This window comes from Aquila chrysaetos, chromosome 6 (assembly GCF_900496995.4).
Source record: "Aquila chrysaetos chrysaetos chromosome 6, bAquChr1.4, whole genome shotgun sequence".
NCBI classification, from domain to species: Eukaryota; Metazoa; Chordata; class Aves; order Accipitriformes; family Accipitridae; genus Aquila; species Aquila chrysaetos.
Genome location: NC_044009.1, coordinates 16,083,933 through 16,228,111, shown reverse-complemented (window position 1 = coordinate 16,228,111; position 144,179 = coordinate 16,083,933). Strand labels below are relative to the sequence as shown.

The window sequence follows — 144,179 nt, the reverse complement described above, 5'->3', positions numbered from 1 at the left end:
AGCAGCAGCAATATGGATAACAACAAAGGAAAGAAACAAAACCTGCAACACTCAGAAGACATTTAAAAGGAGCTGGTTTCTTCAGAAAACTAGAAGTAGGTTATTCAGGGGTGAAAATAGGGAGAAGGAAGTAGAAAGGCTGGAGCCAGACAAGCTGCCTCCCCACGGCAGTTCTGGGCTGAGAAGACACAACTGGTTTGACTACTTTGAAACCAAACACCAAAACACATTTGCATTCAAGGCAAAACAGGCACAGGTACCAACCCTGCAGCTCCCCAACACACATCACCTGCATCACCCGGCCGTGGTAAAGGTGCCACATACAGAGACCACCACCTTTACCCAGGCCCTGGGGCTGCCTCACTGGCAGTGAGGTTGCCAAAGGGACCCGTTGGGGGGAGAAAAAAAAAAAGTGGGAGTAAGAGAGCTTGGGCAGTTGGCTCACTAGATGGGATCACTTGACCCTTAAGCACAAATCACAAGGGGGAAGGGGCCGAACGTGCCACAGATGGTCACAAAGGCTTTGCTTGTCCCCTGGTTTCTATTGCAACTACATTGACATTTTTCTTTCCGAGTTTGGCAAAGGTTTTAATAAACTATTGATAGGGCAGGATGTTTCTGGTAGTTATCTCTTCAGGCTGAGGAGATAGGAGAAGTGGCCAACTGTCCTCCAATCCAACAAATGCCAGCAACAGGCGAGATCAACTCCTCAGTGGAACAAAAGATGCAAATACAGGGGTTTAATTTTTACATCTAGATATACATATAGGATCACTGCAGGTACAGAAGTGCCCTTTTTCAAAATACAGAGGTCCGATTTCCTCAGCCCACTGCAGAGCTCTACGGGCATTCTCGTCTTGTTTCACATCCTGAACTCCTACTGGAAATTATTCGTGCAGGCCAAACTGAATGCAAGTGATCTGCATTGCAGATAAGGGAGGTGAAAGACATGTTTGGGAAGGAAAAGTTTAACTGATTGGCTAATTACTTGACTGAAATACTTGTCTCCAAAAATTATATTATTTAATCCTGTTGATATTGCATGGTGATAGCTGGGTTTTATACTTTAACCTGTCTGAATTAAAGTGAATAAATGTGGTGATAAATCTTTAAAAATCAAGCTGGACCTATCATCTCACTGATTTTATCTTTCCTTTGGGACTCAATGCTATTTTGAACAGATACTTGCCCTTTTCTCTGAATTCCATATTATACCAAATTCATTACAATGATTGCTATAATCTGTGTAGCCCTAACTGTAAGCCTCTTCAATAAATCTCTTCTGCTTTGTTTCTGCCAGGTTCTGTAATGGCATCAGGACACGTAGGAGAGGACTATCTCAAGCAAGACCCAGCCTGTGAGATCACATTGCCCATCCCTTCCCTGGCTCCAGTTCTGGTAGAGTCAAGGAGCCACGTTATCACTTGCGGTGAAGGCCATAGGAATGATATAAAAGAAAAGGCCCTGACCCAAGGGAGCAACAATCATCTTTGAAAAACCTACAGAGATCATTAATAACTTACTGGTCTAAGACATATGGAAAATGCCAGTTTCCTGGTGCCTGGGAAGGAAGAAAAAGGGAGGGGAATTTTGTGAATACAGTAGGTATTTCACTTGGAAGAAATCAGATACATAAAAAAAAATACAGAGTTTAAGAAGGGGAAATCTTAAAATATTTCGCCTGAAAAAGTTAGTTCAGATTTATTTAAATAATTACCAGGGTAACTCAGTTGCCATCAGAAAAGTTATTTAAAATCAGCATTCTAAATCAAATCCTTAAAATGAGACAGAAAGGGTCCTAGTCCTGCAGCATCGCTGCTTAGCCAAAGCATTCAACATTCAAATCAGACTATTAAATGCAAAAGATAAAAAATAATGCGCAGCAATTACTTTTGTTCACTGCTTCCAGCTTTGCTCTACAGATATAAAATATACTTAAAACTCTGGCACTGTATTATCTGTTAAGTTACTGCTTGTTTATAGTGAAATCTTGGATACACTTTCCTAACCATAACTGGGGTGTGGTAGGAAGTTGAGCTTGAGTGACAATGACAGGCTTAAAATTATAAACATAAGATACTTTATAAACAACCAATGCATAAATTTTATCAGGAAATAGTGGGCTGTATACACCTGTCTCTCCTTTGCTGGAGAGATAAATTAGCAGTGCTATTCCTAAACCTTAAAATCAAATAGGTAAGAAATCTTTTTAATTTAGTAATGCCTGAGGCTTTAATATGTGAGATTAAAAGACTTGATTTCTGAGTATTAGAAGACTATCTAATAAGTAGCACAACTCTGCAAGCCTCTGACTTGGTTTTGCTCTTCCTGACTAACCAATTGCTGCAGTCACTGATCCATGTTTGTTGCACTACATGTAGAACAGCAAGTGCCTTTTGCCTTGCTGCAAAGTGTGGGAGAAGGAAAAGAGCCTGTGTAGTGAAGGAGTCCATAAACATCCAGTGAGCTTAAAAAGCAGGAATGCCTTCTGCAGTCATGCTGGATGAGTTGGAGAGCAAGGGTCTGGTAACTGACTGGTCTGCGCAGCCTTCCCCAGACAAACATATTGTGCCCAATTTCCCAGGAGGAATGGGAAATAAAATCATTCCTCAAATCATCATTCACAAAAGAGAAATCCAAGACCATCTGCAGCAACCTGCATTACACAGCTGTGCAGGCATAATGCTGACCCAGGAGAAAAATGTGGGGACTGCTAGCCAAGGAGCAAAATGGCAAGGAAAGACAGGACATGTCTCCAAGGAACAACCAAGAAATGAAGGCAGGCTCATTCACACACTGGACAGCCCATTTAGGTACTTCATCCCTATGCTTACTTGCACTGAACACCAAGCATGCCCTTCATCACCTTATTATTCCTTATTAACTTTGCCCCATTATGCTCTGTGAGAGGATGATGGTCACCTGTTGAAATATTGCTAAAGCTCCAGCTATACTGCATAGCTATTTGCAGGGTCTTCCAAGGAATGAAAAACCAGATGCTTGGGGGAAGGAAGCGCTCCTGCCTGTTCATGAAGGCCACACAGATCAGTCGCATGTCGTTCCTTTTGACAAATTCTAGTGCTGCTTCTAGTCTACAAGACAAAACAGAAGGAAAGAAAATGGTGACTTGTCTTTTATTAAAGGGCTAACTTAAGAGACTTCTCAGATTTTGTTTACTAGGGGCATCAGGCATTGATTCTATCTTTATGCAGACAAGAAAATCGACAGGCTTCAGATTTTGCCTCAGTAATACTTACACATTGAGAAGTCCACTGGTTGGGTTTTTAAAATATTTTCAGAGTTTTCATAAGAATTCCAGCATTATGGACTACTGCCTCTTGGCAGCAACTGTGCTTATCCTCTGAATCAATCAGACCCGCAACATCTCCAATCAAAAAGTCATTAGACTGTATTGCTGTAGCACTCTGCTTCTCACCAAGGCTTATTAGCTTGGAGAAAGCCTTGTGCTAATGCAACTACAGAGTTCCCAGTTTAGACGAGGTCTGCATCTGAATGGCTTAAAATGCAAGCAGAGTATAGCTGAAAAAAACCCACACCATATAGGTCTTAAAGGTGCTACATGTGTAAATTAGTCATAAGTACAAAAAAAAAAAAACAGCTCATTTTTCATTCACTTTCCTATATTTTATTAAACAGGACCAGTCTAGCAGGGAAGCACTTTCAGAAAGCACATCAGTCAGCAAATCTGACATTGCCTTTCAGTGAAAGGCCAGGCTGATGTTATGTTGCAAATTAACCTCCAATATGGCAAACTAATAACTCCCCAACTCAAAAACAGTCACAGAATTAAAGGCCGAAGACCTCAGTAACACCACATATTCTGTACCAGCCCACAAGACGTGGCAGATGTACTACTCTGCTCCCTCATAATGTCTGTGCCACAGTGAGACTTTCCAGATAAAACATCATACTCCATGACCTGTCACTCATAACCACAGTGGTTGCATCAGTGCCTGCTAAACTAAAAGATTTCTATAAAATGACAACAGCAGCTATATTTCCTCTTACAAGAACTAAGCTTACTGGTTTTTCCATGCTTCCACCCCACAGCAGCCTAAAAAGTTAATCTTTGAACTCTGAACGTGAACTTGGATCCCAGTACTCACATTTGCTAAAATAAACACTAAGTAGCCTATGGCTGATTTACCACCAAAATCCAGCAGGCACAAGAAAGTAGGTAGGTCGGCATTAAATTGAATCTGATTGCATTTCCCTGGGTTTCCCAGAAGCATTTTGCTCACATTAACGCTGCATTCAGGAGCCCGCAAAAAGGAGAGTTAGAAACACAATTTTAAGAGATATAAAATATTTATAGACTGTGGTTTCATGAATACAATCAAACCTATTGCACTTTTGGGGCATCTCCATTGTTCAGGTTTTCAGCTCTATAAGGACTCTTCCATTATTAACAGGAGGTTTGCAAGTAATTTAATGGTTCTTTTAAACACTGTGAGCAAATTGTTGAAGCAAGCCCATATAACCCTGGAAGGAATTTGTGCATGCTCTTCTAGATACAGTTTGACTCTTATCTCCAAAGACGACATGATTTTCTCCTTACTCATCACTTCTGGCTCTAAAGCTAAATTTGTGTAGCTTACTCAGAAATGGAGTAAAAGAGAACATAGAAGAAGCATCTGCTGCAAGGGATTCAAGACTCTGTAGAGCTTTACAACTTCTCTCGATTCCTCAGCATGCATTTTTCAACATAGCAGCTTCTCAGAAGTTTTCAAAAGTTGGTGGGCACATTTTAAGAGAATCAGAGAAGGAAAACTAATTCATATCATTTTTGCACTGCTCTGTTACCAAGATTTTCTGTTACTGTGAGTTCTGCTTATTGTGACCCCAACATAGAGAGGGAGATAGATACATATGTGCAGGGATTTTTTGTTTGTTTGTTTAGGGTTTTTTAAGTAAGAGTTGTAAAGGGGATGTAAACAACTCTGCTCATAACCAGAAGGGGTATCCCAGGCTATTCTGTAGAAAGTTGGTCAACAGCATTTTGGCCTGCAACTTCCAGCACCAAATTAACCCTTTGATTTTGTATGAGAAGGGCAGCATCAAGAACAAATAGGCAGATCATTTATCTATGTGTGCAAAAAGCAGTCTTCTAATTAATTGTAATTAATCATTTCTAAGTGGAAATATAGAGATGTCTTGTCTGGCACTTATTATTAACATCAGGAGATTACTGTTTTGGGGTAGAAAGTAACTGGTTTTAAACTGCAAACGTACTATACTAGGAACTGACTGACCTCCTATAGACACAGCTTTAAACAGCTCTTGTTTCTGACAGGAGGCAAAGGTGTTAAACCCCACTTTGTCAGATGCTGCAATAATCTTGGGTGACAAAGACTGCACTCCTCCATTTACAGGGATAAAGCAAAGTCATGGCTTCCCTAGAAATTTAGTTCTGTTTTCAGAAGTGTTTACAAGGACAGGGGAGGTATTATAGAAATGCGTATCAAATTCAACTGATTTCTTCAGCAACAAAAAATACAGAACCTGTATATTTTTATTTCTAAAATCCAATTTTTTTTAAATGTTAGCTTCAGAGCATATAAAATTACTTCATTTAATTTCAACCCAAAGGAACCCTCAAGATCTAAGCATTTCTGTAGCTAAAAAAAAAGCCCATTGCACCATCTGCTGGACACTCTTTTAAACCAAGTTCTGAAAGAGACAACACTCTCAACGGGTACAGGCTGCTTATTTCATACCCTGAGCTCAGGTAGAAGCCCTGTGTCAAAATGCAGTAACTGCAAGCCTATAAAACCATTCTGAGCTTCAGGATTTCTGCTAAAAGGTAAAAGAGAAGCTGCAGTTTACCAACACCAAGGGTAATGCTTCTGAGCGCTTTCTGTTTTGATATGACAGCCCAGTAAAAAGAAGGACGAGCAAGCTCTCCACACCACATTCAGCCATCCATCTGCAAAGATGATGACTGGCTTGCAGCAGGTTTTGTTTTGGGGTTGTTTTTTTTTTTTTTTAAAAAAAGCAATTGCCGTACTTCCCACTGCTGCAAACGTTTCTGCATCTCTGAGGTTTGTACGTGCAGCTTTTACCAATGGGCAGCGTATCTAATAGATGGCAGATATAAACAATTTTTGCATAGGTTTTAAAATCTGAAATTGTTCAAATCTAGGTGTTTATGAAATGAATTTTACAAGTTCACTGGCAGGTCTAGGAGAATTTATATAAACTTTTAGTATGACTGTGTCACAAAAAATCCTGGGTCCTAAAAAAAATTAATCTAATCCTCAAACCCCACAGATAATTGAACCCCCACAGGATCCTCAGTGTGAATACTAACTGGGCTGTATGGCTATACAGCCTGACTCCAGGAGTAAAACCACTACTGCAATGGAGTTCATTTTGGTTTTGCCAGATAAAAATTCAACTGATTTCTAGTCCATATTTTGATGCTGGTTTTAACCACAAAACCCATACATGGCTCAAAACCCTGAGTCCTGACACAGTGATACACTACATCAATCTACCCAAAATGCCCAAAATCCTATTTTAAAAAGGACAGCAGGGAAGAAGGGGAAGAGGAGTATTATACTTTTACATTTAAATTTATCTGGCTGTTACATTTTGTTTAGCAGTTCATTTCAGACATAACTCTTCAGCTGACAGAAGTGATGATCGCACTTTGAATTCCATAAAAACGTGCCTCTCACCTGCTTGTTCATTTTATGCCTTTTCTGTCCCTGAATGCTTTATCAGCAAGTCTGAAAAGACATGAAGTAATTACTATATTCACAGGTTTTGCATTTAAATTTGGACCTTTGAGAAGCAGGCATTAAAAGTTAACACAATCAATGAGGATGAGGAGTGAAAAAAAACCTGCTTAAGAACCCCCAAAGACCACACCATAAAGACTGAATTTCCCTGTAACACAATTTAGGCATCACAGCAGTTGATGCTACAGATAAAGCAGTGATGGTTGGCATGTTTGGAATTTCATGCAATATTTCTTCCTTGTATTTGTCTTTCTTGTCCCTAACCCAGTGGTCAGGGACACAAATACAGTCAGTTTCTGCTCAAACACCCCATTATTCTCCTTCTAGACTATGGGGAAGTCACACTTTCATTAAAACCACAGGTATAAAATTCAATAGCTCTGTATACTACTGACCAAATAAATAATTGAACAGTACTATCTTACACCATTTTTCAGTGACAGTAGTACCTGAAAGCTGCATTTCCATTGCTCTTGGTGAGAGGGGCTCTGAACAGGGAGAAGAGCATCCTGCCTAGCAATCCTAGGCTATTCTAGAAGATATCACTGAAATAATCTGTTCCAGCCCCAGCCTGTAATTTTATTCACCTATAATTCAGCTGACACCGTTGCCCTAGATTCGTCCTCCTTGTTAGAAATTAAAATGGCTGAAATCAAACATGAAATACTACACTATTTCAGAAATCTGTTTGGGAATTCAAAACACAGGGACAACTGGACCCTGCAATACCTCTTATGCCCTACTGACACTTTAAAATCCTTTCCTCCCTTCAGTCTCAGCCGTAAAACCAGCTTTAAAACATTTCTGTATTTTTAATGTAGTTGACCGATTTCTGCTGAGTGTCTTTACTCTCTCCTCCCCTCCTCCTTCAGTTGCATCAAGTTCACAGGCAAAGAGAACTTCAAGCAAGAAGCATCCAGGAAAAACCAAAATCCTAGCTCACTCTGCCTCATGCAGACAAGGCAGGCATGAAAATCATCCTTAAAATTCAAGTTTCCATAATTTTTCAAGTGCCCCCTTTAAAAACTCCCTAGTAATCAAATTGTTCCTAGATCTGCTGGACCTTATTAAGAAACACCTCTGTAAGCAGGAACAAGACCTCTCTGCCGACTACTTTATCTCAGTGAAGAATTTGTTGGGTACAGGTCCTAATTGGCTTCTCCATAATTTAGTCCTGACACCAGCTACATACATGGAGGTCTCCAGAGGCTGAAAGATTCTGCTGCTGTTGCAAGCACAAAACAGCTTCCAGGGTTTACAAGACTGAAGGCACTCAGAAGGGATTTGGACATCCAACCAAAATTGTACGGCAATGAATCAGCAGTCTGTAAGTGCAGGACCTCCAGGAAATAAACTGGATAGAAATATGAGTGATTATCATTTCAAGCATCTTTATCCTGACATCCCTTACATGTATATCAGACTACATGGGCACAGCTTAGACACTAATATGATCCAGGTAGACATCATAGCCAGACAGAATAAAATATGAAGTAGTTTTGGCTGTTCTGAGCTGACGAAGCATCAGTTTGGGCTTATTAAGTACTCAGCTAGGAGGCTGGAGAACTGGGCTCCCCGTTCCTCCTACTGACTTCATGCCCTAAAACAAAAGTATTAAGTACACAACGTATTTCATTAGAATAGACATCATTGTGGATATAGGTATAAAAAGCCCTACTTGACTCTCAGCATGCAGCACTGCCGCTGGAAGACAAATTTAAAGCTAAGGATAATGGGGAAATACACAGAATTACAGCTCTACCACACATAAGTGCATCCCTAACTGCCCAGGAGAGACTTGAGTACCAAACACTGCCCAGCTATCTGGAAAAAAGAGATACTCATTTTCTCTCACATTTGCTCTGGCTGCTTGCAAAGAGTTTGCATGCAATTTCCACACGGATTTCCAGACTTTCCAGTCTTCCTATGTTTTTATATATATATAGATAGATAGATATAGATATATAAAATCTCAGTGCACTCAGTAAGGTGTTTGGAGTGTGATCAGCACAGACCTGAAGGGGAGCCAGCTTCCAGAGATCGCAATACATGCAAAGGAGACCCATGGTGTTTAAAGATGAAGGATGAAGTCCATCTGCTTCAGGTAAGGCTGCATTTAGTTGTAATTCACTATTGGACTTCAATATATACATAATATACACACATATGTATGATACATATATAAAATGTTTTTAAACACAGAAACAGTATTCTCAGCAGCAGAAGAAAAATTGCTCATCAGCTGAATTCTTCCAAAGAAAAAGTTATACTCAAAGGCATCCAAAGACCATTGAAATAATGACAAATATCAAAGCAGTTCCAGAAGAAGATGTACCAAGTACTCGGTCCGCAGGAGGGAAAGGCAGGTTTGGACCCTGTTTCCTTGCCGGGACATGCCCGCATTGCCGCAGTCTTGACAAATGGCCAACAACCAGAGCCATTGTTTGAACCCTTTCAGTCATGCTTTGGTTATCTCTAACCTAGGCGAACCTCACACACAAATAGGCTGAAGAATGATGCAGACAGGAGGTCGTATCACTAGAACCATGTAGCTGATGCAATGCCATTTTCCATGCAGCAAATGGTAGCTATTTTTTTTGCCAACTCACAGACATTTGGATAAGACACCTTATTCTGTCTTGTGATATAAAGCCATTTCTAATCACCCACTAAAGCGTGGTAAAACAATCAATGCAATTAAGATTAATTACTCTGTTAGTGTGAAAAACAGTGTCCCAGACCTTTATATTATAGCTTAAGAACACCAAAGAAAAAAAGCTACTCAAGAATCCTCTCCAGAGGACAAAAACTTCCCTTTTCTCATCCAGCAAAACAAAACAAAACAAAGAAACAAACCAATTTACTTCCTTCCAGAAATGGCTTCCTATACTGCCATTACTTAATCCTCAAGGTGACCCGATTTAGGCTGAAAGTACCAATAGATTACCAGAAGGAAGGAATAAAAATAGCACAGAAATGGTATGTGCTGTTCTCCTGAGACTCACGAACACAAAGGACAAGGACAAAATCTTCCTGTCGGTTCAAGGGGGGGAAAAAAAAAAAAAAAAAAGATAAAAGAAGGAAAAGAGTAGCAGAATCCTCCACTCTCCAAAGTATAAACTTCCATCCTCCCAAAAAGCCAGGTCTTGTCAACAGATAGACTTTGCTTTCTTTAACAGAAACTCTAGCCAGATTTTAAATTAACCTTAAGAAAGGGTCATTTTCTATAGTTTTGCTGAAGCATGGGAAGGAATTATGACTAATTTTGGAAAATTAGCAGCATAGTCTGAATTTTTCATATTTAGATCAGGAAACAAACATACTAAAAAATGCCCAGAAGTAATCCCTCCCCCAGAAGCCCCTTCTGTTGAAGCTTACCATTTGTTCCTTTTAGAATATCCAGCACATAGTTTGCACATTGCACATTTTTAATGTACATTAGTGAGGTGGGGTTTTATTTTTCCCCAAGTGTTTGTATTATCTTAAGGAACACAACACCCATAGTGGCTATCACTTGTTGAAAGTCTGTACCAGAACCACTGATGTCAAGAAGCAGCAACAACTGTAACTTTGTTAGTAGTTTAATATCTGGTTTGTTTTGGTTTCCAGAAGACTACACTTCCTCTAGTATCACAGAGAGGGAGAAGACAGAATAGGAAGCCAAAAGAGACAGCTGGAAACAGACCCTTTGTGCTTCTCAAATGTAAGGTGTATAGTCATCAAAGAACCAATTTTTTTGCTGCTATACAGCCAAAAAGGTAGGTCAGAGCACAAAGGCAATATGGTAAGATCTGGTTTTCACTCTCATTTTTCACAAGTAGGAGCTTACCTCACCCTTGTGTGCACAACAGGCTCCAGGAAAGGCATATGGTGCTCTTGATCTCCAGCAGTGAAAGATGGTACATGTCGTAAGCTATTGCTCCCACCCATCACCTTAAATTATACAATGAGCATAGCAGAATTTGATTCATGCACGTGTAGAGGAGTCTGAGCGTTAGGGGTAGCCCTACGTAAATCCCCCAGGGAAAGTCTGATAGAGAATTATAGGCAAACACAGCCCTACCTTAAGTAGCTGGGCTTTGTCCTTCATCTTTAAACACCATGAGTCTCCTGACCATGTAAGTAGGACCTTGAGAAACTGGCTCTCCTGCAAAACAAATCTGTGCTGATCGCATTCCCAACACCTGACTGAGCACCCTGCTATGCCCCACATCTAACAGCGTATAGCTGTTGGTGACAGTGCTTCCAGTGCAGAAAAGGTACTAACAGATGGCAAGTTTCTGTATATGTACAGCACTGCCCACTCATTGTCTGAACTTGATTTAAAAAAAAATACTTGCCACAGCTATACCAACAAAATAGGATTTACAAAATACAGAAAAATGTATGTATTTACCTGCATATAATTGCACTGAAAAGCACTGTGTTAAATGCATTAAAGGATTACAGGTTTGCATTTAGGCATCTTGCAGAACTTGTGAGCCAGCATAATCATTCAAGAAGCCTAGAAGGAAACAGTAGGACATTTCACCTTTGCTTTCTCTTTCGCAGTGTTTTTACAAAACAGAAAACAATCCTTTCAGAACATCCTGAAATCCAAAACCAGACATAACTTCCCTAAGGATTAAATCAGCCTTTAGATATGTATACACTGTTCACTCTGCTTTTCATAAATATCTAGGAGGGTAACAGCCCTTAGTGAGGGGTTTTAACCATGTTTAGACCAGGTTTTGCAAAGTAGAGTGCAAGAAGTTCAGAGTAAAACCTATTCCGAGATCTAATTCTCCAGATAGTGGGTTTGATTCTCATCTTATTTGCAGCAATAATTCCACAAATGCCACTTTGCTCCACTGATTTGTGAAACAAGTTCAGAGACTTCAGAACAGGTTTTCAAACAGATGAACGTGAATCCTGCACACTGCCTTCATGTCGACACTGAGTGGAGTACTTCTCCACTAATTACAAGAAAGCTTGGTAAGTCAAACCAGATGAAAGTTATGCTACTAAGGAAACTATATTTGCATGAAGCTTTTCGTTTGTTTGTGGAATTCCACAGCTATCCAGATCACAGGTATTTTTAATACAGACAGATATGCACATCAAGAGTAGGAAGGATGAGCCTCAAAGATGTGTTCACAGCTGGCACACACTGACACTTCCATCCTGCTGTGGTCTTCTACCCTACTTGCCTAAATCATCAACTTTAGAAGACAAACAAGAAGCGCACAAAATGGAACCCTTCCAAATTGCCGCCACTTTGAAAACAACTGCTGATGATGAAGCCTGATCCAAATGACCATTTAAAATTAAAATCTGAGTGTAAGAGATCAACCTCTGCATACTACAGGTAAAATACATGTATATATACCTTTTACTTTTTCATTTATCATTATGTACTCCTTCAGTTTACAATAAAAAAACCACAGCATGTATCATCAGCACGTTCTCATCAGGAGAATTAAGTCTATACTCAGGAGAGAGAAAAACGTAGTCAAATGACAGACTTTGGCAAGGCAAGCTGTGGTGAACACCGTTATTGTATGTCAAGCTGGTACAGCTCCAGCTACCCACCCTGCAGGCTGCGGTGCCGCTGGGGCAGAGAGGATGCACAGTCCCTTTCCCAGGGCAGAGCTTTGGTTCACCTCTGATCGAAATGCAGGACTATGAGCTAGATCATGTCTGCTGCAGGAACAGAAACACTCTGCCGAAGGGTAGTAACGTCTCAAACTGCTACAACTGTTCATTGAGTGAGCATAAGCCCTAAATCTTTACATTGTATCTCGAGGATTAGTCCAGCTTGACCACTATGTTGTCTGAGACAGGTTAATTCACCTCTTTACACCCATCCCTTCTGTTCCTCTCATGCATTTTGATTTTTGCCATTGGTGGAGGGATGGTGGATCCCTCAGTCTATTTTAGTCTATAGCCCCTACTATAACAAAAAAATTATTTCTTAGTGACAGTTATCACAAAAGCAAATATGCAGCCAACAAAATGAGTGATTATCCCAATATGAATATATGAATAATTGTTTGTTTGGTGCTTTTAAGTAGGACTGCTTAGAAATTACAATAGTCACAACTAAAAATCAGGAAGTATATGTATTTGCAATCTAGTTGCCAAGATTGCTACTGAGTAAGAGTCAGTAGCCATTAAATTCTCCTCACAGATCGTCTGTTTAAGTTACCTCCTGGCATCAGTGGATTTGCACCACAAGAAGCTTCCTGAAAGCAGGAACAGGCTTCTCAGCCAGCTTTTTTTTTTTTTCTTACTGTTCCAGGAGTTACTAAAAATTTAGAGTTTAATGCCTTCTCAGTCATTGCTCTATTACCCAACATGAATTGTATCTACTTCTTTTACTCGCAGGTTTCTTTGTAGAAGGGAGGAAATTTGGTCAAAACATAACCTATGTATGAATTTCTGCTCTTTGGTAGGCAGCTGAGTCCCTGAGTGTGATAAAGAACTAACTAAGAGAAATTCAGCCATGAATCTGTTATTTCATGGAGTTATATATACCCAATTCTTTAGCAGTTACAAAAGTTTATATTTTATTTTAGCTGGAAGGGCAACAAAATTCAGAACAGCATTCTTAAAATAGCACCATGGGTATTTGTTCTTTGAATCGGGAGGGGTAAATCTATAGAGAACTAGTCATTTTATTCCAGGCAGTATCTACTGTGTTTCTTTTTCCTTAAACACACAGAAACAAAAATAAATGGCCCCACTGGCCAGTAATTTTCCTCTTTTCTAAGGAACTCGGAGACTAATATGTCACTTTCAGACAAAAGAGACTTGGGCTGCAGGCTTTTTCAACACACAGAAAATGACTCTGTTACTTCTGGGATTTTGTTAAGAAGGCAGCCTGCCTCTTTCTATTTCTCTCTTCATTTTGTTTTTTCAAAACAGTCAAACAAGCAAACAATTAGCTCAATGGGCTACTGATTACAGTCTCTTTGGAAGGAGTGAAGCATGAGCTCTTCAGCTGGAGAGTGATAGACCTGAAACCTCCAATAAATACCAAAAAGGACAGGGGAAGACTGTTTCATCATCAACAGCCCTCTCCTGAGGTCTTTCTGTAGCTAGTGTCTCTACCTCAAAAAGGCTGACAAACACAAAATCCTGGTGACAAGTCTCTTCTTCACATGTAAGTATTTCTAACCACAATGAAACTAAACAGCAAAATTCCTTTTTGTCTCCACCACCACGTCCACCTCTCAGTACTTTTTGTACCAAATTTAACCAGGTAGAAAAAGGTGTTCAAAGCTTATTTTTCAAGTTGTTTGTTTTGGTTTTTTTTTCCTTCAGACTCCACCATTGCTGTTGGAAAAATTACTCTTGCCAAACTGCTGTGCTGCTTCAGGGCTCTCCTCTACCGTTTCACAGAGCCCTGAGGCTACAGACTGAGTGCTCACTCACTGCCGCTTGCTTCAAGACTCCAACAAGCTCTCTGTTTAAAGCGTGACCGCAGATGTGGGCAGTGCTGTACTCCTTCTGAATGCTGTTTGGAAAATAAGAGTCTCAACACTGAGATTTTACCCACTGTCTCCCAGTGTGGTGGGTTGACCCTGGCTGGACACCAGGTGCCCACCAAAGCCATTCTATCACTCCCCCTTCTCAGCTGGACAGGGGAGAGAAAATATAACAAAGAGCTTGTGGGTCAAGATAAGGACAGGAGAGATCACTCACCAATTACTGTCACAGGCAAAACAGACTCACCTTGGGGAAAATTAACTCAATTTATTACAAGTCAACCAGAGTAGGGTAATGAGAAATAAAACCAAATCTCAGAACACCTTCCCTCCACCTCTCCCTTCTTCCCGGGCACAACTTCACTCCCAGATTCTCTACCACCACCCCCCCAGCAGCACAGGGGGACAGCAAATGGGGTTTACGGTCAGTTCATCACACGTTATTTTCTGTCGCTTCATCATCCTCAAGGGCAGGACTCATCACACTCTTCCCCTGCTCCAGCATGGGGTCCCTCCCACAGGAGACAGTCCTCCACGAACTTCTCCAACGTGGGTCCTTCCCACGGGCTGCAGTTCTTCACAAACTGCTCCAGCATGGGTCCTTTCCACGGCGTGCAGTCCTTCAGGAACACACTGCTCCAGCGTGGGTCCCCCACGGGGTCACAAGTCCTGCCAGAAAACCTGCTCCATGGGCTCCTCTCTCCACAGATCCGCAGGTCCTGCCAGGAGCCTGCTCCAGCGTGGGCTTCCTATGGGCACCCACCTGCTCCGGCGTGGGGTCCTCCACGGGCTGCAGGTGGATATCTGCTCCACTATGGACCTCCCTGGGCTGCAGGGGGACAACCTGCCTCACCAGGGCCTTCCCCACGGGCTGCAGGGGAATCTCTGCTCTGGCACCTGGAGCATCTCCTCCCCCTCCTTCCTCACTGACCTGGGGGTCTGCAGGGTTGTTTCTCTTACATGTTCTCACTCCTCTCTCCGGCTGCCATTTCCATCTGTCCCAACTTTTTTTTCCTTCTTAAAAACATTATCACAGAGGCGTTACCTCTATCGCTGACTGGCTCGGCCTTGGCCAGCAGTGGGTCCGTCTCAGAGCCGGCTGGTATTGGCTCTGTCGGACACAGGGGAAGCTTCCAGCAGCTTCTTACAGAAACCACCCCTGTAACCTGCCCCCCCCCCCGCTACCAAAACCTTGCCACACAAAGCCAATACACCCAGTTCAAAGGATCCCCAGAACAGAAGCAACCTACAGACCCAGCAATGAATAGCATTTTCATAGAACAGCAAGTATGAAACACATTACATCATATCATGGAGGAGAAATTTTCTTAGATGAAACTGATACAGATCCCTCATCTATCTATCAAAAAAAAAAAAAAAAAGGACCAAAAGACCTTCAGTCTGCCCAACAAACAAGCAACACCCAAGTTCTTATCTACTTTGCCTGGAGAAAAAAGTAAGCTATAACTCCTGGATTTTGCATTTATAGTTCTGAAGAATTTAGGGATGAAGTCACCCTGTGAAGAAGAAACTCATTCATCTCAAAGCTTAAAACTGAGGAAGGTTCCACCCTCACCAGGGTGAGCATATGCCAAAATACTCAGTCTTAAAATCAGAACACCGGGTTTTGCTGTGGATTATTACAGTGAAAAATTCTGAAGGGAAGATGCCCACCACCAGTGCTTTAATCTTTTGCAAATTGCTATCCCTACACATGCCCAATACCCTCTCATCCACCCCCAGTTCCTGTACAGATTGGTGGGAGAGTACATGTGGAAAGGAGTTCACTCAATCTTCACACACTACGCAGAGTCCTTACCTAAGCAAATTAACACCACAAACCATTTGGCCAGTTTAGCCAATGGGAAAGCTACAGATGTTATAAAATGAAAAAGAAAGAGCCCAGTGCATCTACCTGGTGACAGGTCACAGCAGATTCAATTTCAGTAATAGCAAGAGTATTTCAGACTTAGATTAAGAGGCTTTCATGGCCTCTATATTTGCAGCAGAGAACACGGGGTGAATTGATTAGTAGTCTTCATCAAACAGTAGGTAGTACAGCAAACAAAAGAGTAGATAACCTCAATTTTAAAGCTGATTGTTTTCCCTGGCCTTATTATAAACTAGTTACTCCTAATCTGGAAAAATCATGAGATCATCTGATGTCAAACTTTAACAAGAATGCCTTATAGTACTCATCTATTTAAAAATTTAATAAAGTTTAATTAAAATCTGTCTGTCTGTTTTCTGCACCCATGCTTCTGCAGAGCAAGCATTTGGATGTCCATTCGCATGCATAAGATGGGAAAATGAGCTTTGAAAAGAATAACTATGGGATTGCATCTACCACCATTCTGAATAAATTCCAAGTTTGCAGTAGCTGGAGTTTGTTATCCTCCAGATTAACTGGACAGAAACTATGCATCTTTATTGCGCAAAACATCTATACAGCTTTGCTATTCTTGTTAACCCTTGATATTCTCTGACACAGCACTGACTGAACTGGCTATACGTACCACATCCTCTGCTCTTTATTAGCAATTCAAGAGAAGACTAAAGGCTCTTCACCATGGATACACTGAGAAGCTCAGTTTTATTCCTCATATTGCAACAAAATGAGAATTTTACTCTACAAGCAATAGTCACACAAGTATGACTGTTTACTTCTATCAGTTAAGTACCTCAGAATTCCTGGCATCTATCACTGCAAGGTTTTGGTCTTCTGAAACACATGAGTGCTTACAGCTGTTGAGCTCAGATACTTTGTAGTAACTTAATCAATTATATTGTCTTCACAGCTCTTCAGGGCATGGTGTTCATAAAAACAGGCAAACACATTATACATAAGGAACAGGTGAGTTCTGCAGCACACAGCCTAGTCTTTGGTAACATCAGTATCTTTGGTCCACGACACAGAAAGCTCTTATCTCGCTCCAGCGTCAAGGAAAAGCATCCTGAAGGTGATTAGCACTACATTTCTGAAGTTCAAGTATCCTATCGTTGGCAAACACAACAGCTAAACAGTGATCACAGTGCAGTGCAATAATCAGTAACATTCATAAGAACCCAACTAAACCTTTAATTCCTTCTCAAACAAAAGGAGGGAAGAGGCTGATTATTTTAGGATTCAAAGCAAAAGTTGCTAAAATATTTCTGAAAATTCTCAAAAGGCAATTCAGACACAGACTTCATGCAAGAGAGAAGTTTTGTTAGCACTTTTTGTGGTTTAACCCCAGCCAGCAACTAAGCACCATGCAGCCGCTCACCCACTTCCCCCCACCCAGTGGGATGGGGGAGAGAATCAGAAAGAAAAAGGTAAAACTTGTGGGTTGAGATCAGAACAATTTAATAGAACAGAAGGGAAGAAACTAATAACAATAACAAAATGACAATACTAATAAAAGGATTGGAATATACAAAACAAGTGATGCTCAATGCAATTGCTCACCACTTGCCAACCAATGCCCAGTTAGTTCCTGAGCGGCAATCCCCCCAGGCCAACTCCCCCCAGTTTATACACTCAATGTGACGTCCCATGGTATGGAATACCCCGTTGGCCACTTTGGGTCAGCTGCCCTGGCTGTGTCCCATCCCAACTTCTTGTGCCCCTCCAGCTTTCTTGCTGGCTTGGCATGAGAATCTGAAAAAACCCTTGACTTTAGACTAAACACTACCTAGCAACAACTGAAAACATCTATGTGTTATCAACATTCTTCTCATACTGAACCCAAAACACAACACTATACCAGCTATTAGAAAGAAAATTAACTCTATCCCAGCTGAAACCAGGACAGCACTTCTAGAAGTTACTCTGAATTTCACAGAATCAGATCCTAAAGCAAAGTCCTACTGCAAAAGATAAGGGATTTCTTTCCTCCATTGTAAATAAATCCATATTGTTCACTGGGTCCCTGCAGAGATGCTGTAACCAGCCATGTTTAGTTCATATTTCTAGTTTTCACAGTTCTCCCTCCAGCTTTCTGACAAGCTTGTCACATTTTCAAGAAGCACCTCAAAGGCAAGCCTTATTTATTATAACTTATCATAATTCCATCCAATGCAATGGAGCTGCCTTGAATGGCACAGATGAAAATTCTCCGGTTTTATCGGGTCTGCTTTCCTATTATACTTTATACTCTATTTATACTAAAATATTATACTATTATCTTCAGCATGCCATGTGTAAAAGCATATAGATAAGTTGTCTTTTATCCAGTTTCTTTGATGCTTTTCTACTAAAGCAGAAAATTAACTCCTCTAAGAAACTGTATTGCTCTAACTTTTTCAAGCCTACAGTTCATACAAGTTTGTTTCTTTCACCTGTAACAGCAAGAAACTTAGGAACTACATAACCAATTTACTACTGTTCGTGCCATACAGAAGTGACACAAACTCCAACCTAAGTAAATAGTTCTGCAAGGTCATCCCCACCAAATACATTTCAAAATGGAATATGGGTACCCTGGACTAGGAGACAGAATAATGTATTTCTTCATCTCAGAATTCACTCCCCCCCCCCCCCCCCCAAGACAAAGTACCAAAACTGCAACTACAAACATTTAAGTACAGCTGTCCTTACAGCTCTAACAACAGCCTCTGCTCACTCAGCTGTATTACTCTCTAGTGTAATCTGCATATTCTTTAATATGATTTTCTTTTGACCTGTGCATTTATTATATTTTTGTACATAATCAAGCCATTTTTAGTCAAGCTGGCAGTAGAAGTGGAATGTGAAGTAAATTGGTTTTCAAAGCCACTATGACACACCAAAAACAGTAGGGGAAAAAAAGGTAGTAAAGTGCAGCCCTGTAAGATTTTGCTTCATCAGAAATAAAGAAAAACAGCGACTGTTAATAAAAATGCCAAGTGAACTGATGTTTCATTAAAGCAAAAAAATTCCAGCAGCTCAAAAAACAGATTTAGCTCTTAAGACACCACATATTCACTGTTTACTATTGCCATAGATAAAGGCTAAAATATGTCCACAGTCTGGTTGTCTGTATATATATTTATTAAATCTAAGGCAGCTACTTTGGGATGTCAGTGTCCTTTAGAAAACTACAACAAAAACAACTACCCTATTTTAAAACAAAGTTACTTGAAAACCAAGGAGCACAATAAATAACAAACTTCATAGCCCATAATCTCAACCTAAAGACAAGTTATTCTGGAAATTGAAGACATTTACCTCTGGAATATTTGCCTAAATCAGAGGCTTTGTTTGTGAAGTATGGATTCTCAGTTTACCTACAATGTATTTTTTGCATTGTTTGAAAGACCCTGGCAAATGGAATAGTTGTTTCAGAAAAAGAAACCAAACCAAAGAAAGAAAAAAAGGCATGGGATAGGATAAAAGATTATGTTACACTGCTCTAATTCTGGGCTACAGGCTAGCATAAAGAAGTGCTGAAAGGCAGTATTTTAATATGGTTAAAAATGACAGCTATAGCTTTCTTTGACCTGTTTCCAGGCTGCTCAGTACGGTCCATTCTTTATTCATGAAGCAGGTCACCTTTTCCTCCAGTTGAATAAAAGCTTACAGGTCAATTTATGGACTTCCATGAAAGCTTTATATCAGCACTGTTTCTAGTTGTGTCTAGAAACTTCCAGGATAGGGACACCCTTACAGAGCCATGATAAGACCCTTTGATCTCATGGATTTATGTATTTGGTTGGTAAACTGTTAACACTAAACTACTATTATAGGAATCAGAAATTACATCACCAAGCTTTGAAAAATAACCCCCAAAAAAATCAAGTAAACCCCATTGTGCTAGGAAGATACACTAAGATGTACCGTATACACAGAGCGTTTCAGATTCTTTCCCCACATAGTCCATCACACTTCCACTCTAGCTTTCAGGTTTCTTCTCAAACGAGTTTTGGGTTAAGACTAACCCTTCCACAAGGAATAGGCTCATAAAATAGCAGCAATTAATATGAAAAGGGAAAGCATGAAATTAAAATTTGCAGTCATCTCTCACATCTTGATAGCTTACCTCTCAATTTTCCAAGTCCTACTTTCCCAGTAAAGGGACTTTTTCCCCTCTTGTCTACACATAAATTATACACATATTATGCATGTAATTATGCACATAAATTATAATGATTAAAAAATTCTAATTGCACTATCTGCTTCAAAAAGACAGATACTCTGTTAAGTATGCGTGCTCTCTCTTCATGTAAGCAAAGTATTTCTCTGCTCTGGAATTACCTATAAACAGCTTGAATTTGTATTGTCAAGTGAGAGAATGGTAAGCGTGAGAAAAATGGAAAAAGTTTGCAGCTGATTTCACTCGCACAGAGCAAACAGGTTTACATTAAAGTGGATGGATAAAAGTTTGTTCAAGCAATCCTTTTTCATGCTTAAACTTTTACCAAAAAAGTTACTTATGCCTGGGAAATACTACTGAACTCCTTCCAGCCACATACATAACTGAGACATGGCTCCTATTACAGAGAGAGGGAGACATGTACAGGCTACATTCTTCGTGAAAAGGCTGCCTGTTAACCTACTTTGGGTCACAACTACTTATTTTAGATGCTTTCAGACAATGGAAGTATGATTGTCACACAGCATGATTTTCTCTGTATGTTTCCCAACTAAAGCTTCATATCAAATATTCCGGAAACACATCCATTTACTTCTCCCACACCCCATTTTACCGAACACTTTGTGATCTCTAATCCATCTTGGATTTAGATAGTTATTCACAAAGCCATTTAGAAAGAGCAATGGCAAATCTCAACTTTTAGGGCTTGCAGATCCAGTTTCCCCATAGAGCACAGTCAGCAGGAGGACTCCAGGGGTCAAACCCTGATCACACAGGAGTCAGTGTTTTACCAATGATTAGTTTCAATGGTGGCAGAATTTCTTGGTCTATTTAAAAAAAAAAACACTGTAAGAGTCTGAGAAAAGCCAATATTCCAGGAAATAAATATTGCTGGAACTGCTGGAAATGAAAGCCCTTTTTTCTCTTTCCCTTCATTTTACATTTGAAACATTTTACTTTTTATAATGCTACCCCTTTTACCCTATATCATGACTACTTTTGTCAAACAGTATTGTTATAACCACTAGGATTTATGTGGGGCCATAACTTTGCTGGTAAGCACAAGAAAAAGTTGGTCTTCCAAAGTCAAAAAAATCTTAACACTTTATTCCATATTGATCTGTTATAGAGCACAAATTCTTTGAATTGTTTTCAACCTCACAGAATACATTTTAGAGATACCACTTTGTATTTTAAGAAACACACAAGACTTTTGTTTAAAGATCATTTTCCTTACAACATCATAAATGAAGACCGCCACTTTTCTAAATGGATAATTGTTGACAAGAGCCATTTAAGCTGTCACACATGCTAATAAATAGCCATGCACTCTGCAGGCATTTGGAAAAAAAAAAAATAGATGAAAATGCTTTTAAGCTATAGAAGAAGCTGAGCTGTGTAAATGGGAATAGCTTGTTTCCAAGAGCAGGGCAGTGCTCTAAATAAGAGTACTGCCAGCCCACAAACACAGTGGGACAATTACATACTGCGGTGAAAGCGAGGAGTTCAAAGTTGGTATCGAGCCCTCAAGGACAACTGGAACTCTGCTGATGCAACTTTCTTTGCTTTAAAGCGTATTCTGAAAAACTGACCTACAAGAGTTCTTGAAGCAGCTACTGGTACTGAAAATTCTATCCATTTTTATTGTCTGCTGCTGCCAAGGAATGCATCAACTCAAAATAAAAATGCCACACAATACGTCCTTCAGCATAAAATCCCTAATTGTTACTAATAACAAGTACCTTTATTATTCACAGCAATTTTCATTCTGATGCTTTTAAACTGAAGAGGGTTAACTTGCTAAAGTGTCCTCAGTTTCTTTTTTAAAATTTTGATTCTTAAAGCTCAGTGTTTTCAGCTGATGAATGTACAGTAACAGTTTTCATTTTCAGAACCAACATTAGTTTGCTGCACCATTGGTTGAAATCCAAGCATTTAGTCAAGCTTGTTTCCCCTCACTGCCTGGCTTAGCACATGTAATGAGAATTATGTCTTTCACATTCTTGCCAACTTGAATACATTAGATGCAAGAATAACAGAGTCAGCACTATATCAAGATAGACAGCACTGCAGAATATAATCCAATGCATTCTTCCCAGGTGGCATTCCAATTCCAAACGTTAAAACTAATGAATCATAAGGACCTAATGATAGAATAGAGTTTGCTTCTACAGCCTAACGTTGCTTAGTTTAAACTCTTGCAGGATGCATTTTAAAAAGTATACCTTGAGAACATATCCTGTTCCATACAGGTTAGGTATTGTCATAACATTGCTTAAGTCATCTTTGTCACCTTGCATTCAGATTGCAGAAAGCAAAAAAAACCACTGGAATTTCAACATAAACTGCTATCTTTTTGCCAATTTTCCCTAAAAACTGCAATTAAATCTCTGCTTTGTGTACATTATTTTGCAAACATATTTTCATATCTGAAAACTACAAAATAACAGGTCAATTTTGCACATAAATGCATGTAAGCATATGCAATTTTGCATTGTATTACTAGTACAGTTAGTACAGTAAGCACAAATAATGAAAAATATTTTTATATATTTTCTTGTTATCAAAAAGTTATATTTCAGTTTAACATTTCTGATATTGTTTTTTTCTATTCAGCAACGCATTGATGTATGCATAAGGTAGGCTCTAGGCTGCCTGTGAAGCCTACACTTAAGTCAACACTATTTAAACACGCCTTCTAGATGGAACATATACCTGAATAATTTGCTAGATGGGGATACCATAAGAACTTACATATTCCTTCCTTGAACTGGGACCCTCATCCTCGGACTGGCTGAACATGAACCTGAACTGATCATTGCCAAGAAACAATGTTATCCAGGACCGTTGTCACACTGTTCTACAGTGCATATTTAAACAAGAAATAAAGAAACAGTTGAGCAGTACTCAACAGTTCATTTCAATAGTACTGAGGTATAAAACACCCCAAAGATTTTATTTATTAGTACAAGAATATATTCAAAGAAAACCCTCAATGAAATTACATACCAAGACACAAGAACACTGCATTTTAATAACCAAAAACATTCAGTGGAAATAACTGAAACAGTGCTGGGTGGTCAGTTTGCTGTCTCCCCATGACAGCCTTCCTTGCAACTCATAATGGTCCCAGTGCCACCTTCCTCCCCTTTTTTTGTAACTTTTTTCTCTTCCATTCACTTTGGTTCTTTTGCTCTAATTTTTCTTAAGACATGAAGCAGGGCATAAACACCTATGTGTGGACGAATGACAATTTTATACTATAGACAGATATGGAATATATATTTTTTATATATTATAAAAGACATAAAAGATTACTTACCTCACCTATATGATTAGTTTTCCACTACATAGTGTAGCAGGCAACTGGGATATATCAGATCTAGATACTCCACTGCCCACACAGGACTGGGTGCCTCTGTACCTTGCTCCCTTGCAAGCCCAGTGCCAGGACAACTTACTAGTTTCAGCACAGCATGAACATGTGGAAGCCAGCTCCATCCCTGAACTGTATTAACACAAGGTGACATTGGAACTAGTAATCCCTGGTAGACAAAGGTACTCTCACAAAACCAGCCTGATACTCACAGTATTTGCAAACTGGTTAAGCCAGGCATGAGATAGCAGAACATAAATCATTATTTTGAATTATAGGTCTTCTATTTTCTTGAACATAAAAATATTTTAAAATTTAATAAATTAACACTTGATTTTGATAAACTTACCTTGTATTTCCATGAATAGAAGGATTCCCTTTCCAGCACTAGAAGAAGGACAGCCAGTTAAGGAATGAGCTGTTCAACTGCATTGTGACATTGGACAACCTGACAGACTAGTTAGGTGAGCACCACTTTACTTTTCTCCAGTAAGGCTGTGTCTGGTAGAGAAGGATTTACAAGTGGAAATTACAATCAATTACAAATTAATCAATCAAATACCTGACTTCTGATTTGGGCCAAAAGCAGATTTCCCATTTTAAAACAACATAATACATTTCGTATTTCAAACATTAATAATACTGTGAAAGTTTCCTTGATTTTGCTAATACAAAAACAGAGTTTTTATGACTATCATCATAAAATAAGACCACGAAAACAAACTGATTGTTCCTTTCTTTTAAGTCAGCTTGACACAGAATTTGTAAACCAACATCAGATAACCTACCTGTTGCTCTACCTTAGGAGGTTTTTTTTTTGTTTTGTTTACTGTAACACCCTTACCCAAGGAGTCATCCTGTGAAAGTACTCAGTCCATTGAAGAACTAGGTTCCATGTGCCCTCACGGTAATGCAGAAGCAAAACAAAAGCTTACACTGCCAACATCTGATGAAAGAAAATATAAATCTAAATGACATCACTAACCTTGGCACACTATAAAGGGGTAGATGCACACACAGTTTAGATTACTTAGCTCAATTTTGTAGAAAGTTAGTTTGTTTCAACACAACAGCAGATATCCTAATCATCACTCCCATGCCAATCTACTTCCAATTCTTTTTCTTTTTTATTTTTTAAACAGAAAGTTAGTTTCAGTTTGTTTCAATTCTTTCTCTCTTCTAAATGATATAGGACCTGCAGTCCCAAATCAATCTAATATCACCGCTATTAACAGGGCCTAAATCTTGAAGTCAATACAGTATTTTTAGAGTACACTGAATTAGACATTTTTGAAGTCACTATCACACACAAAGTGACATCCTTTTCTCCCTCATATTTCTAGTTGGTAGAAGCAAGATTAATGTGTCTGACCAGAAAACGCCAAGGGCAAAATGTGCAAGTGTAGGCACTCAGTAAGACTATCCCAAACAGAACTGATGCCTCAAGCCCTAGTGTCCTTTTTACATCTCACAAAGTTCTTTCTCATCCTGGGAACCTTTTGCCAAGATCTTTGTTCAAAATCAAGCTGCCAGTAGGGAGACCACATGAAATCTAGCAAAAATCTTAGCTGCAGTAGCCACTTTTGAGATCCCAGTTTGGATCAGTACCCGAGACAGTCTCTTGCACTACTTCAGAACACCAGGTCATGAGCTCATTACTTTTTGAAATCATCTCTGCCAACTTTCAAACCCACATGGCCTCTCCAGAGGTCAAGGCCTGCAAAGCCTATGATACACAAACACACTTTGCTTTTTGTACAGGCTATACAGAAGATACATTCTTTCCTACTGACAAGATGCTAATTTTAAGCTTATACTCCTTATCCTTGGGAAGAAAATACATATAGTAATTCATAAAGATTACTAAAAACTGAGGGGGGGGGGGGCGGGGGCAAGAATGGAAAAACTGATGTATCACTTCTATTTGTCACTGAAATCTCAGTCCACCAAAACATTCCTACCAAACTTACATTTTCAAAAAATTAATAAATCTTTTATGCAAATATTGGGATATATACCAGTTTTGTCAGGTAGCTTGGGCATTTAAATCTCCATCTGACCGGGCCTCTGGTGGGAGGGAAAAAACTAAGCTTTCTTTCCCCTCTTAGAGAAGCTGTACTATGCAGTTAATACTTCAGATACAGGAGTATTTCTTCCCCTCTCTCCTTTGTGTAACACAAGATTTCTTTGTTCTCTTTTGAGAGATTTCTATTGTTTCTGCATGAGAGCAGGACTTAACCGTCATGTACGTAATATTTGCTACTGGTCCATGACACACTGACCCCCCTTTGCTATTTCTATTCTCTTCTTCGCTATTATTCCACAAAAACAGCTACATTGCAGTGACAACACTTGTGTACCATTCTTGATTTTTAGCTGATAAGAGGTGCTATTGCATTTTAAGATGACAAAGTGAAGTAACACGCGAGGGCACTATTTCTACCCCTCTCAACAAACGTGGCTTCCTGTTTGCAAATACGGAGCAAGCACAAAAGCAGGGGGGAAGAGGGGAGCAGGCATTTCCATCTCTGTATGTCTATGCAGCAAAAGAAAAGGTGCACTAATACAGCCTTAATCACTTCTCTAGCAGAAGCTACCCAACACTGAGTTCTCTTAAAAAAAATCTGCTAGTTCCATAGTGACATTAGGAAGAAGCAAAGAATTCTATTACAGTGCTCAAACCAGACTCTAGTCTGCATGTGTTCTGCTGCTCTGGATCTACCATGTAACCCTGAAATCAGTCATTTAATCTTTCAGTTCATCAGTTTCCTATCTATAAAATGAAGACCCCAAATTTCCATCAATCTCACATTTCCAGGTTCTAAGTTCTGCAGGGCAGTACCTACTTCTTTCAAAGTGTCTATATAGTGCTTACAAAAGGCACTATGACAAGAATGGTAGTCTAAAACCAATACGATAGCACAGGCGCCAAAACAAATATTTCTGTGTTCCAGGTCTCAGACATCCATGCAGGATTCGAGACATTTATCAGAAGATTCTCAGGATTTCTGCTGCAGACAATCTTCAGCAAGTAAGAGATGAGATCCCTGGGTTCTAGACAGAGATTCTCCTGCAAGAGCCAGATCCTTTCCACTTAATAGTGAAACTCTGGAAACACACACTTTTATGGTATCCTAAAGCTTCTATAGCCATCATCTTTTATATGATTTGCTATTCCCATACTTTTTCTCCCTGCATGGAATATATCACACAACTTACTGCCTAGAATCTTGGCAGTTAAAATGTATAAAAAGAATTCACTGGTTTATCATACGAATTGCCAAGTACTGGTGTCTCTTCATATTGCGGAAGACTTTTCCTGCTGTGCCAAGGTCAACCTGAGATACAACAAGAACAGATATGATCAGTGAATCTCTCAACACTGACATAACACAAAAGGAAAAAAGGCTTCGTATGACCATCGAAGTACCCTTAAGGACAGGGTAAAGGCAGTGCAATGGTGGGCTACATTTTCCACTGTAGAACATTTATTTGTATTCCACAGAAAGCAAAACTATTTCTTTTGAACTTGAGCATGCAATAAACTGGGAAGAAAACTGTTGGGATAGAAATAATGGGTAGGATTGAAAATAGTGATCAAGAGGGAATCATGATCAACCACTCACAACAACAGCATGCAGGTTACTAACAGATCCTCTTCTATTTTGCAAGTAGCTATAGGAAAAGATGATCATATTTAATCCCAACATACATGAAGCTCTAGATCCTGTCTAGGCAAGCACTCTGACCTAATATGCCAGATCAGGTTGCTGCTTGAATTTGCTGCAGTAAGCCATATTAATTTCTTTTCCTTTTAAAATAGCTAGTTTTATATTCTCTTTGTATTACTGAATACAAAGAACGTCTACACCATTAGCTCTAACAGTGCTGGGCTGCTGTTGCAACAAACAAACAAAAACAACAAACACAAAACCCAAACAAAACTTCCACCCCAAAACCAAAAAGTATTTCATGTGAATGTTAAGACAACTTAAGAGGCAGTGAAAACTTGAGGCCTTCTTCCATTAGCCTGTGAGCTACATAAAAGTTTGCTCTGCTTTTACTGAATTTTCTTTGATGTCATTAGTACATTTGTTTGTATGAGGTTATTAAGTTAATAAAATATATCCACAATTCATTTAACACAGTCAAATTCACCAACTATTTAAGTCCTGCCATTATATAACATAACATTACATAACATAACATTACATAGAGATTTCAATTTTAAGATTCCCACTGACTTTAGGAGACAAAAGTTTGAGAAGACATTCTTATGATTAAAAACATGTAATATGAAATATAATATTGTAAGACTTCAGAAAAGAACAATTAGATTTGCAGTTGAAGTAAAACGATTTTTTGGCTCTTAGTGGCTTCAGAGAACAATTACAATATACTCTGTAACTGGAATTTCAAACGCAGTTAACAGTAAATGATCTGGTCAATGATCAGTCCTACCCAAAAAAACACTACTTGCAATAAGTAAGTTTTGGGATTTGGTTTTGTTTATTTTTTGAAGAGTAACAGTTTTCTACTCCTATTGACTAACTTCTGCGGTAGTATTCCTCAGGTTTTTAATAACAGATCTTCAAGAACTCCTTCCTGCCATCACACCACATCTTCAGGTTTTTTCTGCCTTGCATGCATTGTAAAAAAAAAAATCTTTTAAATTACATCCATAAATTATTGCACAAGTTTACCGCAATATATGATTTATATATATATATATATATATATATATATATATATCTAATTAGAGGAAAAACCCCTAATCTTATAGGGAGCATCATTCATGCTCAGTAACAATATTTGACACTGGTAGCTCAAATTTCAGTAGGCTAAAATACTGGTGCAGCAATACTGCTGCAAGGAAGCTTGTAGAGCTTCGGTATATCTTTTTAGGAGAGAAATAGTGTTTTTACATCTGAACAACAGCTAGCATAATCTCTTTTCTTTCGGTTCTATAACAAAGCTGGCACATCTTTCAGTGGAACCGACCCCTGCCAGTTCACAATGCAGAATTTTTGAGAGAGGAGACAGAAAAATCTAGCAGAACCTAACACAAATTGTAGAATCACATCCCTACACAGAATTTTTTTCCAGCTCAAATAGTTCATACAAACTACGTGCATAGTTGTTCCCAGTCCATCCTACAGGGACTCAAATGTCACTAATTCCAAATGGTCAGAGAATGATAACCAGAAAAACCACTTCTAGTTGTTAAAAAAATCCTTCATCCAGCAAATAAAGACCTGGCACAGAATGCCACTGAAGAACATTTGAGGTAGAGAAAACACTGTGCATTACTTTCACTATAAGCACTTACAGCATTGCTATGTCGACCATATTTTAAGCGCTTCCCACTTAACACAGTGCAGAGGTGGCAGTTTTTTCAGAAACAGAGGTGGCAATTTTTATCATGCTACTTTTATTGCACAAAAAAAGGGCAGAAGAATAATACTGAGAAAATGCTACTAAACTATTTCTTACTCTTCATGCTGTGATAGGTCTGAAAGCAAATGACAAATTTATGTAACCTTGGTTTTTTCATGCAAGGTGTTAAGGTTCAGACATAACTGCACCCATTGTTATAGTTGTGTGTCAAATTTAAGTCAGAGTTTTAAACTTTTCAAACGCATCTGAAATGGCAGAAGATATCAGTACATAAGCTTCAAATACCTGTTATATTTTAGAGTAGTTTGGTGATAAATATTTTTACAGTAGAAAAGTTTCCCAATCACTTTTTCAGACTATTCTTCCTGCCTTACCAATTTTGTTTTGTTTTCGAATATATAATTATACTTTACCTGGTCTTTGCCTCATTATGTATTCCATCAATGATACCCTGAGTAGCTGGTATACACACATAACATTTCTCAAGGTTCATTGTATAACCATCTAGAGTCAGATGCCACAAGTCTTCTAGAAATCAAGAAGCTACGCAGCTGCTCCTGCATCACATGTTGATATGCTGCTACAGCTTTAATTCATCCAAATAAACTTGTTTTCATCTCCTGGGGCATGGAATGCCAGCTGCCACCACTGTACCGCAACTAGTAATAAGTTATAACATGTACTACTGCCATAGCTGTAGTGCCGGGAGTTGGACTCTACGATCCTTATGGGTCCCTTCCAACTTGAGATATTCTATGATTCTATCTTTCAGGACCTTTTCCAGTGCCAACTCTATACAGAGCTGGAAAAAAAAACCAAAACATTTCAAGACTCAACTAGTAAGACGCTCAGCAAGGACTAAGTGGTCAAAGCTGAAAAGACAGTCATTATCATTACCATTACCTACTCCATTAAAACACTAATATTGGAGTTAATCATTGTATATCTATTAGGCTAGTTGTCTCCGTAACAAACTAATTAAACATACATTCTAAATCCTTAATTATGCAACTGTCTGTGAACAACATTAATTTTTAGAAAGATGTTTTAAGCCTTTAAGTCAACATGTACATTAATCCTATCCCATTCCTACAATCTACCTGGAGTGAAAGCTGTTTGATACTTCTCATTCTAATGAGACATTGCATTTGCTAGAAACTAGAAAGCTGGCACATCTAAATAAGTGCACAGGAATAACAATTAATGTCTTTTTTTTCCAATTTACCATTAGCAAGAACAAAACCTGCACTATTCAATATATATGCAAGCTCCATTGTTAATGCAGTCATCTGGAAAAACTAATGTAATTAATATTAGACTGTTGTCCAGCCTGTATATATGGTTGACATTTGTGCAATTTTTACTTTATGACCTTCAATCTGCAAATGAACATTTTCATATGTTCACGAGCACAATTCAATTACAAAGAAAGAGAAACTGTGGCATCTAAAAATCAATAGCCCGTTATAGTATCCTATGATGGACAATTTTAACTGTATTTCATCTATTGAAATGTGATACTACATGCTATCATATTGCATGCTTGGAAAATATTGCAGGCCTTCACTCAATTTGACTGAAGTCAGCAGCATGATCTTATCCAGCAGTGCAATCCTACACAATAAACAAATCAAATTTGCAAGCTTTAAAAAGAAGTTAAAAGCACTCAGTGAGAAAACCCACTAAGTCAAAGTCCTTGCCAGCTGAGAAAGCATGTTGTGCAAGAAAAGTTGGTTATTTTGCAGCAAAGACTTTTTTTTTTTATTTTAAAAGCGGACATTTCATTACAGTTTTATGACTTTATGGAAGCAAGATCTGTTGCAGTCTGGATTGCTGAGCATTTTCGAGCAGGAGACTGGAAACTGACACTAGTTGAATTAAGAATGTATGTTATTAATATATTAAAGATCTAAACAGCTTAATACATTCATTTCACAGTGCTTTATGTCATGACAGCCGCTGTCGCAACCATGATTCTTTCAAGCCAGCTATATGTTTAGCTGCCAGGAGGAAATGGGAGTTTTGGCAAAAGAACAACGACCAGTTAACACACTAGAACTCAAAAAAAAAAACCTCCCCAGTCTGGGTTCGAACTAAAATATTCAGCTACAGCACTTTACCCGATAACCAGTTTTGGACTATCTTCAGGTTTCAAAACAAATAGTCTATTAATAATAACTGGATAATCCACACTACAGAACTACCATTTCCAAGATCTCCACAGACAACCATTTGTCACATTATCCTTGCTTCATGTATTCAAAGTTACCTTCTTAACACCAGGGGTTTGGAAAGATCCTTGAAAAAGAAAACAGCATTTTTTTGGAATTTAATCTGTCCCTTGTTGCAGAATTCTCGCAGAACACACAGGGCTCCAAAGGCAGCTAAACAAGATGCTAATTAGGTGGCTGACATACACAATAGAAAGGGAAAAAAAAAAAAAATCACTGAAAAAGTTCTGTATTTTTCATATTGAAAATTCAGTTAAACCCTACAATGAAAAGGATGTTCGTAAACCGATTTCTGCAGTGAACTATACCAAAATCTGATGTGATAAACAACTGAGCAAAATAAAACAATGACTGTTCAGAGCAATTCCTTACTTTCATGCTGTTTCTAATCAGAAAAGTCTCCAACTTCACACACAAGAGGACTGTAATGAACAAAAACCGGCACTTCATCTACACAGACCAGAATTTTGGGGTCACTTTAACTGCATCTGCTTACATAAGCAATAAACTCTTTATTTAAGCTGAAAGCTCACTTACAAAACTGAAGAACCTGAAGAAGAATCAAGGTATTTGATGACATTATACCGAACATAAGAATTTACAGCTTCTCAGACATGCTCTTGATCTCAACATGAGTTTTACTTGCAGAAAAGTGGAAAATATTACTTTGTTGATAGAAGCACAGTTAATATGCATTACACAAAAACATACTTGAGTCAAAGGATTCCTTAACAGAAGGCCAAACACATTTTACAAAGTTATTAATTATGCATTCATTTTTAAAGGTAACTTCACCAGCTGAACTCTAATTTATTAAGACTAACAGAAGTTTGACAGTCAGTACTGTTTGCACTTTGATACTTAGAGAGACACACCACATCAAAAGAACACCTTTTACTCTTGTCCAAACAGTTAAAAAAAGGCATTACCACAAAGCCATGAAGTTGCCTGAGGACTGATGTTTTTACTAGAGATCTAGAATATTTATTCCAGAGCCTTCTCACCTGCAGTCTGAAATTCAGTAAACCAACTCCTGATTCCAAGTTGTTTGTAAGCCAGTTTGTTTTGTTTTCACTCAACAACAGAACAGCTTACAACTTCTAAACATATTTAAGCAGTACATTTTTGCAGACTCATCCATGATCTAGTCATCTACAGTCAAATTAAAGAAAACTGATGCAAGCCTTGTATTTTTAGACATGTACTCAGCCTATCAGAAAAAAGGCAATTGTGTTCATACAAAATGGATATTGTGGTATATTCTGCTAAAATATCATTTGGTCAATTTATCCATCTCAAAATGGAGATGAGTGAATACTGGTAAGATTTTAAATAAAGTTTAAGAACCATTTCATTGAAGCAATATTTAGAAATCTGAATTACTCCCAATTAAGATATTTAGTAAAGTCATCTTTGTCCTTTCTTCCTTTATTACAAAAACAGTTCATCTAAGAGACATCTGAGCACTGCTACTTTCTTACAGTATTGTTTATGCACTAATGAAAGCATAATTAAGATACCATATTCCATTCAGTATTAGTTAAACCTCTCATTAAAGTTCTGAAGAACAGCCACAGGGTGGAGGTAGATGCCAAAAACATGAAATAAGAGGCAGACATGACATACTCTAACATTTGATCTTCATTTTCTGGTACATAAATATACGTGGATTACCCAAATAAATATCACTCACTTTGAAAGTTACTAGAAAGCTAAATTGAGGAGGGGCTGGAGTGAAAACAGAGGACAAAAATAAACTGTCTCCAAGTTATAAAAGTCTTTACCAAAAAAGAAGTTAAAATTGTAGTGAAATTACCATTGAAACAATACAACACGTCCTTCTAGAATTTAAAACTGTGCAGCTCTATATACTAAGAGAAGTGAATTGGATCCCTGAGTAACATGCTTGTGATGGAGGCAGACAACAGAAAATAAGTATTGATGAGTTTTATTTTAAACTAAAGCCATAATCCTATGAAAAATGTAGTCTGCAGTCTTACAAGAAACTCCATACAACTGAAACCAGAACTGAGTTTCATTAGTATGTTACACACCACTAGCTGACGTCCATAACTTTGGTTTTAATGTAAATCACATCTAACCACAGCTAGAAAAGAATCCTTCCTTATTGCAAAGCAGCAGGTACATAGTTAACGAATAGAAAGAATTGGATTTTTAAATGCAATGCTACCTAACAACAGTAGCTAGCCTTGAAAAGGTTTACTTGAAGACCTTCCAAGTGTTTCAGAGATTCTTCATGCATGTACTGCTCAATATCCTCTACCCTTTCACACATGGCCCCTGTACACTTATATAATTAAGAATGATATTATCATGAACACATTGCAACAAAGCTGTGCAGTGGTTTGTGCACTGTGGGACTGTAATGTTCTTGTATTTCCTAAGCCCAAACCATTGATACCAGAGTTTAACTAGCACTCAACACTAAGACAACACAGTAAGTCTTACCAGCAGAAGCCATATAAAAATAATTTCTTAATTACACTGTCCAGAAGTACACAGATTTACATGTTCTAAGTTTTCTTCTCCTATTTACTACCAAAGTAAACAACATCTGCTGCTCCCAAGTGCTTTTACTCTAAGGAAGCTGCAATGACCTATTAGTAAAATCATTCCTAAAGCTATGAGAAACAAGAGACTAAGGTAAACAACTGGGAAAAAACCCACAACTTAGCAGAGTTTTAATTCTGGTACTTATTGGTAAAACAGGTCAGCCAAACTACTGACTTTGGCTCCAACTTATGTATTTAGCCTCAGACTTACTTGATCCGAGTTTAATCTTATTCTTCATCACTTCACTAAACTAAATCCTATACAAATCATTACAAGTCTGAAGTGCACCAAAAGTTTATTTGCAAAGCAACTAGCAAAACAAAAATTTAGCTGAACTATGTATTTTCTTTCTGAAGTCATCTGCATGACAAATTTTTTTCACCAAGAAAAAGCCAGATGTATTCTGAGAAAACACATTCAGATATTAATTAGGTTTGAGCAGCTCCCTCTGATCAAAAGCAAATGGATGAGTAGCAACCAATATTCCAAAAGCATCAGCCAGCAAATACAGTAAAATGCATCTCAAAAATCTCTGAATCTGCCTGCATGTAGGTTAATTCTAAAGCATACAATGAAGCACAAAGTGCCATGAGGTAGAAACCTGACTTCTCACTAAGTGCTTTGGGGATTTTACTCAGGACTACCTCTAGCTTAACCCTGTAAACTGGATGCCCATTAGCATCTGAGGGACATAAGGCATGCTCCTGGACTAATCTTTCAATCTAATTTCATCAGAGAAATGCAGCTGAAGAACTTTGAGACCACACTGCAGTGTGAAGCAAAGCATGGAAATGGAATGACTGGATATTCACCTGACCAACACACTATTGACCCAAACTAAAATGCTGATGTTGACCCACACTAACACAGCCACAAAATAAAAAAAGGTAATAGTTGCATGTACTTTCCCCCAAAAATTGCTCTCTTCCCAGGTGAAAGAGACCTTTATCTCCAAGACTATGAGCTTACATGACACACATGATTACTTGAGAGGCTCACCTCCAAAAGAAAACTTCAAGGTGGGGGCAAGTTCAATTTAAAAAAAAAAAAAATCATCATTCAGCCAATACCTTAGACAAAATTTCTTAGACAAGTCTTGAAATGAAAGCAGCTCTGGCCACTGACACATTGCGTTTTTCTATTCAGCTATTTCAACTCAACATTTTATAGCTTAGAATACTGGTTTGTTACCTGTTAAGTACACACTGCTACAGAATACCCATGGAGACAACATTTAAACATTAGCTAGTTTTAACGCTGGTTAGTACTACTTCAGTAAAGATCAGCAGCATCTACTCTGCTGATAACACTTTAATAAACATCAGGCAGCATCACACTTCATTAACAGTACTGCGAATAGTTTTTCCTAACAGAACTCATACTTTTTTAAAAAACAACCTATGAAAAACTTAACTTTATTTAGCTTTATTATTAAAACAAAGAGTTAAAAGGTTGTTATGACATTTAGAACACAATGCCAGAGATAATTATAAAACAGCAATGAATCCTAATAAAAAAATTAAAATCACATATACTAAGAAAAGTCCCTGTCTCTGGGAGCCAGCTGTGCATAGTGTTCTTCCTGCAAGTAGCCCATCATCTTTCCAGAAAAAAAACCCCAACAATAAAATTAAAGGCATCAGTAAATAAAGCTGCCATTTTAAACATTTCCAACTTACTGGGAAGGAATTCACAGAAAGTAATTACAGAAGAAAAGTCAGTGCTGATATTTTTTTCTACAATCATGCAATCAGAGCACAAATGGGAAAAAAAGCACTTATATTTACACTTACTCAGTTTTTAAAACCGTGTGTACATTGCCATCATTTAAAGTGCAAGCTACATGTCTGCTGAATTAACTGAAGGCATAACAGGTGAGATGCAAGTTAAAATACTGCCACCAGTAGTTATACAACTAACCACAGATGCCAGTAGCATATTTCAAACCCTGACCAACTTAGTGTGTTACTTCTTCTTGTGTATTACCAGCCGAACACATATTCCATTGCTTTAGATACAATACTTTCGTCTTTCCTAGGAGTTTGTCTGTCAGAAACCACCTAGAAGGTGGGGGGAAAGAGGAAGAGAGAAAATAAAGAGAATCAGTCAACACATAGTTAATTTGTTTTATACTAACCAGGTTTTTTTTCTTTTCTTTTCCTAAGCGCTACTGTATTTTGACAAAATACGTTTGAAAGATTTTCAAAACAAGCCCTTAACTTCTGGAAAAGTGACAAGTCATTAATTTATTATTTTTTATTATTATTTTGGAGACTAAACAGACTGAGTTTGTACTTGAACCACATCTTTAAAGAAATGACAGGAGAAGATAAAGGCGAGGGTCACATTGAAGTTTATGTGTGTACAGCCTCATACAACTAAAGTGAGATAGCACTAAGAAACACATACTTATGTTTCCTTTAAAATACCTGATAGTCACTAGTGGAAGCTTTATATGCTGTTGCAAGAGGTCTCATTGTAGAAATCCTTGTAGTATTGTTTGCAGGTTGTACTGGTGTGCTGACAGCTTTTGTAGGTGGAGTGAAAACTGAAGAAATTGAGGATGTAGAGCTCCTTTCAAAGTTTTCCATCACACTCTTAAAAAGATGGTTAATATAACGTAAATAAATACTTAAAAGCAGTAGTTCAACCTTTATTATCTGTAATTATCTATTATCTAGAATAGTTTGATAAAATATGTTCACATCTCAAAGCAAGCAGGTAAGACCACATCTCAAGACCACAGGTAAATTGCCTGTCAGTACAGAGCACACAAGTACACACCACCACCAAGTGTTTTCCGCACTGCATTCATTTGTATGTTGGGTTATGCCATTGCAAAATAGTGGAAGCTTGTAATCTGTTCACTGTATGTACTAAATGTCAGCCAAGTACTGTTTGAAACAGTATAGAGAAAATAAACTGTAAGACATGCAACAAACTTCAAGTAGTAACTTTTTTGAGGCCCAATTGAACTAAGTAGTGTAACATCCTCTTTCTAAATACTTCTAAAATATTTTACCTGATCCATACAGGACAGTCTCCAAGCCTTTACCATAAGCTTGCAGCTTTTTGCTCAGATTCAATTTGCCAAGGAGTTTCACTCAGTCCCCTTAGGAAATGCTAGAAAAGGAGTCAGAAGGCTCGATTTTGTAAGCTCATGTTTAGAAAAGAACGCATGTAGAATGGAAGAGGCAGCAAGTGACTTGGTGGGAACCATGAGTTCCACGAGAACCCAGAGAAAACAATGTGGGAAATGACAACCAGCCTGGGGAGACCAAATTTGCTGCATTTAGACTCAGTGGAGCACAACATTCAACCAGCCTAAGAACAGCAGAAATTCAGAAGGGCATCTGTCAGGAGACAGCTATCGAAAAAACAGCATAGGATTGGTGTCCAGTGTGGGTAGCAGCTGACTCTCCACTCAGCACAAGGCTAACTGCTACTTTTCAATCAGAAGCCTAAGCACTGATGTCAAATCCATCATATCTAGTTTTCAATTGCAAGGAAGAGTTTTACAGCCTAATGCCAAACCCTCAATGGACTAGTGTCCAGAAATCTTTTGCCTCCAGTTCTACAGGTTAATGTTATGGGTTTATTTATTGATATTTGAAAGTGGACACTATCCACAAAAGGCATAATGAGAATTCAAAAGCAACAAAGATCAGATGCCTGACAATTAAATGTCTTAGATCATTACTTCTAGAGTTTCAGCTTATAGGCAAGTCATTGATACAAACTAGAGATCAAAACAGTAAATAAGTTAAGAAGAGACTGGAAGCCCTACCATCAGAAGCCCACGGAGGAAAGGGGCACTGAAGTACATTTGTTTCTGAATTTTAACCAGCATAAGAAATGTTTCAAACTGATAAAAACTGAAGTAATTGCAAGCTCAATTTCTAGGGCTGCCTTCTCAGAATGGTTTACATTTGAAAGCTTACATTACTCTTTAGCATCACTTATCCTTAGAGGAGACCAAAAAAATAATCTGTGAACTATAAAAGAATGCCTGTCATTTGCTTAAGCTAATGTACAGTACCCAATGCAAAGTACTGCAAGAGTTAATGGTCAGGACATTATCAATGCCTAGAAACCAGCAGCTCATGATAAAATTAGACTGAAATACAGCCATGCCTACCCCAACCGCTGCTTACAATAAAGGGACGTGTTTTTGTGGGGGCACATGGGAGAATAGGATCAGGACTGTCTTGCTAACAAATTTTCAGTCTGATGTACTAAGATAAACTGAAAACCCAGAATCAGATAAATAGTCACATAAAAAAAGAGGGACAATTAGGAGCAATAACAGTCTTAATCTGCCATCACATACCTACTACAGCCCCACAAAGTACCACAAATTCCAGTCTGAGAAGCTCTTTTATCTCAATTGGCTCTTATGTTATGGTTTCAATTCATATCTTGTACAGCAATATAATTCTGTGCATTGTAACTTCCAAGGAGTGCAGAGATTTCCCATAATGATCCTTCTCAGCAGGAAATCTTGTCAAATACTTAAGAAAAACTCAGGTAAGATAAAATAGACTATACCTATATAACCAAACTACCTATGCTTTGCAATTCATAAAGAAAAAAATTAAAGAGGTCAGTGAATATAAAGAGGAAGCCCAAAAGCAGTGTGCCTTTTATTTAAATAAAAGCAGCTCTTAACTTACTTTATCTATACATGGTTTGACACCAATCATGATAGATTCACCAAAAATTCTTCCATCTTTGCTTAAGGCTTTCCGGGCTTGAAGCTTAGACTGGTATCGAATATGCATCCAGTTTCCTGTGTTGGACATCTATATGAGATTAAATGAAAATTGTGAAATTTAGCCTTTTAAAGAATGAGCCAGAATGTTTTCAGAAATAAGTCTCAAACTAAGACATACCACATGCTTTAATATGTTTCCATACTGAGCAAACTGTAGAAGAATATATGAAGCTGATGCTTGAGGAAATCTGAAAGACAGAAAAAATACCCCCAAAATTATAACAAGTAGTTGAAGAATTCTGGTGCTAAAATACAACCATATGAAGGGTTTTTAGAAATCCAAGAGACCAGTGTGTTAATGCCATTTTAGAAGCAGTGACTTGGGGAATATTATCTTCTAGGCATTTTTATTTCACCACACACCTCAAAGGTAGAAAGCTGCCTTTCCAACTTGAAAAAATTAACATGTAGCTTAAGTTAAGGTGCTTCACTAAAATGTATGCATTTGCTGGCTTTAACCACAGTTGTATTTCCTGCAGAACCTAGGAATGCCAGACAACAGCAACGTCCAAGTACTTCTTTCCATATGAAGCACCTGTGATTTTTCTAATATTTTGGAAATCAACTTACCCAAATACCGTTACCCATGTGTCATCAAGTTGATCTTCTGAAGTCAGGGAATCACCCTGAGTATAAAAAGGATCTAGCTGAGCAGGAGATAGAGTAGTCTTCCTAGGCTGCCCAATACTTGCGGGACTGAACATACTCGAAGCTGTTAAATTGAAATGGCATTGTTTAACAAATTACTTTTGCAAGACAGATAAGCTTAAGAGCCTATAGTAAAAGAATAAATTCAGTTATCAAGCATTCACTTGTATATGGAAGAGTTTGATGGGAGATCTATTTGCAGACACAGACAAACAGTAAGTCAACCTAAACTTCACATCTGCAAGCATGCTAGTAAGTTTTATGGCTAGCAACCTAGCTTCCTCCTTGACCTCTGAATGCCAGCAGCTTAATACAGAAGCCAAATAGGAACAAGACAGCAGAATTAGGCTTAGCAAGAAGCCACAGGTTCGTACACAAGATAGGAAACCTTATGAAGATGGAAGGTGACCCATCAATCTCAGCTGCTTCACTCAAGTACAACCACCTCTGTGCTCAGTTCAACAACAAATTTTGAATAAGGAAAAAGTAAAGTTGGCTGAAATTCAGTCAGAGTAGAAAAGTATTTCCTATTCACATCTACATCCCTTTTGAAAAGCTGGTAAATAGAAGATGCAACTCCTTCACAAATTAGCAAGGAGTTGATGTAGCTTGAACAGTGGTGATCTTTGGATATTAGGGAAAATTTCTTTACTGAAAGGGTTGTCAGGTATTGGAACAGGCTGCCCTGGGAAGTGGTTGAGTCACCATCCCTGAAGGTATTCAAAAAGCACATAGACAAGGCACTTCAGAACACAGTTTAGTGGGCATGGTTGATGGTTGGACTTGATATTGAAGGTCTTTTCCAATCTAAGTGATTCTATGATTTGTGTATTAAGGAAAGCAGTAAGGAAGTAGATTATGTATTTTCACAGGACATCTACCTGTTCCAGGAGTTGATGGCATAGTTCCAACCAATGGGCTCTGTGTTAGAGAAAAGCTGGCCTGTATTAAAATACAGAAAGTAACAAATCATTCTTAGAGGTACACTTCACATATCAGAAGAGATCATTTTCAGGTAACTTAAGCATCAGGCAAGAATATTAACTGTTGCCTTAAGTTACTCCTAACTTTTAAGAGTAAGAACGGACATTTACCTGTATATTTAATACGAGATTATTAAAAGTTATTAATGAAAAGTTATTTGACAATGTTTTTACATTCTAGCACACAGCCTAGCAGATAGCCAGGACATCCAGTACACCTCAACTATTACATCCTGGAATTTCCAGCTGATTACTAAGCCTTAGAAGAGAATGCAGTTAACTTCCCTGATCAGAGGCTTAAATGCAAGTATCAGAGATAGTATGGGAGTGTAGAGCAAACTACAGAAGGGAAGCACCACAAGCAACAGGATTCAGGGTCCGTCTACAATATTTTGTCATTTAACAAAAAAGAGCTACCAGTATACAAGAAGAAAGCTTATTTAGGTTTAAGGTGAGCTTTAGGCAAGAGGAACTGAAAAATCTGTTACCCAACACAAATCACACATGCTTTGTGAAAGTAAGTAGCTTTAGGTATCCATCCTCAGAAACCTTACAGTTTTAACTTCTTCAAAATAGGCATCTCATTATTGCGTAGTATAGTAATTCACACATTCATGTGCATCCTGCTGGAAAAGATGCCAGCATCAGAAGTTGCCAGCCTCTGATTTTCACGGTCTAAAGGGCTTAGAAATCATGGAAGCATAACCCTCACTTGTATTCCTCATCGCTAGACTTGCTTTCCCTCTCAACTACTTAGTGCAGCTGCACTGAAGGAAAGTATACCTCAAGTTTTAGCTGCTAGTAGTTATTTTCTTGTTAACATCGAAGGATTTCAACATCCAAAACAATTTTAGTGTATTTTTAGCCTGAATCATGGCATTTCTTAGAGACGAGATCAAACAAACTAGAGCACCTGTAGACCTACCAACATGCGTTCTGATAGCTGCCTTTTTGTTTGTTTGGTTGGTTTGTTTGTTTGTTTTTTAAATATCCAGTCCTTTAAGACAGTATTGGATTCTGTGCTTCACAGAGAACTTGAACTTTCAGGATAAACTTTTCAGGAGGCAACACTCAAAAGACTGCTCATTCAGTGAAAGGCCTTCTCCTTGCATCAAAAGGATCATGTTCACTGAAAAAGAACCTACTAAGGCTTGACTGCTCACTTGAGGTAAGTAGCAGACCTTATTATTAGAACGACCTTCTAGAAGTTTTACTGTTACTCTCAAAATTAACCCCACCTCCCTGCCCAAATTTTGATTTTATATTGTACTCAGCACAAAATTCCTTTTATTTCAGTAAGTGCCTCTATTGCCCACTAAAAGAAAAGATAACATGTATTTGGACTTTTCTGGCAATCAATAGCCCAATAAATTTACAACAAGGTGAAAAGCCGCAACAAGTCTGCATCTGTCATGTACAAAGCATAGCAGAGGCATGATTTGCATTTTTCATTCTCTACAGTATCAAAAATCAGTAACGACAGAAGACAGCTCCATGACTGCAGCTCCCATTTAGACTACACAGGCACACCAAACACCCAGAGTAAGCAACAGCATGATCTGAAGACTCACCAATCATTTTGCTACAGCAGTTTATACAACTGAGTTAAAGAATTCACTGAAGCAGTAAACTACCTCATATCTTCTGCTAAGAATAGGCCAGTACCTAAGCCACTTACTGGTCGTCTTGAGGTTAGAGGTGTTGATCCAAGTCCTGGACTAGATAATTCATCATATATGCTCCTAACTGGTGGAGCACCACTTTTATCTTTATGCGTAGGGACTACTGGTTGTGGGGGAGATCCTCCTGCAATTAAAAGAAACAAATGAAGAGCATGAGAAAACTTGTAATTTTTACTCCACTGCTACTTGTTCTTGAAACTTCAACCATAAATTCAGCCATGAAAGACGTTGATTGTTTCACTGGGGGTTTGCAAAACCATCTGGCCTACCAAACTGCTCAGGTTTCAATGTTCTACATAAGAATATCACATATGTGTCAGAAACTACCTCCTTACACAAGTACCATCTAAAACTTTTAGACCTCTTATAATCCCAGTATATTCACTACTGACATGCACTTGTTCTTTTTATGAAGTTCTGAGCACAGCTACGTCTTCCTATTTTAAAGGCAGGTTAGTAATGTATTTTGTTTCAGAGACTAACTTCCCTGTAGCAGAGATGAAAAAGCAAGGTTGTTAAGATTTGAGACATTCTACACGCTAAAGAACCATACCAAAATGCACACAGACATTGCACATGCTGTCACATTCCCACCGTCCAAATTCCCTTCCCTCCCACATAATTTCATATTAAACAAAAATGTAAGCTCTTGAGAGCAGGCACCAGCTTGCATTTAGACAGGATGAAGTTAAGCCAGCTGCTCCCTCATTTTGTAAACTTTGGGACTTCCAGTATAACAGAGAATTAAATTCACTGAAAGACCTTGACGTATCTCTGAACACTTTGTGTGGGTTTATCCCAGCAGGGGTGTGGGGTGGGCGTGGGGGGAAGCAGTTCAACTTAAATTAAGCTTTTCCAAAGTACTTTTCAATCCTAAATTCTGAGCTTCAAGACTCCTCTCTGAACTGTTTAACACATCCAAGAACTGTTACAGTCCATTATATAAAGCACTCTCCCATCACGGTTTTCAGTTTAAGTGATATACTTAACCACTCATTTTGCGAGGCCTGTGTTAGTACCTGGTACCTGGTTACCCCTTTTCCAGAATTGATACTCTGAGGCTGTAATAAACCCTTTTGAAAACAATTAAGTGAAATTCACATGACTATTTTCAATTTCATAAATATTTTCCTAAGAGGCTTGTACGTGGTGGGGACAGACAAGAGCAAGAAGCAGGAGACAGAGACCACCAATCATAGAATAACTCAAGTTGGAAGGGACCCATAAGGATGATCAAGTCCAATTCTGCTTGAAATTGAAAGAAAAGAATATCTAAAATTATCTTGCAGTACTGTAATCCTCAATTTCTCCTCCAAAATTACTAACACAGTAACACCAACAGATATTTACATTAAGCCAACTGATTTAATACAAAAGCCAAGATCACCCATGACATGAAATAAATCAATGAAGCTGTTAACTACTCGCTCACAATTTTCAGAGAAGAGACATATAATACCACCATCTTAGAAACATGGGTAAGGACTTCTAGTCGAATCAGTTAGGTGGTTGGAAAGAGATGAGCATCTACAACTAGGAAAGTCACTACTCCAGCCCAATTACAGCAGACATTACGATGGTAAATACAACCACTAGATACTAGTTAAGAAGTATTTCTTAGTTTTTAGAAGTCTGACAATCTGTAAGTGACTTATTAGAATTCATTGCAAAGAAATAAGCAGCTTGCACAAGCTGCATTTAGCTTGCCAGCAGACGTCTCTGTTTTAAAGAGAAAACATTGATGGCTGTATGTGCAATTGACTTGTAAAGAGCCATATAAACTGATTTTACATTAGGAGAGGTTCATATTACTTGCCCTGTAAAAGCAACCTTTCCTGGTACCCAAACTGCCATGTTTAAAACTTTTATTAAACTTAAGTCTACTTTGAGCAATTTAGCTAAACTCCACTGAATACATTTGAGTTCACCATTTATTCAATGAGTTGAGCTCATTTTCAGAAAGTTATAAAACTACAAGAATTCAAGTAGCCATGTAAAGCAATAGACAAACCAAATCTTTACTTTCAGGTCAATTTTTCATCATTTAACAAATTCTGACCTGCAAGTAGTGGAGACCTCATTTCCATTACACCAACTGAAGGGCCGCTTAAAGCACGTGGTTGCGGAGTCACTGGCGCAGGTAAATCGCCCATCAAGAATCCAGGAAGAAACTGAGCACTAGCTCCAGGTTTTGGAGATGTCGGGGAGCCAAGAGTCATTGGCTCTGCTCCTGTGTTAATGAAAACAAAATATAGCAACACGGAAGAAGCCTTTTCCATTGCTTAAATAGTGGTTCTATTAAAGAAATGTAAAACAATATGCAGGAAGTGACTAAGATGGTTCTAATCATTTCTTTTCCAAGTAAGCGAAGTTTATCATAATCTTGCGGTTTTTGCAACTACAAGAGCTGCCACGCTGAGACTTCGTTCTTAAAACATACTACTTTGCTGATGGCCGGATTTCTGATTTTGAGGGTAATCACGGTTTTGGGGTTGTTTTAAAGGCGCTTCTTACGTCAAAGCAATCAAGACAAGGCTAGATTCCCCTCCCCAGCCGGCCGGTTCCGCGCCCCAGCCAGAGGAACATGCTCCGACGGAGCACCGCGGGCTCTCGCTAGCCACCTCGCGGCTTCCCCGCGGCCCTGCCGCCCCCGCCGGGCCCGCCACACCCCTGAGCCGCCCTGGGGTTCCGGGGTGCTTCAGGGACGGATCTTGGATCACGGAGCGCCAGCGCGGCGGCTGCTCGGTTTAACCCCAGAGGAAGGCGCTTATCCCGGCCCGATCTCCCATCACCCACTCGAGCCCGGCGGCGGCCGGACTGCCCCCGACGCGTACCCTGCCTGGAACGAAGGACCGGCCCCAGCCCCAATCCCCTCAGCAGCACAGAGGAGCGCGGGCAGCGCCGGGAGGGGACAAGCCGGGCAGCAGCGACCTCTGAGGCGCCTCGCGCCGCCCAACGGCCCCGCACGCGCCCAAACGCCGCACGGAACGGCGCGCGCGGGGCGAAGCGGCGCCCGGGAAAACCGACGGGGGCCACGACGCCGGGAAGGGGGGAGCGGGGCCGGCCCGGCTGCCCCGTTTACCTGCGGGCTGCGGCTCCATAGCGAAGGCAGCCACGTCGGCCCGGGCGGCGGGAAAAGGCCACCAGCAGCTCCGCCGGGCGCTTTCAAACGGGACGGAACTTCCTCACGCCGTCACTTCCGACCCGCCCTCCCGCCATCTTGTGAAGGGCCCTGGCCGGGAGGGGAGGGTGACGTCCCCGCGCGGCCCGCCCCCACGCCGCGGGGCGGGCGGGTGGGTGGGTGTTACCTCAGCGTGGAGGAGCCGGCCGCCGGGCCTCTGCCCCGAACCGCCTACCTCACAGACGCACGACTTAAAGAACCGTAGTTACCGTTACAAATGCTTGTCCTGGATTATTTCTGTGGGCTAAGAATTCATGGACCTGCAGCTGAGGTGAAGTGGGAAAGCTTACTCACTAGGGACAAGACCGTCAGTCATTTCCCAGGCTGACAGCACATACAGCCACCCACATATGAAATGGAAATGCAGTGACCCGTTCCCCCATGGAAATGGGGAAACTGTAGAAGATTTTAGAAAATTTAGGACTATAAGGCTGTTAGAAATTAATACAGAATGAGTTAAGGTTATTAATGGCAACAGAGCTGCTCAACAGGCCATGAACAGCGTTTTCAGCCTGCCCCCCGGTATAGCCCCAATCCAGGACCGGATTAAAACCCAGTCCAGCTAATCAGTAGAGACAGATCAAACAAAAGATGAAAAATCAGCAAGATAGAGGTGCTTAGCTGGGGAGTGATTAAAATATGTAGAGCTTACAAAGGTAAACGCGAAATAGTTAATGAAACAACCAGAGAGGTTTTCTCAGAATTGTGTAGGTATGAGACGTAAAGGTAAAGGGGACAAGAAGATGACTGACCCAAGACAGACTTCGAAAACCACAGGGCGCTGACCGGACAGAACGAGACAAGAATTGATGAAATAAGATGATGATGAGTGATAACGACATGGCAACCCAGATCAACTGGAAAATTACAAAGACTTTGGACTGAGATTATAAACTACCTAAAGGGTATATAAAATTGAGAGAAAATTTTGTGGGTTGCCATTCGCTGCGGTGGTGGCCCAACTCTGAGTTGTTAATAAAGCAAACCTAGAGAAACCCATAACTAAGAATTCTTTAACAGAATTGGTGACCCAGATGGGACTGTAAGACACAAGAGGAAGGAGACCAGGACTCTCTCTGGGCAGACCCGTAACCAATACTCAAAAGCCGGTAAAAGTATCAGGTGAGTTCACCTATTGGGACTTGGGAACGCATGATTCTAGATATACTGGGAGTACTCTTGTGTTTAAACTTGCTGATAGGAGAAAATGGGAAATGTACCCAGGGTTGAAAGGGAGACGCCCCTTGCTGAGGTACTGGAAAATTGGAAAAATACCCCTGGCACAAACACTGCAAAAGCAAAAGCTGATTACTTTGTGCCAGATGGGATGGCCATCCCTGACTTATGAGAGAGGAGGAGGACCAGCAGATGTGTGGCCTCCGAAAGGAACTTTTAAGCCTCATAAACAAAAGTTCCTAAGAATGATTCTGGAAGATATGGGTAGTCAGGATATTGACTACTGGTATATATGGTACAATCGGGCACAACAAAGACCAAAATTATTAAAAAGGAGGGCAAGCTCACTTCCCTCTGCTCCGGTAGCTGAGGAAACTGACCTTGCCTCCACTGGAGTGTATCCAATGAGGCTTGAATACATTCTGAATCCAAGAGCTGGACCAGGAGCTCCTCCTGATGTCCCTGCGGTTACTGCAGTAATAAGATATGAACCTTGGAAACAAGGAGATTTAGTCTCCTGGCAGAGTAAAATGCCCAGGCTGAGAGATGATGCAGAAAAATGTGCACAGTTGTTATCTGGCATAGTAACAGATTATAGCCCCAATTGGAATGATATGGAAACTTTATTGTGAGAGCTATGTCAGCCTGAAGAAGGAGAAAAAATATTCCTAAAAGATAGAGAGATAGCCCACAGAGGACAAGGGTTAATCCCTTGGCGAGACCAGGACCCAAATTGGAATCTGACCACCACAGAAGGAGTGAGAACCTACCAGACTGCTGTGCAGCAACTTATAGAAGCTGTCTGACAGTGTGGAGAAAAGGTGACTAATTGGACAAAAGTTATGGAATGTAGGCAAAAATCAGATGAACATCCTAGTGATTATTGGGCACAATTAAAGGCAGTGCTCTTAAAATATGGGGGAATGACAAAAGATAATTTTCAAGAGCCATTAGCAATCAGTGCATTTGTGGAACAGTCAGCTCCGGATATCAGTAAATATTTTAAGAAGCACATGGCTGGCTGGCAGGGAGAAACCCCACCAAAAATTCTTAGCATTGCAACTTTTGTTTACGATGGTAGAGATGAGGAAAAGCAAAAGAGAGAAGAAAAGCAGAAGGAAGAAAAGAAATGAGAACGGAAGGAGAAAGAAAGGGAAATCAGTTTGCTGGCAGCTGCAATTACTCAAAATTATAACCCCAGGGGAAGAGGACAGGGATTCCCCTGTGGCAATTTTAGAGCAGGACGAGGCGGTCAGGGACGACTGCCTCCTTGTGCTGCACAACCTCAAGGAATGAACTTTAATGCTTTAGAATGTTTTTATTGCGGGAATATAGGGCACATACAAGGGGATTGTCCATTGCAACCTGTGGCAGCAGGACAACGACCTGTTCCAGCACAGCCACCGCGACCACGTTCTCAATGATATTGAGGAATCCAAGGTGATCGGGATGACTGAGCCTCTTGATGGAGTGGAGGTAAATGAGTATGGACAGATTACTGCAAAGGTAAATGTAATTTTTGTTACCTTTTTGGTGGATACGGGAGCTACATTGTCATTATTAAATTATGATATTCCTCAGATTTCTGGGGAAAAAGTGATAATAAAAGGAGTTGTGGGAGAAGAATTGAAGTACCTCACTCTCCCTTTACCTGTCATTTTGGCCAGAAAATTGGCATGGGGAAGATTTGTAATATCTCCCAATTCACCTATTTCATTACTGGGACGTGACCTTTTGCAGGAATTTGGTACTCAGATATCTCTAGCTCCTAGTGGAATTAAATTATAGTTTATTGGATCTGAAATTGCACATATTTCAAATGAAAAAGAATTGATAGAAGATATTCCACGAGGACTTGAGGCAGTACCCCGAACACTCTGGAGCACCTCAGGGGAAGGTGTGGGATTGTTTCTTTCTGCAGAACCTGTAGTAATAAAAACGAAGGGAGGGTTACCCCCTTCTATTAGACAATACCCAATTGCTAATGAAGCTATACCTAGTATTTCAAAACAAACTGATTCTTTTTTGAAAAAGGGGATCTTGAAGGAATGTCAAAGCCCATACAATACCCCTATCTTGCCTGTAAATAAGCATTGATTAGATAAAGATGGGGACCCAGAGTATAGATTTGTACAAGATCTCCGAGCTGTAAATGAGCATGTAGTATCATTGCATCATGTTGTTCCCGATCCAAATTTAATACTAACTTAGATACCTGCATGGGCACAGTATTACACTGTTTTAGATCTAACAGGAGCATTTTTTAGTATTTCTATTGCAGAAGAAAGCCACCTAATATTTGCTTTTACATGGCAAGGAAAACAGTTAACTTGGACGTGGCTACCACAAGCGTTTACTAGTTCTCCAACAATTTTTTCTTGAATATTGAAAAAGGATCTGAGAGATTTAAGTTTTCCAGGCGATTCAGTGTTGGTCCAATATGTTGATGATTTATTGTTGGCTAGTCACGCAGAGGAGGAGTGCATGAAGGACACAGAATATCTCTGTATTCAACTAGCAAGGAAGGGACACCAAGCATCTCTATCCAAACTACAGCTCTGTCTACAGCAGGTAAAGTACTTGGGATTCATATTGAAACCTGGGGAAAGAGAAGTGGACCCAGATCAGGTAAAAGTAATACAAGAGCTGCCGAGACCAATTACAAAAAAAACATTAAGGGGATTTTTAGGACAAGTGGGATTTTGTAGACCATGGATTCTGGGTTTTAATGAAATAGCAAAACCCCTACCTGAAGCCACTAGAAATGAAGAAGTGGAACCTATAGAATGGGGACCTGAAAGGGAAAAAGCTTTTAGGATTTTAAAGGGGGCCTTATTAAAAGCACCAGCCTTAGGGATACCATATTATACTAAACCATTTAAGTTGTATTGTGCTGAAATGAAGGGAGTTGCAAATGGTGTTGTAGTGCAAACTTTAGGGCCACATGAGAGACCAGTAGCCTATTACTCTCATATTTTAGATCCTGTGATAAGAGGCACACCATTCTGTATAAGAGCGGTGGCAGCAGCGGCTGAGTTAGTGGAGTGAACTCAAAACCTGATTCCGGGACACCCACTCACTGTCTGTGTACCCCATGAAGTTGAACTTTTATTAAAACAATATGCGGAAAAGGCACTATCTCCACAAAGGGCACATTATTATGAATTGATTTTGTTACTTGCTGATAACCTGGAAATAGAGAGATGTAATACTTTGAAATCAGCTACTTTAATGCCACTGCCAACGGACGCTGAAAAGGATGTACATGATTGTACTCAGGTTATGTACTCAACCAGCAAACCGTGGAACAACTTGAGAGATCAACCTTTAGATAACCCAGATCTAAACTTATTTGCAGACGGATCATCATATTACGAGGGTGGATTGAAGCGAACCGGATATGCTGTTACCACAGAAACACAGGTATTATTGGCTGAACCTTTATCACCTTCTCTAGGTGCTCAAGGAGCGCAAATTATTGCCCTTATCAAAGCAGCAAGGTATGCGATCCGAATGCGTGTAAATCTTTACACTGATTCTAAATACGCTTTTGGAGTCTGTCATGCAACAGGTATGCTGTGGAACGAGAGAGGATTTCTCACATCCGCAGGAAAAACCATTGCACATGGGGCAGAAATTAAAGCATTGTTGGAAGCAATCCAGTTACCTTCTGAAATAGCCGTGATATGTATGAAGGCCCACACGAACAAGACGGACAAAATCACAAAGGGGAATGCCCTAGCGGATCAAGCGGCTAAGGCAGCGGCAAAATAGATCTTATTATTGATGGCATTGAAGTTGGAGTACTCAGAAGGTGAGCTCCCTGAGATGGGAAAATTATATGATGATCTCCTGGAAGATGAGAAAAAACTTTGGGAAAAACTTGGAGGACAGCAAAGAGAAGGAATCTGGACATGAGGGGGTAAACCGTTACTTCCCAAAAGGTATTTATTGCTGATCACACGATGGTACCATGATAAGACACGTGGGGGACTGGAGAGTATTGCCTTAAAAATTCAGGGATTGTGGGCAGCACCAGGAGTTTATGCAGCAACTAAAAGGTTTTGTCAAAGTTGCCAGTTGTGTAAAGAATATGCAACTCTCCGAATTAAAACCCTATCTGGGAAAAGACCTCCAGCTACATATCCTTTTCAGAAATTACAAATAGACTATGCTGAAATGAAATGTCCAAGGCATTGTGTTTTACCTATATGCTGGTGATAGTTGATCAGTTGTCGGGATGGGTGGAAGCCTTCCCGACAAAGAAAAGTGATTCAAAAGCAGTAGTGAAAGCTTTGATTAAAGAAATCATACCAAGATGTGGGGTGCCAGAAGTGATTGTTTCAGATCGAGGAGCACATTTCGCAGCTGCAATTCTTTTGCAGATATATCATTTTTTAAACATTAAAGCTCAATTTCATACACCCTATCTCCCAGAATCCTCAGGGTAGGTAGAAAGGATGAACAGGACAATAAGAGAAATTGGTCAAAGTGTGTAAACAGGCAGGATTGAAATAGCCAGAAGCTTTAAACTTAGCTCTTTGGGATATTAGGAATACACCAAGGCAACCAATAGGGGTTTCACCTGCTGAAATCCTATTTGGGAGGATAATAGCAATACCGGGAACTTATGTCCCAGCTAAGACAAGCTTATTGGATGGAGATGAACAAGTGACCCAATATTTGCTATATTTACAGGATTCATTTACTAAATTGAGAAATCATGCATATTGGTACCAAGGAGTTTCTCCAGAAATACAGGTGCATGACATCCAACCTGGAGACATGGTTTATATTAAAAATTTTTAAAGGAAGAACAGGTTTGAACCAAAATGGGAAGGACCTTATCTTGTATTATTAACCTCTTTTTATGCCATAAAGGTACAAGGAAAAGAGGCCTGGATCCATCATTCACGTGTATGTAAAGATACTTCGGAAGAATGAACATCTCGGCAGCGGTCTTGGTATTGACTCAATTTTTTGTTTTTACTGACACCTTGTGGTCTAATTTTATATTGCACTACCGAGAACTTGAAACCGAACAACCTGTGACAATTTACGGAAATCCCACATACCAAAACTTGTAGAGTTAAGGGAACTCAAATTAGAAATAATAGAAGTGTTGTTGTTTCCAGGAACACAAAAATAGAGTGGGAAGTTCCTGAAAATGTCATGCAAACTACAAAGTTTTGTGTAACTGTTTGCTCTAATCTTGAAGGTCCTTGAAATTTCAAACCTTGCTGCGAACCAGAATGGCGAATTCCTTATGCTTATCATTTACAAATACGTGAGCCAAGAACAGGGAAAGGAACGTGGTATATCAATCATGACCTATGGATGGTTGGACATGGACAACATAAGGAAACAGGTTGGATGAACAATGATTGGTGTTGTTATGATTTATCTTTGAAACATGCCTTTTTGATTGAATATCAGGTTTTGATATTAGGTGTATGAGGTGAACCTAACAAGCAGGAAATTTATGATTGAGTTTTGGGACAATCTTTTGAATATCGATCAATACCAAATTTTGAAACAAAACTACAAAGGCCTAGGAGCCTGCCAGACATAAATTGGGAAAATCATTGGGAAGACAACACGCATATGTCTATAATGCAATCGATTTCATATAATGTAAATCTGATTTACATGATTTAAAATGTCTGATTGCTGGCATTGTGTTGCCTTACCAAAATCAATAGAACACGGAACTCAATTGGTAGGGGTACCTATCCCAAGGAATGAAAATTGGGAAAAATATTGGCAAAATACCACCTTCACTGATGCTCATGAGGAACATGTATGGGATATTAGTTCACCTACAGGTGCCGATTCTTGCCCTACACAATGTGTCCAAAGATGTTATCTACCTGACATTAAGAATAAGAGTTTATGTAAAAATCGTACGTTTGTAGGTAATTGGACTAGATGTAACACTACTATAATGATTAAGTTGGCAACTGAATTGAGTTGGGTTGGACCAGCTTCTTTGGGCGTCTTTTGGTTGTGTGGACAGAAGGCATACAAAGCTCTTCCACCTACATGGGGAGGCATTTGTACATTGGGACTATTGTCCACAGATTTAGAAATATGGCCAAAAAACTTGAAGGCACCTGTTTGGCTTAGAACTTTTTTATCACGTACTCGCCAAACGTGAAACCCCCTAATAGACAGACCCACTAAATTTCAGTCTTTCATCCGTTGGTTCATGCCAAGACTAGGCGTAAGTGAATTGGAAAAGGTGATTTTTGAATGTTTCTGGTGGAATTGAGAAGTTAGCCAATTATACTGCTCATGGGTTATTAACTTTACAAAAAGAGTTTCATGAGTTATCTAAATTGACTCTTCAAAACCATATGGCATTAGATATTCTTTTGACATCCCAAGGAGGAGCATGTACAGTGTTAAATACTAGTTGTTGTATCTATGTAGACCATACTGGAGAATTGCTGACTGATGTGCACAAAATATGGGAAATAAGTTCAAGGATACAACAAATAGCGAAAGATGATACATCATGGGGATTTGCAGAAACCTTTTCTTGGCTCACGTCGTGGTTTCCAAGCATAGCAACATGGTTGAAAAAGGGGATTGTGATACTGATTGTAATTATTGTGATTTTTGTGTGTGGATTAGTTTTAGTACAATGTTATATTGCTTGTTGTATGAGCATGATGAGAGATTAGAGATACTGCCTGGAATTATCATAGTTATTAGAATTGCAGGTATGCAATTGAGTAGAATAAAAACAAAAAGAGGGAATTGTAGAAGATTTTAGAAAATTTAGGACTATAAGGCTGTTAGAAATTAATACAGAATGAGTTAAGGTTATTAATGGCAACAGAGCTGCTCAACAGGCCATGAACAGCATTTTCAGCCTGCCCCCCGGTATAGCCCCAATCCAGGACCGGATTAAAACCCAGTCCAGCTAATCAGTAGAGACAGATCAAACAAAAGATGAAAAATCAGCAAGATAGAGGTGCTTAGCTGGGGAGTGATTAAAATATGTAGAGCTTACAAAGGTAAACGCGAAATAGTTAATGAAACAACCAGAGAGGTTTTCTCAGAATTGTGTAGGTATGAGACGTAAAGGTAAAGGGGACAAGAAGATGACTGACCCAAGACGGACTTCGAAAACCACAGGGCGATGACCGGACAGAACGAGACAAGAATTGATGAAATAAGATGATGATGAGTGATAACGACATGGCAACCCAGATCAACTGGAAAATTACAAAGACTTTGGACTGAGATTATAAACTACCTAAAGGGTATATATAAAATTGAGAGAAAATTTTGTGGGTTGCCATTCGCTGTGGTAGTGGTCCAGCTCTGAGTTGTTAATAAAGCAAACCTAGAGAAACCCATAACTGAGAATTCTTTAACAGAAACGATGACCACAGAATAGCAATCAGATGCGGGGGGGGCTGGGGCTAACCTAAACCTTGCATTAGCATTTAGCATGAGCAATTAATACTGAGAACAAGACACAGTGTAGTTCATACACAATGACACACTATGGTTCAAACTAGTGGTACAAGGAGAGAATACTGCATCAGTTCTTGAAACCAAACCTTTCAAATCACTTCAGCACAAAATTTATCCAAACACAGTGTTCTTTTTATTTTATTGTATATTAATATATCAAACTATTTAGAGCTAACATGAAGGCCACAAAAAATACTATTAAAATCTTTTACAATTTTTTTTTTTTTTTTTAAACATGCCATCTTAAGTAATTCCAGCCCAAGATCTGCCAGGAGGGTCAAAGTTACCTATCCTATGATGTCTGTTCTTTATACATGATGTGGAATGGAGTGAGAGGACAGCAGATGATGACTGAATGCAAAGAAAAGGCAGTAGCAGTTAGTCAGAAATAGCTTATTATAAGCATTTTTCATATCTCCACCGAAATACCTACAAAAACTCTTGATAGCCTGGTTCCAGCACTTTGAAAACACCATGTTAGTGCACTTCAGATCACTACTTGATGAGAAACAGTAGGAAGACGTGAAGCATTAAAGCATCCTACACATTTTGAGCATCCTCAAAAGACCATGTGTTTTAATTTTGAAAAACATTTAATAGCTGGCTAGCCCACAAAATTCAATAAAATCCTCTTTAGCTGCAATATAAATTTAAAATCCAATAGCAAGGTACGTTATTATATGAAAATTTTATTGTCTAGATTTTATAACCAACTAGAATGCATAGATTCAGTTTTGTATTAAACAGGGCAACTTTTCCCAGTTATTTTATTTCCTTCCTCTATTGCCTGCATTTTTTCTGATGGTTCAATAAAAAAAAATCATTCTGTTTTTTTCTACTATTTCAAGGAAATTTGAACTTTATCTTTTTATAAGCACTCTAGGAAGAGCTTGTTCTTGGGCAAAATCATCTCTGAAATCAGTGGAATACCATTTGGCCTTCAGACTACATGCTGGGGAAAAAAAGGGGCCAAAGGGGGGTAAGAAAAAAATCGTAAAGACTTTAAAATGCATGTGTGAAAGGGGACTGTAAAATGACAGATTAAAGTACATCCAACATTGTTACTGTGTAGTCAGAACAGATTGTTTCACTTCTCCCTTTTGATTAGTCATGATCATTTATGCTTCCATTTGCCTTTACATTCTGTTCTTGGTACTTGTGAAGCTGCTCCATGAAGCCAGGATTTGGACAAGCCGCAGGCCTTGCATTTTTCACCAAGGAAAAGGCTCTAGCAAAACTTAGTCTTTCTGAATTCATTAGAAAGCCAATGACTACTGCCGCTGCACGGGAGACTCCTGCATTGCAGTGGACCAGTACCACACCATCCTTCAAGAAACAAATGAAACATAAGTTGGGATATTCATTAAGTAGATAGCAACAAGTATTAGAAACTTTATATAAAAATCTATTAAGACTTATTAAAAGCTCCTTGCTGAGCTCAAAGCAAGTATTTACACATACAAGTAACTCCAAACAGACATATAAGCCCAAAATTAATACTTTTCTAACTAAAGCCACTTTATCAAATACTTCAAACCTAATTCATACCTTAGAACTAAAAAACATTCTTCTGTCCCTTTCCCCAGATCTTGCAGCAGCCCCCTCATGTAAAAAACAAATCACAGACCTCTGGGATACTAAGATATCTGATCTAATTGGGTGCCAATTTTAAAATAGATTTTATTTGCAATATGGAAAGGAACTTCACTGTATCTTGTTACCAGGTTAAAAACATAGCAAGGTAGCAAACAGCTAGGCACAGAGGCAGATTTTAGAACATCCTGTAGTTCCAGTTGCATGCTTCTTGCGTGCTCTGGAGTTCTTCAGTGATGATTCTGGGTAAGCAGGATCATGCATAGGACCAGAAAAAACAGAAAAGATATTGTGTGATTTGCAGCAAATCTCTACCTCCCCATCACACCACTGGTACAACTGGAGCAGCTGGTACCACTGGTATAACTAAGGTCCCTTAACTGGGGACTAAGGTGCAAAATCCAAAACTACTGAACCTCCCATAAATTCACAAATGTTTCTCCTGGGGTTTAAATTCAGGCTTGAATTATCTATAAAATTAATGGTTTTATCCTACTTCAACATTTCCTACACAATCTTTGAGACACCTGAATGACTCTTGAAAAAGACACTGCAAGTTTCATTAAGAAATAATGGGCGTGAGTTAACACAAAGACAACTAGACAATCTAGTGTGGCTTAGGCAAAGTTTGCAAGGCCAAGGCTTCGTCGTGTTGTCATGTTTGTATGTCAGACTATGACCTGGAAAAGGCTCAGTCCAAACTGTCTGCCAAATGCCACTTTCACAAAAAACAAACAAACAAACAAAAAAAACCAACACCTAGCAACTCCATATTCTGAATAAAGGTACTGAAACATGACACAATGAGCTCAGATACTGGAGGCTAAACAAATATATTCTAGATACAAACAGCCTGCTCTGTCTGCCCTTAACAGGCACAAATTATTCAAAGGGCATTTTACCCAGAGGAAAAAAAGACCTTATAAATCACCAGGGTTCCTTTCCAGGAACTTGATGGCTTACATTACAGACCTGGGAGTTGCAATTATCTGGTATATTAATAAACACACAGAGCAGAAAATGGTTCCTGCTCCAAAAACCTTCCAGTTTAAATAATAAGACAAAGAAGCATGAAATTGAGTGTTATTATCCTTGTTGAAGAAATGCCAAGCTGAGACTAGAATGACTTGCTCAAGTTAACACAATAAGATTATGGTAGAGCTAGGAACTGAATCTAAGCTCCTGCATCCCAGCACAATGAATCACAATACCGCCCTTTTTTGTGATGGAAATCATGTGCCCTTTGCATTGTCTGCTGGAAATCATAATCTTCATTCCCTTTCTCACATTCACAGGGGCATGCTTCCCAATCACACAGACTACAGAGTGGAAAGAGACTTGCACATGTATTTCAACTACCCGAGGAAGTGCCGGTGGTGACCTGTAAATTCAGTATGTCCTTTATAATAATGACATTAAAATTATGACATTAAAAATTAAATTTACGCCACTGCTAATGAAGCAATTCCTGAAGCCTATTCACTGTAGATCTCGAGTAGTTTTTGCTGATTTAATGGGAGTTATTTCAGACATAACATACCATAATCAAGATCAATATCTAGCAGTGGCACTGAGGGTAAAAAATAAACATTGAAAGTGATCCTTTTTTTTTTTCTTTGTACAGTTCATGTTTTACTTTCCTCTTTCACATTTCTTTTAAGTTTTTTTGGGTTTTTTTAATGACTGTTCTGTTGTACATTGCCAAAAATTATGTAGTGATATCCACGGAACAGACCTGAAAATTACTGAACAGGAATGAACATGGGCAATAACATTAAACCAAATTTAATACTGAGAACATGTATCTTTCCTTGCTAAACCCCATTGTTTCTTTATACAAAGATGAATTTGGCATGTAATTCTTAACTAATTTTGTATTGGATACGAATACAGAATAAAAGTGAGAAACAGACTGCAGATATGAAATTAATCTCTATTTACCAAGAACTCCTTGCTCTGATCCTGATAGCCTAACCTTCGCCTACCCAGAAATGGTCCGTGGTCTTCCAAGGACCTCTTAAGACTCAAGACAAAGTTGGTTTTTTAAAATCTTTATACAGAGGGAAGCAAAATCACCTGCCACCAAGAGAAAAGGTGATTATACAGTGGATATACACAGTGGGCAAAAAGCCTCACTGAGGAAAGAAATGACAAAGAAGCATAAAGCTTTTGGTGAAGAGCCATAGCCTAATGCAGTTCCTTAGGGATCCACTTCACTTTGCCGTGGTGCCAGGGCTTTTTCTTCAGGAGGAACAGAGGGAGCAATAAGGAGACATGTTCATGAATGAGCTAAGATTTCCTCCCTGGAAAGACAAGCTTTCAGAGGCTTTATAATTAGATATTAAACAAAAAGATTTTAAAAATCCCTCATTCATAGCACTATGATCTGACATGGGTCACTTCACATGTCATGGAAAATCTGCCTGCCAATTTGGAGCCTAGAAGAAAAGGTGAGCTCTGATCAGTATCAGAACTTGTACCATAGTATCTACAGACTTGAGCAGTTACAGTTTTAGAAAAGTCAATCCTGTTACAAGTACCAGCTGGCAGTGACTTTCTGAACAGCACAGGCTTTACTTCATTCTCAAATTCAAGTGCTGTCATACTCCTTCATTAAGTTAACCACATTCTAGTAATAATTTCTCATATATCATGCTCTCTCACCAGTGAACATCTCTCCCTCCCCCACATTAGGGGATGGAACAGTAGTATCTCTTTGTGATTACTTAAACAGAAGAGCACTTGATGATACAATTTATCATAAGCTCTTTTAACACTATTTTGACAACGCAAATAAAGTGATTCAAACCATCTGGAGATCTGGCTCCACATAGTACTATCACATGCTTCCTGAACTGATCCTGGAGAACATCTACTCCATCAATTACCTGCTCTTTCACCCAACTCTCCCATTAGAAAACTATTAATATTGCTGTAAAAGTTTTCAGGAGAACTCCTTAGCTTACAAAACAGTTACTGGAACATAAACACCAGAGGCAGAAAGCAACACTACGCAGTTATGAATGGCAAGTCTCATTTAGAAATGGACTGGAAACCGTAACTAGAAACCTTGAAAAGGTCATTAAGTGACAACACGTATCACATAGCTTGTAAATGATAAATGAGGGAAGGAAAGAACATTGTGTGACAAAAAGAAAGCTGGGGCAAGATTATCTTCTTTTATCCCAATCTACGTAAATAATGAATATGGTAGATATGGTGGAATAACGTGTAATAAGGTTTGGTTGTCAACTCATAGTTTTGACACCAAAGCAATGGTTGTCATAAATTACACAGTAAGCCTGAAGTTAACAAATATGACTCGGGGATGGTCTTGGTTACAGACAAGTCTGCCCAGCAACCCCAGAAGGAGTCCCTTCACCGTACTTCCTATGTCATGTCTTTTTCAGGACTTTGCTAGGAGTTAAATCACTGGTTGGCTCCAAGACTCCTAACACATTCTCTGACAGTCTTGGTACGTAATTGTATGTGGATTCACAGCTCAGTGTGCTGCATCTTCAATGGATGACCAAGGAAAAGCACCGGGATTGCTGTTGACAAACCACACAGATCTGTAAAAGCCCTGTTAGGCTTTCTCCTAATCCAAAACAACATTCCTGATGGATAAATTATAGAAAGTAAAAAAGTTTCCCTCTGTCCGATTTAGTGACTTGGACTTAGGATGGGATTTCTTTATCTAAAGTCAGCCACTGGTCCAACTGTATTAAAGAAGCATTTCTCTAAAACATAGGGTAATAAATAATCTGAACAGGATAACTAGTAGCATTAATTATTGATATACTGTACCTGGATCTTGGCTTTCTCAATAAACTCAAAGCATTCTGGAAAATAGGAGGTAATATCAGTTTCTGGGAGGTCCAGAATAGAAATGGTCTTGTATATAAATTCATTGAGGAAGACATTTTGGACTCCATATGCCACATTTAGAACATGAGTAACCTAAGTCATAAAAAAAAAAAAAAAAAAAAAAAGAAAAAAAAGGCATTTTCTGAAGACAGCAAGCAAAATCAGCAGTAGCAAAGGTGAATTATTCTTTAGGCGTATACAGATTGTAACTTACACAACTGCGTTGTTCAGTTTTACATACATATGCTATCTATGGCGTGTTTTTCTCCAAGCAAGATTTTACGGCATGTTAAAATACACTGTGATAAATTTCAGTTTTCTTTTTTTGAGAGGAAATGAAAGGATCTGTGCTCAGCCAAACACAGACTGAAGTAAGGATTTTCAACAGAAAAGGGAGTTGTCAGCGCAGATCGAAAACAGAAGAGAAAGCAATAGGAATGAGAGCACAGGCCACCCATGAATCCCCAAAACTTCAAGCCTGCCCTAACCCATCAGCGTAATGTTCCTTCTACTAAGTTACCAGTACCATTTACTGGAGCAGAAGGATTTCAGAGTAAACTATACCTGCACTTGGCAGGCGAGACCACCTCTGGCCTCCTGCCATCTTTGTTCTGTTCAGGCTACGGCCAGGTTGTGGGTTGTTTTAACTTACAGTGAAGTGACATTTAGATGGCACCAGATGCCAGACTGGTGCACTCCCTGTCCTGCAGAAGCACCACTGTCCGAAGGCCTTATCACCCCATTACTGTAACAGAGAAGAGTAAAAAGACCAAAGTTCGGGACAGACTTAGAGCTGCTGCTTTGTCTTTCATCAATCCCCATAAGGCAAGTAGGCCTGATGCTGCTTAGCCTCTGAAACCGCAACGCATGCGGGAATCCGTTCCAGAAAACGGCGCTACACAATCATTAGTCTTGCAGCAAAGTATTTCAGCTTCTTGTGAAGCTCGCAGGCGTCCATCCGTCTGCAAACGGAGCAGCCTTTTAAAAGCGCAAACGTAACACAGTTTTTTCTTCACGTTACTTGAGACTCTTTTTAGACGTTTTAAGTTCAAAAAGAAACCCACTAGCAAGCCCTACGCGAGATGCATTTTACTTCCGCGTCACCTTACCTTGTACTTTTTCATCGTCTCCAGGTCGTGAGCAGCATCCTGCGACCCTGAAGAGAAAGCCAGCCGCTTGCCACCCTGAACCGCTTCCCAGCAGGCAGCACCGCGCCCTCAGCTCCGCCGCTCCGGCGAGCTCCGGGACCCGCCACCACCGCCGAGCGCCGGCCCTGCGGGCAGCGGCGACGCGCCCGGCGCCCCCCACTCCCTCCTCCGGCGCCCCCCACTCCTCCCGCCCTCCTCCGGCCCCCGGCGAGGCGGGAGAAGGCGCGCGGCCGCCGCCCGGCCCCACTCACCCAGCAGCAACCAGGGCTTCACGACGCCGACCTGGAGGTCGGCGCTGAGGTCCTGCACGTAGCCGCCGCCGCCGGGCACCGCCTCCGCCTCCTCCTCCACCTGCAGGCAGGCACCGCGCCACGTCTCGATGATCCTCCTGCCGGTCAGCGTCGTCACGCGGGTGCGCTGCTTCCGCAGGTTAGCCCGGGAGAAGCTGCGGATCTCCTGGGCGAGGGAGTGCATGGCCCGGGCACCGCCGCTCGCCCCGCGACTGACGGCGGGCACACCGGCACCGGCCCCGCTCGGCCCCGCTCGGCTCGGCTCGGCTCGGCTCGGCTCCTCCCCTCCTGCCGCCTTCCTCCGGCCGCAGCGCCAGGCGACCCGCCATTGGCTGAGTGCGGGGGTCCCCATTGGCTGCCGGCCCCCCGGGGGCGGTGCCTCGGCGCGCAGTCGCGGGGACACGCGATAAAGCTTCCTCTCAGGGGTGAGGAGGTTCGTCCCGTCCCCGACCCCAGGAGGTGGACTCGGGCTGGCCACAGCGGCCTCCCCCTACCCGCTGCGTCGAGCCCTCGGAACGACCGGTGTGGGAAATAACTCCCTGCGGGGCGTTCGGGTCGCCCTGCAGAGCCGAGAGTGGTCCGGTCTTTGGTGGGGTCGGTGGCAGAATAGTTGCCAGTGCTTTTTCTTTAGTACTTTACAAGCCTGGGAGAAAGTTTTGGGTTCACCTAGATCTTTCTCTTTTTAATTACTTTTTTTTTAATTAGTATTATTATGATTTGTGGGGTTTGGGTCTGCCAGCGAAGAATGCAGCAAGTGTAATTAAAGCAGCCTTTCAATTGAAAATGCCTGTTTTTGAAGTAAGTGCTGCTGTTTTGAAAAACAAATCATGCAGCAATGCCTGTCTGACTGTAATTGGGACTTGCTTCGTGGGACTTGCTTCGTGGGAAGCATGGCAACATATTGTAAGCAGTTAAATGGAAAATATTAGATTTAAATACTTCCCCCCCGTCCCCCACTGCCAGAGTCATTGGGCTAGTAACCAAAGGCTAAACAAAATCAGCTGCTTAGGTTCACCAAAGAGGCAAAATAAGAAGAGAAGGGAGGCAAGGTGAGGCTGTTTTTCCCCTATTCCAAAGCCACCTAATGTCCATGTTTTCATGTATTTTCTATGAAGTATTATTTGTAGTGTTATACAGCTAGTGTGTAAGTATGTGAAATTTTTGAAATTTTTGTTTCTGAAGTTAAATGATAATACTGTTCACTTAAATTGTGCCAGAAATACATTTTGCTTTTTTAACGATCTTCCATGCTGGTTTGTCAAATAAGCATGTGCTGCTACAGTATTTCCACTCCAATGTTATAATACTCCTCAAACCTATGCTGGCAGGATATGACAAATTTGAAAAGATCCTTCTGATACTTCCCTAGAATGCAGCACAGAACAAAGGCAACTTAGTTCCATGTAAAGAGGTCTACAAATGCCTTGTCAATTCAAGAAGCAGAGAATGGTGTTAGGAACTGCAAGAGCATAAGTTATTTCTAGGAACGCCAGAGGTAATCTTCTGACAGGAATTAGACACAAAATCTAGTTTGTCTGAAAAAGGCAGAATACCCCACACACTGACTGGAAAAGCAAGAGTTGAAAGCAAGAGATAAAATCAAGGAAGATGCTTAGGACAGGGAGAGGAACAGAACAGATATCTGGACCGGATCAGAGATCAAGGTAACAAAAGTGCCAAACAGAAGGCTCCAAGACAAAGCATTATTCTCAGCAGTGACTCTCTGCAACAAAAAAATAATTTTAAATACAAGTAGAAGGTTTTGTAACATTCTGCATGGTAAATGCATATTCAGTAGTCTCTCAAAGTGGACCGTGTCTCATAGTAGTTAACTTAAAACAATAATGATGTAGAAGATGATTCATTCATTTTTGTTAAGGTCTAGTCAATAATTATGATGCAGTTGATCAGAAGAAAGCAATGGAGAGCTTTAGATCTGTGAGTTAAGCCAGCAATTGCATAGTATTTCATGGCTGTTTTTCAAGATGCATTGGCTTGCTACAGCCGCCCCTGTGAAAGAGCAAGAACAGTAGGGTACCCCGCAAGAATGTGGAGAGCCTCATGCGTTGAGAAATTGGCAAGGCCTGAGCAAAATGCTTGCAGTCCAAACCCAGAAGCCTGCCATTATAGTAGCAAAGCTGTAGGATGTGCTTTGTAACCAACCTCTGCCCTGTACAAGCATGGGGCATGCTGTGTAAGCGTTTGCAAGACTTAGCTGTGACAGATCTGTAAGATACTTACAATGAAACAATAATACAACTACATGTTGTTCCTTAAGCTCTGAGGAAGAGTCTGCAATATGTGCGGACACAGAAAGGCAGCTGATTCCAAAGTAATTGATTTGTTTGCTGCTGCTAATGTTTATCATTGTTATAACTACCTTAAACACCAGGGGTCACTACTGGACATAAAAGCTGTACTATTATTATCTCTCTGAAATTCAAATATTCTGCAGATGTTTATGTGCAGAATTAATATATTATTATTTAACGAGGGCATCCATATCATAAGCATTCAATCTAGCCTGAATATTCTTAGACACTGTTTTTTTGTGATGCAGGCATTTACGGGCTGCTGTCAAGTTGTTCGTATTTTCCATCATGAGATTAGAGTTTAAAATAGGGATCTCAGTTCACAGATGAACACTTCCTCTTACATGCTTTGCTGAGGGTAGAAGACTTCTCTAAAGATATTGCAGGAGCTGGATGCTCTCTCCACTTCATGATTAAATGTATTTATGGTATTGCTGCATCTTCAGGTTTTGAATAAGCTACTTACCGATGCAAATGCAGTAGAGTTTCAAGTCATTTTTAAGTTCATGGTTCTTCTGTTTTGTCCATCAAGAAATTCAGCAGAACCTATTCTAGTGGGTATAAACTAAGAAATGCGTAACATAGACACTAATTATTACAGAAAGCAGCTTGTACACATTCAGAAAGCTCATCTGGAGATATGTCATCTCTCCCTTGTATTTGTTTCCTTCCAGTATTCATTTTGGTCTAGTTACAGCCTGTACTTACCAATGCAAAAGAGCTAGCTTCTATTAGAGAAATGATAACCAGGCATTCCAGATAGCTGACTTTGAGAAACCAGCCTTGCACTCTGAAGAATGCATATGTTAGAGGGTTGAACTTGATTGTAAAATGCACCAAAAATTGAGAGTCAATTGCTTATGTCAGTAATTTAACTGAAGTGGAGAATCAGACCTTAATTAGGACACTAATTACATCACATTCCAAATTGAAATAACCAGATGACTTTGAGGAGTAAGAGAAATGGGGCAAAAATCAAAATCAGCTAACTAATCATATCTAACTAATAATACAGGCTTCTGCTGGAGCCTGTACATTCATTAGTTGAAAATAACTGAGAAGTTGAAAATAACTGTGTGTACCAGTTGGTCACAGGATGACTGTGAATCATGAATGTAGTGTGGTGATGAGAAAGGCAAGCGTGACCGTGGAATGCAACAGGAGGTATTTAAAATAGGGAGAGGGAAATAATAATCCTATTGTATAAAGTTCTAATAAGCCTTTTCTGAAGTGCATTGTGCTACTTGGGAATGACCTTATTCAAGAAAGATGATCTCATACTTGAAACAAGTGCAAAGAATAGCTTAAAGGTTAAATTGCATTATGTATGTTAGACTCTCATCAAAGAACCCCATGGTACTTGCACCCTTTGGGACAGGCAGCTCCTGTCCATACTGACTTGAGCAGGAGTAGCCCCCTGGCATAGTAACTATTTCACCACCATTTGTGCCAATGCACATATAAGCACTTCTAGCAATGACTTGTCTGCCTCATACACTCCAGAACGGTGTGCCCCACACAGCGTGGAGGCCCTTACCTGGCACAGAGTCTCAGTTTCAGCTTTGCAAAGTTGTCAAGACATGATGCCTGCTCCTGCTGTCTTTTCTATTTCTGAAGAGGCGAGCAGTTTGGAGGCACAAGCTCAGGATCATTCACACCCTAAGCAACAGGGCAAGATGGTACATGGTAGGGTGGCTGGAGCATGACATGCTAGAGGGAAGAAAAAAATCCCATTTGCCTTCAGAGGCATTTGCTTTGGCAAGTGTCTGTGCTTCATGCCATTTCCCTCATGTAGAGAGGTTTTGCCTGAGAGACAACCACTTATTTGTTCTCATCCATTTGTTTTCCATCCTCTAGACTTGTCTACATCTGGTAGGCAAGGAAAGAATGTTCTGAAGAAAACTAGAGTCCCAGCAAAGTGAGAGTGAGGTTGATGGAGAACAGCTTGTCCTCTGCTCCAGCCTGGTTGTGTACCTTTGTCCCATACCTTGAACGAGGATGCAGATACTATCTCTTTTGAGCTGCTACCCAGTAACATGCCTGGAAAATTTATCTTAAGTGGGACCCTGACTGTGAAGTGAGACTTATGACCCTAAAAAGCTACCGAAGTGGAGACAAAATCTTGAAAGGTCATTTTATGGGAAAGAATTAATTTGTAGCAAGGTCTCTTCTGGAACTGAATATAGTGAAGAGTGAAAAGTCTGCAAGGATTCTCAGTTTTGTGTGCTGAGATTGTTACATTGCCAAGGTAAGCCATATAGGCCTAAGAAACTGTATGTTTGCCAATTATTGTAGGTTGGTTGTTTTTTTTTTTTTACTTCTAGGATGGCAGGAAGAAGGGGTGAAGGCAGGGGCAGATTGTTAAGTATATGGCATTTTAAAAGTCTTGCCATAGTAGGTGGACCGAATGGGGAAGGTTATGGGAAGCAGGACCACGCTGAAGGCTGTGTACAAAAAGTTATCAAAACCAAAAGTTGACAGGACATTCCAGCACATATTGCTGCAGTTACACATACTGTGACCTGGTTGTTACACTGAAGCTTGGCTCAGTAAGCTGTTAGTTTGTTTCTGGATTTCTGGCTCTGCTAGTCTGTAACGCATTAGATGTGCTAGACCTTATTGGCTCAATAATGTGCAGTTACTTGGGAATGGGGTAAGGCCAGAGGTGGTGGGAGTTGTCTTGATTTTTTTTGTGCTTTGGTTCTGCATAATTGTGGTGCTCATTTACTGCTGCAAAGGGTTTCCCATTGTAATGGTTAGTATATATCCTAAGCACACATTTACATATCCTCTCTTCCTATACCCCTTTAACATACAAATCAAACCATCCATTAAAGCTATGCTTCTAATGTATGCTACATCATTCTTGACCAGCTTTACCTAGGTAGTGCTTCTTCAGGTGAGAGCAGAGGATGCATTTTGGTCAAGCCTGGAAATAGAGCCAGTTCCTCAAGTCTTTGAGTCTGTAGCCTGAGAGACTGAGTTGGTGATCTGACTCTGACAATGTGCATATGAAAGCCCCGTCTATGCTGCAAAAGACTGTGAACAATCAGATGCCCAGTGGTTGCTCCTAATAATATTAGTAAGTCTGTGGACCTCCTCCAAACACTACCTTCTACCCCTGGCCTGAGGGGTAGGCAGCTTCTCTTTATTTTATTTATTTCAAGCAGCATTGTTTGCAGGTTCTTAAAAAGCTACCCTGAACCAGTGGTGTTTCCACTGGAGTATCTCCTGATATTGCTGCAGGGAAATTTCCCCACAAGCAAAGCCATGCCCATAACCAAAGGCATGGCCCTAAACACTTATCAGGGCATTCCTCTCTGCTTTCACCATACTTTGTGAGCAATCCATGCAAATGAGCAGGCTGATTCACTGATCTAAAGATGTATATTTTTATAGTGTGTCATGGATTATGCTGAATAATGAGCATTGAGGAATAGGGTAGAATGGAAAGCTGAAATGTTTAATAGCCATAGGGAGTATCCCTGGGGACCTGCTGGTGTGAGGGAGATCTGGCACAGCTCATGTCTGTGTTACATAGATAGGATCTGAATTCCGCTCCCATTTGCGCTTAGGTTTCTCTTCTTCAGGAGCACTTCGACTTGCTTCAGTGCAGTCATGTGTGAGCAAAGATGTGTGTATATATATATATATATGATGTTCATGTGTTATGAACCTTGATGTAAAACTGGGTATGTCGGCTCAGTAGTAGAGACACAGGCAAAGTTAATCAGGGAAAGGAACAGTCTATTAAGATGACAAAAACATGACCCATTTTAACAAAAATGTACACATACAAAGCAACCTCCATTCAGGCTAGCTGCTCTGCAAAGGTGTGATGGTTAACTATACAGTTAGCACAGACCATCAGTCACCAAGGCAGTTGTTTGCCACCATTTGTGTATTAATTCAATTTAAGAATACCTTCACTTCAGGAAAAAGTGACTTAGAGAAGTTACCTTTGCAGTAAGGCCTGAAGAGTACCTGTAACTATCAGGAACTTAAAAAAGAGAAGAGAAGATCTGAGCTTTTCAAGAGAAATTATGTTAACATAGGTGAGTTTCTGTAATGTTTCCAAGTCCTTTGAAACCAGAAGCATGGTTTTCTTTCTCCATTTTAGGGGGCAGGGGTGAAGTAAAATGTAAACATGATATTTCAGTGGCTAACTGTTATGACTACTCATGATTTGTTTTTTATCAGAACACTCAAAAGAGCAATTTCCATTCTGCACTTCAGCTTCTAGCAGCCTACTTCTGCATAAATGCGATGAATCTGTCTCCCAACCTTCCTGTTTCTCTGCAGGTTTATTTCAGTGGTCATTCAAAGAAAATGAGAGCTACATTAGCACAAAAGACCCCAGAAGTTTCTCTTGCAGAAAAGACCACGCCTACAGCCTGCAAAGTTAAAATTAAAGAAGGTAAAATCAAAGTTTATTTCAGAGTTCTTGTAGCATCTTATGTGTAGCTTCCACAGGCGTAATAAAATATTAATGTTACAATTTGCACCAGGATCCATAGCAAGTTTTTCTAGCTTCACAGAGTTCAAGAAGGAAACCATTATAGCTTCTAGTCAGGATCATAAACCGAATGCAGTAGAAAAATTTTTTTGTAGATTAGCTTAGTCAGACATGGAAGTAGGACCTATTCTTACTGTTTACCATGAAGAGATGCCTTCTATAAGTAGCAGTTAAGGGGGAGTGGAACATGCATAAGCACAGCATCACACTTCCTGCAAAAAAAAAAAAATTGGAGAATATGGTTCCTCTGCATGCTCTTTTCTTGCCTTAGCAGATTGCTAATATTGCATTGTGCTTGCATGCTTGTGTGTGGGAAGAAGTTCCCTGCAGTCAGGGAAGGAAAATTGAGTGATCTGTGCCCTATCTCATTCTACATCTATAGCTTGATCCAGTCAGCCCAGAGCTTCCTAATAACTTCTGTCCCACTAACAAGGAGAGATCTAATTTTCCTTTCCCTCTCAAAATACAAATATATTCAGGCAGGAGCTGGCCTATGTTATTTCTTTAAAGTCCTAGCTACAGAATCCTAAAAGTTTGCCTGTGTTCAGAAGGAGATGGACACATTCATAGAAGAGAAGTAGATCAACAGGTATTAAATGCAAGGCACTGTCTCTGGCTCACAAAGTCCCTGGGCCACAAACTGTTGGAGTCTGGGAGTATGTTCTGCAGAAGCAGTGGTACATGCTCAGTCCGTTCTCACAGTCTTTCTTAGGGCTCCATTCTTTGGCCATGGGTTAGAGACAGGATATTGAGCTAGCTGGGCTTTTGGTCTGACCACGTTCTTATGTTTTTATTTTCTTTCTGGTCAAGTGAATAATAAAAATGAGTAAGCTTAGCCTTATAAGGTTTCAAAATTCCATAAAATCACTTCATATTTTAATTACATCAAATTCCTGACCCCAGAGACTATATCTGTGAACTGTAAGAGAATACAAATTGCAGGTGGCAGACTAAAGCCTTACTAGTCAATAGCATTGATGGGATAAAAACTACCATCATAACTAAGTTGTAATGTGATATTGCATATGTCAGCAAAGAAAGCAATACTGCTGGGATTTATTTTTGCTGTGGGGACTGAGAGAGGTGCATCTATCAATATTTAGGGGACAGCTGAAAGTATTTGAAAACCAGGGATTCAAAAACAAGAAGAAAACTGATAACTTAAAGGAAAGACCTTTCTAGAAAAAGAGGTGACAACCTGGAATATACGCATATGCACACACACATACTCAGAAAAAAACCAATAATTTTGGTATACTGCAGAGTCAAAGAATGACCCAGATTGACCTAAACTGTCTCTTAGTGTTTAATATCTTCCTTTTATTCTTTAATAAGCAGACAGACTGAAAGGTCAGGGGTTTTCAACTATGTCTTCTCTTTGAGTATTTCAGTAAAGAGAAAGTACAGAATCCTTTTACTTCAACTCAAAAGTTACTCCTAACTTTATCTTATTTGATCTTTACTTTTAAAGTAGCCAAAAGCTTCCATTCTCTTTGCTTATTAAAATAATTGATCAATTATTTGATTATTTTTATATGGAATTCATTTTTACATGTAGACCATAAATGAATTTCAATGTAGCAATGTTTTCTAATTTAGTTTAGAAAAAACATGTAAGACTAGGGGTAGAAAACCACGAATTTGGATGTCAATATGAATACATTCGATGTAATTTACTACTTTGATAACATCTTAATTGGGACGATTTCTTACCTTTGGGACTACCTTGCCAAAACAAGTCATGAGCAGCATTTCTCTTTCTTCCTTTTCCCCCCACATGTTCCCCCCCACATACTTCCAAAATCACCAAAAGCTTACTGAATAACAGTGTCCTTGAATATGAAAGATTTCCATTTAAGTTTGACTGTCAGGACAAATGTCCTACCAAATAGGCTGTTTAGTATTTAGAGAACCAGTCAATGACTTTTTATGAGCAGCACTGATAGTTCTTGGCTTCACCTTAATTTTAAAAGTTCACCATTTTTCATAAGATGGAATAGCTGTCCAACCCTAAACAATGAGCTTCATTAATTCAAGTAAGATGAAATCTCTGATGATACTTTTCTAATGGCATCCCTTGTTACTGGAACATAGTTCAGCAAGTTGAGAACGAGAGACTATTTCTGACATGAACACTATCTATGAAGGGAAAAAATTTTCCTGGATTAGAGATGATTATTTTTTTGTAAGTAGCACATGCTAGATCATTAACAGTTTCATTATCAATGTCACAAAATATTGCAGGGAAAACAAAACCAAAGCCCAGCCCTGGAAGATATATATGTAATGAGTTATACCTATAAGCCAAACCTTTTTTGAACATGTTAAAAGGTATTTAGGGGAATATCCTCTAAAAAAAAAAAAAAAAATTAAAACCCCCCCCAAACACTACAACAACAAAAACCCTGAAAATTTTATCACTGGAGAAATGTGTGTGAAAATCCCTAAATGCAGTAGAACTAATCTATCTACTAGGAACAATTGTTATAGGTCTTCCTTTTAGACATCCTTAAATTTGTGTTTGTATTATTTCACATCCTGCTTTATAACTCTGAAAAGCATTACTTAAATTGAAAAAAAAATTTAAAATACATAAAACATTAGTTGTTCAACTAATCTGTAGAAGCAAGTTCTTTGATATCTAGTCCTCTACTTCAGTGAAGGCAATCATGCAGTGTTTCCCTAGAGATCAAATCATTAGGAAATAAGTACTTTTGAGGTACTTGTGCTCCCTGTAGTAAAATTACCATACCTGGTTTCCCCATAAGCAAAATTTTCTGCATCTTATTTCAAAGAGCTCAACAAACTAGGCTATTTGAATGGCAAATGTTAAGACGCAGAGTCATACCATCTGTTTTTCCAAGTGACGTAAATTTGAAGTGATGGCCACATATAATTTTTATTGTAGCAATCTTAATAACCACTGAACTTTAGTTCTGAGCTACAATTACTTGAAGTATGAGCACTCCTCAGTGTTCACAGCCTTATTCTCTCCTGCTACCCTTCTCCACACACAGGGATTCACACTGCATACCAGAGATACACTTTTGTCGTATCTATCACAGTATTGTTTCCATTTCTGTTTTAAGTTGTATATTTCTGTGCTGTGTGAAACAACTGTTATGCTTTTTTATACCCTTGACTGACTTACAATTCTTTGTCAAATGGGGAAAACTTTACAGATGGAAATGTGGAAGATAACTGTAGTATTTTTTCAAATTTTTTTTTTCCCCACTTTGATCGTAGCTCATTGGTATGACAATTTGGGTGATGCTTGTGTCATCCTTCTCCACTAGCTTCCTTTTCTCTACACATTTTATCTATAAAAATCTACAGTTGGACTGTTCTGTCATACATAAACATCAAACTTCTCAAAGGAACATTTTAGCTTGATTTTTGCTATAATCAGTATTCAAAATCCCCACTAACTGGTAGATGTGATTCATAGCAACAGTGGGGGAGAAACCTTCATTCTTTGGGTGTTCCTTGGCTAGAATTTTCTTCCCCTAAATGTAGAGTAAGTTTAAGGCAGAGGGCTTCTTTTTTAGTCTTTGCTGGATGGACTGTAAAAGCTATTGTATTTAAAGAGGTATGTGCTATTCCCCTGGATTCTCATGAGAGAAAGGGAGAGGAAGGGAGCAGACAAAGAAACCTCTAATAGGTTATTTTTGTACATTTATAACTGTAGCCACACATTAGTGCCTGGTGCTTACCCATTTATCTAGGATAGAAGGAGAAGTGTAACAGAGGCTAAAGAAAGTAGGTCAGAGCACATGAGCTTGCATGTGCCTGCCAAAGAAGGCTCTGTGGGTAGGTGAAGACACTGAAAAATGTGGGGCTAACAGAAGCTCCACAATTTTGCTCTATGCAGGACCACCTTGATGGGTCCTGTCTGACTAGCTGGCATCTGTATTCCAGCATCAACACACAGCTTTCTGACCACATCCCAGTTTCAAAGAGGACAGAGATCATTCTTTGCAAACTGATCACTTGTGATTTATTCTGGTCAGTGGGCAGTTAGCATAGGCTAACTCATCTTTATGATAAAGATTTGCAAGCCCATTAGGCATTCTGTTTCTATTTAGTGGCCTCACAGACATCTCGGAGATCACTGTTGGTTCTTCTTGACTCTTCAGCCTGTAAGGAAACTGCAAATAAAATGCCATTTCTAATCTAGGTGGACTCCTAATCCAGTGCCCTTTCTGATTTCAGTATTTACCAGGATGTTTTTAAAGCTGGTGATGTAAACCCTGCCTAGAAACCTAACTTAATGTCTACACCCATATCAGTTCAAGACCTTAATTTAGTTGGGTGACTCATTCTGACAGCCCTCCTAAGCTTTGTTTGATAGCCAGCGAGAAAACACTTTAATCCATTTGCTCAATGGTTTTCTGCAAGAGTTAATTGTAATCCTAACTCTGAAACTATGGAACTGGATCTAACCTACCATCTTGATTCCACCTCCGTTCTAAAAGTAATCAGTGCTTCAGGCTGAAACAAGCCAAATTTTAGCCCATCAATACTTTCTAAGCTCATTCTGTTTAGCCATGCTGTGATAGCTCACACGTAACCAATTTTCTTTCTGCTGTCACAAACTTCCATAGCCACCAGGCTGACATTTGATTTGCCATTTAAGCATTACTGGTTAGTCATGGACCTGAGACACACTGAGAAAGCTAGCTCTCAAATGTTGATAACAACCTGCTTCTCTACTGATTAAGGCTCATTCACATAGTATCGGACTAGAAGTTCTGGAGCAGGCTCATCACACTTGTCCCTCCAGTATGAGCAGAAGTGCTCATGCATTCTTAAGCTGGCAGGTTTCTGCAGCGCATGAGAGAATAGCTGCTATAGGATTCATCACCAGCTTCAGACTGGCTTTGCACACCTCTTAGGTCCTCCCTATCCAATGTTCATGTTCCTTTCCTTTAAGTTCAAAGGCCTAGTATCTCTGAGCAACTGCTGTATGTCATATACAACCTAGGCTAGAAGGACTTGGAGACATGCACAAAATTGAACAGGGAGCTGGCACACATATGAGCTTGCATGCTAATGAGAGAATAGACTAAAATAATGCCCAAATACCTTTAAAGAGAGGAAAAAAAGAGAACATGGGAAGTTGCAGACATGTTGGCTTCATGACAGATTAAATAATGAAAAAGGTTTGGATTCATCAAGAAAATTACAGATTAAAATATAATGAATCTGTCAGCTTGGTTTAGTGAGGATGATAGGTCTTTTGAACCTGTTGCTCCTTCAGATAAGATTAAAAGTCTGTCTGATAAAGGCAACTGTGTTTGTCCAATGCTATTTACTATTTTTATAGGTGATCTAATTGATAGTATAGCTTTTGTATGGTAAAGTTTTCAGCTTGTGTGCCTTTACATGCAAGTTTAACAATGTAATAAATATTTATCTAATATTAACAAATAAATACTATGGCATGACCCAAAGAACTGGGATTATGATGACCGTTTAAAAATTCTGGTCTGTTCAAATAACAGTTTGGCTTTGTGGTTTGAATTGTTTCTACCTGAAAAGGAAATATTGAACAAAATGAGTCTGTAAAAATTGCTTCTTGGCTTCTGTTGGCCAAATAGGCAGAAGTCATGCAGTCGACCGTGCTAGATCACTCATGGAGAGTGCAGCTCCTGGTGGCTGCAATTTCACTGAAACTCCTGGTCCTGGAGTTTTAAATAGTCCCTGAGTCAGAAGAAGTTAAACCAAGGAAAAAAAAATGCAGACAGGAAAGGAGATATACATGTAGAACTCCTTCTACAGAAATATAAGTTAGAAGGGTAGCAAAGGCTTGGGTGGCGATACAGTCTACTCTGCAGTAGTAAATTGTCCATTACATGTTTTAAGGTAGCAATGCTAGGAAAGTATACCTACCGTTTATCTGCTTCACTGAATGCCAGGTGGAGTTGACATATATGGAGCTACTTGGTGATTATTTTGAAGCTTCTCGAGCAACATTTTCATTACTGTCTGGAAGCCCCGCAGTGAATAGCACAATTAAACCCTGAACTGAACAGAAAGTTGACTTTAAAAGGACCAGAGCTGAGCTCAAGCCAAATCTAAAGTGCTGTTTGAAACTTGACCTAAACTCATACTTTTGGAATAGATATAGAAAGCTGTTTAAATGTTAATCATTAATAAATCATGAAGCAAATAGTAGTCGTGTGTTTTAAAAATAATTGTTGGCCTTAGTCTTCCCTTCATTTAATTTTGCCACACCTGTAAGAGCTATGCTGTTACCGACAAAGCTTGTATTTCCACTTTATTGTTATGCTTGCTGCTAGACTGGTGAACCCGGATTGTACAATGCAGATATTTTTATGATCTAATATGGAATAAATCCTCCTGCTGAAATCCTATACATATTCCCGCAGCTTCTACATGAAGCTGCAGCAAAAGTAGCATGACAACATGGGCTTTACCCTGCCACCATTAAAAGCGATGACAAAACTGTTGACTGCTTACGTACATTCATTCACATTAACCAAGTTTGATCTTGGTGATGTCTGCTTTCTGTTACTGTGATTTCTCCATTCACATATAGCAAAGGGTTCCAAATTTTTTTTTATGTGGTTTCTATGAAACCTAACTTTTTCGCTATACCATATCTTCCCTAGATGTGCGCATTTTCTCCTTCTAATAAGCAGTAAGTGTTTAAAAGCAAGAGGAAAAAAAGCATGCTTTGTAGTTCCAAACTTGACACAGGTCCTGACGCTCGGATTAGCAAGATGCTGCCAATTATGTGCTCAGCAGCATCTTGTGTCTGCGTGGGCAGTAACATCTGTCACTGAGTTTTGAACTCACCTTTCATGTCTTTCTCTGAGTTGCAGTATGGTACACCTTCTTTTCCTAATCAGGTCTTGGCACCTCGCTAATACCTTTGCTGAAAACCACTCATTTTGCAGAGAGTGGTAAGAGACACTCTGTACTTGAAAACATCTGGTCTACTTTGTCAGGCTGTAGTTAAAGAGATCATTTTTTCATTTTAATGTATCTGCTTGCATGTTAGAAGAATATTGCTAAAAGTCTGTGACTAACTGCGTTACAGTGATAATTCAGAGAAGCTATTCAGCATTAGGTCTGTATGGCTGCATGGTAGTAAAAATGCCTTGTATCAGAAATTCTTGTTTACTGATACTGATCCTTTCCTCATTCTGATATTCAGTATGTTTTCAAGGAACGCAGCTAACGCGGCACCATTTGCATTTAAAAAAAATTATACCAACCACAGGTGCTCCTTATCTTGTAAACAGCCTCATGAATAGTATGGGAGTTTTAAAACAGGATGCTCTGCCATTACTACAAAGTCAGTCACTTTTCCCTTCTGTGCCTTAACCTGTTATCTGTGCAGTGTGGAGACTGACTGTGATTGCTTTCATGTTGAAAACTGCATCAGTAGTTACAGAGAGCTTGAAAGTTCTCCAGCAAGCTCTGTAAGTGCAAACTTTATCAAAACCAGGTGATTTTTTACTCTATCGTAATCCATAGTTTTTCTACTAATTCCAGAGGAAGAAAGGTTGGGATATTAAATCATAGATGATTCAGTATGACTCACAAAAACTCCCAACAAACTGTCACGATGTTGATATCGTTCCACTTGCTTGGCTATAGGTAAGTTACAAATTCTGCGATTGTTCATGTTTGAAACTTCCAGGAGACTTACTATTGCTGAAATATAATGGAATATGGAATTAAAAATTGGCTGCTGTCTTTTTAGCTGTAGGTGAGAAACAAAAAAATTGCTCTCAGCAATAGTATTTGTTCTTATTTTGCAGTGCAACTACATGGGAAATGTCTTTATTGCAAGTAGAAATATTATATTTGATATTTTTAAAAAAATAAGAATAAAGGAAGATGCTTTGTGTAAAAAATATTACTATAGATATTATTCATTAAATACTTTGAAATTACATAGCATTTTATGCTTTATAAATTTAAACACCTATTTGAATGTTTCTGATGTTTTCCATAGACTCCAGTAGCGAAAGGTCAGGTCTAACCTAATTAATCATTACAACACTGTTGCTAAGTATTCCTGACTCGTGGACACAAAGCTGAGGCAGAAAATCAGGCCAAAGAATGAGTCAATAGCAGACTTAAGATGGGAACTCTAAGTTCTTGCTTCCTGGTTTCATTCTGAATCATAAATTATCTTGTAACTGCTAAGGTGAAGGAGGAGATCAGTAACAATTTAATTGCATTTAGGCTTCTCACATTCACTTCTATGCCTTCTAAAAATCTATTAGTTTAAAACCGCTAAACGACTGAGATTGTGTGGTTCCGATTTCTAATGTGAAAATGCAAACTGAAAATTAAATAGAAGTATTAACATGCAAAAAAGGCACAGATGGTGGTGCCATTATAAAAAAAAATGAGATTAGAAGGTTAATTCTTAAGCCCATCTCCCATCAACTAGACTTGGGAGCCGTGTATCCCAGCTGGTTGTGCTGGCTGCTCAGCAGCGCAGCCGTCTCAGTAACAGTTTGCGGCAAGGGACAGCTCTCGTGGAAGCCTCTCGCTGACATTCACGGCATGGAAATCTCACTATTCCTTAAAAACACATGCTTTTAAGTCCCGTGGCTTCAAGAGAAAAAAATAGCAGTGCTGTGACTCATCTAATTGGCGAAATGATGTTTGAATTTGCTGTTCGTGGGTCTAGAGCAACAAACGGCTCGGGAACGGTGGGAGCCTTGATGTGGCAGGGGGTCTCTGGCTTTCTCACGGCTCCCCCTCCGTGGGGGTCCCTGGGCTCTTTCTGCTTCCCGGATCCCATCGCAGGTGCGTTTCTCCGGTGCCGACAGAAGCGCCCTCAGAAAGTTGGGGTCGCCGGCGATGATGATTGTGTCAATACACACACCGCGCAACGCTTTTCTGAGCTGCGGTTCTTGATTTCGGTCAAGAAATCGGGTAAAGAAACCGGGTTTTGCTGTAAACCCTGAAGGAACGTGAATGTTCCTCTTGGTTTTGAAGCACGCTTTGGGGTCCTACCTAAAACACAGCCTAACGGCTCTGCTATGGAGAACAGCAGCAACAGCAACCGGCCGGAGAGGCCGGCCACTTCGGTATGCGAGCGATCCGAACGTTTACGCTCGGAGGTCTCAGCGCTGTGGCTGCGACAGGGGTGCAGCCCTCAGCACCCCAACGCCGACTCCGCTCCCGCGGCGCCGAGCCGGCCGGGGCGCGGGGGCTCGGCCCGGGGCAGCGGGAGCCCGGCGCAGCTCGGGCCCGCGGCAGCTCGGGCCCGGCGCCGCCGCCCGCCCGCAGGGGGCGGCCGAGAGCAGCGCCACGTGACGCGCGCCGCGCCGCGCCGCCGTGGCCACGCCCCACGGAGGCAGCGGAGAGCGAGGCCGGCGGCGGCGGCGGGGGGAGGCTGCGAGGCAGCGCCGGGCCGGCGGCCGCGCCACGGCGGGGCTGCGAGCGGCGGGGCCCGGGCCGGGGGCGCGGAGCGCAGCGGGTCAGGATGTCGCGGTCGGTGCTGCAGCCGAGCCAGCAGAAGCTGGCGGAGAAGCTTACCATCCTGAACGACCGGGGCGTCGGCATGCTCACCCGGCTCTACAACATCAAGAAGGTGCGGGGGCCCCAGTGGGGAGGCGGGGGGAGGAACCGCCCCGGCGCGATCCCCGCCGCCGCCCGACCGCCCGGGCCCCGGCCGGCCCGGCGCTCCGCCGCCGCGCGGCTCGCGGCTCTGCCCGGCCGCGCTGGCGGCCTAGCTGCGGGGCCCGAGAGGCCAGGGCGGGGGAGGCGGCGGGAGCCGCGCCGCCGCCGCGGTCAGTCGCTCCCGGCCCGCCCCGGCCCGCCGCTGCGCCGCCCTGCGGGCCCGGGGGCGGCGGCGGCGGGGGGGATGCCGGGGCTTCCCGGGCGGCCGCCGCCTCGCTACCTGGCGGGAGGCCCGGTGCTGCGCGGCGCCCGCAGGCCCGGCGCCCCCCCGCCGCGGGGCCTAGGCCCGGCCCGGCGCCCGCGGCAGTCGGAGCCGCTCCCGCCTCGCCGTGCGTGAGTCACGGGAGCCGGGAGTGGGCTGCTCAGCCCGGGCTTTCCCACGCCGAGTTGCGAAACCTGTCGCTACCGAAGGGAAGGGTTTGGGGTAAAATTAGTAAGTTTAATTTCAATAAGTTCGAGGCGCGCGGTTGCTTAGCAGCTCCCGGCGTGAGATGGAGCAGATGTTTGAAGCCGTCGTGGGTGGTAGGACTGCTGTCCGCCTTCCCGAAATGAAATAAATCGGTGTTTGCCTAGGTGAGGTTGTTCGGCGGTGCAGGAGGGTGCAGGTCTCGGCGTTGACGGAAAGGATGGGTTACGTCTCCGCGTTTAGTTAATTTCTCTTTTGGAGGAAATCATTGTCCTTTTCTCTATGGGAAAATGTAGTTCGTGGCCATCCCCTGTGCCGGGTGCTTCGTGTAGCCTTACCAGCTTAATTTACCTAACGTGCGATGCATCATCTGGACGCGTATGGCCCCTCAATCCACTTCCAGTAATGGATATTAGTTAGGATTTTACTGCCTTGCCTTGAACACAATTATTTTTGAGAGGGTTTTTCTTTTTTGAAAGGAAGCGTTAGTTATTACGTTCAAGCAACAAGCACATGTTTGCAGGTTTAGCATGTTAAAATTTCTGTCCCATTTGTATGCTGGGTTCAGCTGGCCTGTGCTGCAGCAAGAGCACAGGGAGTTTGAGAGTTTTAGGTGCTTACTTGATTGCTCTGACTTCTGAACCCAGGTTTCTGTCAGGAGTGATCCTGCTTAACAGATCTGAGCTAAAGGATGTGTTTCCTCAAATTGTTTTGCTCATATGGGAGACTTATACTCCAGAAGTAGTAAGGGCTGCTGGGCTATACCAGGTGTAGTGTTGATTTTAATTAAGGTGGTGTTTCCAGGGAAAAAAAGCAAATCGTTGAAGTATTCAGAAGTCGGTGTTGATCCAAAGCTATGTCAGCGCTTGATGTGCACTTGAGTGTTTCTGCAAATCATCACTGATGTAAATAAAGCATTTTAACTAAATTATTGCAAATTCCTATCTTTCTGAAACAGAAGTGAGGTTCTTTTTAGTTTGCAGTTTTGTGCATTGGGAAATGGCTTCAACTTAAGATTTTTAACAATATAATCACACTTTTAACGCAAAACAGAAATTCCCTATTTAGGGGGAAAGCATCAAAATGGGGAAGTCATTTGTGTGTGCGCTTGTTAAGCTTTGAGAGAAATATACCAGGTGAAAAACAGGCTAGGGGAATTTTGCCTGCTATAGCCATGGTTTGGGGGGAGAAGGCAGGAAACAAGACAGGAAAAATGAAACCTCGTCTTGACTTACAGCTATGCCTTAACCATTGTGAGTGCGGACTCTGTTTTCATTACCAGTGTTCTGATTTGGGGACGCTTACTCATGTTAAGCGGTTCAGTGCCTACACACACGTTTCTGCTGGCATGTTTAGATGGCAGAGTCCTGAGCACTCTTTGCCCATATGGTGGTAGCTTCTGCCATTACTCGCGTTCGTGAAGTGATGCAAGTGGATAGGTTCTCAGTAGGGGAGCATCAGCACTAGAGGTGACACCGGTTTTTCTTGCAAATGCCATGAACTGAGTCCAAAATTGCGTAGGTCTTACATACAGAGAGAGGAGGCACGACCAAGCGGCTTGATTATTGTGTGACGCATAGTTTTGCAAATCTGGAGGTGTCCAGACACAACTCTGTGTATTCATATAGCTATTTGTGATTCAAATAGTTGTTTTCTTAAGCTGCAGTCAGTACTGCTTGACAGTAGTAACTGACTAGCTCTGATGATGAGCCCCAGAAGTCTTGGGATTGATTACCGTGTTTTATTGTGGATCTCTGTTCCGCCCAGCTGCAGCATAGCTGGCTGCTTGGAACAGTTTATTTTTCTTTATTTCTTTTTTTTCCCCTCTCTGAAAACAGTTGATTCCAAAACTGCTGTTTAAGTTTCTCATGCTTCCTCTATTGAAGATGATATCGAAACTCAAGTTACTAGAAATAACCACACAATATGTGGTATTGCGGTTAAAGGAAATGGTTAAGAGTTTTTTTAATAAGAGGAAGTGAGAGGTGAAGTATTCAAAGCTGCCTTACAGATTGCTGTAGATGCTGTCTAGGGAGCAGAGATTTTAAAGGAATAAGAATTTTTTCGACTGTTAGAAAGCAGGAAAACTTTACTTCCCAAGGAATTACAGAAGTCGTTAAAAGCAGTTAGAAACTTGATATTTGTACTTCATCTTCCTATATAAATTTCAGTTTAGATGTCATTGTGCTTATAGCTGTTAATTGTTCATCGTTTCCTGTTTATTGACTTTCTGTGCTATTGTAGTCTTCTGAAAGAGTTTAAAGTTTGTTGTTTTTAAGATAGAGTATCTGAATGTGTGGGGTTTTGCGTCTGAGAATGATATGGAAAATACAAAAAGTGGACTTACGCAGGTAATAGTGGATGATGAGACAAAACTCACATTTGATCTGTATGGAGGTGGATTTTTTGTTGCTGCTGTTATTTTAAAGGCTGACCCTTTGCTTGCTGCTTTCAGCTGTCTTCTGTACTGGGACCAGTATTAGTCCTGAAATCAGAAATCTTAACTGTTGCTGCTTCTTTCCTGGTTTGTTCCTTCTACTTTTTAAGAATTTATCCTTAATTATCCAGGCTAGCAGTTGTATTATTGTTTTCCATGTAACTCTTTTGTCATTACTTGCCTACAACTAAACCTCAACTAAAACCCAGAGACCAGGGTTTTTTTCATGCCATCCTGGCTCAGGTGAAGCTCGGATTTTGTGGTTACCTTTCAGAACAGACCAAGACTGTGTTGGTAAGCTTTATGTAACGCTGTCAGCACTGTCAGATAAGTGTATTGTTCAAGAGTGATGGCAGAGAAATAATCTTGTTTTCTGTGGGCCTGTCTCTTGTTTGTTATAAAGCCCTTGGTTACTGAGAAGTATTTACAGTAAGAGATTTCATCTTAAAATACCTGAAGTATAGATTTAGTCAGGGCAAGTAAAGAGAGTGTGATCTTGATGAATGCCGAAGCAGAGCTACTGTCAACAGAACTGCTGGGAATAAAAGTTAAGGTTTTGAATTATTTAGAGTATATGTTATTCAAACACGGTGAGTCTGTTATTTAGCATTAATTGCTTTGCTAGCAATGTTCTGTTCTTCATGGTACAGATTTTATGTTTGTGTGCAAAATTTTTTCTTAAAATGCCATTAACAAAACATTCTTTTGACTTTCACAACTCTGATGATTACATAGTATCTGAAAAATGAGGATCTTAAACCAATTCTTGGATATGAACTGCATAACCAAACTGAAGTCATAGATAAGGCACAGAATAAATATTTGCAGGGGCTTTAGCTGACTTTATCTTTTCCGTTCCAAACTAAAAATGTGGTCCCAACCCTATTGCGAGCACCACATAGCTTAGTATGAAGCCAGATTTAAAATCATTTAGCAGGTGATTAATAGCCGGTTAGTCCTTTAGAGATGCAATAGTGGGAATATTGGATTTTTACCTGTATTGAGGATGTTACTTATTAGCCATTTTAAAGACTGAGTACTTTTTGTTTTCCCTATTTATTTGCTCTTCTGCAGCAGTTAAAGTACATACTCTTTTCAAAAGAGCAAAAGCAGACATACATGCTGTGAGGGAAAGAGGAGGACTGCATCAAGTCTCCTGTGGTAAAACGATGACAAGTTGGCCATATCGACCAAGGCTGAATAGAGGTCAAATCTTACTTCAACAACCTTTTACGCTGCTTGTGAGATTGGGCTGAAGAAAAAGATCCCAAAAGCTCTAAAACTGGACTGGAGAGGACTTGACAAAGCCTAAACATTGCAGGGGACATTTGTAAAAGGCAGTCGATTGTTTGATTAATAGAACCAGTTGATAAAGTGTACTGTTTTGCTCAGGCACTAGAGCAGTTCTTAAGGAAAAAGTAGGAGAGATTTTAGGTGACTGGCAGAACGTGTAGACGTTTCCAATCTGCAGAGCTCTGAGGTTTGGAAGGGTGTAGGATTAGATCACCGTTTTGACACTGAGTTCTGTGCTGAAGTGCAGAGCTTTGAGCTGAGACGAAAAGCTCACAAGTAATCTAGTTTTGAATTGTAAGGTTGTTACTGGAAAGAACAGGTAATGTCTTCAGGTCATCAGGAGGTGTCTTTGGGTAGGGCACTATTGCTTCCAGTGCTTGATAGATCTCAGCAGTACTTTAAAGGTTAAGATGACAATATATGTTTGTCTGTTTGTGTCTGCGATCTTGGAGGAATGGCTCAGAATATTGTCCCACTGATAAGAAGAGGAGGAAGCCCCAAACAAACTCAGAGTCAGTGCTGGCAGTAGCTAAATAAATGTGTTTGCTCAGGAAGCAAACACGAACTGAAGATACCATGTCACATTTTTTTTAACTCAGAAAAGCAACTAATTTTGTAAAGAAACAATAAGACTTTCTAATACAATATAAAAATATCCCATGATATCTTCCAAAATATACAGAGAGAAAGCCAGGTGGATTTATCCTTTTGTGTCAAGTGTAGATGCCCAGAATTATCTTGCATTGTTTCTTTATTTACAAATACCAATTACCTGCCACCCCAATTACTGTTCATTTGCCCTGCCATGTGTTCACACAAAAACAAATCCATTTTTCGTTGCAAGAGATTTTTAAGATCGTGTGCAGAGGAGATACAGCTAAAAAGTCGTAACAGTTCCCGTTTTAGATTCACAATAGACAGGGCATTCCAACTGCCTTCCTTTCTTTTTTTAAAATGTTACTTTATAAATTACATTTAGGCAAAGTTTTGTGGCAGTGAAACTGCTCTTCATTTTTTTTCTTTGTTTTTCACCTGCCCCATATTTGATTAATAGAACCAAGTGCTTAGTTAAACAGGTGCTACAAACACAAGAGGACAATGTGAATTTATCAGTGTACAGATAGCGTCAAATCAAGCATATTTCTTTCATTGGCGAGGTGACAGGTCACTCTAGTATGGACAACTTAGTAGAAATTTTACGCGTTGACCATAGCAAGGCTGCTAACATTACCTCATCTGATTGTTCTCATGAACAATCTAAGGAAGTGCAATCTGGATGAAATTGTAATGATGAAAGCAGATGGATAACCATATTAGGGAACAGTTACAAAGATCTCCTTGTCAGACTGCGGTTCAGCAGGGTCTTTTTGGGGCGTGTCTTGCCTCTCCTTCCAGTCACTCTTTGCGTTAACAACCTAGACGATGATTACAGTGTGCTTAATAAATCCTTAGGTAGGAAACTGGGAGAAGCTACAGAAATAATGAAGAACCTAATTGGAATTCAGTTTGAGCTTAACAAATTGTAGGTATGGTCTAACAAACTTGGAGGTGGCTGAGCAACTATGATTGTAAGCTATTTTGTGCTTAGTGAAATTTTAAATACAAAATGAAAAGTAATGAGAGAGCGAGTCTGCAGAAAATGGCTGGGAAAGGTTAGGGACATGCCATGGCAAACGTGAGCCAACTAAGTTTCACTGCAAAAAATCAGGGATGATGTGAGGTTTTATATATGTGTGAGCAAGATAGCCTGTAGATAAATTAAGTAATCCTTTTGCTCTATATGGCATGCATTGAGACTCATCCGAAATGTGTCTGCTTTTCAAGAAAGATGTGGACAAAATGGAGAAACTCCAGAGCAGAATAGTAAGAAAGACCAGTGATGCAGAAAATTTCACCCGTTAAGAAAATGGGAAGATTTTTTTTAAAGTAAATAAATAAGCGATACAAGTTTTAAGTATTCAGGACTGTTGTAAAGAGAAGGGGAATAGTTTGTGCAATTCAGTGTGGCCACAGAGATCAAGAAGTGATGGATTAAATTGTAGTGAGAAAAGTTCAGTTTAGATCTTAGAACTTTCTAATGAAAAAGGTTGTTAAATGTTGGAAAAGACTGTGAGAATGTTTTTTAATGTAGCCTGTTGGAGACCCGTAAGTAAAGATGTGGCAGGTATCTCCCAGGAGCAACATAGATACAGTTGATCCTGTTCTGGAATAGGAAAGTAGGGTAGGCAATTTTTCAAGATCCTTTCTAGCCTTTTCTTCTGATTTCACATGAGTTTACATTTTAATGGTTGGATCTCTGAGTAGAGATACACTGGGATTTAAAATAAAGTATATACTTTAGGGTTCAAGACACACTAAATAATGAATAATGGTGAGGAAGATGTGTTGCTTAGCTCTAGGAAACATTGGACTGACTTTTAAGATCTTTAATTGTAATTTTGATTTAATATGGAAGTGCATTATCTTTCAAACTTTTGAACCTTTGTGCATGAAAAGTGCAGTAGCTCTTAAATTTATAATAATTTAAAGCCATATTTTGGATACGTGCAAGGCCTACAGACACTGTCCAAAAATTAGTTAACTAGAGACTTTCTTCTGATTCCAGATCCTGGTTGGATCATGGGAACAATATAGTTTCAGTTGAATCTATTAGCATAGTTTATGTATCAAAATACAGGTTCACCTTTTGTACAAGTATCATTTATGTAACTGCAAACATCAATAATGTAACTTAGTACAAGATTACCCAAGGGATACTGGTGTAGAACAGTTAAATTTTGGCCATAAAAAGTATTAAACTGTAATAATTTGTCCATGTGTGACCAACTAATTCTTGCCTCTGCTTGCATAACTGTTAAGAGGGACAAGGCTTCATTCACAAATCTTATCTGGGACCAGCCTATCTAATAATAAATGTAGGCTTCCACAGAACCTAAAATACAGCAAAGCGGTTGTGGTAGGCTTCATCAGAGATGTTAAGGCAAATGTAGTGTGAACAGTGTCCTTACGTATTCACCATTCAAAGCAGCTCTTTATTGATTATTCACCTCTCTCTCCTTCTCATTAGTTTTGCCTTTTCAAAATCAGAGATTGTCAGTTGGTAATCTCATTATTTTAAATGCATTAAAGAAACAAAGAATAAATAATATGTTTTATCCTACAAAAATCTAGAGTTAATTATGAACCTGCCTCTTTGAACGTTTCTTTGCCTTGTATTATTTACTATAATTTATAGGATGCGTAGCCACAAACCAGGCATTCAAATTTATAGATACATTTTAGGGCAAAGTCTTTAATGCCAGCAGCTGTTCCAAGGGAAGAACAACAGCTTTACTGTGCATGCCTTTCTGGTGTGTCAAGAGAATGTGCTGTAGTAAACTGTAAATGGTATGTACAGGAGCTTTTCCCATTTTTTTAGTACAAGAATCTTAGTGTATTTCCACTTACTAATGAAAGTTACTAACTCAGGGGATGGCATATTTTTGCTCTTGTTGAAATTCCATTGATTTGCTGGCTAAATTCACAGAGGGTTTTTAGTGCAGATTCATTTGTAAAGGAAACTTGAAGATGAGGCGACTTGTTGACTAAGATTATTTCAGTGTATGTTGTCACAGTCCAGTGGAACTGTGCTCAGCAGTGTTTTATCTCAAGTCCGGAGTAACAGTAAATCAAGATCATCTTGAAGTAATAAAAACGTGTTAAATTGCTGCAAAATATGACTTGTTTTATGATCATCTGCTGATGTAGGAAGTTTGGGGGATGAAAATAGGAAATTACTGACTCAAAAGGCCCTGTTTCTCTTTTATTGGGAAACAGCCCAGCTAATAATTTGGAATAGGCTGAGCTTAGCAACAAAAAGAAGAATATAAAAGGTATTTCCATAATACAGTAACAGTGTAGGCTTTTTTAATCATCCTACACTATGTAACTCAAGTAATACTTAGCAATGTTCTTACTCAAGGACGCGTGGTAGGTTTATGTAAAAGGCATGAGTGAAGTTTAGGTGTTCTAAATGCACCCTGTATGCTGTGCTGTGGCACTGACTTCTGACAAAGATTTTACCTGAACATAAACTTCCCTTTATTCATGTCACATCAGCTGGATATATGCAGTAATTTTGTTGATGGATTTTTTTGTTGTTGTTCTCTTCCACCATCCTCTGCCCCCAGGTAGGAAGTAAAATGTTAGGCTTTGATTTTTGCAGTGATAGCTGTAACTGTGTTGGAGCAAAATGTCTCTGCTGTATCTCTTAATGTTGGTGTATTCTGGGCCAAAGGCAGTTGTACTGGATTCTGTGTTCTTCTTTACAGGCTACTTATCTTAAATGTAGACCTTAAGGAGGTTTTTGTTGTTAGATGTTTTCTTGTTGGCTGCTTCTGAATGAGTACAACCTAGAAAGTGAAGCTATGTAGTATTCTTCATTTTCAAAGTGAAAATAGTATAGAAGAACCTAATAGCATCAAGTGAAGAGTAGAGTCTGAATTTTGTATAATAATAATCTAGTTATCTAGATTATTAGGGTAAGTAGGAAAATGCTGCTTTAATTTAAAATGTGTGGCATAGTGAAGGATCTCTAAACAGTACATGTAGACAGAAGTCTCTGAAGTTTGATGACCTGTGCATGTGATAGCAAATGAGTATTCTGAATAATGAATCTCTTAGCTATAGAAATCATACTGTTCTTGTTAAGAGTTGGATGCACAGAATCAGATCAGGAAAATATGTTTGCTTATTTGAGAGCTTATCATAGCAGGGTACCGTTCTAAAGTGCTGTGGAAAGAAATGCTGTGTAACTTGATAGGAAATCCAGTGCCCGAGTCCTTTTAATTTTTATTTTAATTACTTAGATTAGTCTCTAACAGTAGCTTTGCATCATCTTTTTCAGCATAACTGCTTGACAGCTGTTTAGTAATGTACAAAGGAATTTAGAGATGACTGCTGGGAGATTCTTTCAGTATAATATTTCGGGGCTGAAGCAGCTTGAATCCCATAGCTTCAGAGCTGTATTCCATGAATGCTGCGCCAGTAAGAACATTTTTAATTCTTGAATTTCTTTTGAATGCTCAAAAAACGTAGCCATTCTGGTGTTTTTTTGGTGTTTTTTTTAATTTATTTTAAGGTAAGAAATGAAGAAAGGTTATCGCAGCCCACTTAGGGCAAAAAGGTGATATCTGAGGCTAACTGAGAAAGGGCTACTGCATTTGGCTAATTCTCAAAATTCTATTTGAATGCTAGAGAGCTGTATATGGCAAAGTGGTCTTTGTATGTTGTACCACGATGTTCCTGCCTATTACAGTACTGACAAGGGATTTTGTATTGACTAATACAACTATTAAAAGCAAAAGCTACCTTTCTTATCTATATTCTAAGACCATTGCCCTCAATGTCTTTGTTCTTTCTACAATGCAAAATTGTGGTTATGTGCCTTATCACACTTCCACGCTTGTGCGAAAGTGCTCGGGTTGGGGTTTGTATTTTCATTCTTTTATGCTTTCTAGAGTAAACCATAGTGAGCCTGGGCTTCATAGGTCTGTTTGCCATTTTAGGAGAGATTTAGCTTGCATAGACTGTTTTACGTGTGACGCTGAATGCAGGTAACAGTATGGATGAAAACTGTATTGATGCAACAACAGCTAGTAATCAAATAATACCAGTTCTTAGAAAGGAGCTGAGCTGCTGTGGAATATGGGAGAGGGAAGGAAAAGGCATTGACCCACTTGTTCAGTGATGTCTGTTGTCCTCTTTCTATTCAGTCCAGGTAGGTAGGCTTGTACAGCTTTTTAGAAGCTGGAATTTTGAAATGTATGAAGGATACCTTTAACCTTTTATATCTTGCAGCAATCGTCTTTCTTATCTATGGATCAATCTTGTGTAATTTATTAGTAGGAAGGATTACAGTTGCTTTAAGTGTGATGTTAGCAAACAAACAATGGGAAGGAGCAAAGCTCGCTCTTGCATAGTCAGATGTATTGAGGGGGTTGCCAGTTAGACTGATGATCCCATCATTTCTGGGAACTGAGTTCCTGAAGCCACATGAGGATGTGCATGTTAGTGTTTTCAGATGTCTGTTTCCGTGTGAATGATTTGTGTGTAAGGGCCCGGGTAGAACATAATTTTTAGTAAACATTTCAGAGAGCTGATTTATAGGAGGAAAACCATCTGTTGCTAGGAAAAATAAGGAGTGTATGTGGCAGTAGTGTTTGAATTCAGACTGAAAAATTTAGGAACTGAACAGTGGTAGATTTTTTTTTTTTGTCTCCTATATAACAGCAACCATATTGGAAGTTAACAGGCCACAAATATATGTTGTCTATTAGCTTGTAATTCTTCTGTTAGTAGAGAAAGTTATATGATGTGCAACAAGGACAACAAATTAAAATAATCTGACATAGATTCTGACAAACCCATGACATCTAGTTGATTAAGACTTCATGAATTCAAAGTGCACATTGTTTAATTTTTTGACACCTATTTACAGTATAATTTTTACTTTTGAAATTGTGTAAAGACTTTATGTACGGAATAGGTCTTTTGTGGCACGTGTTGTTTGCTGCTGTAAGAATATTGAAGCAACTATTTAATATCTAACTGATATTGTGGATGTTGCTGAATTTATTTTCATTATAAATTCCTCTTATAGATTTGATATTTTAATAAAATTCAGTATTTTTGTGGAAAAATTAGCAAATGTGAGAGTTTTGGTGTTAGAGTAGTACATTAGCATACATCATGATGGTCATGTACTGCTGGTAGGAGTTTTAGAAGCTTACAATAATGACTCTTTTGTTTTTTTTCTTGGCTACCGTTTCTTTTTCAGGTATGTAAAACTTCACTGAGTTTCTCTCCTTTTTTCCCCTGTAGTTGCATGTGATGTTTGTTAACTCCTTTTTTTCTCTCCCTACCTGAACTTAGTTTGGAAATACTGTTAGAAGTTACATGTCTCAGTATATATGCAACACTTTGCACAATAGTAAAATTCTAATAAGTACATGTGAAGTTGTTTGTGAGTATTAGAATAATCACCATCCAGTAGAAAGTATGCTGCCTAGAGTAACAGAAGGTCGTAATGTTCTCTTGGATGTAGGTAATAGTGTATTAGTTCACTTAAATGTAACATATTTTAGAATTTAAGAGTAATTTGTTTATATGTAATTTTTCTCTCTTTTTATTACACTGCTTTCCCAGCAAGGACAAGTTTGGAAGGTTTGCAAAGCTTTTCACCTTCCCTTTGCCCGCTTGCCCGCTTTCAGAATCGGTCTCATACTCCATGACTTCTGTCTCTACAGTCCACAACTCGGTCATAGAAATCAATGTGGAAAAGTTTTTAAATGAGCTGTCATTTGAGTTCACTATGTTGCGTAGAAATGCCTAGCATGTAATTTAGTTTTGCATGAGACACGAAACTCCTTTGCAAATCCCTATGAGGACTATAAAACTAAATGAATATTTGAGAAAAAATACAATTTGAGGACAAGTTTTGTCATGTAAGTAACGCTGCTTTTAGTATGTTTCTTCAAACTAAATGGTATAGCATGGCTTGCTAGTCAGAGTAGTTGAGTAGTGTGTCTGACAGCATGCACTGTAGCTGGCAAAAGTAGGTGCTTCGTCAGTCGTCTGTCCACAGAAGCTGTTCTGATATGTCTAACTTACTTAAGAGACCTAACACTTAGTTGTGACTTCTGTTCAAATCAAAATTTAATGAAATTTCTTGATTGCTGCTTTTAAAGCACAGCCTATGCTACTGTAGGAGTAAAGAAAATGAGCAAAACTTGAGTTCTTAATCTAAGGAAATAGGCAAGTACTGGTGGTTTTATTGTGGGTTGGAAAATTGTCTTGCAGTTAACAATTTAAAGAAAAATTAAATGCAGATTCGTGGGGCTTATAGTTTTGTTTCACAAAGGATAGTTTAATCATTTAATGTGCCCAGCACTGTCCTCCACAGATGATGACATGATTGAATCTTCTAACAGTTTATTAACTCCAGATGAATACAACACTACCTCAAACCAGGAATAGCATTAAAAGGAAACCATTTTTTTTCTCCTTCTTTTAGGATTGTGTTTTTTCCCTCACTGCTGTTCTGCACTAACTGCTTTGATACTCCATGCATCTTTTTCAGTAGAAGAGCATCTCTGTACTGTTTCCCATTGCATATTTCAGCTGTGACAGTCCCTGCACTTTGCCTTTCATTTTATCACCTGCTCACTAAAAACAAACAAACAAAAAAAGAATCTTTCTAGTTTGTCTTCAGATTTACAACTGTCACTTAGCTTTAGATCTATGATTCTGGTTTTACTTCATTTTTTATTGTATTTTTTTATAGGCATGTGGTGACCCCAAAGCCAAACCATCCTATCTTATTGACAAAAACCTGGAATCTGCTGTCAAATTCATAGTCAGGAAGTTTCCAGCAGTAGAAACACGCAACAACAATGTAAGTAACCAAATGTCTATAAAAGTATTTTTCTCAATACTCTTCAGCGCTTGTTGCTCAAATCTGAGAGGTTTTATGTGTTCTTATAAAGCATCTGATGCTGACAGTTGCAGTTGGAATATAGTTGTTGATTCAAATGTTTGACAGGATACTTCAGAAAGAACTATCTCCAAAGAGTGAATTTTATACTGTAATTCTGGATTGGTTTTGTTAGGGTAGGACACTTTCTGGTTTTCTTTTTACCTACTGTCTTCTGTCCCATTTCAAAGAATTGTCAATGGGAAGTAATCCTTGAAAAAATCATGCCTTGCTTTGATAGCAGAAATTCTTGGTGACCAGACTGATTGCAGAAGATGGAAGTTGCATAACTTTATTTGTGATGAGACCTGACCAGCGGATCAATAAAAGGCACCTGACTGCAAAGTGGGAAAATGTGCTTGTACTTCACAGCTGCTGGTACCTTACAGGTGCCCTTGCCTATGGGGTCAGTCCCTGTGGGAATAAATAATGCTTTAGTATGTAAGGAGAAGCCTTGTGAAGTACAAAAATACAGAAATACAGTTGTTTGCTCTTCAGATGTAGTGAGTTCAGTTGCAGTATGAAATTATTTTTCACCCTTCTGAGTGATCCAGTATTGCTGAATTTGACTTTGTACCCTTTTAGAGATAATAAAGATTATTAGATTACAGGTAGGCGTTTTGGCAGGTGATGCACACTTGTTTCTCTGTTTCAGTTTGAAAGTCAAGGGAAAGATTTTTGTTTTACCTGCTTATATTTCTTTCCAAAGGTGGAAAGTGGAGGTAGGTGTTGGGTTTGCACGTTCCCTGCATGCAGCTACTCGCATGTGTGCTTGAGAGGTTTAGACTTGCTTTAAGCATTCAGGTTTCTGCAGAATGGTAGTGGTAGTAGTAGTGGGAATAGTTAGTTTCTTTTACAATGCCAACTAGAATTTCTATGTAGTGTCTCCAGTAATACCAATGGAAAAAGAAAAAAAAAAAAGGAGAAAAACTTTCCCTCATGGAGGAAACAACTTCAGTAACAATGTGCTTTGTTACTTCAAAATTTGTACATGTTTTGTACTGTTTAATATTGCTCATCTTTGTATTGAATCTGATTGTGTTAGTAACAAATATGGCAAATTCTCTATCAAGTTTATGTAAAAATAGTAAACCCTTTAAACCATGTTTGGTAAATGTTTCCATATTCTCTAAACTCCAGTGGCAGATCTACTATTAAAAGTAAAAGATTATGTACATAGAATTTGTTTAATGTAGTTGCGTGTATGCTCTATATGTCTTCCGGTTGTTGACTATGAATTTGGAGCTTAACTAATGATAGATATTTTAGGATTTGGTACTGTGAAGTCTATGGAAAGAGATCAAAGCTAACTTGATATGTTTTGACAATCACCGTTTCTAAAATAGGACATGCTCATAATGTTTTGTCATTGCCTTGTGTTTATTTACCATGAGCCAGCCAGGCCTGTGTTTATTAAGCACAGTTATCAAAAGCCTACCCTTCTTAAGTATGAGCGCAGTTTAAAGTTGGGATTTTGAGTTCTAGCAATAGGCAGCTGGGGTTTCCCTCCATTGCAGTCAGAGCTGATGGCAGTTTGCTTGTCTTGGTTACTTACAGATGTTTTCCTATAGAGTGTTGTATCACCTGAAAGAAACCTTTACCCATAACACATACCTAATGAGACAAAAGCCATGTCACGTGCAGATAAAGTTCTAGTTTGATGTAAGATAAATTTTTGTTTGTAAACCTTAGCTTAAAAAAGATGTAAGCATCTAGCTTTTGGTCAGGAAGATGTTCCCCTGTTTGCTTCTCATTTGTCTCCCTCCTCCCACTGGCCAACAACCAGCTCACCATATAGTAGGAGGGCATGCCAGTGAGTTCCTTCAGTAGGGAAACAGGTGATTAGAGATCTAAAAGGGCAAGAAGGTTATTGGAACAGGGACACATCAATTAATGAAGAATTACAAAGGATTATTGCAGGGGAAATAGTTGAGAAATCATAACCTGTGCTTCCTCCTTGCAGTGAAAATTCCAGGACAGCCTTTCAGGAAGGGGTTTGGATTTTGTACGTTCAACTGCAGCAGTTGCCATTGCTTGGCATTGTGCATCTATACAGTTAGTAGTACCTATTGACATATCGGTAGGTGATGTTGCCAAACAAGCTTGCATTCGGTTAGAGAATAGGTAATGCCTGCTTTTTTGATTTTTTTTTTTTTTTTTGACCTCTTTTTAGCTGTTAGTTTGTTTTTTCTTGGGTACTGTCATTTACAGTGTTTTGTGTCTCAGAGGTGAACAACACATTTTATTGAAGAGTATGAGCAGTGTCTACTGTAATCAGATGGTGAAAGCCTGAAAAGATGCTGAAAAGCCTGCGTTTTTATTCTTTTGAAACAAGTGATTGTTATGTTTGCTATTGATAGCTTTTACATCTTCATTCAAAAAATACAACTCCTAGATTTGTTATTCCTTCAGTGTTCGACATGCTGAGTCAGACTAGAGCCATGTCTGACAATCACTGATTTTCAACATTGTACCAAGAGTGAAAGTTTATGAGCAGTGAAGTGCCTGATGAATCCTTGCTGACCAGGCCGAAAAATAAAATGGAGTAGTTTATCTTCCAAAGGATCGATTATAGATAACTCTGAACCTCATCAGTTCATAACTCACTCTCTCCCGTTGTCTGAGGGCAGTCCCTGGGATCTCCTACACTTGCCCTTTCTTCTTCAATCACCATCGTGAACCATATAACCATGAAAACATGAAGACTGAGCTCTTAAATCAACTGTTAATGATGTTGGCGAGCAATGTAGTATTGCTTAATAGTATGAAATACCTGCAAAGGAGGGAATGTGTGTAAACAAAAAAAGGGAAGGATTGACAAAGTGAGAAACAAACATTTTAGAGTCCCATTTGAAAAGGAAACTATATAATAATACAAAGTATCTATTTCTGTGTTTGGGAAACCTTAGTGTTTATTTAAAATTGTCTAAAGCTTTATTTTGAAAAAGCTGCCTAAGCTGCAGAAGCCTTCCAAAAAGTTTCGTATCACCATCATTCTTGGTCAGATCAGTGATCTGATTGTGCTAGTGTTGACTCAGGGTAACACTTATTTTTACTGAATTTCCTTGACTAACTTCAGAAGAAAAATTCCAAAATAAGGGATGCAGAAGCAGCCTGATTTTTCTGAAGGCTTTTTAGACCTCATAGTCTTATAAGGCATAGAGGCAAGGTATCTCACCACAGAGAAATCAAAAGAGAACATAATGAACTCCAAAAAAATGTAGGACTTAAGAATTACTCTCTTCTCAGTCAGTGCTGACATTTAATGCCATTGTAAGAGCAGAATAAAATACTTCACGGTGGGGAACTGGAGATGCAGGGAGAAAAGACATACATTTTCTGTAGATTGTGGGTAGGGTCAGAAAAAACTGCTGTCTGCACAGGTAAAGCTTTGTGTGTGTGTGTGATGGAGCTAGCTGCCTTTCTGCCTTCCAAAACACCACATATGGGAAGTAGTGAGAATATATGCCTTCTTTCTTGAACATATGTTTTTCTTTTACTCAGATTGCTCCTCAGCAATTTCCCTGTAGAAAAGAAAAACTTCCTATATTTTTAAATGTCTCCTGGAGAAGCTGAGGCTTAGTCATTGCTTAGTGGTAAGCAGACCAGTGAAACATCACTCAGAAGTTTGTAAGTGTGTGGTTAGTGGGAGAAATGTCCATGTTTTCCAGGTACTGCTAATCTTCATCTTTTAGTGGCTAACTTCCCAGTATTGTTCATATCAATTCTGTTGTGTTTTCTATTGACTACACATTCAGTTTCTTAGGAGATAGTATTTTGAGGGTTTATTTACCTGCTTTAACTGTAATAATTTTCGGCTGTATTGTGTCAGCGGGGACTGGAAATAAGAGCATATGAGAGTAGCGTATAAGTAGTGTGAGCATTTCCAGCCTGCCTGGGTTAGGATCTGTAGATGTGAATTAGTTCACTTTACATTTTATTTACTTTTTGTTCATGGGTATGTTGGCTTTTTCCTTTTAGATCCCAGTATGTATGTTTGGTCCACTTGTTGTGTCTTTCACAGGTTCACTTCATAGTGAGCTGGTTGCATAGCAAATTAGCTGGATGTGGGAGAGGCGTTGTGGGCACAGAGTGGCTGGATCTCCTTGATGAAAGCTTATTAGAAGACATTAATTCATGCTTCTATAGTAAAATTATTGCAATCTGTACTTTATCTTGTTTTATTTGTGATAGCTGCTTCCAATAATTAGTCTTTTTTAAAACACTCAACTAAATACAAGTAATAATTTGCTTTTCAAAGTATTCCTTACCGTTCCCGCAAGGGGTACAGTGCCTGAAGGAAAATGTCATTTGTTTGTTTGTTTCTAATGAAGCCTTTAATATTGTAATTTGCACAGTGCTAGTGAAGATAATTTAGAAATTCTTTTCTGAGGAAAAATAACATTGGGGTCTCAGCCGTGCTGCCTCATGTATTGGTAATCCTTTTTCAGTAGGAAACAGTCATTTATTTTCGAGGAAATTTTATGGTTGTTAACACCTATGGCAGCTGGTTTCTTAAGAGTAACTTAAATAAAGTAACTTAAGTCCCCGAATTCAGTAAACTTTAATATTTTTCTCCAGCTTTCTGGAGTGCTAGATTTCTTGTATGGGAGATTTGATTTTTCAGATAACTTACTGCTTTCTTAAGCAATAAAAACCCGGCTCCCCATATTCTACCAATAAAACTAACTGGCCTCCTGGCTGTGAAGACTAAAATGCTTTCAAGGTAAGAGGATTCCGTGCTTTTCTTGCATGGCTTCCTTTTCAACTCTGCTACTGCTCAAGGAACTTATAGTGCTGAAGGGACCACAAATGAGGTTGATTTTCCAAAACTCACAGAGTGAGTGATTTTACGGGAGTTCCCCCTGGGTGAGTAAAGCCAGCTGATGAGTAACTAGTCTCTGTTCAACTTTGTACGAGCAGTTGAGATTTCTTAAGCTTGAGAATAGGATGTACTAATGATAGTTTCAGAATAAACTGCAAAATATCTGCAACAAATAAAATTTTGTCTGCATTTTTACTAAAAAAATCATTCAGAATTGAAATTGCTCCGCTAATGCCTTGCTCTGATAGAACCATGCCTACTGTTCTGATTTTGTACGCAGTAGCATGTCTGCTGTCTTCGGCTGTGACCTGCATAAGACTGACTTTGCAGCTTAAAATGACTTTTGCTATAATATAATCAGAGAATAGTGTGTAAAATTTTTCAGCCTGACAGTCATTTGAAAGTGAGCATTTTTTCATAGCGATTCCAAAAGGTAGTGTGAAATCCTGGAATCTTTCTAAAATGTTTCATGAAACAGAATTGTCATAATGTAACTTATATTTTTTCAAAATCCTAAGTGCTGTCAGCAGTGATGTTTATATTCATGGTTTAACCCTTGATTGTGCATGAATTTGAGATGGACTAGCATCCAAATACAATTTAATTTTTACTGTTATTTCTAATAAATCATTGTAGTACCCTGCTATAAGTCACATCAGTCCGTATGAGTCACTTGCCAAGGTAAACCAAACTAGTCATGTGCTTGCTCTTTTTGCTGAATAGTGTATGCAATACCTGCAAAGGAGTGAATGTGTGTAATACTTAACCTGTTTGCTTCATCCTTTGAAACTCTCTTTTGATTTGATGATTGACAACTTAAGAGCTTGGCCATTAAAAAAACAAAGCAGCAAGAAAACCTCATTAATACCTAAACAGTATTTTAGTTAAGCAGTGTTACTGAAATGGCTTTCCAACAGTAGTTTTCACGCATTTTAAATGAATAGTTCTTTCATGATTTCATGACATAAATGTAAGTATGCAGGCAGCTAGAGACATATGTCCAAAACATTTTTATCTGTAGAATAGCAGAGACAAGACTTTTATTCTGTAAATTGTTGCCTCGGAGATGTCGAGACCTGTGGCCAAAGCTTGTATGATATGATAATACGTAATGATCCTAATGTAGGAATTACTGTATGAATTTATGTAAAAGTGAGAGAATAGGGAAACTGTTCCTTATGACTGACAGGTAGATCAGTTTTTAAAGAGGAGCCTCACTGTTCCATTTGTCTGCCATTATTAGTAATATGGTCAACCCTGGCAACAGTAACAGCTGTGGAGGCTCATGGGTGGCTATTTCCTTTTCAAAAGAGTTAACTTAGTGCTAGAAACTTGAAAACAAACCAAAAATAGATATTGCAGTAGAAATACATTAGTTAGTAAACATGTTAAATATTCCATTGCATCTTTTTATGTGCAGCATGTCACTTCAGAGGCTGCTTTTAATTGGAAATAAGAAAACCAAGGATACATCCATCATTCTACAGTTAGTTTGCAGAATTTAAAACTCATTTTCTTCGTTTGATTAGATCCTTCTGTCTCTCTCTCCCCACGGTTCTGCTGTGGACTTTGTAGTCACAGAACTTTGTTCAAATGAGTTGAATTTTTAAAATCTCCATCTAAAGACACTACAGGTGGCAAGCTTAGTAAGTATAATAAATGACAGTAAGAATACTGACAGTGATTATTTACCCCTATCCCCAGAATTTTAACAGCCAGAATTTGTAATACTGCTTTTTGGAGCTTATATTCCAGCTAGTAAGATAAAGTTGATGGTATTTTCTCTGAGGACATTGTAATATCTATGGTGTTGGTTTGTAGAAAACAAATGCAAGTGTTTAATGTTCATATTTGCAGGAAAAATATCACACTGATATAAGAAGGAGAAAATGCCCCTACCTACCATCTATTCCTGGATCGTGAAATAAGACTTTTATTCACATACTACTACTACCAGTCAAATAAATATAAAATAGTTACAGAACTACAGTTATCCTCTCGTTTTGCACAGATAAAACTCTCTGAACAACCTTTTCTAGTTGTCTCATATTTTTCCTGTGCCTTCATATTAAATTCGTTATTTATTCACATTGTTAATATGCCAGCGTCTGTGTCATTACTTTCTTGTCTCTGACCCATTGTGTTCATGTAAGCTTTAGGTGAAGCTGTCTTGCACTTGCTGATTTGGTTTTTGCTTCTTTTAATGTGCTGCTTTTAATGTACTTTTTCTGTGTACATAATCAGTTGTGTAAAGATTTTGGGAGTTTAGTGTGAAGAAGGAAAGGCACAAGACAACTTGGTAAAGATCAGTTCCTTCTCTTGTAGGTAACATACTTGATAAAGCGTCAGCTTCACTCTCTGGTATTTAAAATCCCCATTTATAAATAATATTCAAATATGATTGGAGATGTGGTATTTTGTTAATAGACAAAATAAAATACTTGAGATAAATTATTTCAATTTTTTTGATGTTGCTATATGATGCTAAAATTTCTACAACTTTTCCTATGTCTTAAATCTAATTTACCTCATTCAACAAAAATATTGTTGTCCTTGTTGATATAATTTTTACTTCAAATTCTTTAAATAAAAGACTTGCGTCTAACCAATCAACAAGGCATGGTTAGCTATAGGGAAGATAATCTTTTGATGCTAGTAATGTTTTAAGAATTATTTCTTCAGCTTATTGTATTTTAAAACTTTTGTTAAATATTAGAAACAGAAATGTTTGCTGATAAATTGAATTGCAGGCTAAGGAAAAAAGCTTCAAACAAATACAAAACAATATAGTGCCAGCTATTTCTAAACAGCTGTTAGGAAATTAGTAATGGAAAGTTTTGTTGCAGTGGGTGTGGAAAAGAGCCTACACACCCGCATTCCTGAGTGATGCAAACAAACATCCAAGACTCTACATGCTGTAAGCTGTACTTTAAACATCACTGATCAGGCTGTGCTGTATGAATTGAACTGTTTGTACCCTGCTGATTTAACAGTGATTACAGCTGATATATTGTTTTACTTTGATATTAATATTTTAAATAAAAGTTTGCTGACACCTTCAACACTCAGAGTTCAAAGAATGATCACCTTAACTCTGTGTGAAAGGTTTAGCATCATTTAAGTATAAATATTTCTGGGAATACAGGTAACTAGTTAACAGTGCACAGCAGTGATTCCTTAGTTGTTGGTTGAGTGTCATGAACACCTCCCTATATTCTCTTATTAAATGTACAGCTTCACAGAATTTCTGAAAAAAGATTAGTTCTTTTTCAAGCACAGTTCCCAGCACCATCTCTTTTTTTGCCGTATCGCCCCACTTCATGTATTGTGGCCCAAATGTGTTGTGGCTTTGAAATTGTCCTGTCCTCCAGAAGTGGACACTCAGTTGCTCTTTGTTATACCAAACATGGGTGTCATGTACAACGACCTATAATCCTGATGGTCTCCCATAGCATTGCAGCTTGTTTAGTGTGAGTTAGGATTGCAGTAGGAACGAGGTTTTAAAGCATATGTGCAGTTGTAATGCAAGTTTTGGTTTTGTCATCTTCCTGCACTAGCTCAAATTCATCCAGTTCACGCTTGTGTTAGTTGCCCAGAAACAAACCCTTTTTCTGCTTGGTGTTTTAAAAACAAATCCCTTGCAATAAATAGTTTCAACAACAGGGTCAGGATGAAGATTAAAACCGAGCATCTTAGGTGATGAATGTTCATCGTATAAGAACCGTTGACTGACAAGGCAGCCCTGAAAGTACAAAGCAGTCTTTCCTCTGGGGAGGTCCCCAGTATAGATGCAAGTTGGTCTGAAGGTGTACTGGAGCTGTGCAGACCTGCAGGAGCCTTAGGCTCTGCGCCTGATGATGCTGGATCCTTCATTCTCTGAGCACAAGGCAGTTAAACTTTAAGGTATACACTGGGAAAGGTAGTAGCGAATTCATACTGAGGATCAAAATACAATTCATAGGACTTAGACTTGAAAAGAGATTTTTGTACAGCAGCAGTTTAAATGGAAATAACCTATTTCCTAGTGCATGAGATTATCAGGAGAAGTTGCAAAATAAACACATGTACTTGCACCCATTTTTCATTTAAGTCCCAGCTGATGATTATGTGAAAGAAACTTAAATATTATATAGGGCAGGCATTCAAAGTCAGGCCTTCAAAGTTAAATCCTTTGCACTGGTTTAAGAGTAGGCAGGAGTATTTTATAATGTAGCCATTCCAGTTTGCTCTTAACTCTCTATATACCTATCTTCCTTGGCTGTAATGGAAGTCTTATGGCTCAAGGCTTCCAAAAATCATAATTGCGTTAAAAAATTCAGAGGAAAGAAGCAAAAATTGTCTTATATATGATACACAGTAGTGCTCCAGGCAGTTGTCTTCTTTTTTTTTTTTTTTTTTTATTTAGAGGAATTTTAGTGCTTTACGTGAAACTGAGAACACAGAGCACAGCTTTATAGAGGGAGATGAGGAAGTGTATTCAGTTCTAACCGCTCATGAAAATAAGCTAACCAATTTGAAACAATTTATTTAATCTTTCTTAAAATTGATTGCTCTTGCTGAGAAGAAAATCCTATTTAACTTGATTAGTCTTTAATTTAAAATTTTACAGCTTTTTGGAGGGCGCTTTTTCATATTTAGTGTTATGACTGCTTTAACTCATTTCAATTCATATATCAGGAAGGAGACTTAATTTGTAGCTGGATATTGCAAGTTAAATAATTGGATTCTTGCAGTGCTGTGACACTGTAATACATAGACAAACAGAATGGCTGTTCAGTAGCAGCTGCTTTTTTGTGTGTTCTAAATTGTAATTGTTTAAGTGATGTGTGGTTCCTCCAGAAAATTTTGAAAAGTATGGAGATTAAATGATAGTTTATTGTCTGTTTAAAAAACAACAAAAAAATCCATGTGAGCTATTTTCTGCCTTTGTATTCACATTTGCCTCTTCCATTTTATCCACCAGTGTCTAATGCTAGTGTTTTGCTTCCTTTTTTGTTTATTTTGTTGCTTTTGTTTGAATGTATTATTGTGTTTATATGGAACTGGTCAAAGAACCGTTACTGTATTTTATGTTTGTATCTACATTTTATTTTGCATGCTTAACGTGGCTTTGCCTGGATATTCTTTTTGGTAAGTTCAGAATTTAAAAGCATAATGTTTTTCTGTAGTAAAGTTTGTAACCTGCCACCTTCTTTTCTCCCACCTCAAGTAACATCATTATTTTTTTGTCATACTGATTTGTGCTCATGTACTGTTCTGCTTTTGCTAATGATACATATGATAACACTGTTTTCCTAACTACCCATTTTAAACTCTAGCTGAGCTAAAGAATACGACTTTGGTACTAATATGTACTAATTTGACTTTTATCTTCAACGTATAGTTGGCAGCTGTTAAAATGATCTGTTCTAAGAACTCTGTGTGTATTTGAGACACACAGAACCTCAGTCTTAGAAAACCATGTTAAGGCTTCTTTGCATAGCCGGGTGGTTACTCTGCACTTCACAGGTATTATTTATCAGGAGTCTTCTCAAGATCTTCTAAGAATAGTGTGCATGTTTATGTTTCTCTTTTAGCAACAGCTCGCTCAGCTCCAGAAAGAAAAATCGGAGATTCTGAAGAACCTGGCATTATACTACTTCACATTTGTTGATGTTATGGAATTTAAGGTAAAGTATTACAAATATGTCAGTTGTTCTGTCACATCAGGTTTCTGTCTTTTTATTTATGAAATAACACTATATAATGAAATAGCTGAACTTGTAGCTCTGTTCTTAAAAAAAAAAAAATCAGTCTTCATCAATTAGCATAGTAAAGTGATTTACTTAGATCTTCTTAAACTAAAGTTATTCCTTTGCTTTTCAAGGACCATGTTTGTGAGCTGCTGAACACTATTGATGTTTGCCAAGTCTTCTTTGATATTGTAAGTTTCTGGGTTTAAACTTTCAAATGCCACTTAAAAATGTTTCTAATCAGAGTCCTGTGTGAAGAATTAGAAGGACTTGTTTATGTTAGCCCAAGAAACATGACATCTCTAGTTATAAATGCAAGAGAAATAAAAACACTGTAATCTTCATATCTCTAACTTTTATAATCGCTTAAAATCAGAAGGTAGACCATTTTAAACAGGCTACTAATGGATGGTAGTAACAGCATTGTCTGTTACTAGACATATAAATCTTTCTGTAATTTTTGCTTTATTGCATCTGCAAATTAAATCTTAGGGTTTATTGTCATCTGTATGCTTAAGCCATGTGAGGCTCACGAGACAGGAGGTTGCTTCTGGTTGGCTAAAGCAAGTACAGAAGCAGCTAAAAGTGTTACATTTAAAAAAACCAACACAACTAAACCTCAAAACCTCACAACTAAACACCAAAAAAGCCCAAAACAAAACTTCACACACCTTTTCCTCTTGGTTTCAGCTTGCTTTCTTAATGTTCATAAGGTCACCTTGCTAGTTTTAGTCATTATTCTGAATTTGGCTGACTTAGGTTTATAATATGAAAGAGGAGCAGGTATATTATGTCCTATGGAATGATGTTACCAGGCCAGTGGGATATGTGCTAGCTTTTTACATTACAGTCTTAGTGAAATATAATTCATAGGCAAGGTGCTTACTGACTGCTTAGTAACATCCAAGAAAAGTTCTCTTATCTGTTAGCTAACCTGTGACACTTAAGCCTGGAAAGATTTATTTGCATGCTTGCTTCCATGAATGCAAACAGTTCTGGGGATTTGAGTGAATAAATTAAGATTATACAAAGTCTGTATGCAACTGGAACAAAAACTTTGTTCAAGGCAGTCCATTGTATTTAAAAAATGCTGAAAATTGGTAGAAAGGTAAGGAAAAAGTTTTATGCTTGTTTCTAAAAGTTTTAGAGTGACAATTTACTGTTTTTTATCTCTAGACTGTAAACTTTGATTTAACAAAGAACTACCTAGATTTGATTATAACCTACACAACTCTAATGATATTGCTGTCTCGAATTGAAGAAAGGAAGGCTATCATTGGATTGTATAACTATGCCCATGAAATGACACATGGAGCAAGGTAAAAATCTATTGTATAAGAAATGTGTATAATAATAATAATAACAGCTACACCTGAGTGAATTGTTTGTTGTTGCTTTTAGTGACAGAGAATATCCACGCCTTGGCCAGATGATTGTGGATTATGAAAATCCTTTAAAGAAAATGATGGAGGAATTTGTACCTCACAGTAAAGTATGTAACTACTTTTCACAGGCACACAGTAACCTTAACTGAGAGAAGCAGAGATAAAAAAGTAAATATGCAAGAGTTTGTTTTGTCAAAGGCCATTAGGTAGAAATTTTACAGGAGATTTTATTTATAATGGATGTCTGGGGCTGGGGATTGATACCCTATTAAATAATGGAACCTTTAAAAATACAGGAATGCTAAGACCCATTGGTAAGGTTCCAATTTATTCACCACGGATTAGAAATTGATTAAAAATTGTTGTGGATCATATGAGAATAACTACATCTGTGTTCTGTTTTGGTTTTTAGCTTGAAATTAAGGAGATTCTTAATGTTTCTATGAAACCAGTTTTTTGCTGGTTTACCATCCTGGATGAATGTATTTTTCTATTTTGTAACCTGAGGGTTTACAAAAGGGTTTTTTTGTCCTTAAACTGGGGCATCCTGGAGATCACCGCTGCCTCTTTAATAATAGCTCCTATACTCAGAAGCTGACATTGTGTACCCTGCTCAGTTGACTTCAAGTTAAATGAACCCAATGACTTTAGCCTTTTCTTTACAAATGTTTTTAAGCTTGCACTCTTACACAGCTGGTTGTGCTGCAGTTCTGGGATGACTTATCTAGGCTGTATTTTCATATGACAATATCTTGGAAAAATGACAGAAGCCTTGCCAAAGTCAATGTATGTCCTGTTTATCACTTCCCATTTGTCCACTAGGCTTGCTGCTCTGTCAAAGGAAACTAGATTTGTTTGATCGGTACTGACCAACTGTTATTTATGAAGGTGTTATTTTCTAGGTGCTTGCAAATTGTTTGCCTAACAACTTATTTTGGAATCTTTGGCAGGAGTTTAAGTTAAATACTAAATTATTGCCTAAAGTTTTTAAGGTTTGGGGTTTCTTTTGCCCTGTTTTTGAAGTCTAGGTACTGGTTGTGTTTTCCTTCTCTAGTCCTCTTGAGATTTTTTCTTAATTTCCTTAAACTTTTTAAGATGGTCACTAGAAGTTCAGAGAGTTTTCCAGCTACTTCTGTAAGTGCTCTGAAGTGAAATAGTTTTGAACACTTCTCATTTGTCTAAATAATCTGTAATCTTATTTTTGTTATACTTTCCTCTGCATGATTCCTGTCTTGTTAAGGCTTACTTAGCTAAGGATCTCATTTGCAATTAATATTTTCTTGTGCACATTTAAGCAAAGATGCTTAACTTTTCAGTATTATCTTTGTTTGTTCTTTTGTATTTAATAGTGGACCAATCCTTTCCCTTGAAATGTGTTGTAAAGCCATTTTTCAGTCCATTTTTTGCGCTTCTGCTTATTCTGTGCTAGAGGTATAAATTGGGGTCAGGGATCCCTTCAGGCACCGTGCTATAGAAACACATACTTAGGTTGCATTCTCATGGAACTGCACACTTAAGTTGTCTTTTCATCATCTCACTACTTTGCAGTAAACCTGACAGTTGTTTAGTCCTTTAAATTAGCTTCAGCAGGTGACTTTTTTATTTTGCCTGAGTGACCTTCTCTGCTGGCATAATGCCTAGACCTGGCTCCCTGAGGACTCATACAAGCACCAGTATTGATGCAAGACAGGCAAAAGGTGTAGGACCACACTTACTCAGATAAGCTTAATCTACTATGAAGATGCTCCTGTAGACAGTATCTGCTCAAAATAATTATAATTTGCTAGCAAAAACGAAAGGACGTACTAAACGAAGTGGCAGAGAAGGGAATAACACAATAATTGGGATGCATGAATAAATAATGAACAACTTTTAGTTGTACATGACAGACTTCTTGTCCCTATTTATTTTTTTTTTTAATGTCCTCTTAATTCTCAACTCAGTGTTTTATAACTCTAATTGAAAAAAAAAATCAAACCCTTCTGTTTCTCTTCATCCTTCCCTTAGCCTGGAGTAGTCTTTTATATGTGAAATGAACTAGATACAATGGGTTTTGACCTCAATTTTAATCTCGGAACTAGTTCAGTAAAATGTTTTGATTATTGTTAGTAATAACGCTGAGAAAACAGCACTACTGATAAAATAGTACTTAGTGTCTCTTGTGCTTCGAGTATTACAATGTCAATACACAGCTCACAAAATGAGTTAAAGAACTTGAATGTTTATCCAAGACTGAGCCTTGAGGACATCTTCAGACTAATCATTGGTCTCCGTTTTAGTCCCTTTCAGATGCTCTGATTTCACTCCAGATGGTCTATCCTCGAAGAAATCTCTCAGCTGACCAGTGGAGAAACGCACAACTACTGAGCCTCATCAGTGCCCCCAGTACAATGCTTAATCCTGCACAGTCTGACACAGTATGGCCTTTTAATTTGCATTATATGATAAAGTTAAGCAAGGTTTTCTGTAAAATAACGTGGGGTGTTTAATTTTCTGTTTTATTACCTTTACGCAGCTTTTAATCAGAGAAGTTAAATAGGCTGGTTGGGAGAGCTGAATACTTCAGTATGGGGGAAAAGTTTTATCACATTAATTAAAGCTTCTGTTGAGTTAGCTCATGCCTTCATTTCCAGTATTTGATAATCAAAAGATGAAGGGAAGCAATGTTAACTTCTACAGTGTAGAAGGAAAGAATCCTGTGTACTCAGATGTTTGTGGGCCAACAGACTGAAAATCAGAACTGGTACTTCCTTTAAAATTTTTACTGTTCATGTTTGCTGCCTCAACTGTGATATGGATGGTCATATTTCTGAAAAAATTCAAGCATTAACAGCTGTCAGGTTGTGATTAGTATACATCAAAAGCCTTTTGTTCTTAAATATTCTTAAATACAATTTTTGTTGAAACTAAACGTTTGTCAAAATTTGTTCACTGTTTTATTCAAGGTATTGGAGGGTATGGAAGCTCATTTAATGTTTGAACCCTCAGTTTCTAAAGGGATGAAACAGTGCCCTGTTAGTAATCAGCAGCAGTCTTCCATGATTCATCAGTATTGAAGGCTTTATTTGTCCCTTTTTTCTAAAAAGTACTACTCATGAAATGTATTTTCTTTTATATAATTATTTTGCTACAAATTATTGTTTTTTCAACAGATGCCATGTGAATACCTTTCTCTGGATGCAATGGAAAAATGGATCATTTGTGAGTAAAATATTCTGAAACAGCTCATGGTTGTATTGAAAAAAAAATCAGTTAACCTTTAAAAGACTACTTGCTTTTCTGTACTGTACAAAAGCTGTTGTATTCAAAATAGATTCTACAGAATTTGATTAAATCTCATTTGTATGTATTCTACTTATATGCGCAGTGAAGTTAGAATTCAGCGTATGCTGCTGGAATGGAGTTTGTCATCAATTTATTCCAGACTGACTAGAAGTGAGGGCTTTAGTAATTCTGATAAAAATAGCTGAGTAGTATCAGCACTAAGTAATTCATGTTACAAAAATATTACAAAAATACCTCCACTAGGACAGTGTGGGGTACTTTTATATATAAAATGATGTTATCCATTAAACAGTTTATTAATGAACTATTTGAACTATTTAAGAGAAAATGCATAATAATCTCACTGTTCTCTTACTGTCTTTGTGCATCTGGTTTGTGATGTACATCAATGTGAACTTTTGAAGTTGGGTTTATTTTGTGCCATGGAATCCTAAATAGTGATGCTACAGCTTTGAACCTTTGGAAGCTTGCACTTCAAAGCAGCTCTTGCTTGGCTTTGTTTCGAGATGAAGTATTCCATATTCACAAAGCTGCAGAAGACTTGTTTGTAAACATAAGAGGGTAAGTTTTTGTTGTCTCTTTCTCCTTTCAGAACCTCTGTTAAAAATGTGTCATTTCTTGAAGAACTGTTTTGAAATGTTACTTCTACTTCATATAAGTTCTGCTTAAGGGTAGTCAGTACACAAACATTTTTGCGTAGTATCTTGACTGTTTCTTTAATGCATAACTTTCAGGAGCCTAATTTCTTAACCGTCATGCCTTTTTTTAATCTCAGTTCTGAAAAAGTTTGGTGAATCAGTCTCTAAAATGGCAAAAGTTAAAATTAACGATCTATCCCACAAATCTTAATCTAGTGAAGAGAAATTACGCCATTAATGTAGAGTTTGCTTGAAAAATTGCATGTCTGCCACTGTTTTTGCAATATATCATCTGAAAACTCAGAAACAAAGTTGAGACCTCTACCAGCAAACACCAAGAGCACTTCAGTAGAGTATTTTTGGCATTTAGCTTTGATCAGGGAAATAAGTCTTGTGTGAGCTTTTTGCTGTGTCCTGCTTGCTAATGGCATTGCAGCTTCTCTCAGGTCCCACCCAGCTCCTGCAAAATTGTGCTACTGATACATATTACTGTACTGGATTGTTTTTTACTTGCAGCTACAACAAGCGTATTAATGACATCAGAGAGTGCAAAGAAGCTGCTGTTTCACATGCGTAAGTGTCTTATAAAATTTTCCTGACAGATTTTAGGGTTGGTTTTCTTAAAGTTATGAAGAATGTATACACAGGATTTGTTGAATGCTGAATTAGTTGTGCATTTTCAGATGAGATCATATACTGATTGTTCTTTTAAATCTGGATTTGCTTAACGACATTAGCAATTTAACTTTCCAAGTTTTAGATTATTTTTCAAATTATCAGAATGGAAGCATTTAGTTTATTCTCCAGTTTCTTTTTGTCTAATTATTTAACGTGAATGCAAATTAAATAGAAATGTTTTAGTGGAGTCAAATGCACATCACAGAGCAGGGGCAGAGAACTTGGGTTTTAAATTTAGCTATACTTAGGAATATAAGGTGATGGTGATGTGGATGCCAATTTTAATTGAACCACATCCTTCAAAATACTGAACTTTTGAAGTTGGTATGATATGAGTGGCCTGTGTTTCAGCTTAAATGTTTGGAAAAATGAAATGTTCTGTGGTTAGCACAGTGGATGACATGTCGGTTTGTTCTTTTGATGCAGCGGTTCAATGCATAGAGAGAGACGCAAGTTTTTACGTTCTGCACTCAAAGAACTGGCTACTGTCCTGTCTGATCAGCCAGGCCTGTTGGGTCCCAAGGTAAGTATGGTTCTTATGTTTTGCGTTTGTGCAATCTTACAGTGTTTTTCTCGGTGAAACTGTAATGTTTAGTTTGTTTGGGGGGGCGGAAACCCACACTTTACTCTGAGATAAAACCTACTTAGGTTTTAAAATTCTTTTGGTTTTAGAGACTATAGTTGCTTCTTAGTGTGCACAGTCTGCCCAATGTTACATAGATCTATAAGCTTGTGAACAATTTTTCTTTTTCAGGCACTTTTTGTGTTTATGGCATTATCCTTTGCTCGTGATGAAATTATTTGGCTTCTTCGTCATGCAGATAATATGCCAAAGAAGAGCGCAGATGATTTCATAGATAAGTATGTTAATTTTTAGTGTGATACCTTAAATATTTAGGAGAGTTTCACAGACAAAGTGCATTTGAAGGCAAGGGAATCTCAGAAAAGGATGGCTATATGGAAGAGTTGGGACTGTTCAGAAAATCTTTACCTGGGAATATTAAGCTTCCCATCAAAACAGAAAACTAGAAGTATTGTATTAGAAACTGGAGCACATCAGTGAAAACTCATTTTCTGCAGAAGACTTACTTATAAAATAAAAGTATTTTATAAAAGTTTTAGGCTTTTTTTTTCCTTTGAATAAGCAAAAATAAAGCTTTATCGTGTGTCTTCTGTGTTACTGATTTTGCATTGAGGAAGTCAATGGTGGGGGGAAGGAAACTGTCAAAAAGCTTGATTTGTTGATATGTAGAAAGTCTCCTGTATTGTAGCAAAGCTGCCTTTTAAATCAGGTAAGATTTATTTATGTAATACAGCATTAGTGTCGTCATAAATAGAAGGTAAAAATGAGAAATGGGATTACGAGATCTTATCAATGTGGACAGGCAGAAGGCCAGTAGTTGTCACTGAGTTGTTCTCAAGATTATTGAACAGAAGATTGAACTGAAAGCCTGTGAATTGACTGCAGGAGTTTAAACAAGTGACAATCACAAGGCCATTGCTAGAGCTGGAGTAGGAAAACCTTGGGTTTTCTTCACTGGATTTAGGTGCTAGGGAGGGATGGAGATCCCAGAGCCTCTCTGAAACAACCTGTGCAAGTTTTTAACTATCCTCATGGTTTAAAAAATATATACAAAAGATGTTATTACAGTTGAATTTTTCAGATTCAACCACTTTTGAGAAAAACATTTTTTTTTTCAAATTGAGCATTATAGAAGGGCTTCTTATTCAAAAAGAAAGTGAATAGTTATACAAACTTCTGAGGATTACTGTGATGGTATCCTGCTAACTTATCTGCTGCTGAGTGGATTTTACCTTGCAGAGAAAATAACCTCTGTAAACTCATTTTACAATGTGAAAATTTTCATACAGAAATTACCTATTAATAATAGTTCTGAAAGCAAAGTATAGGAGGAAATCCCCTTGAGAAGCATTCCGCTGATAGAAATTGGTTTTAATATTTTGGGTGTTTCATATTTGTAAGCTTTTCCTTCTCTTCTTGCCTAGACACATAGCTGAGCTAATATTCTACATGGAGGAGCTCAGAGCACATGTGCGAAAATATGGACCAGTGATGCAGAGATACTATGTACAGTATCTCTCTGGCTTTGATGCAGTGGTCTTAAATGAGCTTGTTCAGGTATGGCAAGACTGTGGTTTTGGGTTCTCAACTGCAAACTTTAAAAAGGGCTTTTTGTCCAAAATGACTTTGTGAAACGCATCCTAGTTTGTGGATTTTGATGAACATTATGGAAGAAGGCAAATTAATTTACTGTTTATTTCTGGGATTTAGAAATCTACTTTTGATTGCTATATGAACACTTAAATGTTATTAAGCAATGTAATGTTTAGAGACAATGAAATAGGTACTACCACTGAAGGAGCGTTGTAGAAACTTTTTCTTATTTAGCCCGACAAAGAAATGATAGGCTTTATGAACTGTTTTGGTTTTATTCCCTCGTGACCACTAGATGGAGCCCAAATTTTGTGAGTAGGTCAGCTACTCAACCTTGACAAGTTTGTACTATAAACTTTTTTGTCGTGTTCAAAAATTAATTTCACACTTCAAGCATTACATCAGTTACCAGGAGGTGGGACTTACGTACTCTGCTGTTTATTTAAGCGAACTATTTAAACAGTTTAAATGCCAGTTTTATATAACTGTTTAAATTACTAGATGTAACTGAATGCTTGGGTTTACTTTCAATACCAAAATAACTGTATTTGGGGCTTTTTTGCTTATAACTCTATATACTTACATGATTTTTTTTGGAGTGACAAAATTAAATAATTTAGACATTTGTCATCAATTCCTGGGAAATTATTTCCTAGATTTAGTGGATGACTTCTAAATGCTGTACAAGTGGCACATGTGTTCTGTGTTTAGATAGGATAATCCTTAGGATCAAACTGAAATGAGGAAAAAAAATATTGGCTTGAATTTTAGTTGTAATTAATTCATAACAGGTATCAAGTACAAGACTAGACACATGATTGAGTGATAATTTGGATTTTTTTCAGCCTTTAGGTTAAAATGTCAGTCATAGCTGGCCTTATGAGAAACATTTGTATTGTATTCTTTAATAGAAATATGGTCTTAGTTGTTGAAACTGCTTTTTCATGAACTGTTGCATTTTGTAAAATTTGAAAGCTTGATAGCCCATCTTTCAGGTGGTATCAATAATTGAAGTCAATGTTAGTAAAAAAAAGCTTTTGTGGGAAGCGAAGTGATGCTGGTGTGGGCTCCATTATATCCTGCCATGGCTAAATTTTCTTTGCAGACAGATCAGGTGCCTGTAGAGGTCAGAAAAATGTTTGGTGTCCATTTTGTAAATGACTACAGCCTGAAAATGGGTGAGCACGTTTGCTGACAGATTTTCCCATTTTGAGCAGATTTTGATTTGGAAGCACGCTTTTCTAGGTATTTGTCGTCAACCACAGAATTAAAAAGTGAAAGCTGTTAAATAGCACTATAAGTTACCTTGTGTAAAGTTGTGCACATTTCAGAGTGTAGCTGATAAATTGGGTATGGGTATTGACATTGCTTCATAAACCAAGTTTAAAATAATAGTAATAGCAACAATATTTATTTAGAATCTTTCAGTGTGCCCAGAGGATGAATCAATCATCATGTCGTCTTTTGTAAACACAATGACTTCGCTAAGCGTGAAACAAGGTAAGTTTGAATGAACTTAACAGAACAGAACTTAACTTAAATGGTAACAGAATGGCGGATTCCTCTGGAAAGCCTTCATCACTTTTTGTTTCATGTCATCAGTAGAAGCAGATAACTTGCATAAACTGAATTTGTTGCCTTGTTTCTCTTTCGTTATGGTATCTGCTTCCTGTTGTGTGTCCCTTTTCTGGGGCAGCTCTATACAGATAGAGCCTTCAAAGAATGCTATTGGGAAGTAATCCTACCTTTTAATTTAGAAAGCATGTTACATATGTTTTCATCTATATATTTTAATTCCTATTAGCGTGGCTGTGCTGGATTGAAATTCTTAGGTAAAAGCATGACTTTCAGTACCCATGGAATTTTTTGAGTATTTTGGGGTTTTTTAGAAGGTCTGATATAGTATATCTGAATTTGTAGTTGTTTTCCTGAAGGTTTTATGTTCTGTATTTTTCCCTGATGCAGTTGAAGATGGAGAGGTATTTGACTTCAGGGGAATGAGATTAGATTGGTTTAGATTGCAGGTAAGACTTTGTGTGACGCTTTCCTAACTTAAAACTAAAATGTTTAATAAATTACTGCTCTTCTAGATTACTCTCACACTGCAAGTGGATGACAGGCTATCTAAGAATAACCTACTCTTTTAAAATCAGACAAATACTTAAGCAGATAATTTGCTACATTTTGTTGTAATGGTGTCCGCATTGCATACTTTTTGCAAATCATTCTTTGGGGTGTTTATAACTGTTCAGAAATAGAATGTGTTGAGGATGAGCACTTTGTTGGCAGCTGTACACTGTATGGAGTCTGATTCAGCCTGCCCAGCCGAGGGAAGGTAGAGACTGTTCAGTGAGAAAATAATGTTCAGGGAGATCATTCCTGTGCATTGCAATTACAGTATCGTCAATTCACTTAATAAAGGGGGGAGTACTGTTTAGACTGTAAATCAATTATCTCAAGACTAGATAGACATGTTATTTTAATGTTTTCAGAACACACATTCTTTTTCTTTCTTTCCAAAACGTGATTGTTAAAGTGGGGGCTCACAAGTGCATGTTTGTGTTTTGTCAGTACATTTGTTCTACAATTTATCTGTGAATTGGTGTCGTATTCAAATGACATTTGGAGACTTCATTGAAAGGCAGTTTGCTGTTCTTAAGCTACAGGGGAAAGATAAAATAGTCTGTCCATGGTCTTTAAGTACACAGGTGTCCTATGCATAGCATAACCAGTATTTAACATTTGTATTGGGCAGTAGCAATGGAATTTGCAAAAAAATCAGCTGTAGATATAAAATTTTTCTTGTGTCTTTCCAGGCCTACACCAGTGTTTCTAAAGCCTCGCTTAGTCTTGCAGACCATAGAGAACTAGGAAAAATGATGAACACAATCATTTTCCATACAAAAATGGTAGATTCTTTGGTGGAGATGTTGGTTGAAACCTCAGATCTTTCTATATTTTGGTATGTTACTAACCTGACTGTAGAACCTTTTATTATTTAGTGTTTGGTTTGTCCTTGCAAGTGTAATTTTTAAATAGCAAACTTTGTAGCAAGATAGGCCAGTGGGAGAATCAACTAGAATTTCTGGTTTCCATTAGAATTAGTTTGATAAAGGTATTTCTGAAGATCTGTCAAAGAGATTCTTGAAGCAGTCACATAATTGATCTGGGGTCATTTGCAGATTCTTAATACTTTTTTGCAGAAGGTGCAAGTTTTTGCAGTAACCATGTGGCAAACATCAGAATAAAAATATAATAATAGGTGCAAATAAAATGCATAAGTCAATGCAGAAAACAAACTTCTTTGAAAGCATGATGCAGTTTTGGTATAAGTTATAACTTCAAATCTGACACTAATAGCATGTTTGATTTGTGTGACGTAGATTTTATTTGCAGCAAAATTATGTATGCCATTTAAATGTCTATTTCTGATCAGTTTTTATAGTCGTGCTTTTGAGAAGATGTTTCAGCAGTGTTTGGAGCTTCCCTCTCAATCAAGATACTCAATTGCATTCCCACTGCTTTGTACTCATTTTATGAGCTGTACCCATGAACTATGCCCAGAAGAGGTAATTTTTAAATATATTGTCTTAGTTATTTTCATCTCTCATTTAAAGTAGAGAGGACTAGAGCTGAACACTGCAAGAAGGTGTTTGTTATGGCAATATAAGATTTGAGGGAGGAGAGTGGTAAAAAGGGATGTAGAGCAAGTAGATACTTTCTTATGTGATTCTTCACCCATAGATCTCAAAATCCTTTTCTGAAGTGAGTAAGCATTATTATCTTTGCTTTAAAGAGTGATTAAACTAAGCTACAAAGGTTAGATGACTTTTCTGGGGTCATTCAGGCTTAGATGCTAATAAATCCCATACGCCTATTAAAACTCAGAAGCAACAGGTTTTCTTTCAAATGGTTTATAAACTCATAGTTAGGAGAAGGAAATATGAAGTTGGGAGTTCTGTATGGCTTGTTAGAAATAGTTTTTCTTCAGTAAGATTTAAAAAAAAAAAAATCCTAAGTGATACACAGTATAATGCAAGCATTTGTTTCGGTAAGAGCTGGGTAATGCAAGCCCTCTTTGGTTAGAATTAGAAATGAAAAAATGCGGAGTGTTGCTTAAAGAAATGGACCCTTTGATTCTGAGGAAATTCTTCCTATTTTTGTTGTAATGAAATAGATCCTTTAGTACATTTCCTGTATGTCCATTGACTTTGGAATTACTCTGGGGGTTAACTTGGCCAATTTTGTGTAGTGCTCATGAAAGTGTGTTTTTATTCTTAACAGTGCTCATCTGAAACAATTAGATTAATAAGATCTATTGTAATATGCATGATATGGGTTTTTCTTATTTAAACACTAAATCATCTTCTGCTAAACTTCATCTCAATATATGTCTGTGTCATTATTTTCCCTGTATACTTTGCTTTAAACAGCTGCAAACTCAATTTATACTAGACAACCACTAAAAAGTTTCCAGGAAAGCTTTCCTTCAGCACAAGAGATGTCTTTCAGAGCAATTATAGTAACAGTAAGGAATCAGTAGCCAAAGTCCACTGTACACTAGTTAGTGTGAATTCAGCTGCAGCAAGCACATTTTGCTACAGCCAGCAGAACTTTGAATTCAATATCTGAATTGTATGACTTGGTAACTGTTACCATTTTGGAAAAATAATCTTTGCTGTACTGTGTACAATGTGTGGTAGTGTGGCTGTTAGAAAGTAAATAGTGGTGAAAGAAGGATTTCAGTGAGACAGAGGCTATGCTTGTGCAGATCTGGTGACAAAGGAACTGCATCCAGAAATTAATGGAGCAGGGCTTCATTACTGACTTCTTCAGTGGTAGGAAGGACACTGTGCTTTCTCTAAGCTTGAGTTGCATGCTCTTTTTCTCCTAGTTTTAGTAGTGGTACATATTAATGAAGAGATTCACAGAAACCTTGAGTATTGTACACGTTAAAGATTAAACATGAAAACCTAGTTTTTAAAATCTATTTTGCCTCCTTTTACAGAAAATGTTTTGCAAAATATAGTAAGCAAAATATTTTTAATGATAATATGCCATGTTGGTGACTTTGAAAATTTCATGGTTCAAGTTGCTTCCAAAAAAAAAAAAAAAAAAAAAAATCCCGGCACTCATATTGTTGAGAACTAATTGATTTATTATTTCTCATACTCTAGTTACATAATTCAGTGAACCGCTATCTGCAGTACAGCGTGTCTTGTATAAAAATTGTAGGACTAATGGGAAACTGAAAATCAGACTTCCTTTTTTTCTTCTTTAACAGCGACATCATATTGGAGATCGTAGTCTTTCCTTGTGTAACATGTTCTTGGATGAAATGGCTAAGCAAGCTCGAAATCTCATCACAGACATTTGTACAGAACAATGTACTCTGAGTGATCAGGTGAGTGTGGTTGTGTCTATTTTAATTCTCCTGTGAGATTTTTCTCTGTTCAACTTTCTGAATTTTTATGGTTCTATTTCCTGTTCACTTTTTTTTTCTGTTGGGGAAGTTTTGTGTTTATAAAATGGACAGTGATTTGAGGAAGACTTTTCCATAGTAGAATTGTGTAGTTAATAGTCAAAGGAAGAATGTGTTACTTGTGTGATGAAGTGTCCACCTGCACCATAAGCTTATTTTGTATCTCATGGCTGCTAAAAAAGTTAGATTTTGATTTGGAGGGGCTATTTCTTTTCCTTTACTAGTTGCTGCCAAAGCATTGTGCCAAAACCATCAGTCAAGCAGTGAACAAGAAGTCAAAAAAACAGACTGGAAAGAAAGGAGAACCTGAAAGGGAGAAACCAGGAGTAGAAAGCATGAGGAAAAACAGATTGGTTGTGACAAAGTAAGCCGCCTCTTCTGTTCCTTTCACCTTGAATCCCAAGTCAAAATGTATGCTTTACATATTGAATGCTTCTTGCTTCATTTATTTGAGTAAGTTTAATTGACTGTAAATAGGACAACTTTGTAGTTTGTGAGCATATGATGCTTCTGTAGCTTGTATAGAGACTGAATTCTGTTACACAGAGCAATAAGAATGTGTATCTCTTGAATTTATCCTCTTGGCTGTTTCCTTTCCTGAGCAGAAAGGATCCCTGTGCTGTAGCTAGGTTTCCTGTATAGTCATACTAATTGTTGTGGGAGTCCAAGGAGTGGATGGCATCTTCAATTCTGCCTTGCTTTAACACTGTTAACTGGGTAAAGTACAGGCTGGGCTGGAAGTTCTTGCTGCTGAAAGGCTGTTTGCTGCCTTCAGCTGCTGGGATGGAGTTGAGGCTCCAGTGTCTGTACCAGCTGAGGAGGGTTTCATTGTTAGTGGCTACAGAAAAATTGAAAACACCAGCAAATCAATAACAAAACCAAAAAAGCCACCTGAAAGAGATAAGAGGAAATACTAATAAATACAGTTTGGGGTGTAAGAGATGATAGGGGAGGAAAAGGTAGAAGATAATTGTTAGGAGAGATCAGAGGACAAAGATGATAGTGATAAAAGTATGAAGAAGAAGGAAGCTAAGAAAAGGAAACAATAAATGTTTAGTGTTGTGGCTGGGAGTGCCCAAACACACACACTGCTGAAGGGGAAGTGGTTTTGCTACAGTTGCAACAACCAAACATCAGAGAACTGCAAAGATTGGAGAAGTTGAGGGAAAAGAACTTGCTTGTAGCTTAAGATTCCCTCTCCCAATATTTTTAGGTTTTTAGTACTGGCTAGTAGCAAACATTACTTGGATTGCTTAGTTCAATTAGGAAAAAAACCACCTTAACAGACTGTTCTTTTTGAGGGAAAAATACACGTGTTATATATATATATACATATATATATATATGAAAATACATATATATAAATACACATATATCTCACATCACTGTGTGTGGTGCAGAGCAGCATGGTCTTGTAGGATGTGTTCTTACCCAGAATACTGTTTTTTAAATAAGATAGAAAAGTGTTTCAAAGCAGAAAAAGGTAATGAAACGAAGAGTTAGAGCTGTACCCACTCTTGAGGCATCTTCCATCCAGCATGTGTTTTTCATGATAATGCATACTTATGTTACATTAATTTTTTTTTCTTAATTTCTTGTTGTTTGTTCTTAAAGCCTGGACAAACTGCACACTGCACTTTCTGAGCTCTGCTTCTCAATCAACTATGTACCGAACATGGTGGTTTGGGAGCACACATTTACCCCAAGAGAATATTTAACGTCTCACCTGGAAATCCGCTTTACCAAGTAAGAAATATTGTAAAGTTAGAAGTATTCATATACAAGATAAGTCTTTGCTGATTTGATGTTGGAAATATTGTACACTTACTACATAAAGCTGGTTTTTAAAAGTTCATTGCAAAACTCTTAAGTCAAATTCCAACTAAAATAACAATTAAGTTCTATGTGCAGACATACACAACTGTTAGTTCGTATGTTAAAACAAAATATATTGAAATGCATATCACCTATTTAACAGCCTGATCCTGCATTCCTAGTCCTCTGTATTTTGTAGGAGTTGGTGATGCCTATTTTTAGGTATTTATAAAGACTCTCTTCCCACCATTCTTTTGCACAGTGCTGGATTGTTTCAAGTGTTGGAGTTTGCTGGCTTGCTGAAAGGAAATCTAAAAATCAGAACTCAAGACCTGACAAAGCCAACTGAGAAGATAATTTAATTACCTTTTTTTTTTTTTTTTTTTTCTTAAAATAACAAGTGTTGCCACTTGATATTCCTGTCTGTTCTTACCTTGATCTTCTCATCGTTATTTACAGAAATAGGCAAATGGCAACTTCTGGAGAGGACTTCATATTAAAACAGCCAGCTATCCTAGTTGTATTTTATGCCAAGGATTACTAGCTATGTATTTCAAGCAAGGTATAAAGACTTAATAAGTTTTAATCATCAAGATGTAATATTAGGTCACTAGAGCACTCCATCTTTCACGTAAGACAAAGTGGCATAAAAGTGAGGATAACTTCACAACTTCATAAGAAGTCAGCTGTGATCTTCAGGTTTATTAACTTAGACCAGTGTTGGTCATTTGTGCTTATTGTTTTAATTTTGGGGGGAGGGGGGTGGGGAGGGTGGCTTGTGGCTGAAGCCACAGGCAGATGACTTTCAGAGATTGCTTTCCTTTTTCTTGCCTCATGAAAGAAATGAGACTTCTTTGCCAAACAGAATAAATGTTCAATTTATAATTATTTTTCAGATATTTAAGTGGCATTTCTTCCAGTGGCTTGCATTTTACCTTTAAATAAAGTGTTAGAGTTTCAGTGTTAGGAGGTTTTTTGTTTACTGTTTTAACTTGCTCTGTTTCATGTAAGATTGGACTAGAGCTTATTATTATGCCACTTCATCTTGTAATAATACCAATTTTGAATTGATTTTAAAACAAAAGAGAGACTGCCTCAGAAGTACACTTGTGAAAATAGACTTATTTACACATTTCCAAGCAACAACAGAAATGTTACTTAAATAAGCTGGGGTTTTCCTCCAGAACAACTCATCCCATTCACCTCTGATGAAGGTTGTAATCTACCAATTTTTTTATTTCTTTTTTTTTTTTTGTTCTGCCTTTGAAAAGTACATACCACTCAAAAGCTTAGCTCTGAAAGTCTGAGACCATTATAAGCCTAAAATGAATACTACTACAAGTATTTGTTTACTAAGACGACTTTGATTGCTTTAAGGATCCCTTGATACAGTTTGCTTGAGGGCCTAGTTTCAGTGAGATACTGAGTAAAGTCCATGTCCATTGATGTTAAAAGGGAATATTCAGTCCTTTGTGCAGTTGTGATCCAGCTTGAAAGCTAGCCTGATGTATAGGACATCCATTACTAGAAGCCTGGTTTTATTTATAGTGAAAATTTGAACAAATCAAAGTATGTCCTGCAATTTCTTGCCTTTTTGATTAGAGATAGAAATCACCGTGTCCACTAAAGGGGGATTTGTTTTTCATTAATAAGATTCCTATTTATTTACTTAACATATACCAGAATTTTAAAAATCATGTATACAAATATAACTGAAGCTTCCTGACCAAATGATATAAAAATACTTCTTTTTATGTACTTACAAGGTAATTGCTGAGGCATTAGCTATTGAAAGCAGTGCTTCTGATAACTTTCTTGAAAATCTAATTTTCAGATTTTTTTTACTCTAATACACTTAAAATGTAATTTAAAAAAAAAGTATGCTCTAGGAAAGCTATCTGTACTGCAAAAGAGACAAGATCTTTCAAGATAACACATTTTTTTTAATACTGCATGAGCTGAGGCAGAAAGAAGAGAGATTAAATGGTAGGGTCTGTGTGTTACAAAATTTATGCACTCATACAGTAGGCATAGTTAATATCACAAGATAATCAGACATGCCTTTAAATACTTACGCAAAGCAACACAAGATAGAAGTTTTGCTTTGAATATTTTCATTTCTTACTTAGTTATGGCTATATGATTTTTTTAGATATTTAAAACTAAAACTATGACAGCAACTTTGGTTAAAGAATTTTTGCCTTAGTTAATATGCTTTGAACATTTTAATACATCATTGCTCTTGCATTTCCCAGAAGTTTTGCGTTTTAAAATACTTTAATGTTACTTCATTTACCAAAGTAGTTGTAATACAAGTCTTCCACATTGTAGATTGCCTATATATATAGGTGGAAAAAAAAGCTTTATTTTAAAAATGTGTGGTGAGTATTCTTACAGTCTCATGAAATTTTTGCTGGAACCACAAATACAGTTGTCTTAGGCATCTAGAACTATTTTCAAAAGTGCTGGTGTAGTATGTGCATTGATTAGAGTTTTATACTTGCAGATTGGAGAAGTATTCAGATAAAAGCTTTGAATATAAAATAATTTTTATAGCTGCATCTTTGTTTAATTTTACTAATAAATGTAATTTATTTGTTTCAAATTTTTTTGTTTCTAAAAGGTCAATTGTTGGAATGACTATGTATAATCAAGCAACACAAGAGATTGCAAAGCCTTCAGAGCTGTTAACCAGCGTAAGAGCCTATATGACAGTCCTCCAGTCAATAGAAAATTATGTACAGATCGACATTACACGAGTATTTAACAATGTTCTGCTTCAGCAAACCCAGCATTTAGATAGTCATGGTGAACCAACTATTACCAGTCTGTACACAAATTGGTAAGTAATTACATGAACACTTGTTAAAAGTTGTTTATATTGTTTTGATTTAATGAAAAATCTGGAATTGGATAAGTGGAGTGGTTTGAAATTTTCTTAAGTTTCTGACTTCACAAGTTTACTTGTTAAATACCTGTTAAAAGCACTTTAAGGTTTGCCTGTTGTGAAATTCACTTTTTATAGGGGAGAGGTGTAGAGTAAGATACAGATATCGGTTGAACAATGAAAGTAAAACTTCAGTGTATAGGCTTTGCTGTCCCTTGTTATGCAAGTATACTTCATCTGTATGGATTATCTGTGAACATGTGTTTTTTCATCTAAAACTTTTTCCCTTTCTGATAAGGTATTTGGAAACTTTGCTACGGCAAGTCAGCAATGGTCACATAGCCTATTTTCCAGCCATGAAGGCATTTGTGAATTTGCCTACAGAAAATGAATTGACATTTAATGCTGAGGAATACTCTGACATATCAGGTAAACTTTGATATTTCTACTGAATATTTGTGACAGATGCTTACTGTGTATGCTTGAGTAATTGGAATAACATAAACTCTTAGAGCATTCTATTATAAACAGCATTTGTTGACCTTCAGTAGTATTTTAAGAACTTTTTATTTGTGCTGCCTCTATGTCTTGAGAGAGCTCGCTTTTTCTGGTTTTCGTCAAAGTAGAGTTGTTGCATTTAAGCTACAGAGGTAGGCATATGATGTATCGGTGACTGCTGCTTCAGTTCTATTACGATACAAGTTCTTGTATCTAAAATTCTACTTTGTGGTAAAATATTTTTGCAATTAAAACACTATTGCTAGATACATGATGGGCATCAAATAACTGAAGAAGGAATGTTTGAAGTAGAACAGTTTGTTTTATTTCTCAGAAATGAGAGCCCTTTCTGAACTTCTGGGACCATATGGCATGAAGTTCCTAAGTGAAAGTCTGATGTGGCACATTTCTTCACAGGTTGCTGAGCTTAAGGTAACCTTGGGAAACCAGTGGGTGGGAAGGCGGGTAGTTTTCTGTTTAAGCTTCCTTTAGGATATTTAACAGCTATGCTTCTGCATGCCATTTTTTTGAAATGACTGCATCAAACAAACTGATGAAGCTGTGAATCTTACTCTTATTTTGGAGTACGTTTGCACATGTAGTATGTTTGTATCCCACATTCTTCAACAGCTGAATGGGCAGGACTTCATGCAGGCTCTGTTGATTTCTATGTTAGATACCCTAAGTTAGGAGATAAGTCTCTCTTTGGCATCAATGGGAGGAGAAATGTTTTTCAAGATCTCCAGGTGCTTGTGAAGCACTTACCCAAGTCTGTTGACTCTCAAAACTCAGCATGAAAATCTCAAATATAACTTAGTCATCTCTAAGGACTTACTTTCTTTGCCATGTGTGTTAGCATGTATTATTCAGTTTACATGGATGGGAGAATCAGTTCTTCTTACTTTGTTAGTTTTGCTCATTTTTAGATGTGTCTTTCCCTGAGGCTGAACAGTATCCATTTATTATAAATGTCTGTATTCTGATAAATAAACCTGATAACATACAGCAATACAAACAAATGATAAAGTTGGTGCCATGAAAAAAAATTGGAAGTATGGGCATGTCAAGGAAGCTAGTTGCATGTATATTCAAAACAACGAACAATGACAGCGGAAGCATTTGGTGCCTATGTGATTTTCTGGAAAGAGGTTTTAATAAATTTAATAACGTGTACTACCTTCCCGGGATAGTCATACTGTTAAAATGTCACTAATTGGCATATATTTGCTTTTTATGAGACTTACTCTTTTAGTGTCATTTCCAAATTTAATTCCAAGTTGTTATTACGTCTCATTGTTTTCAGTTTATTTAACCACAAATTACAATAAAGAGTTTTTTGTAACTATTCATGCATGCTATGTTTTTAAAAATGCACATGAATACTTAAGAGATCTAAGGAACTTGCATTTTTTTCAACATTTTACTGTTACTAGCATACCAGGCCTTTAAAAGTGTGTGTTTTTAATATATCCTATGTTACAGTTTCAAAGAACTTGTTCTCTCTGTAAACATTGTGAATTTCAGTGCTGCTGAGTTGCTAGGGTGTATGATGCCCTAAAAGATTTGAAGCCTTTTATTCAACGTCACAGATTAAGGAGAGGGGCTGTTCATGCTTTCCAAGCTGCCGCAAGAGAGTGCAGCAACCTTGACCTGAGTGACCAGCCAGACAGGGTAATTGATACCTTATGCCCATTCCAATTTTTGAGTTTTAGGATGAGACTTTCCAGGTGAGAACGCTATGATTTTAAGGTTAAATTCTGTAACTCCCGGCTATGGACAAAGTAACATCTGTCACGTTTCAAGTAGAACACAAAGCCATTAGGCAGTTGTTTGCTGCACTTGTGTTTGTCCACTTACTGTGGAGTTGTCATACTTCCTCAAAATCAGCACGATTGATATTGTAGCTCTGTGTATTTATTTTTAAAAGCAACTTTTCTGAGACTTGTTTTCTGGTGCTGCTAAGGATAAGCAGAACATAATGTAGATCCACACGCACATGACCACATATTTGGAGGAAAAAAATAAAGTAATAAAATGTTCATCTCTTTGGCTGAGATGCAGTTGGCTTAGCAAGAGAGCACTGAGAAACATCTGTGTTTGGGCGAAGGAAGCAACAAGGGGATAGAATGGGGAATTTATTAAGAGTAAGGTTCAACATGCTTGCTTTGCTTCCCGCAGTGGGACCAGGTGTTGGGTTTATATCTGAAGTTTAAGACTGGGGTGAGGAGGGGAAGCTTGCCTCATTTAAGTAACTATTTGAACTGTATTCCAGCCTGTTCCTTTTAAATCTTAAACTAATATGCTGGTTATTTTTTGTAAAGCTGAAAGCTTGACTCAAGAACAATGTGCGTGGGCTATTGCCTTCAATCTTGCATTCTGGAGAGCTTTGAGGGATTTAAATTAAAATGTCACACATCTGCCAAGTTCTGATACAGTGGCTGGTTTAAAATTGCCCATCTTTCAAACCAGTCTTGTTTTGGCTTTCAGCATAGAAGTACATCTTGTGTGTCTATGTGTGTGCACATGTGCACACATTCTTGGAGGTGGTTAGTTTGCTACATCTTGTATAGCTTATTTCTTTCCTTGCTTCTCACTGAAGATAAGAAGAATGAAAGTGGGAAGACGGGTGGATTATGGATAGACTTATGGAAATAGCATGACCATGACACAATGTAACTGAATCTGAGAGGTCTAAGCTGTTGGACAGATCTGCTTTGCACAGGCTACTTGACTAGGAGGTGGGAGTGAACTCAGACCACCATTTATTTCATAGGAGCATTATAGTTTTAAGTGGTGCTGGTTTTCTCTCCTCCGGTGGTCACAGGAGTACTTACGCTGAAATTTAATTTCCCTGCTTGCCATTCGCTATGTTTTGCCCTGTTTTCGGTGTGGGTTGAAGCGAAGTAAAATAAAACTATTAAAGCAGTTAGCAGAACTATCAAAGGTCAAATGTTCTTGGATCCTTAGCAGTAGGTTCCTGCAGGTATGTCTGTTCTTAGATTTTATATGATATATCTTAAATTATGTACCAGGCTTATAGTGCCCTACGTGTTTGATGAATAGTAGTTTTTCCTGCTCCCCCCTCATTGCTCCTTTTGTTTGTGCTGCCTGGTAATTAAGATGGATTGGAATGCATCCACTTGAAAAATAAAACTATTAATAATCACTTTGGAAGATGACCCCCAATCCAGAATATCTTGTTTTCTTCCTCCGTCTTTCAGTTCTTTTCTACCCTGATACTGTTTAGTATGCAAAGCACTAAGTTAAGTGGCCTTTAAAGAAGGGGAACACTTTCTTCATTTAATGTTCAGAAGCACACAAGATAGCTAAATTTTCTTAGCCACTGGTTGTCCTCTACCTAAAGAGATAATCATATTTTCCATTTGTGAAATAGGGTACTTGGCATTCAAACTGCAAAAATTTTTTTTGTAAGAATAAAGTACCTATTTCTTGCTTGAAGACAGTTTAAAAATACTACTTGGCACAACATAAGTTCCTCAGCTACCAAGAAACCCTTTTTGGATCTGACATTTTATGGATGTGATTATGCAGTCTCTGTAATTTAAATTTAAATCTGATACATATTTGGAGAATGATTTCAGGAAAGTTATTACATTTACCCTAATACTACATGTTGCGTGTATGAGAGCTGTTACAAATTAGAAACAGACACACATTTTCTTTTCTTTTGGTTAAACTGATGTGAAAAATACTGTGCTTGAGTTTAACTGTTTCAGGCTGAGGTGTCGGGGCTTGAATGAATGCGTCTATTTTTATTTTATATTATAATGGAAGAAAATTTCAAGTAAACTGCACCAAGATTTAACAATCTGACTCTGGCACTCTTCATTCCATTTTTCAATTTTACTAACATTAAATTTCTAATCCTTACAGCATAACTAGTGAAAGGAGCAACCCAAAAGAATGGATTACTTTGTGAATCTGCATTTTTATTGATATATGTATAATCTTCTTATAAAAAGCTGAATACCATGAGGAGATATTGTCTGGTTTTACTGAGTTTCATTCCCTTGTTTTAAGAAGTGGTACAAATTGTTGAATATAAAAACTATGTTCCAAGGGGTACCTAATCCTCTGCTTTTTGATTCAGAGCTTGCTTTTGTGTAGAGTAGTGCCTGACGATAATACTGATATTATAGTCCCATTAAGAACACAGTGGGTACATCTGTATTCCATGAGTGTAGTTGCCTCTCTGCCAGACTGAAATAACCTAAACCATGCATTTATCCTGTTAACATACTGAAATCTATAGCTGACCTGAATCGTTGGTTCATTTTAGAAACTTGTGGTGGAGAATGTTGAAGTTCTAACACAAATGAGGACCAGCTTCGACAAGCCAGACCAGATGGCAGCACTCTTCAAAAGATTGTCATGTGGGTAACTAGCAAGGTCCTACTAAAGATAAGAATTGGGTTTTATCTTTGTCTTTGTAAAGAAAATGAGGAAAAAATAATTTCTCTGTATTAAGTACACAGAAGCAGCAAAATCTATGTGAGCTCGTATAAACTGATGCATCTTTTCAAAATTTTCCAGTCTTCTCATGTACAGACAAAATGAGATTTCAGTGTTAATTTAGTGCACGGGCACTATAGTAGCAATGAGCTTTGAGCATCTCTTCACGGATGATAACACATAGTAACAGCAGTAATCTGCAAACCGGGTGTATAGCTGTAGAATACAAAACACAGGCTTTTTTGGCACATGTTTCTGATTTGATTCCATCACAGTGTAAATTATTGCATTCTTTGGAAGGATTTTTACATGTAATTAACATAAGTCATTATTTTTAACAGAAAAAAATTATTATAAAGAGACATTTTTGGCCTCAAGAAAACACAGAACTAGTGATAGCATCCAGTATTGTCAGCTGTGGTTCATTCCATGAAGTGGTTAACAGGGTAGTCTTGCACTGAAAATCCCATTGTCAACTCAGTTATAAAAACCTGCTTAAGTACTGTTTATTTTGGCTCTTTTAACGAATGCCATTGTTTCAGTACCTTGTGTTTTTCAGTATTTTGTTAAATGTCTTCTTTCTCTTTTTTGAAGAATTGAGCTTGTAAACATCAACAGGTTCTTGTTCACTGTTGTTCTCATTTCTCTTCAGCTGTTGACAGTGTTTTGAAGAGAATGACGATTATTGGTGTTATCTTGTCTTTTCGGTCCTTGGCACAGGAAGCACTTAGAGATGTAAGAAATAACTGAATATGTTCTGAATAATTTTCATTTTATTTCATTTAATGGAATGACAGGGTATTTGAAGCTTCACTATTTAGGAGTGCTACCTCTTAAAAGGTTGGCATGTGGGTAAAATGGCAATACTCGGTCATAACTGAACTTTGAATTGCAAGTTGGGGGTGGGGAAATCTGCTTTTTGAGCACTGTTCAGAGAAATGTTACATTAAAACATACAGGTTTTAGTTTGAGCATGTTTCTCAATGTCTTCTGTGTTTAGTACATTTTAAAAACTTTAACTTTGTTTGCAAACAGCTTAATTTTGCATTTATTAGGCTTTAGTGTCTTAAATCTATAAATTCATATACATAAAATGAAAACTCATTTAAAAAAAATTAGTAAGTCCAGTAAAATAACGGTAGTGTCTAACTGATCATTAACATCGGAAGTATTTTTTCTCATTTTGTATGTGTTTGTGTCTCTTAGGTCTTATCCTACCACATTCCTTTCCTTGTAAGTTCCATCGAGGACTTTAAAGATCACATTCCAAGAGAGACTGACATGAAGGTAATGTTTGGCCTGAAGGGTGATGGAGTCATTTTTGGAGCTTACTGAAACTATGTAAGGGGCAGGACTTTCATGCTTAGTGTGAAAAATCCAGAAACAAAGAACACCCTTTTTTTCCAAAGAGCTAAGTAGTTGTGCATCTGCAGCCTCCTAATGTTCTGGGGAAAAAAGACCAACCGACTGATAGAATAAGCACAAGTCTCTATCTGCCTGTGATCACATTTGAGAATTTTCATGGAAAGAATTAAGAATAAAATTTATCAGGTGTTAAAACATGACTAAGCAATAAAGGGAAGAATACTGAGCTGCTTCATAGCATGAACAGTGTAACTGGTAAAACCGAATGTTTCAAGGACTCTGTGTACGTGGATGGAGCTCTATGCATGTCATAGCTACAAGTCTGATTTTGACCTTACACTGAAAATTCTTGTGAACCCATGGTCTGAAATGCTTGAAAAAAAGTTAGCAGCTTAAATAAGGTACCTTGTTTCTGAATGGTAGTATGTTTCCATCCAAAAACCCTTGTCGCTGCATCACGTGGCTTCTAGACACGCATGCATTAAGAGCTGCAGCCTAACTGTTTTTTTAATCTCTTATTGTAGCTTGGAGCCTGTGAAGTTTTTGTAGCAATGGTGTTGTGGCAATTTGATTTGCAGAAAATGTGTAGTGGTGTATACATTGCCCAACTATTGATTCACTTTTACAGAAACAATTTTTAGAAATCTGCTGTTGTGGTTTAACCCCAGCTGGTAACTAAGCACCATGCAGTTGCTCATTCCTCCCCTCCCCTGCAGTGGGATGGGGGAGAGAATCAGGGAGAAAAACAAGTAAGACTTGTGGGTTGAGATAAGAACAGTTTAATAGAACAGAAAGGAAGAAACTAATAACGATAGCAATATCAATAATAAAATTACAATAATAATAAAAAGGGTTGGAATACACAAAACAAGTGATGCACAGTGCAATTGCTCACCACCCGCCGACCAATGCCCAGTTAGTTCCCGAGCAGCGATCCCCTTAGGCCAGCTTCCCCCAGTTTATATACTGGGCATGACGTTATCCCTTTGGCCAGTTGGGGTCAGCTGCCCTGGCTATGTCCCCTCCCAACTTCTTGTGCCCCTCCAGCCTTCTCGCTGGCTGGGCATGAGAAGCTGAAAAATCCTTGACTTAGTCTAAACACTACTTAGCAACAACTGAAAACATCAGTGTGTTATCAACATTCTTCTCATACTGAACCCAAAACGTAACACTATACCAGCTACTAGAAAGAAAATTAACTCTATCCCAGCTGAAACCAGGATATCTGCTCTTGAGCAAAGTATGGTTTTTGAGGGCTGGAATATGTTGTTGTTCCTGAACCTAAAGTTTACATTTTGCAGTTTACTCCTGAGGAAAGAAACTTAAGTTCTGTTGTGTATGAAGATTCACTAAATAAAAAACATCCTTCTCCTTTCTAAAAGTACATTACAAGCACAGTTCAGCATCCATTATGGCGGGCCTCATGATTTCAGAAGACACGGTTTAGCAGTCTGTCTGAAAATGAGTTAGAGGTTGCATGAAGAATATGTTGTTACTGAAATTGCACAGGTATGCTATTTCACTCCAAAATACAATCACATACTCTTTGAAACTTGCAATGCTGATAGACCAGCCATGAAAACATGGAAATTCATACCACTATAGAGGAATTTTGTGGAAATTCTATGGAAAATTAACTTCAAGGATACTGACTGGCTCATGATAAAAATTACATCAACATGATGCAAGCTGCCTTTGCACTTCTCAAGAAGAGCCCTTCTAAAATCCTTGCCTATAGTTACAGAGAAAATCATTGATCACCAAAGCATCATGTTCCATTATTGAACTTGAGGAATCAGCATGCAGAAGAGATGAGAAGGGAAGTTCACTTTTTACTTTGCTTGATCTTTTCAGAAAACTTCTTGCATTCTCTGGTATCAAAGGGGTGCTGAAAAATAGGGTGGGATAAAAGCTGCAACAGTAATCATTGAAGACAGTATCCTACCGTTGATATTTTTAAGCCGATGATAACAGATGATTTTAAACATCTCAGTGGATCTTTAAAGACATCACTGAACTCATGTGTCAGCAGATACGAGAAAACATAATACTTGCTGCTTCTTTTCTGGAAGTCACTGGAGTAATTTGCAGTCACTGGAATAATTGGATGGCAAAAAAAGCTATCTACTGCTAAATAAAGCCATGCTGTTCTCTGGTTCATGCCACATATCACCACCTAGTTGCCTCTGCTTCACGTAATATTTGGCTGTTGGCCTTCTCTAGGGCTGCTGTAGTTCTGCTGTGATTCTTAAATATACCTATTTTGTGTGTGTGTTTTTCTAGTTCAGCATGTCTGAAATAAATTCTAAGTGCTGTGGTATAGTCCACGATGCTGGTGTTCGCATGATACCAACTGTAGATGTCATGTCATGTCTTGTGTTGTGGTGTGATGCCATGTAGGCCTGTTGGAGAGTACGTAGCTTGCCTGGATAATGTTGGAGGACTGTGCCATGGAGAAGGAGCCAAACCTGTGTAGTCTTGTCTCCAGAGTGCCTACTGGGAATACTGGGAACTCTGACATGTGCTACCCCAGAACTCTGCCAGAGCTTTGTCTTGAAAACAGCTTGTTGGAAGGGCCAGAACTGTGCTATGAACCTGCTAACATACAGCCTTGTCACATACAGCAGTGCAATTGAAGGCAGCAAAGGCTTCTTTTGAGACAATAAGAGAGACTGTTTTTTCTTAAATGAAGGCATGTCAACAGACAGATCTTTACAAGGCTTTGTACAGTGGATTGGAACAATTGCCTGATTGGGCATGATTTAGGACATAATAACATAGTAATTTCCTATGTACTAAATTTACCAAGCAAAGCATAAATAGCTTTAAAGCTGTTGAAATAAATACTTGTTATGAAATGTTACTTTTATTTTAGTATCCCCGAAACTTTTGATTTGGGGTGACTGGCAAAATGGGGTTTGTTCTTCTTTTTTATTTGGTTATTTTTAATATTAAATTGTTGGGATGTGTATACAGGCTTTTAGGAACAGGCTTGCATTTGTTCCACTGTTTCTCCTTAACCAGTTTGTGGGAAACCAGCTCCCATCCAGATGCTCAGTGATTCTTTTAATCCAGGACTGTACTCAAGCTAATATCGTATGTCCTGCTGACAGTGTAGCACTGTGGAAACAACTTTGTATGCTTTTCATATCTGAACTTGCCCTTGGGTAGCCAGGCTGGAGCACACAAATGCTAGTCTGCACAATATCCCCTATGTGCAGCTGACCACCTGTATTTGAGAATTTATGGGCAAAGTGTAAAACTTCTCAAATGCTAATGGCATTAAGACCCATTGCTCGCATTTCCTGTAGTCCTTTGTATTTGGTATAAACCTGCTTTTGCAGAGATTCATCTGAACTTCAGATACTTAGTCCAAAATGTAAATTGGGGAGAGAGCGAAGAACTGTGTTGAGTGTTTGTTAATGGCAATAAAAGATACAGCCTGGAATAGACTGGAAAATGGAATACATTTCAAGATGCTCTTAGTTCCTCCAAGTGTTAGGGCCTCTTAGAGTCTAATTCTTGGCACTTGGAATGACTGGATACTGAATCTGTATCAAATTTGAATGTTGTAAGGTTTCTGCCTTACTCTAATATTTCACCAGATTGTGACTTTGGGCTTTTGTCTAAAAATGCTGTATTTGCAGATGTTAGCTGATACTTCAGATCTGGTAGATGAAATCTGTTAGTTTCTTTTGAACAGTGAAGAAAGATGTAGAAACAGCTAATTGGAAGTCAGGATGTTTGCTTTGGAGGTATTGTAGAAAAGTATACAAGCTTTGTTTGGCTTGACAAAAAGAAGGTATAACCTAGCACACAAAGTACTGACCCAGCTGTTCAATGTAGGTTAGAAACAAACAAAAATGTAGAGTCTCTTTATCTCGTTTTAGCCAAGTTTCTGAAATTCCTTAGTGCCTCAAACTCCAATATGAACATTTTAAACAGGACAGCAAAACAGTGCTGCCTCATGTTTACACAAAAACCATTCAATGTTGTCTTTTTTGTAATTATCTTTCTTCTGGTCCTCAGGTGGCAATGAATGTATATGAACTGTCATCAGCTGCTGGATTGCCTTGTGAGATTGATCCTGCCTTGGTTGTAGCACTGTCTTCCCAAAAATCAGGTAAGAAGTTACAACTTTAAAAAGGGCAGGGGGAGGAATAAATGCACCCAGGCATGGAAGTGTTTAAAGTGCTAGAAGGAGACTTTTGTATCTTGGGTTCTTTTTATTCCTTCGATGAACTCCATAAATGGCATAAGAACATGAATTATTTGTGCCTGCTGCTTACTGATGTGTTAGCTTGAGAATCTTTTCAACCACATGTGACTTAACTTGTTGACCTAGAAAGGAATAACGAGTAGATGGTGAAGGAGTTTAATAGCTAAAGGTGAAAACTGCTGTAATTTAAAGACGATGAAAATAGGACTCTGTTGTGAACAACTACGGACGTGATCAGTTCTGTTGTACAGATCTGTAAGAAATCTGTGTCACATAAGTAGGCATTAGGAGCTGAAATGCCAGCTGAAAGCACTTCATGAATTTCACAACATTGTGTTACCAGTGTGTTACACCAATGTTAACATGGAGCTTACAAGGGGAGACACAGTTAGATAAACATCTTAATGTTCTAACATATATAGTGTTTACTCTTATTTGCTTTAAAGCACCACTGTCTAAGCTTTTCAGTTTTGTTTACTCTGGCAGGTTTGAAGGCATGAATTAAGACTCTTAAGTGGTTTTTGACAGTCTTCAGCTTTTTTCCCTGTCTTCCTTACTGAGCACTTTATTACTTTTTTTCCCCTGTGCATAATGGATAGTTAGTGTTATAATCAGATTGTGAATATTTTAAATGCTTCCTAAGTTGTTTTTTCTTGCTTTAATAGTAGTTATTTTGGGAGGGGAAAGTGCAGCTAATTCCAAGGGGCATTTTAATATTCAACCTTAAGTGTCAAGCACAATTTCTTTGTGTACCTTAAAAAAAAAGAAAAGAGGTGTACTTCTTTTATATACGTTATATGTGTAATATATACATAGGTATATCTTTGGAAGATAGCTAGTATTTGAAATGGCATTTTAAATAGATTATTTTCATCGTGGTGCAGCTGTGAATGATTAAGCTGGGTGAATGAGACAGGGAATTTCTGTATATTTTCATGTTTGGTTAGGACCTTGTATTTTGACTCTTACCTTTGCACTTTGAAGTATTTTGCTTCTAGTAATTCAGTTTGTACAGATACACGTACTCCACCAACTGTTGACTTTTTAAAAAACTAATCTTATGCTAATGTGTGGTGATGCTGCTATTTTTGAAAACACAAGATTTTAGTGTGAATTGAGGTGAGTGCACATCATCTTCTGCTCATTTACCAAAGGGAGAGTGCGAGAGAAGCTCTCCTCACCTCAGAGCAGTAACTGGATTTACACCAGGCTGTAAAAATACTACTCAGCTCAGCATATGAAAGTGTTAGTAACTAAATGGTTAGAAGTGATAAGGTGGCAGCAGCTTGCCTTCATTCTTGTAGATAACAAACTGGACATTTTGAAGCTCCATCCTGTGTCTTCAGGCAAGACTGACATACTATTCCTCCTTTCACAATACAGACATTGAGTTTGTTGTTGATGGGTTTAAATTTCAGTTTGGTCAAATATTTTATATTCTAAACTACCTGCAGTTGAAAGGAAATACTTTAAGATGACTTCTTTAATTAAAGAACTTTGGTTTTGTTTTTAGAAAACATTAGTCCAGAAGAAGAATACAAAATTGCTTGCCTTCTCATGGTCTTCGTGGCAGTCTCCTTGCCGACTTTGGCTAGTAATGTGATGTCTCAGTATAGCCCCGCCATTGAAGGTAACGTAAAATCAGCTAAAAATTTGCAGTGAATACTTTCTTCATAATAGTCTTGGTAGTTTCTTGAATACTTTTGCTTTAAATATTTATTTACATTTTGTAGTGAACAAAATTTAAAAATCAGCTAGCTCTAATCCAGGAAATTTCTTCTGAAAGTTGCTTTAAAAAGCATTTACTTAACTCTTGTCTGAGATAACTTTTTATGAAAAATGAGGCTTCTACTTGAGGTTTTAAGAACAGTTCAGATACTGTAGGGGGCAATCTCGTCCTAGTATGTGGAATTGCTAGAGCATACATTCTACATTAACTAGTGTGAGGTTTATTATATAATAGTATAGATGTTTTAGTAATCTTTACATTGGCTTTGGGCCACTCATACAAGGTGTCTTTTCTATATTTAATATGCTGTTCATATTACTAAGCATAAAATTTTGAAAACAGAATCTGGAAGGTGTAAGCTGTGAACAGAATTATATCCTACGCAGTAGTTCAACTTTCTTACTTAAAAAAAAAAAAAAATCTTTGCCTCAAGGAAATTCTTTGCATGTAATCCAAAAAAAAAAAAAAGTTCTCTTTCAGACAAAATTAAGTTGGGGGAAAAAAAAAAAAGACTGACAGAACTGTTCCAACACACACAAAAATCACCTTTCAGCTGTTCAAGCTATTTCCTTTGTGACATGTAGCAGGGCTCACATAAAAGACCATGTTTATTCTGCATCCATTTACTGGGTACACTGTGTTTTTTCCATTTTTTTCTTTTAAAGTTGCATTATTTTTAATCCAGTCAAAATTTAACTCACAAAGACTGTCTAAACTGACTTCTGAAAATTTGAAGTACTAGGAAAAGACCAAAAATTCTGAAAGCCTTCTGTATTACTTAATATAGGATGCAGATCATATTTTTTGAGAGTCTCGAGCTTATTGTTTTAAATTGGGTTAATTAACATTTTCTTCAGTTTTGAGAGATTAGGGATTTTTTAACTCTAGTTTCATTTTAAATTAATAACGTAGCCTTTTGTCAATTATGAAAAAGTTGGATAAATCTCTGATGCAATGAGTAGAACTTTAAAATTCCTAACTTTTCAAATCAATGTTAAAGTTAACATCTTTTTATGATGAATAGGGAGAACAATGTGTAACCTGCAGAATTGTTTCATGTTATCTGCACTCACAGTGTTTCTATGGCTTTTTGCGAGCTTCTTTGAAGTCATGATGGTTGAATGAAAATCTCAGAATACAGGCAACGGCAGGGAATATCAAATGTGATTGGTGAGGGGCACGGGTGGAAACTTGCTTGATAAAGGACAATCAGGTTGATTCTCTTAACTCAGTCCAAATGAACTTGCTTATGTGTGTTTAAGACCACATCTCTTAAATACTACTTGTTTATATTTCGTAAAAGAAACCCTCTGGAAGCACTTTCTGCTACCAGTTTCTCCTTCAAAAGCATCTTTCTTACTGTGGTGTCTCAAAACTTATACTACTTGCCAAGGGGACAGTACTAAAAGTTTTTAATGGTAATTATATTTTCACATTCCCCCCTCTATAAATTTATTTCTAAGAACATTGTTCAGGCTAGCTAGAGGTTCTAGAGCTCATACAGGTTTGCCTCCCTCAAACTCCCCTCTCTTCCAAGTCCTCAGGGTCTTAGCAGGCTGAAACAACAGATAATTCTACCTTCTGCTTGTTTTATATCATGTAGCCTAAATACTCCAGTTTCTGCAATTTCATTTACATTCAGTAACTCTTAACATGAAGTCAGACAAAGCCTGTTTCAAAGTGGGTTCTTAAAGTAAGTACAGTTAATAAGATCTCATAAAACTGTGACTGGAGAGAAGTTACATCTAGAACTCAAATAAGCCCGTATTAGGAGTTGCTACTGATTTTATGAGATGTGGCCTCTGTGTTATGTAATTCTTTACTGAGTGGGCTCTTTTTTATTGAGAGGAAAAGAGTCTGGCAAGAGGGATATATAAAATATGTTCACTTTACAAAAATAACTGAACAAACAGAATAGACCTTGTCAGTCCTGCCTTCCTTGCATAATATTACTTTTTCCTGTGTTCTGCCCTTATTGTAGAACATCTGGCTTTAGACATTTAATATAGATGCTATTTCCAGAATGAGAGCTTAACGAATGCTGCTTTTTATGAAGTAAATTCCCTGGACAAATCCCAAATTTATCCATCAACAAGTCACAGATTTGAAGGAGTTTCAGCTTTCTAACCTGGCAAGACATACCTCCCAAATACAGACAGTTCTTGGACAGCTTTAGCAGTGTCTGCATTCTCTCTGCCTGCTTCAAGATCAAGGCTGTTTCTTCCACTAGCTCCAGATAAAGGCTCAGGCTCTAACAGACCTTTACTTTTGTTCCCAGTAAGAAATCTGAACTGCTAGTCGAATACCAGGCTAGAGGACTAATTTGTCGTCTAGAGGCTACAATAGAACACTAGTCTGTGAGAGACATAGCCTTTTCTAAAGACTTGAAACCTGCCACAGGTTGGAAGACAATGATTTGTCAGCTGAATTCCCTTGATGATGCTTTTTCTACAGTCTCTGAGACATAAAAATGAAGTCACTTCAAAAAATCAAGCCATTTCAAAAGCAAATATAAACTTAAATCAGCAGAATGAAGCAGAACAGAAGTTCTTGACGGATGTTCAAGGAAAGTGGTGATCTTTTTTTGGACTAGCATATTCATGCAGCAATATTTAATTAAAAAAATAGGAGACAGAGTAGGAGTATCAACTCTGGGGGGCCTGCTGGTGGAGATCCATAGAGATCTTTGCTGGGACCTACTAGTCAGTGTATTCATAGACCACCCAGAAGGAGGGTGAAGAGTGAGGTGAGAAAATTTTCATACCATGTGAAGTTATTGAGGATATTAGAGGAGTAAAGAGCTGCAGACAGATATTATGATACTGAGTAAATTGTGCAACAGAATGACAGATCAAATTCATTTTAAGTAAGAATAGTGATATGCATGGGGAAAAAAATAATTTTTCTCATGTGGAGTGATGGGGTCTAGCTGACCTCACTGTTCAGACATGATCTTGGAGTTACGATAAACGAGTGAATGAAAAAATGAGCTTAGTGCTCAGCAGTGGTCAAAAAGAGTTGGTAGGAATCAGTAGTATTTGCATGCTTGTATGCTTCCTAACTCCTTCAAAGACGTCCTCCTTTTCATATGCTAGCACTTTCCCAAGATATTTGCTCAGGTGTCTATTAATTTTGTTGTAAAGTGGTAGACTTGACTTAATTTGCCTAGAAGAGCTATCAGGCTTACTGAGGAGCAGTTCTGCTCTCTTTGAAAACTCGTGTCATCTAATCACCTTCCAGGCCTCTGAAGCCTGGGTGAATTTTAGGCAAGATGTTATGTACAGCAATTAGCATTTCAACAGTTGAGTTCTTGAGTTCCTGTAGATCTCTTGGGTGAATGCTGTCTGGGCATGACAACTTGTTCCTTTACGCAGAGGGGAGAAAAATAGCCAATTAGGTGGAAAAATGCTGCTTGCATGTGTCTTTTTAGCCTAGTCAAGTGGTAATACCCTCAAGTTTTGTAGAGGCCATATAAACTTCCAATATATTATATTTCCTTATTTCTAAAACCCATGGGGATCTTTGTCACATTGTTGTGATCATTACAGCATTCAGAAGGGAGATGTGTACTTCTGGTGGCTTTCCTGATACCAAGTTCAAAGTACCAGTACTTTGCTCCCATTGTGTACGATGCTAAAAGTTGATCTTTCATTATGATGTCCGTTTACTCTTTGGTGATATTTTTCAAAGAACACTGTCATTTTCAAACATGACGCTGAGGTAATTTGTGTATGTTTTTGTTTAGGGCATTGCAACAACATTCATTGCTTGGCAAAAGCTATCAACCAGATTGCTGCAGCTTTATTTACCATCCACAAGGGAAGCATTGAAGACCGTCTTAAAGAGTTTTTGGCTGTATGTATAACTTCATTTCTAGAGCTAGCTCCTCTAAAATGCCACCTAAATTCACCCCCTAATGCCCCTCAGTCTGTTTTTATACATAGTCTAGCTTGCGCAGTGCTGTCATTAAATAATTAATGTTTGCATTGCAAGTGCTACCTTTACAGCGGCAATCAGCCATGAGTAATTTTGATCACAGGGGCATACTATAAAGATTTAGATTAGTATGGATGAGTATTGATTAACCAAGATTTATTCCAATAGCAGTATTGCTTCATAATGCTTGTAATGCTTGTTATTTTCCTGTAGTTATAGATTGCGGAGAAACTAAAGTTACTGTATAATACAGTGTTGATTTTGATTAGGAGAAAATCAGGTGTGGGTAAGTTACTTTTCTGAAGTCTTAGCAATAGGTTAAAATTTGTATCTTAACAAGAAAAATTATCTGTTGACTTCAGGAAGTATTTTCAAATTCAGGTGAAAAACGTAGTATTAATTTGGGATGCAATACAATTGATTTCATATAAATCTGGGTTTGGTGCACCAGAGACAAAAGCATATTGTTAATACACGTCTATATGTAGATTAAATTTAGTAGCAGTCCTTTAGCAATAGTCAGCTGTGTTTGATGTTGGGAAGTAACACTAGCAAATCAGTACAAGTGTCTTTTTTTTCCCCGGTATAATCCTTAGTATTTTAGCACATACTGTCTCTTACATTGTGGTGGCCTGTGACTCAAAAAAAGAAATGTGCAATGCGTATAAAATCAAGATTCTGTCTAGCAGACTTTTTCCCATGATGTGTTGGACTCCTCAGTTTGTTTTACTTACTCAAAGGCAGCAACTCCAGAGTGGTTTTTGAGTTGTGGCTTTTGACATGTCTGCGGTTCTTAAACACTAGCTGTCTGGTAGTGGTATGTTACAGGGATATTTGGGGAGAGGAATTTTTATGCTTCAGAGTAGGCTGAAGATCAAGGCTTCTGAAATCCTTAGTGATGCTAAAAAAAAAAAAAAATCAAAAGCCCTTAGGTGGTGGTGATGCATTTTAAATACATTTTGGTGTGCTGCCTGAGTAGAAATAGAATTTTTAAAGTGGCTCTTAATTAAGCCAATACTTGAAGGGAAACTAAAGGCTAAAATGGCAGCTTCAGTTTAATTTTTTAAAATTACTACTGATTTTGCAAAATATCTCTTCCCCCCTTATTTTAGGTGCCTTACACACTTACAGGCATGGGATGATGGTAACTTTCTGTAACAAGAAGTCCACAGAAACAATTTGTTTGTTTGTTGGGTTTTTTGGTTTGGTTTGTTTTTGTTTTTTTTTCTTAAAAGGATCTTTCATTCCTGAAAGTTCATTGCATTTTGTAAAACAGAAAAAACCTTTGGTCATTGACCTTGTCTAACGCAACTGCTGGCTGTAAAAGATGAAAGAAATGGTTGTGTCAAGTTGCATACATTTGACAAGTGAAGGAAACCAGTATAGTTTCATGTGATAAAAACACCTTTGGTATGAGGCTTGCATTTTTTCAGTGTTTACGAGCTGGTTTCAGACCACTGCTTTTACTGCACAGACCATGACTTGATGGTTCAAATATTTTGATAATCTTTGTTTTCTAACACCTTTTATATATCACTTACTGTTAGTCTGAAAGAAAAATATTTCTCTTAAGAAGAAAATATACTGTCGGGGATGATCTGCTTTCCTGTCAAACTTAATTAAGTACAGAAAAAACTTACTAGGTTATTTAATACCAATGAGTATGTGTTAAGATTATTTTGAAGTATGCACATTCACTTTATATTACAAATTGATTAATGACAGAATTTGTTCAAGAGGAGTCTTGATTTAGATTTTAAAGTTAACATTTTAAGTTAAAATCCATTTCTGGTAAACATGTGGTTTAGGCACATTGCCATTGCTTGATGTGAGGGCATAAATGATGATTGTACATCTGAAAGTGGAAAAGAGTTTTTTTCAAATTTCTGTAAGGCATGAAAACACGGGTTGTCAATGCATCTGCAAATTAAGTATTTTACTGTATTCTGTCATCCTGAGCTTGTAAATACCTAAGTATGTGTTAAAAGTTTCCAGGATATCTTTTAAAACTAAGTATTGTAGGGTTGCTCATGGTCTGATAAAATATTATTCATTTACTCTTAGAATGACATTTCTTCAATTAAAAATATAGTGTAGGAAGTAAAACTTAATTTGTTCTTCTGTTGCAAAATGGGTATAACTTCAAACAACAAAAACTCCAATCACTTTAAATCTTACCAAAATGCAGTAAGTTTATATGCATTTTGGGAAGGAGAGAGAAAGTGAGCTCTTGATCCCATGGAAGTTCATTAATTACAGTAGACTTTATAATGGTCAACCAATGATTACAACCGCAAGTTCTTTGCAATAAATTAATTCACTTTTTGTACTAAATAGCACATATTGCTTATTAAACACTGCTAGAAATAAAAAAAAATAAAAAGGCTCACTGAGACTAAAGCCCAGTGATGGTTCGTGTGTTCAGGTTTACTTTCCTTTGTAGTTATTAGTACACTGCAGTGTCTGTTGGCTAGGATATTGATTTCTTCAGAAAGGTTTTGTGTGTGTATAGCAAAATAGCAGAAGTCAATCAATGCATTGTTATATTTATTGCTTCGAAATACTGATTTTTATGTAGCTTGCATCGTCTAGTCTACTGAAGATTGGCCAGGAGACGGACAAAACTACTACAAGGAACAGAGAATCTGTTTACCTACTACTAGACATGGTAAGCTTTTGTCTATTTTGTGTTGCAATCTGGAGCCTATTCCTTAAGTTAGTGTCATTCAACAAGGGGGTTTTGGGTGTCACCTCGTGTGTTGCAGCTTATCAACCAGTGGAAATAATTTTTTTTATGTCATTCTTCCTGGCATTCTAATGTCAGAAATATTTTTTTTTCACTCCCCCAACACACACACACATTTTTACCGTCGTCCTTTGTTGCCTAGAACATTGTATCGCATTGTTCAGATCATTTTCATTGATCATCTAGTACATACAATATTAAAATGAAATTTCACATTAAAGAAGCACTGTTCAGAGTGTGTGAGGGAAAATCCTCTCTGCTCAGAGGTTTTCCTTTCAGTATACTGTATCTTTTGGAAGTAGCAGGAGTGCTATATGACTATATATATATAGGAAAAGCTAAATGACTAGCTTTGACAAGTGGTGAGTTTATTGCAATGTGTTTCTCCCCAACGTTTAAACTTTGTATTACTTCTTTTTGCTATGAAATATGTGAGTGGTGGTGTGCTGCAGACCAGAATTATCTCCATGAAATAGATTAGCAGCTGCAGGCAGTGGAAGGTATTCTGCAAAACCTTGTGTTTCTGGTATTTTTCAGATTGTGCAGGAGTCTCCATTCCTGACAATGGATCTCTTGGAGTCTTGTTTCCCTTACGTCTTGCTGAGAAATGCATACCATGCTGTCTACAAACAAAGTGTCACATCCTCTGCCTAAGTATCTACTTACTGGAGATAAGACATAGCACGCATCTATGTGGCCTCAGTTTTATCTGTAAACTGTGGAGCTATTTTACTTTATGGCCTGATGAACAGTTTTGTGGATTATAAACTTTTTCCATAAAGTTGTATTTCTGATCAGTGGTTTCTTAATATGGTTGTACTACAATATAAGCTTGGTTGATTTTAGGTTGCACATTCATGGAAAATCTTTTTTCTCATTTCTTCCTCTTTTTTTTTTTTTTCTTTAGAGCATCAGTTATGTTTAAAAAAATACTACTTCTGCTATATGTTTTTTGATATTGATCATGCAAAACAAAAATTGCTTGTTTATTTCCCAGAAGAAAAATGTATTTAGTGATTATTTTAGATAGTGTAGCTTTCATCTGTGTGTAAATTATTTCATATAGGGGAGAGTTATAATCTTGTACCTATTGTTCTTATTGAAAACAAATATTGGATGTGCATTTCTGTGAAGTAATTACAGCATTTCTAGTTTTATTTTGAAACATTCACCAATTACGTACTATGACACTATCTAACATTAAAAATGTTATAGGACTGCTTATCCTTCAGACAGCGATCCTCTCCCGATACTCTTAAACAACAGCAAGTGGTGTTGTTTGTATAAAGCATAGTGGAAATTTTTTTTAAACTAACTTCTGTGGTGCCCTGTTGGCATTAACACTACCATTGTACCCTGCTGTATAATAAACATTCTTACACATTTATCACATGTTGATAAAATGTTAGCCCTTAACCACTTTTTATATGTTTTAAATTTTTGAAATTCAAGTGTACCTTCCATAACATACAATAAACACTAGACTGTATTATCTGTAGGTGAATTATTTTTAATATAAATGTTATCCTAGTATTTTAAGCTTAAACTGTGCTGTTGTGCATTGATTTACATCTCACAGTTCATTAAATATCAATCCGTAGAGCTTTTATGTGAAGACTTCTTTTAATCCTTCACCTTCTGGCTTCTGCGATAGTGAATCTTGTAAAAAGTTGGAAGAAGGAATTAAAAGCAATGTAAAAAGTGTCAGTTTAGTGCCATTATCCTTTAAATCTTTATTTTACATAATAAAGTGAGCAAAGCATTTATATAGTACGTAGGGATGCCAATTGTACCCATGGAAGTAAGTGTATTGTTAAAATATAAAACTTGAAATAATCATAAAACAGGAGAGTGTTGCTAAAACTGTAACATCAGACATTACTGAGACAGATGTATAACAGGCCTTTTTTTATCAATTGTGCAAATTGGCATGCAGGGATAACATTGGCTCATTTAGCCTGAAAGCTGACCAGATGGTTGTGCTCTTTAATCCACAGCATATAAAAGCGATGTGTTTCTCAACAGGCTCTGGACATTGTATAGAGCCCCTGTTCTTGATGCAACTTATGTGCATGCTGGGTAACTTTTTCTATTATGAAAGAGCTGTTGTGTGCTCAGTTACAATAGCTTCCTCTGTCCAGAGGAAAAAAGTACTGGAATAAAATTGTCCTAAGGAAGTAAGACAGTACATCTGTATTTTTCCTAATTATGCATTTTATGTTATAACCATGGAACTGTTTTTAAATTGATAACTTAGTACCATAATGAATAAGTTTGTTCATAAAGAAGTTAGGTCAAATGCGAGACTTTAAGAGTTCTATTCTGTAATATTTATAATCTAATACATTCAAATGTCTTGATTTTAATTAATATTTTGATTGTAATGTAGCCTTTTGTGGAAAAATAATGCCTTTTTTCAAGACTGATTCTTGAAAAACTGAAGTTTAAGAAATAACCTATTTTGTGTCTTTAATCTTTTTAAGTACAAAGCAATTGTATTTGGTCATTTACCTCAGATCGCTGTCAGCTTTCTGCTGTCTGAGGTGTTACTGAACTAAGCCTAGAAAATAGGTAATCTCTGACAAATAGATAACGAGTGCAGTATCTCTGAAAGAAGCGACTTCTGATGCAGTCGGATTAGGTTTAGTCGTGAACCTTTCAGACTCAGCAGTTTCTGTGGGAGCCCTTACGTAATTGCGCTGTGTTGTCTGGCACACAAAGGCCTGAGACGGTGCCGTTTTAACTACCCTTCCTGCAAGAACTCCGAGCAAGCTCGGCACCAAACCAAAGAACCGAGAAACTGGGGAAGAATTATGCGGACTCATCCATGTATTGGTTGGATTTTGGAGGGGTTTGGGGTGGGAGTGGGAGGGTGTCCTTGCTTTGTTCTTGCTTGCTGTATTTCTATTATTTCTGGTTTCAGCTGAGCTACCACAAAGCTTTTTATGGTTCAGCCTGCTTGTGGAAGGCAGAGCGCATCAAGTATAGTCCTCAAGGCAGCCTATGTCTATGTACCACGCAAACCATAATAAGCCTGTTGAACAGTTCGTTAAGAAGGTAGAGAAGGAATTTTTCCTCTGGAGCCAGCAACACCGTGTCCACAACTTAGTAAGTTCAACTGTTGACATTGTATACCGAGTCATCTCAGGTGGCTTTTTGTGCATTTCCAGAAGTGTTTGTAATTCCTGGAGCGTGAAGCACAGACGGCTGAGCTGGTCCCATATGGAACCAGTTTGGATCGAATGTCTAATTCGCGGGGGAGGGCTCTGCCTCGTGAGAGAGAGCATGGAAGAAAAATGTCCTGTTGCTGCCCAGAAAACTGTGTGTGTTTGTTTTTTTTTTTAATTTATTTAAAAATTGTGTCCATCAGGACAAAAGATTACCATTGAAAATAATGGCTACCATTAAACCTTTTTTGCTGTAGCAATTTGTATTCTAGACAGGAAAAGGAGTTGGTAACCAAACTGACACTTGGAGTATACTAGTTTTGATGCACTGGAGAATAGCATTCTCCCCAGAAAATGTTGAAATGAGGCCGGTTATTTGAGGAAAGATATGAGCCGCCTTCAGCAGGTCATCATGGGCTTGTATGACTTCAGGGGTTATTCATTCCAGATTCAAGAATTCTCAACCATAAGTAAATATGCCGTGCCTCTAAACTGTATTTTTGCCAAAAGTTTCCCTGGTCCTGGGATTCAACATTGTGATTCATACTACAGAGTGAACTATCAGTTACTTACCAGTAACTATTATAAATTCTGTAAGTATGGGTATGTCTGAACTAATGCTGTTAACATTTTTTTTTTTAGGTGAATCACTCCGTCAAGCTGAACTAAACTCAAAGCTAGGTTTGTAGGTGTGGCCAATTATCCTGTTGAATCAATAAAAGAGTTTTTTAGACATAGGCTTCAAATTGTTTTCGTATCCAAATTCAAGCATCTTTTAACTCCATAATATGTTTTGGATACTATAGAAGTAATTCTCATGGATGAGGACCACCATTTTCAGTGTTGTCAAATAACCAGTTTTCAAAAATACTGAAGTTCTGCCTATTTTTTTCTTTAAATACAATTTTTTTAATCATTTTTATGATAAAGGTAAATCTTCCTCTGAAACAACAAAAGTTTTTTTACTTGAATTGACCACTCCCTTTTTTTATGCTTGTGCTATTTGTTGTGTTACAAAGTCTGTAAATATTTGTACTAACACATAACAAAATCAAAATGGCCCCCTGACCTGTGTCCAAAACCATATCTAATTTGCTATTAGTCATGCTGTTTCTAGTACTACAAGGTCAAAATGACCTGCTCACTGAATATAGTGTCAGCGTGTCTTACACCAGTAATAGAAAATGTTGGTATTAAAATCAGAATGAAAAGCGTATGTTGAGCTTAGCATAAAGCAAGCAGATTTGAATAGTTTCTTGCATAGACTTTCAGGCTATTGCCTTGTTCATGATAACAGCAATCTTAAAAATTCCCTTCTCACAAATATTGAAGGTAAATAATAAAAAATTCTCCTGACAGCTGTGTCAGTACAGATGCGAGCTGCATGGCTCTTACAGCTGAATGTTTAAAACCCTCATGCTAGTAAATCCAGTTCATTGTCCATTAACAACATAATTTCATATCTTGTCAGTACTCACTTCAGGTTGCAACTGGAAGATGGGGAAGGCGTTATCACAGGCTACCTGCAAACTTTTCTGCTCTTGCCCTCCCTGCCCTTGTCATTAGCCTTTGAGTTTGGCTAAATTTGAGGTAAACTCGATGGGCAGCCAGCGCAGAAAAGACTTGCATTTGGCAAGAGCAGTATTATTTCTAAATACAAATTAGATTATAATCTTTTTAATAATAGCAAGGACACAGTGGCAATGAAACCGTTCCTTGCATAGGCACACAAAGGAAAGAGAAGTAAAACTAATAATGCACTGTAAATCAATCTTACGCTAATTACAGTGATAGAGGAGTGAAAAGAAAAGGGAGGTAAGAGGAGAGTTGAAAGTGGTGATCACAGAGTGCTCAGAGAAGTCGAGAAAGATGATGCTCAGTGACTCTTTGAGTCCATTTTGTAACTCTGAAGTCTTATTTGACACTTCCTGGATTAAATCTAGATTGTATCTCACAGACTTCAGAATTGCATTTAAAAATTTCAACTGAGCTCTCATCTGTTTTCCACTCTGTACATGAAGCAAACCTGTCCAGCTTTAGGATCATTTGTAGATAAAGGATGCTTGAAAGTGTAAAAATTTGAGGCATCTTAGCATGAGCACGTGTTTGCCAAGACCAAGTCAGCAGAACTGGGTAGGAACATCTCTCTCATGCCTGTTGCAGTGAAACGCTAAAGATGGTCTGTGCTCTTTGGATTTAGTTCCATTTATGTCTTTAAAGTGGAAGATGTCAGGAATGATGTTTAGAGTTACAATGAGATCATGTAAGTGAAAGTTCATCTCAGCAGTTTATTATTTTGGATAACAAAGCACTTCAAAGAGCTGAAAAGCAGCTGTGAAAATGGGCTGCGCCTCTGACATTTGCTTTAGAGGTAACCTTATTAGCAAAATAATTGCACCACTATTTTCATAATGATTTTTGTTTGAATGCCAAGAAAATATGTGAACTTTCATCTAGTAAAAGCTCAGCGGGAAACCATAGTGACAAGACAGTAATAATGCATTTGAATTTTATCATATAATACTAATCGTTTGCTGGCTAATCTGTGGTGGCACAGGTGCCTGTTGAAAGTGGTCACAATCATTTGCTAAGGGGCATGTGGAGTCAGTTCATTCGGTTTTAAATATGTCTCTTCAGCTGGTGGAAATGGACACCATCCCATGGATTTTTGTTGGCCAAGCTGACACTTAGCATAGTTGCAATAGGTATCAGATGCCCTTCAGGAAGGATCCTGGAGCTTTCAAACCAACATTATCTTGGAGTTTCTCAAAATCCCCGTTATTGGCAGAACATCCAAGCAGCAAAAAAGAGAAGTTGCGTATCAATATTGTAATTTTGCAGGTAGGTGATGGGGACAGAGAACAGTGAGTAAGGACACAGCCTCTAGAGTAACATTGAGGTGCCTGGACCTCAACTTCTAGGTCTACGTGCTGTTAAACACCCAGTGACCCTAGCATGAAGGGGGAGAATGAAATTAAAGGCCATAATAACCATTGAGGACCACTTTAAAACCACCATATATGCTGCTTGAATCAAGTGGGATGGGGCTGTGAGGGTGTGGGTAGTTTGCAAAAGCTGAGATTGGAGCTGAGATGTGAAGCAGGCAGAACCCCTGCTGCCTTCTCCCTAAGGAAAGCTACCAATAAAAAAATCCTGTGGTATTAGAAAATGCCTTTTTCTAAACTTGTATGCTAATGATTACAGCATGGTGACTGACAGCCCTGTGAACAGAGGACGGGCTCGCCAGGTATTTAATTAGTCCTCAGTGAGCAGGTAAAATACACAAAACCTTGATGAA

At 38.3% G+C, this 144,179-nt stretch overlaps 3 protein-coding genes and 1 long non-coding RNA gene across 13 annotated transcripts; 1 reads left to right on the top strand and 3 right to left on the bottom strand.

Moving 5' to 3' along the window:
- Positions 1-6,630: 6,630 nt before the first annotated feature.
- On the bottom strand, positions 6,631-17,436 carry LOC115342784. The gene is made up of 4 exons (XR_003923900.2): positions 16,915-17,436; positions 11,161-11,268; positions 7,957-8,118; positions 6,631-6,752 (listed from the first exon to the last, which is right to left on the bottom strand). It is a non-coding gene; the product is annotated as an uncharacterized LOC115342784 (long non-coding RNA).
- Positions 17,437-24,234: 6,798 nt separating this feature from the next.
- NUP35 (nucleoporin 35) lies at positions 24,235-45,190 on the bottom strand. Of its 5 annotated transcripts, none has more exons than XR_005932581.1 (10): positions 45,034-45,189; positions 44,011-44,181; positions 41,948-42,075; positions 40,168-40,228; positions 39,209-39,350; positions 38,757-38,826; positions 38,538-38,666; positions 36,294-36,461; positions 31,180-35,924; positions 24,235-28,301 (listed from the first exon to the last, which is right to left on the bottom strand). XR_005932581.1 is itself a non-coding variant. In XM_030017733.2 (9 exons), exons 1-9 carry the CDS (start codon positions 45,050-45,052, stop codon positions 35,847-35,849), a joined length of 963 nt encoding a protein of 320 aa, XP_029873593.1. In that variant the 5' UTR covers positions 45,053-45,190; the 3' UTR covers positions 24,235-35,846. The 5 variants fall into 5 exon arrangements, 2 of the variants coding, with proteins under 2 accessions (XP_029873593.1, XP_029873592.1); XR_005932582.1 differs by having other exon boundaries at positions 24,235-28,297; XR_005932583.1 differs by having other exon boundaries at positions 24,235-31,357; positions 34,864-35,924.
- Positions 45,191-53,906: 8,716 nt separating this feature from the next.
- DUSP19 (dual specificity phosphatase 19) lies at positions 53,907-60,974 on the bottom strand. The gene is made up of 4 exons (XM_030017734.1): positions 60,656-60,974; positions 60,366-60,412; positions 59,197-59,349; positions 53,907-55,122 (listed from the first exon to the last, which is right to left on the bottom strand). Exons 1-4 carry the CDS (start codon positions 60,876-60,878, stop codon positions 54,901-54,903), a joined length of 645 nt encoding a protein of 214 aa, XP_029873594.1. The 5' UTR covers positions 60,879-60,974; the 3' UTR covers positions 53,907-54,900.
- Positions 60,975-76,881: 15,907 nt separating this feature from the next.
- Positions 76,882-139,895, top strand: NCKAP1 (NCK associated protein 1). 6 transcript variants are annotated; one of them, XM_030017728.2, is made up of 32 exons: positions 76,882-77,108; positions 88,519-88,536; positions 89,657-89,767; positions 100,253-100,339; positions 100,537-100,593; positions 101,579-101,721; positions 101,804-101,894; positions 104,067-104,204; positions 104,940-104,988; positions 105,477-105,633; positions 106,227-106,283; positions 106,815-106,911; positions 107,143-107,249; positions 108,396-108,528; positions 109,983-110,064; positions 110,530-110,588; positions 111,381-111,526; positions 112,001-112,133; positions 113,849-113,968; positions 114,271-114,410; positions 115,661-115,792; positions 118,485-118,703; positions 119,047-119,177; positions 119,581-119,678; positions 123,547-123,640; positions 124,372-124,454; positions 124,926-125,006; positions 129,114-129,207; positions 130,817-130,933; positions 134,778-134,887; positions 137,547-137,636; positions 138,252-139,895. In XM_030017728.2, exons 1-32 carry the CDS (start codon positions 77,001-77,003, stop codon positions 138,366-138,368), a joined length of 3,399 nt encoding a protein of 1,132 aa, XP_029873588.1. In that variant the 5' UTR covers positions 76,882-77,000; the 3' UTR covers positions 138,369-139,895. The 6 variants fall into 6 exon arrangements, with proteins under 6 accessions (XP_029873588.1, XP_029873587.1, XP_029873590.1 ...); XM_030017727.2 differs by having other exon boundaries at positions 100,247-100,339; XM_030017730.2 differs by lacking the exon at positions 88,519-88,536.
- The last annotated feature ends 4,284 nt before the right edge of the window (positions 139,896-144,179 follow it).

What these genes read in the sequence shown, in the direction of transcription:
- DUSP19 (XM_030017734.1), bottom strand. Translation starts at nt 60,878, where the DNA reads ATGCACTCCCTCGCCCAGGAGATCCGCAGCTTCTCCCGGGCTAACCTG. An exon ending in GAAGCCCTGGTTGCTGCTGG is followed by an intron (nt 60,413 to 60,655) that starts GTGAGTGGGGCC and finishes CTTTCTCTTCAG; the next exon opens with GGTCGCAGGATGCTGCTCAC. An exon ending in TTGAGAAAGCCAAGATCCAG is followed by an intron (nt 55,123 to 59,196) that starts GTACAGTATATC and finishes TGTTTCTTGAAG; the next exon opens with GATGGTGTGGTACTGGTCCA.
- NCKAP1 (XM_030017727.2), top strand. Translation starts at nt 77,001, where the DNA reads ATGTCGCGGTCGGTGCTGCAGCCGAGCCAGCAGAAGCTGGCGGAGAAG. An exon ending in TAGAAACACGCAACAACAAT is followed by an intron (nt 89,768 to 100,246) that starts GTAAGTAACCAA and finishes TTTCTCTTTTAG; the next exon opens with CAACAGCTCGCTCAGCTCCA. An exon ending in GAAGCTGCTGTTTCACATGC is followed by an intron (nt 106,284 to 106,814) that starts GTAAGTGTCTTA and finishes CTTTTGATGCAG; the next exon opens with CGGTTCAATGCATAGAGAGA.
- NUP35 (XM_030017732.2), bottom strand. An exon ending in GAGGTCTCCACTACTTGCAG is followed by an intron (nt 42,076 to 44,010) that starts GTCAGAATTTGT and finishes TTTTAATTGCAG; the next exon opens with GAGGATCTCCCCCACAACCA. An exon ending in ACATGGGTAACGGTATTTGG is followed by an intron (nt 38,827 to 39,208) that starts GTAAGTTGATTT and finishes TCTGTCTTTCAG; the next exon opens with ATTTCCTCAAGCATCAGCTT.